The 121,169-nt window shown below is 37.5% G+C and overlaps 10 protein-coding genes, 1 long non-coding RNA gene, 1 other non-coding gene and 1 pseudogene across 30 annotated transcripts; 6 read left to right on the forward strand and 7 right to left on the reverse strand.

Moving 5' to 3' along the window:
* The first annotated feature begins 21,593 nt into the window (after positions 1 to 21,593).
* On the forward strand, positions 21,594 to 23,533 carry LOC103439380 (dof zinc finger protein DOF2.5-like). Of its 2 annotated transcripts, none has more exons than XM_008377940.4 (2): positions 21,594 to 21,708; positions 22,192 to 23,533. In XM_008377940.4, exon 2 carries the CDS (start codon positions 22,216 to 22,218, stop codon positions 23,035 to 23,037), a length of 822 nt encoding a protein of 273 aa, XP_008376162.1. In that variant the 5' UTR covers positions 21,594 to 21,708; positions 22,192 to 22,215; the 3' UTR covers positions 23,038 to 23,533. The 2 variants fall into 2 exon arrangements, with proteins under 2 accessions (XP_008376162.1, XP_028961586.1); XM_029105753.2 differs by having other exon boundaries at positions 21,693 to 21,819.
* Positions 23,534 to 26,173: 2,640 nt separating this feature from the next.
* Positions 26,174 to 29,846, reverse strand: LOC103439379 (uncharacterized). Its single transcript, XM_008377938.4, has 3 exons — positions 28,984 to 29,846; positions 27,676 to 27,824; positions 26,174 to 26,566 (listed from the first exon to the last, which is right to left on the reverse strand). Exons 1-3 carry the CDS (start codon positions 29,167 to 29,169, stop codon positions 26,428 to 26,430), a joined length of 474 nt encoding a protein of 157 aa, XP_008376160.1. The 5' UTR covers positions 29,170 to 29,846; the 3' UTR covers positions 26,174 to 26,427.
* Positions 29,847 to 36,529: 6,683 nt separating this feature from the next.
* On the forward strand, positions 36,530 to 39,813 carry LOC103439405 (aluminum-activated malate transporter 10). Its single transcript, XM_070825728.1, has 7 exons — positions 36,530 to 36,573; positions 37,029 to 37,339; positions 37,564 to 37,704; positions 37,788 to 38,015; positions 38,289 to 38,404; positions 38,490 to 38,633; positions 38,708 to 39,813. The coding sequence occupies exons 1-7, from the start codon at positions 36,530 to 36,532 to the stop codon at positions 39,215 to 39,217; spliced, it is 1,494 nt and encodes a 497-aa protein (XP_070681829.1). The 3' UTR covers positions 39,218 to 39,813.
* Positions 39,478 to 42,227, reverse strand: LOC103439377 (protein LEAD-SENSITIVE 1). 2 transcript variants are annotated; one of them, XM_008377937.4, is made up of 3 exons: positions 41,984 to 42,227; positions 41,655 to 41,783; positions 39,478 to 40,328 (listed from the first exon to the last, which is right to left on the reverse strand). In XM_008377937.4, exons 2-3 carry the CDS (start codon positions 41,746 to 41,748, stop codon positions 39,643 to 39,645), a joined length of 780 nt encoding a protein of 259 aa, XP_008376159.1. In that variant the 5' UTR covers positions 41,749 to 41,783; positions 41,984 to 42,227; the 3' UTR covers positions 39,478 to 39,642. The 2 variants fall into 2 exon arrangements, with proteins under 2 accessions (XP_008376159.1, XP_008376158.1); XM_008377936.4 differs by having other exon boundaries at positions 41,655 to 41,834; positions 41,984 to 42,193.
* A 621-nt stretch (positions 42,228 to 42,848) lies between these two features.
* LOC103439376 (bifunctional fucokinase/fucose pyrophosphorylase) lies at positions 42,849 to 48,106 on the reverse strand. 2 transcript variants are annotated; one of them, XM_008377935.4, is made up of 7 exons: positions 47,585 to 48,106; positions 47,004 to 47,295; positions 46,255 to 46,619; positions 45,753 to 45,879; positions 44,628 to 45,641; positions 43,704 to 44,437; positions 42,849 to 43,409 (listed from the first exon to the last, which is right to left on the reverse strand). In XM_008377935.4, the coding sequence occupies exons 1-7, from the start codon at positions 47,909 to 47,911 to the stop codon at positions 43,011 to 43,013; spliced, it is 3,258 nt and encodes a 1,085-aa protein (XP_008376157.1). In that variant the 5' UTR covers positions 47,912 to 48,106; the 3' UTR covers positions 42,849 to 43,010. The 2 variants fall into 2 exon arrangements, with proteins under 2 accessions (XP_008376157.1, XP_028961588.1); XM_029105755.2 differs by having other exon boundaries at positions 47,004 to 47,298; positions 47,585 to 48,067.
* Positions 48,107 to 48,171: 65 nt separating this feature from the next.
* TRNAV-AAC (transfer RNA valine (anticodon AAC)) lies at positions 48,172 to 48,245 on the reverse strand. The gene has a single exon. It is a non-coding gene; the product is annotated as a tRNA-Val (tRNA).
* Positions 48,246 to 49,528: 1,283 nt separating this feature from the next.
* LOC114825871 (probable serine/threonine-protein kinase WNK4) lies at positions 49,529 to 52,912 on the forward strand (annotated as a pseudogene).
* A 2,871-nt stretch (positions 52,913 to 55,783) lies between these two features.
* On the forward strand, positions 55,784 to 57,585 carry LOC103439386 (protein yippee-like At4g27745). Of its 2 annotated transcripts, XM_017333315.3 has the most exons (3): positions 55,784 to 55,870; positions 56,227 to 56,383; positions 57,119 to 57,585. In XM_017333315.3, the coding sequence occupies exons 2-3, from the start codon at positions 56,276 to 56,278 to the stop codon at positions 57,344 to 57,346; spliced, it is 336 nt and encodes a 111-aa protein (XP_017188804.1). In that variant the 5' UTR covers positions 55,784 to 55,870; positions 56,227 to 56,275; the 3' UTR covers positions 57,347 to 57,585. The 2 variants fall into 2 exon arrangements, with proteins under 2 accessions (XP_017188804.1, XP_008376176.1); XM_008377954.4 differs by lacking the exon at positions 55,784 to 55,870 and having other exon boundaries at positions 56,044 to 56,368; positions 57,119 to 57,526.
* Positions 57,586 to 69,459: 11,874 nt separating this feature from the next.
* LOC103439385 (calcium-binding protein KIC) lies at positions 69,460 to 70,157 on the forward strand. Its single transcript, XM_008377953.4, has one exon. The coding sequence runs from the start codon at positions 69,610 to 69,612 to the stop codon at positions 69,994 to 69,996; it is 387 nt and encodes a 128-aa protein (XP_008376175.1). The 5' UTR covers positions 69,460 to 69,609; the 3' UTR covers positions 69,997 to 70,157.
* A 727-nt stretch (positions 70,158 to 70,884) lies between these two features.
* On the reverse strand, positions 70,885 to 73,412 carry LOC103439383 (serine/arginine-rich splicing factor RS31A). 4 transcript variants are annotated; one of them, XR_011582805.1, is made up of 6 exons: positions 73,154 to 73,401; positions 72,232 to 72,711; positions 72,014 to 72,105; positions 71,638 to 71,867; positions 71,265 to 71,555; positions 70,885 to 71,156 (listed from the first exon to the last, which is right to left on the reverse strand). XR_011582805.1 is itself a non-coding variant. In XM_070824794.1 (6 exons), exons 3-6 carry the CDS (start codon positions 72,047 to 72,049, stop codon positions 71,135 to 71,137), a joined length of 384 nt encoding a protein of 127 aa, XP_070680895.1. In that variant the 5' UTR covers positions 72,050 to 72,105; positions 72,232 to 72,711; positions 73,187 to 73,412; the 3' UTR covers positions 70,885 to 71,134. The 4 variants fall into 4 exon arrangements, 2 of the variants coding, with proteins under 2 accessions (XP_070680895.1, XP_070680894.1); XR_011582806.1 differs by having other exon boundaries at positions 73,187 to 73,348; XM_070824794.1 differs by having other exon boundaries at positions 71,265 to 71,360; positions 73,187 to 73,412.
* A 9,251-nt stretch (positions 73,413 to 82,663) lies between these two features.
* On the forward strand, positions 82,664 to 87,636 carry LOC103439382 (calcium-transporting ATPase, endoplasmic reticulum-type). 3 transcript variants are annotated; one of them, XM_008377948.4, is made up of 8 exons: positions 82,664 to 82,964; positions 83,678 to 85,226; positions 85,318 to 85,439; positions 85,525 to 85,803; positions 85,889 to 86,272; positions 86,373 to 86,482; positions 86,569 to 86,797; positions 86,901 to 87,636. In XM_008377948.4, exons 2-8 carry the CDS (start codon positions 83,759 to 83,761, stop codon positions 87,459 to 87,461), a joined length of 3,153 nt encoding a protein of 1,050 aa, XP_008376170.3. In that variant the 5' UTR covers positions 82,664 to 82,964; positions 83,678 to 83,758; the 3' UTR covers positions 87,462 to 87,636. The 3 variants fall into 3 exon arrangements, with proteins under 3 accessions (XP_008376170.3, XP_008376172.3, XP_008376171.3); XM_008377950.4 differs by having other exon boundaries at positions 82,947 to 83,077; XM_008377949.4 differs by lacking the exon at positions 82,664 to 82,964 and adding an exon at positions 82,988 to 83,539.
* LOC103439381 (U-box domain-containing protein 24-like) lies at positions 87,616 to 94,439 on the reverse strand. 10 transcript variants are annotated; one of them, XM_017333376.3, is made up of 7 exons: positions 94,347 to 94,431; positions 93,980 to 94,079; positions 93,552 to 93,685; positions 91,555 to 92,926; positions 91,056 to 91,359; positions 89,894 to 90,384; positions 87,616 to 89,208 (listed from the first exon to the last, which is right to left on the reverse strand). In XM_017333376.3, the coding sequence occupies exons 4-7, from the start codon at positions 92,788 to 92,790 to the stop codon at positions 88,210 to 88,212; spliced, it is 3,030 nt and encodes a 1,009-aa protein (XP_017188865.1). In that variant the 5' UTR covers positions 92,791 to 92,926; positions 93,552 to 93,685; positions 93,980 to 94,079; positions 94,347 to 94,431; the 3' UTR covers positions 87,616 to 88,209. The 10 variants fall into 10 exon arrangements, with proteins under 10 accessions (XP_017188865.1, XP_070680898.1, XP_070680900.1 ...); XM_070824797.1 differs by having other exon boundaries at positions 93,552 to 93,671; positions 94,347 to 94,419; XM_070824799.1 differs by lacking the exon at positions 94,347 to 94,431 and adding an exon at positions 94,188 to 94,328 and having other exon boundaries at positions 93,572 to 93,671.
* Positions 94,440 to 117,876: 23,437 nt separating this feature from the next.
* On the reverse strand, positions 117,877 to 118,960 carry LOC139197417 (uncharacterized). Its single transcript, XR_011582807.1, has 2 exons — positions 118,492 to 118,960; positions 117,877 to 118,383 (listed from the first exon to the last, which is right to left on the reverse strand). It is a non-coding gene; the product is annotated as an uncharacterized lncRNA (long non-coding RNA).
* Between the last annotated feature and the right edge of the window lie 2,209 nt (positions 118,961 to 121,169).

Consider the following 121,169-nt stretch of genomic DNA (forward strand, 5'->3'; position numbering starts at 1 on the left):
AATCAATGGATGTGAAAATTATGTGGTGGTTGATGATGCATATGCAGGTGATCAAACTGCTCGCTTTGACGGCGAGCCATTGTTGCCGTTATTTATGTAGGGCTTGGAGATGGAACCGGCAAGTTTCAGATCAACACTGATGGACGATATTGAAGTAGCTGGAATAATGTAATAAAATAGATAACAGCAATTATGAAAAGAAAATAATGTGATAAAATAATAGTTTAATTTGATATACTAGGGAGAGAGTAATACTTTAAAAGATGTTAAAGTGTCACATAGGCTGTCAAATTCAAATTTGATCTCTTTTGGAGATGATCTTAGAGAATCTTCAAAGAAGATGTCAAAAGACATACAACAGTAAAAATGGCAGCAAACTCTCTTCAATCGAGCTTTCAGTTTCTTACATGACGCTGAGTTATTTGAAGGCAAAGCCTTATACTATCAAATTTATTTAATGATTTTTAATAGATGTGGTGCAATATATAATGTGTGTTCTAAGTATCTGATTGGTTGCCTCAATAATTGGACCTCACAAAGAAATCAAAAAAATTATGGAATGACGTTATTATTGAACATATTGAGCGGAGTAAAAAATTGTACAAAATGTATCATGATTGTAGAAATACAATTGGATCATAATTCAAGGACCCTTTCTCCAATTTACTTAACAATGTATCATGGTTGTTGAACTTACATATTAGGTGTTTAACTTGAAAGAATTGTGTTAGTGTTGATTACTAGTGGTCGTTGGACTAAACTCATCAACAGAAAATAAAATAACAACATTAAATTTATGGAACTATTATTAGCATCTTAAAAATCTAATTGTGCAATCTTCATAAGAGTTTTTATTTTTCTAAATATAAAATAATTAAACTACACAATTAAATTTTTGACGTGCCAATAAAAATTCCTAAGTTTATGGTATATAAACTAAAGGACTTTGTAAAAAAATATATTTAATTTCAAAGTCACCTTTGTATCAAAAAAATAAGATAGAAAATTCAATGGCACCTTTGTATTGGCAAATGAAAACAACATTGGGATTGGGATATCACCATTCCAAGAAAAATAAAATTAGCTAGTACTCCGGCACTCATAATTTTTTACATTATCTTAAAAGGCTAATGTGGATCAACGTGGCTCTTTCATGCATAACTTGGAGAACAGTAAAAAAATCCAAGTGATTAACAATGAGATGCTTCCATTTACCCAATATTAATTTGCCTAATGGTTTTTAATTGAGAGGAATCTTGAGAAAATTGATTTGTAAATCAGATCATATCAAAATGCCAGTAGATTTCGTGAGATCCAATGCTCCGATTAAAGCAAAAACAAGTACTTTTTTTGCTCGGTTTCTATTGGATCCAAGGGACAAGGATTCGAATTTAAGAAACCAATTGGTACTATTACGTCGTTTCTTGCAGCTCAATTGTGCATGCATGGTTCTATTCATGTCTCTCAACCACTAATCTTCTAGCTCTTCATCAAGCATTGCATGCAGAAAATTTTAATTGTAACGGGAACACAAGTGGTATACCATGTGTTTTTATGTAAGTGGTGGGAAATTTTATTATTTAAGTTATTAACTTTTTAATACACATATCCCACTATTTATATAATGACACGAGGTGTACCATCTCGTGTGCCGATCACACTGAAAAATATCTCCATTGCATGGTCCTATTCATGTCTCTCAACCACTAGTCTTCTAGCTCTTCATCAAGCATTGTCGCCAAACGTACCATTGGACCCAAAATGTACATCTTAGTGGGACATATTCAGCAGATTCCCTTGTCGAAATTGCTGGGACCAAACAAAGGTAACCATACATTAAATGGCAATTACCATTAGCAGTAACTTTTGATAAAATTCGATACAAAATCATCACTACATGATAAGTGGGCTCGCTAGCTAAGTAGTTAAAGACTTATTGACAGAAAAAAAAAATATTTAAAGATGAAATAAATTTTGATAATTGCATGCCTCTTTTGTGTTGAGGGAATGTGGTTTGTACTAAAGTACCTTCGGAGGAGCTTGATTAGTCTATTCTTAATGTTAGAAGAGCTTCTAGTTTTGAAACGTTAACTTGATCTACAATTTATAAATTTATGGTTGTTTTGGGTTTCAAAATGCAAAGAATCTCTGAAAGTTCTAGGATGGTATTAGTTTAACCTAGAGGGGGGTGAATAGGTTCCAATTTAAAAATCTAATTCAAATTTTAATTTAATTTTCTGTTCTCAAATTAAATCCACATTCACATCGCATATCAAACTATCATACTCATATGCAATTAAAACGATAAATAAAACGTGCACACATGATGTAGGATTTAACAAGGCAAAACCCACCACTGGGAAAATCCTCAGGTTCCTAAGCCAGGACAAACACTAAGAGAAATGAGTACAGAAAGACTTACAAAACTCATCAACTAGACACGCATACTAGTAGGCAGTTTTGTCTCTGCGCTTTGCTACTCGATCTCTCTTCAGCCTTCTAGTTGAAGTGGCACAACACTAACGCGACCGTCAATCACTGTTGCCTCGAACTTTGCAGGATACTAACACGATCGTGCATAATGTATGTAATGAAATGATTTTTGGAAATCAACCAATTATGAAAATCACAAGGCACATTTTCATAATTGATTTCTAATTAAAGAGCATGAAAAATCAGTGAACAAAAACTAATATTTTCTTTGAAAAACACTTGGCAATAAAACTGATTTTTCTTAAACAAAGATAACTCTCGGTGCACTTAGGGCTGCTAACAAACGTTTGCTTTCAAATGATATATCATGTGGTAAAAGCAAAACTAAAAACCTACTCTGATTCATCAAGATGAAAATATAAACTGACTTAACCCTAGACATGCGGCACATGAATTTTTCTCTCTGTTTAATGCATTGCTGCTCATGTTTATACCATCGGGAAAACCTAAATGCCTATGCAGCCAATTTTAAAGGGCTAAAACCAATCCTATATATAATATCCAATCAATGCAATTAAACCAAACGTGAATCAGATAATGCATTCAAAATAGATATGCATGTGATAGTATTAAAACAAAACAAAAACTCTTGTAATTATCAACTTGATAAACATGCAAAATAGATATGAATGTGATTGGATTAAAACAAAACAAAACCAAAAAACTCTCGTAATTATCAACTTGATAAACATGCAAAATTATCAAGTTAATTAGATGTTAACTAACATCCTATGCAAACACGGCAACAAAAGTGAACTGATTCATTAAGTACAGACCTAAAGTTTAGTCCATAACATATAACCAAATCAGTCGATTCATTAAGTTCAAGAACATGCAGCCAAAAAAAAATGTATTTGTATTTGAACCAAGATAAACCTAACTAAATGAAATCCTTATGCATGACAAACTTACTTGAGTGGATGTCTCTGAAACGCTTGCCATTTTGTGATTGAGAGCACATGAGACAAACTTAGACTAAAATAATTACAACTGAAAACAAGCACTAGTCTAAGATTACAGACTCAGGCGTTTTGTTTAGGAATAGCCAATTTTACCGTAACAATCTCGTTTTTCCTTAACACCGAACCATAAGGTTACACAAGTAAATTTATTTTGATACAACGATATATTTCCACCAAATAGTAAGCTTTAAAAAATTTTGCATCTCAAAGGAAAGCAAGGACGTCGAATGGGAAATCTTGATAACTACTTGTAGTAATGCACATGGGATGAGTATGCAACATCAGCTATGCCACACAAGCAGTGACTTAAGTCCTATGCTAGCTCAATTAAATTCAGTTGTATAAATACTTTTCCCTCCTAGTGTATTAGATAAATTTGGCTTGTAATAACCGTTTGGTGTAAGAAATACAATTGAGCTCTCTCTTTCTTTTCTCTGAAGCTGTCTCTTTCTAAATTCTTCATTTCTTGAATTCTGCCATGGATGTTAAGAATGGATTCTCATGACACTTGCTATTCAGTGATGGTGAGCTGATCAAGCAAGGAGAATCCAAATGTTCTAGCTAATCGGCATAGTACCAACCGTATCTTCCTACCCTGAAGGCTAAGAAGGCTCCTCCTATAGTCTTTAGCCAAAATTGTGGCACAAGCTTTTCTCCCCTGCACATGCTGCACATTATTTGGATTCAAGATATGGAGCAAACCGCGATATGTTAACTGAATATTAATATTATGAACAATATTATATTGACATATTAATACCAATATGTTGATGCCTAATTAACAATATCTATTAAATAGCTATCTCATATCAAACAATCTCGATGAAATATTGTGGAGCAAAAAATAATTCCAAAAATTATGGAACTGGCACATGGATTATTTCCCAAGAAAGACAAGACTGCCCCTATTAAATGAGCAGGGAGCAATCTCATTCACCACGAGCAGCTGAGGTAGAGCACAGATCAACGACTGGTCAAGGCACCCTGTTCGTAGGAAAATTCATAGGTATTTATGATAGAATAATTCATTATTCCTATCATAAATACATTCCCAATAAGAGAAGTTTTCAAGTACGTAATTCTAATTCCATTTATTTAGGATATTTACCTAAATACTCGAATATTATTTATACAAATATCTTGGAATATTCCCACTTAAACACAACCCTAGGGCCGGCCACCCACAAACCCTAGAGGGCCGTCCCACTTTCTCTTTCTCTCCTATAAATACCTACTTTATGTCCAAAATTCAAGAAGTCATTTTGCTACCCACAAACTCCTAAATACATTCTTTTTAGAATTCTAACTTTGACATCGAAGATTCTTCTGCCAAAGCCCTATTCATCATGGTCGCGTGAGGGTTTTGACCTTAATCTTAGGTGTTATTATTTTGCAGGTACATTTTCACCAAAAGCAGACACGACGGAAATTTACATCCACAATATCTAATGAAAATGAACATTGTTAACATGATATTCAACTGTGATATCGTTATTCATGTCGTTTCTAGATCATACGCAGTTCAAACGCACGACACGTTTGTGACGATAAATTTCGATTGTAGCATTGGTACGTTGTTGATGGCCCAATAACCCAAACGTTCTATCAGTTCCTTCCGGGTGTTTCCAAACTTTCCATGGTTTTTTGTTGTCTGCAGTGCTGTCTTCCTTTGAGTACACAATCTATCTTATATTAACAAGAAAAACAATTACTCGTCGTTGTGGACCTAATTTTTAGATATTACGTTAGGTTTGTATACGCGACATGTGATAGATAACATGGCAATATATCTTAGTTGTTATAAAAATTAAACTTCAGAGTAGCTAGACTAAATATAAACAAACGAATCATTATCAGTCAGTATTCTTCTTAATTTTCTAATGGGAAAAAAGCTTTTTTTTTTTGTTTTTCTTGGGTCGAATTTTCAACTGGCTTAACTCATAAGGCTAAGCCTGAGAAAATACTATCATATTATGTGGCCCATGTTGAGCCCAACCAAAACTACATGACCCAAACATAAAAAAGGAAGTATATGCAGATCCTCCCCAAAAAATTGAAAAAAAAAAAAATATATATATATCTATATTGTGTTGTTGCCTATATTTAACTAATAGAGGAGAGGGGGCCAGTGGCATAGAGAAAATATAGAGAGAGAGATGCGTTTGTAGGGTTGTTTAGATGATATGTTATTCCCCCTACGCAATGCCTTTAATTATAGTAATAAGGGAGAGAAGAAATTCTTCTCCTCCTAGGAATACAAGTCCTAATAAGGAAGAATAACTAAAATCAAATCTAATCTAGGATTTACACAATCACACTTAAATACAAAGTTTATAACACTCCCCCTTGAGTGTGTAAGTACTCAAGTAGATTCGGCATCCTGTAGAGTTGAGGAAGTCGAATCGTCGGCGTTGATTCTGGGAACACGCTAATCTCAAATAAGGTAGGAACTTGTATAAGGAACTAAGTCTCACAAAAAACTCAATGACTATGGTAAAACCCGAGTAGGGACAAAACTCATAAGCTAAGGAAAAATGCGTGAGAAATGCAAAGTCAAATGAAATATCTACGGGACGTCATCAAGGATATGATCAACCAAAGGTGGGTGCCTCGTCAAACATTGTTAGGTAGCAAAAATACAAAGGGGAAAATGCTCCAAATCGTAGGGAAAAAGAGTACATTAAGATCAAGCAAGTATACTTCAAGATACTTCCCCTGAGTTCGACATAATTACAAAGAGAACTAACAATATTACAACTTAGAAAGTTTAAGCATACCTATTCCTTGAACAAGCTTCTGAAACGTCACCTTCGATAGTAATTTAGTGAAAAGGTCGGCCATATTGTCTTGTGAATGGATTTGCATGACTTCAATCTTCTGATGCTCTTGTTGTTAATATGAAAAGAATATTTTCGGTGTAATGTGCTTGGTGTTGTCTCTTTTGATGTAACCATTCTTGAGTTGTTTAATGAATGCTGCATTGTCTTCATAGATCGTTGTCGGGACGTCAACGATAGGGTAAAGATCGTAGAAGCTTCGAATATGGTCTATAACTGCTCTTAACCAAAAGCATTCTCGAGTTGCTTAGTTTAAGGCGAGAATTTCAGCATAGTTAGACAAAGTGGCAACTAAGGTCTGTTTAGTTGACCTCTAAGAGATTGTGGTGGCTCCAAAGGTAAAGACATAACCCGTTTGAGAGCACGCCTTGTGTGGATCAGATAAGTATCCTACATCGGCATAACTAATAAGGCGGGAATCAATTCAAGATAAAGGGGTGCGACATCACTTGAGGATCTGAAGGGATAGAGCAAGCCCAGATCCGTAGTACCCTTAAGTTAACAGAAGATGTCTTTAACACCAATTCAATGTTTGTGTGTTGGTGCATTACTGTACTTGCCAAAAGATTAACAGTGAAGGAGATGTTGGGTTTAGTGCATTGAGCTAAGTCCAATAAAGCGTCTATCGCACTTACATAAGGGACTTCAGGCTCCAAAATCTCTTCACCATCCTCATTTGGACGGAAGGGATCTCGTTTTGCATTTAACGATCGAACGACCATATGAGTACTCGAAGGCTTCGCTTTATCCTCGTTAAAATGGTGCAATACCTTATGGGTGTAGTTTAATTAATGTACTAAGATTCCATCCGAACAATGCTTTATCTCGAGACTGAGAAAAAATTGAGTCTTTCTTAGATCTTTCATCTCAAATTCCGACTTCAGGTGTACGGCAGTTCTCTCGATCTCTTCAGGAGTTCCGATAAGGTTCATGTCGTCAACATAAACTGCAATAATCGAAAAACTGGAATGTGATCTCTTAATGAGAACATAAGGGCATAGCTTGTTGTTCACATATCCCTGACAAGTCAATTACTCACTCAAACAATTATACCACTTTCTTCCAAATTGCTTCAAACCGTATAATGAACGCCTCAACTGAATTGATAGCGTGTTGCGGGGTTTGGAAATATTTGATCCAGTCAATGTGTCCATCAGCTACATACTCAGTTTTTTAGAAACTACCAAACTAATAAGGTAGTGAAAAGTAATCACAGGGCGTTATGAGAAGCCTTACGCAACAAGATTAGCTTTGTAACACATAATTTTGTTCTTCTTATTAAGCTTCTAAATGAAAACCTACTTGAAGCCAACAGGCTTCACATGTGGAGGAGTATGAGCTACATGTCCAAATATCTTACATTTCGCAAGAAAATCAAGTTCAAATTGGATTGCTTGTTTCTAGCTTGACCAATTAGTTCTACGTTGAAATCCATCAACGAAATGGGGTTCAATGTCATCGCTCAACATGATCTCAGTAGCTATTGCATATGCTAATGCATCGTCGATGATCATCTCATTTCTACACCAAACATCATCCACGGTAACATAATGGATCGAAATCTCACAATTCTCAGGAGGTGGATTTTTTTTTTCAAGGACACTTCCGTAATCTAAAATTTCCTTATGAGTTAGAATGAGCAGGTGACAGTCAGATTCACGGTAGGCTCTTCAAGGGCCTTTGTCGTGGGTCCTCTTTCAGGGGTGTGAATCCCATGAACCAAGTGGTATGCCACGCTTCTGTGTAAGGGTAGATGATTGGCTAGCCACTAATGTACGTGGATCGGCCAAGTTGGCGTCCTAGGTTTCCAGGAGGGAAGTCCGTTGTACATTTGATACATACATCTTTACAGGCACATTCGTAGCTAGAATATGTCATATTGTCACTTGTGCTAGATCTGTGAAACCATCTAGCTTGCTTTGAGCTACGCTTTGAATATCTAATATGTGATGCACTTCAATTTCAGACTGAGCGGTGCAGGGATAGAAATGAGACAAAGTGGGAGTCGTCCATGATAATTTGCGTCGTTCTTCAGGAACGTTAACGTTCTTATCTCCATCTAACGGCAAGAAGACTGCCTCATAAAAGTGACATTCCGCAAAACGAGCGATAAATAGATCATCTGTCAAAGGTTCTAAGTAATGAATGATGAAGGAGAATCATATCTAACATAGATTCCCATCATTTGCTGAGGCCTCATTTTTGTACGTAAGGGCAGCGAAATCGGCACATAGACCACACAACCAAAAACGCGCAGATGCGATACGTTGAGTTTGTATCCAGTAACCAACTGAAGGGCTTTGTATAGTTAGGTCGTAAAAGGCCTTAGACGAACCAACATGTCTGCGTGCAATATTGCATGGCCCCAAGTAACGATCAGAAACTTGGTACGTATAACCAATGATCGAGCAATCATTTGTAAGTCCTTAATGAATGTCTCTGCCAGGCCATTTTGGGTGTGAACATGGGGTATTGGATGTTCAACTTCAACCCTAACCAACATGCAATAGTCATCAAAAGTTTTAGATGTTAATTCTCTAGCATTATCCAATCGAATAGATTTGATCGGATAATCAAGGTGGTGAGCCCTCAACTTGATAACTTGAACCAACAGTTTGGAGAATGCAGCGTTCCTTGTAGATAACAAGCACACGTATGACCAACGTGTAGAGGCGTTAACCAAGACCATAAGATATCTAAATGGTCCGTATGGAGGGTGAATCAGTCCACAAATATCCCCCTGAATCCTTTGTAGAAAAATAAGAGGATTCAAATGAATCTTGTCATAACAAGGCTTAATAATAAGCATTCCCATTGTGCAGGTGTAACATGTGATTCCTTGAATCGAACTAAAACTTTGGGTTAGTGGATGCCTGTGTGATGATTTGAGAATACAGCGCATCGCTGTTCGTTCAAAGTGTCCCAAACAATTATGCAAAAGTGTAATTTCATGCACCCTCATAGTGGCTTTCTATAGGGCTTATGGTTATAGTATACAAACCCTCGAGATACTCTCCACCTTCTCTAGAATACGCTTCTGGTCATATTCGTAGGAAGTAATGCACAAAAATTCAACTTCGTTTTCTACATAGGTTTCAGCATGGTAATTATTATTTCTAATGTCCTTGAAACTCAACAACTTTCTTTCGAAACATGGAGAATAAAGTGCCTCATCAATGGTCAAGATTTTACCATTGGACAAATAACTAACTTTCCCACTATCATACCTAGAAATAAAAATTAATTTGAATTTGTCACATGCATAAAAATTCTAAAACAAATATCCATTCAAAATAATTTAAGTATTCAATGGTGGTAATTAATTAAAAACTTAATATCCAAAAAACAAATCACCAACAAATAATCCAAACATTAAGGAAAATTGTGCAAAACTAAACCAAAAACAGATGGGGGTTTGGCCACTAAGTGGAATTCGGCCCCAAGTGTTCTAAATTCAACTAAAAATAGTTTATGTCTAAGATTCTAATCTTCCATAAGGGTGATAGCCTCCTGAAAGTCAGAAACTTCCATCTTGGTACTCTCCGTTTCATCCACTTGCATAAAGTTTGATTCAAACTTCTTACGACAAGAATGATATTCAGCTACAACCTTTTGGGGAGCACGGCAAATGTGGGACCAATGGTCCTTGGAACCACAACGGTAGCACATGTCTGCATCCATGATTTTAGGTGTTTTGCCCTTTTTCTTGAAGTTTAGGGCTTTGGGAGCGAGGTTAAGGAGCTTTTGGGCTAGATTTCCTCCCTTAAATGGGCCCTGGCTCTGTTGACCTATAGTGTGCTTCAAGCACAGCAGTCGCCCTAGTAGGTCGAGCTTGATGGTTCTTCATCAATAATTGATTCTGTTTTTCAGTGAGAAGTAGAACAGAGATCAAATCCGATAACTTAGTGAACTTCTGAACCCTATATTGTTGCTGCAGGACAATATTAGTAGCAGAGAATGTCAAATAGGTATTCTCCAGGAGATCCTCTTCAGTCAAGTTCTCGTTACAAAACTTGAGAAGTGATCGGATTCGACAAAATTCAAAATTATATTCATTCACAGACTTAAAGACTTTGGAAGCATAGATGATACCAATCATGTCTTGCTTCAGGTAAGAAGATGTGCTTTTGGTGATCAAAGCAATCATCCAAAGTGACCTAGTGCGTCATGAATGTGTTTTCAGATGAAGATCATGATAATGGCTTTCTCAGCTTCGCCAACTGGGTTGTCTATCTCATCTTCAATGGCGGGACGTAAATTTTTTATAGTGAGGTGAAGCTTCACATCTTAGACCCACTTGAGGTAGTTTCTTCCAGAAACCTCTAAAGCGGTGAAGTTAAGTTTGTTCAAATTTGACATGTCCCTATCACAAAATAAATGGACAAGAATGTGGTTAGTATAATGGAGAAAAAAAAATCAATCCATTCATATAGGAAAAGAGTAGAACATTTAGGTTCTAATGGACATTTATGGGTTTAAATTTACATGAAAAAGCTTTGGGTTTTAATGGGTCATGTTTTTTTAAAGAAAACTTCACGTTTTCAAATAAGGTATGTTTCTAGAAACTTCAGGTTTCGAAATAATTATGAACTTCTGGTTCATATGTTCCTGTAGACAAACACAAATATATATACAGACATATGCAACAAGAAAATATGCAACTAGACTCATAAGGCCTAAAAAAAAAGCATTTAAACTAGGGGGCCCAAAATAATAGGCCAAAGGCCACAGGTGGGCTGAATAAATTAAAATGTGTTGCCCAGGCCAAAAAATTAGGCTCGGCAGATAGGCATGGATCTGCTGCTTCATAACGTATATGTTTCCGGGGAGGGGCGATCGAGTGTGTCGCAGGCCTGGTGCATCGAATCATCAGCTATAGGCTCGGAGAGCCATATTGGGGTTGGGTTCTGCTACGATGGGGACACGAGGACACCAAAGCTCAATTCGGCAGGTGTCACATAGGCTTAGGGTGATCAGCATGGGGCCTGGGTTAGCAGGCCCATAATTTTTATTTTATTTTATTTTTTTCCATATTATAATTTAATGCATATTGACAAATAATTTAATGCATGAGGATATATATGATGCAATTCATGGCAATATCAATTCAAATAATTCAACAATTATGGATATAATGCATACAAAATTTATGTAGAATCTAAAATTCGAAAAACGTAAAGTTGGGTCATGCATTATGGTGAATGTTCATGCTATCAAGGCTGCAAAAATATCAAGATAAAAACCATTTTTGAAAGAACCTAATTGCGTGATGATATTGATGAACTGGTTTGATGCAAAAAAGCTTCCACATCAGATTCCTGAGCGCAGCGGTAAGAGCATGCTGATAACGTGTTGGAAACACAAAGAAGATATTGAGAGATAAGTGTTTGTAGGGTTGTGTAGAGGATGTGTTATTCCCCCTACGCAATGCCTTTATTTATAGTAATAAGGGAGAGAAGAAATCATTTTCCTCCAAGGAATACAAGTCCTAATAGGAATTAATAACTAGAATAAAATATAATCTAGGATTTACACAATCACACTTAAATACAAAGATTATGACATATTTATTTAATTTAGGAGTGTTATTGTGGAAATCTTGATAGATTGTATTTAAGATTATGTTTTAGTTCTTTCCTGTTGGACTTTGTATTCATTGTAGGGCAAGAAAGCCTGTTATGTTTACTATAATTAAAGGCATAAAGTGATGAGAAACTACACCACATAATTCCCCAACTTTCTTTTCTTTCTTTCTCCCTATGTCACACCTTCTCCCTATTATCTTACTAAAATAGACCTACAACACGTTATCAACAAGCTCCTGATATTGCATTACATATTTGGAGAAGGGTCTTCTATAACCAAGTTTAAAGGCAATCCCAATTTCATCAATCAAGTACCTTTGTAAACACGGTTTTAATTTTGATATTTTAACCAGCCTTGATAGCATGAAACATTCATTGCATTTTTCATAATATTTGTTATTCCTATATGTTCAGCTATATTATATAGTGTTGCTATGATGAATTGGTTATGTGAGGGAAAAAAGAAAATAGAAGCAAAAACAAAAAGTCTTTTAAACACCCTAATTTGTGTAAGCCGCACTGCAAGAGTCTCGACCTGCAACCATTTGAGTCACTCTGCTGAGCCACTAAGCCAAGCCACAAAATCTAAATTCCATGAATCAAAACGACATTGTTGCACTAAAGTCGTCCTTATCATTCAATCCTTGTAACCCTATCTATTTCTGGTGACCTCTGCAACATCCTTTGAAGACACGCAGTCGTCATTCTTCTTCAAGGTGATGTTTTCATGGTGGAAACACAAGATTCCCAATTGTTCGAACCAAATTCAAGCACATCCGTGGAAGGAGGTTAAATCCAATTTGAAATGCCCATGATATCCGGGAAGGGAGAATTGGATTGATTGTGGGCTTGCAGTTGAATCCTAAAAAGATTAGCTACATATCTTCGAGGAGAAGAATCAAAGCACTAGTGTAGTTCTAAGGAAGAATGGTGTAATGAGAAATACATCTTGAACCATCCTTGACGAAAAGCCTATTGTTATGAGTTATAGAAAAGTCGTCTAAGAGTCTTGGATCATAAAATTCTTGCAGACAAGTATTTATAGAGATCATGAGAGTCCTTGTAGGGAAAGTGATCTCAATTATATCGAGAGACTATCTAAGATAAAATCTAGGATAAGATACCTAACTTCTTAGGATCATGATTATGTTGCCTAATCCTCAAGATATTTTAATTTGACTTGAATCAGGGTTTCCTTATTTAGAAGACAACTAATATCTTTAATAGGATTCTATTTGGCCACAACTGTTTGACTTCACTTGGTATTATACTTCGTCTAACTTCACTTGGTATTATGACTTCGTCTAACTTGTTTAATCTGACTAAGGCTAGTCTGGTAGTTTGACTTGACTATGGAAGTCGGTAGTTCGACCTGACTATGGTAGTCTAGAAGTTTGATCTGACTAAGGCTGGCTAGTCAGATCTAGCTAAAATGCCTATACGAGTAACCTATTTTGATCCACATCAAGCCTCTTAGCTTGTTCACCTGATTGTCAAGTATAATGGGCATTTCGGTCTTTCTTGCCACCTGAGGTGGCATGTGTCGTGGTCCATAAAATCATGGTCTCACACCAATGAATCTCATAGGAATTTGAGTTTCAAACCGAGCCTCTAGCTGCATTTGAACCACCACACTCGTTGCCATGGACGTCTCACAGTCATCTGCAAATTTATAGATCTTCAACGACCTATACGTCGTTGATTTCGAAGCCATAATCATCTAATTTGACAGATTTCGTGATTTTTCCCTTACTAAACATGGCGACAAAGCTTTCTGTTGCTATAACCGTGGTACTTTAGGTTTAGAGTCAGCCGGTTACTAATGTGATGGTCATTGAGAGGAAAACAGAGGAAGTTGAGGCCCTTCAACAAGAAATTGCGAGGCATGTGAAGTCTCTTCCTTCATTTTCCAGATTTTCAGGTACAGTTTATGTTATTTGCAACCGTGTTTAATAAAGAACGGCTAAGATTGTTGAGGAAGTGGAGACAGATCACTTTCTCTTTTTCCTTCTAAAGTTTGGGAAATTTGGGTTTAAAGAAATGAATCCCCTTATGAACATCCTTTGTTTCGATTCATTCAAGATTTGGAATAAGGAGTTTTGAGCAGTGGGTGATGGCGGACTCTTTCCGTGCTCAGAAAAATCTAAATGATGAGGTCAACCATTTCTAATTACAGTGCTCAGTTGATAATTGCATTGCTTAGTTGATTAACTCTGGCCATCACACCCCTATATTTTCCAGCTCATTACTAAAATGTGGATTGGGAGAAGGAGTAATCCTGACTCTAACTCTTGAGGAGTACAACTTACTCTAACTTTTGAGACATCCCCCTCCTAATCACCATTGACCACAAGGATGTCTTTGAACCAATCCTTGTCATTTTAAAGAACATCTAAGATGTATGGTTCCCAAATAAGGCTAGGCCTTGGCGTGAAGTAATACTAGCCATTGAAGTTTTCCCGTGCGTTGTATAGCACTTTAAATTCTTGAAGACCAAGGTCAGCCCTGTACCATTGAATGAGAAGCTTGAAGCACGTGATGAGTCTGAAGAGGGCTGAGGCAAGGTCACAAAAAGCCATGTAGTAGCTGATCAAAATGCCCTTCAAGAGGTCTAGCAGGGGAAACCTTAAACCTAGATCCAAGAAACCATGGATGAATTTTGGTGCACGGACGCTGGGAATCGGACAATGCAGGAAAAACGACTTAAAGACGCCATTAAGAACGATTAAGGCAGTTGGAGAATTTTTGAATAAATAAGTAAAGAAAGTTGGAGCCTTTTTTTATTTAAGGATTTTTGAAAGATGATGGGAAGAGTTTGAGGTTATATAAATGGCACGAAGATGAGTCATCTAGCCATTGAATATGGACCGACTTCCTTAGGGATCAACGAATCTGACAGTTAAAATCGGTGAAGAATATCATAGGTGATTTATTATTTTTCACACACACGCATCAAAATGCAGACTTCATCATTGCAACCTTTATGGCACGACTCTCGAGATAACATGTCTGAATTCAAGACATCTTTATTACTTCACGGAACCGGGTCACCAAATGAAGATAGAAGACTAAACAGTATGTATTCCAGCTTACTCCAAAGAGCATAGGCCTTGGATAACTATCCATCATCAAGGGGAACAAGTTCTTTTTCAGATATATAGTTAGGAGTAAGTGTGGGACCATGATTTTCCAATGCCAAAGTAAGATCAGAATACATTTACCTAAGATGTCTGAAGATGGACTCAACAGCTCCAAGCGAAGTTGGATCAAACAAAGCAATGATACCACCATCACTTTGTTCCGGGGCAGTAAGTGAAGTCCAAGCGACTCCACTAAGATTGACTATGCTTGTTTCGCAAGATAAGAGGATCTGATCCAGCACAGAGTTAGGCAGATCCTCTACATTATCTTGGAGTTCCTACAAGCTAGGGATTGACGTGTGCCGCAACTAATTACATTCCTAAGAGGAAGAAATATCTACTTCTAGATATCCTCTAGGACTCTGGCTTCATACAAGGATTCTGTCCTAAAAAGGTCTCTCCCCCGACTAGTATAAATACATTCATTTAGGGTTCATCATGGGTAACGCAATTATCGCACTCTAATTCTCTGTACCCACCGCCAGGGTCTTATATTTGCTTACTAATTTGACCGTTGGATAGCCTTTGGCTAGAGACCTCACCCCCCCTTCTCCAAGGCTTACTCATAACTGTTTTCGATTTTACAAGTTAATCAGATTTGTGCCTCCACCACTCACAGGGGTGCGCGAATTTGGTGGATAACATATATGTAATTTCATTGAAGTTGTGCATGTTGGGCTCTCTTAGGGGTATGGAGTGATAATTTTCAAAGACTGGTTTCATGTTTTTGGGCTGGGTTTCAGTGGGTTTTGAGTTTTTGTCTCAAAATTATAGAATTTAAAAGTAGCGGAATTCTTATAATATTGGTTGTATTTTTGTCTCTCTAAGTAATGCTCCAGAAAGAAACGATAAGTTGCTAGGTCTACATGAGGTTATGTTTGCCATATTCTTTTGATATATACGAAAACAGTAATTAATTACGAAGGAAAAACTAGAACTTTGGTGGGAATCAAGAGGCCAAGAGTTGGGCTTTAACTTGAGTTGGGGAACAAATAAACAAAAGGGTAATGTTAGAGAGATTATTTTTTTAGGGGATGTGATATTCACACACCCCATTTTACTTCTCACACACCTTTTTAATTTTCGGCCGTCGAATCGGATAAATTGAAGAAGATCAACGGACAGAAATTATCAAGGGTGTGTGAGAAGTAAAATGGGTATGTGGATAGCATACCCCTATTTTTAGATCATATAATTTGACAGTTGATGGTTGAATTTTTTTTTAAACCATTAAAAAAAAATCAAACTATCAACCGTCACATCATGTGATTTAAAAATAAATTCAACCATCAACCACTACATCTTGTGATTTACAAAATATGATCTTTCTATCATTTCTCATAAATAAAGAAAAAGAAAACCAAAAGCATAGCTAGGGAATAAAAGAAGGTGGTTGGCGATAAAATATAAATTTCTTAAAAATGTTCTTGGTCAGTTTGTTCTTTTTCACTCGATGGATACACGGAAGGTGAAATGAAACTACATGTAAATATTGCAGGTCCCCATCCACCATTTCCATTCCCTGCTTTTCACGTTGCAATGAAATTAATCCACTAACTTAATTTATCCATCAACTTTGTCTTTTTGATGTTTATTGTCACCTTCAGCTACCAACCAAATCATGCAAAATTCCTCCTCCTCTTTGGAATGCGGTTCAAGATTATCCATGCATGAAACTGACTCTTAATCACTGCTTTTGAACACATTTCTTGTTTTCTATTGTTTCCCCCCTTTCTTTATTTTCTTTATCCAATAAGGAAAGGATGATTTGTCCTTCTTCTTCTTTTGCATGATGGTTAATAGAAAAGATAAGAAATCAAGCAACCTATATATCGCTAACTATAGGAGCATCTTCAACCTAAACAACAAAGGCTAAATCAAGCAAATCGTGTGCTGAGGCAATTAGCATAAACATAGTATATACACACACACATTCAGTTGGACAAGCTCTAGTTCATAAAATCAAAAGATACAATGATCAACAATCCAATAGCCCATATGCTTATGTTCATAGGAGAATATCACATATTTTTAATGCTCTGCAATTAAGAGATTCCAGACAAATAAAGGAACAAAAAGACGAGAAATGCATGAATAGTCTTGTCAACTTCTACAAAATCGATTGTAACATTCAATTTTGCTAACGTAAATCATTTACGCGAATACGGGTGTGTTGTGACTATTAATAAAATACATCTAAATCATATAATAATTTATATTTAAAACTTACTCATATGCACAAAATGTACTGATCATAATTATCTTAAGATCAACTGCTTTCCTTACATTTATATTTTTTTGAAATGTGTTTGTACCATACTTGACCAATCCCGAAACTACTGAGCACCGGTCAACGTTATACTATCAATGACCCAGAAGAGTTTCCCTCCAACCAGGAGGCCAATCACAGTGCCACACGTGTCGACATCAGAAGCCAATCATAGCGCAACACGTGTCAACATCAGAAGCCAATCACAACACGACACGTGTCAATGTCAGAACAAAGCTAGAAACTCTCTTCTATAAAAGGAGATCATTCTCCCACAATATTTCCTAATGTCATTTGTACTAAATCATTCACTAGTACTCATTAAAGGAGAGCTTGAACCTCTGTACTTGTGTAAACCCTTCACAATTAATGAGAACTCCTCTACTTTGTGGACGTAGCCAATCTGGGTAAACCACGTACATTTTGTGTTTGCTTCCATGTCCCTATCCATTTACATACTTATCCACACTAGTGTCCGGATCAATCTAGCGAAGGTCACAAACTTAACACTTTTTGTTGTACCAAAATCCTCACTGATTTTGTGCATCAACAAATGAATTACGTACCTAACAGATATTTTCAAATTAACGTGAAAAAAAAAAAAACCAAATGTTGATATATATAATCTTCTTTTTTTTCTTTTTTTTTTATGAAATTTATTATATAATAGTTAGTGACCGGATCCCCATCAACCAGTGTCATCCCATTTTCTACAAGAAAAGATAAACTTTAAACTTTAAAAAGGTATAACAATGTGTTCATGTTGGATATGCTAGCTATAACACTGTTCTAACTCATAATTTCCAATACAATAATTATGTTTGACGCATTGCCGCTGCACTTCAGAGCTACAAGTTTAAAGAGGAACAACAAAAATAAGCTAATTTCGTCTTCTGTAAACAAAAATAAACTAATTTTGCGTAAAGATGTAAAACTTTCTCCCCCACCGCAGTGCAGTTATATAATATTTTTTCAAAAGACAAAAGGCTTTGAATTGTTAATCATATCGTATTTAATTATTATATATATTTTAAGATTTTCTGGATTGATATTGTAGTTAATTATGATCAAAACTAAATTATTTCAAATTATCTTTCTAACAAAAATCTGAACAATGAACGTATCTTAAAATTTTAGATTCTCGATATTGTTTTGTTGGAATCAACAAGGAAAATACGACCATACGATCTTACTACTTTATTTATGTCCTGCATATGAACCTTATGTTATGACTACCGTCTGAAAGCAATTGCTAATTGATCAACTAGTGCCGATGATATATAGATTAGAATAACATCGTCCGGCAAAAAGTATTATACATTCTTTTATGAATGTACAATTACAATACACCACTATGAGATAAAAGCTCGCTACTATGAGATAAAAACTAAAAAGAGGCATATAATACGAAAGATTGTAGACCTTTCTTACAGCCGATGACACTATTTAACAGACATAATCATGGACTATCTGAACACATAACAATTATTTGTATCGTACCATCAGTAGTGCTACTTGGACAAGTATATTAGTTTCAATAGAATTAATCTAATAGAACACACATTATACAAACCCTAGTTGAGGCAGTGGGGTATTAACTTTGGTTGGGTTGAATTGGACTTGGTAGGAAGGAAAAGACTGAAGAGAACGCCCAATCTGTGGCAATCTGGCCATCTGCAAGCCTCCAACTCTGAAAAAGAAAGAGGCAGTGGGAATTTGAGTCCTTTGGGTTTGGCTGTTTCGAACAGATCATTCAATATCATCAAGCATGCCACTGGATGTCACCATCACATAAAAGACATCCCAACACCCACACTAAGACTTATTACTCTCTATTATCATCTCCTCCGCTTTCTCTCTTTCCATCTCTTTTCTTTTCTACCGCCCATTATTTGGGTCCCGCCCATTCTTCCTTTTGTCGCTTATTGTCGGCTCTCCTACTAATCTCTCACTTCCTCCTTACTCTTTCAAATTTTCATTTTCCATTTAATTAGTCTCCAAAATTGATAATTATCTGTTTAGCTAAGGGAGTTCATAATTAATTTACTTTACTCAACTACGACTAATTGTTTCTTATTTCTAATGAGAATATGAACGTTTATTAGCACCACTTCTCATATCTCACTCTAATGCTACTTCAGCTAGTGTTTCAAACAACTTCATGCATGCTAGGGTTTTTTAGCACCACTAAATCGACTTAATTAATAGAGGTTTAAATGATTTTATTCTTTCAATTTATACGACAGATATTAACTTTTGTCTATGTAGCCATTCAATACGGTGATATTCCTCTTCACATGTAAGTGAGAGGTCTTAGGTTCGAATCTTGTGGATGGCGAATTCGATACAAAACTAGGTTGCCCATTATATGGCTTAACCGAACTCCACCCTCTCTTAGTGTAAAATACATCGTTGTACTAGAAAATAAAAAATAAAAAACAAAAACTTTTGTCTATGAGAATATGGATTGGTCCGAGCCTCCACCAGATATATATATATATATATATATATATATATATATAATAGGTTCCCTTGAACTAATTACTAATATCATTAATCAATTAGGGTTCTAATAATATGATTGTGCCTTTAAACTCGTCCCATACTTCTATCAAATTAGTCTATATATCTTTATGACATACCAAAAAGAAACGAGAAAAACAATAGTACTGCTCAAAAATATGAATAGGTTAATTAAAGTACCTCAACATGAGCCAATCTTTGAAGATGCTTTGTTAAAAAAGAAGAAGAAAATTTGTTACTTTGTTGTTTTTGAGAAGGATAATTAAAGTAGCTCAATCTCGGTAAATTATATAGATATATACACACACTTTAGAAAAAGGTTGGAAGACTCGACTCAATCATCTAAATTACTAGTACTGCATTCATGGTAGGTAATTATTCCTCCGGACTGTATGACTAAAATCTTGACACACACACATATATATATATATAATGCTAGGTGATTAAATTTTTAAACTAAATTTACAAATTAAATGATGTATCACTGATAAGAAATAATTCATTAACATTATTTTGTCACATTCCGGCCCGGGACGGACCACTTCCCGGGCCCGCTCTACCACCGTAACACGATATTGTCCGTTTTGGGCCCCGACCATGCCCTCACGGTTTTGTTTCTGGAAACTCACGAGCAACTTCCTAGTGGGTCACCCATCATGGGAGTGCTCTAGCCCCCTTCTTGCTTAACTTCGGAGTTCCGACGAAACCCGAAGCTAGTGAACTCCCAAAAGGCCTCATGCTAGGTAGGGATGGGAATATACATTTAAGGATCGCTCCCCTTGGCGATGTGGGATGTTACAATCCACCCCCCTTAGGGGCCCGACGTCCTCGTCGGCACACTTCTGGCCAGGGATTGGCTCTGATACCAATTGTCACATCCCGGCCCGGGGCGGACCACTTCCCGGACCCGCTCCACCACCGTAGCACGATATTGTCCGCTTTGGGCCCCGACCATGCCCTCACGGTTTTGTTTCTGGGAACTCACGAGCAACTTCCCAGTGGATCACCCATCATGGGAGTGCTCTACCCCCTTCTCGCTTAACTTTGGAGTTCCGACGGAACTCGAAGCCAGTGAGCTCCCAAAAGGCCTCGTGCTAGGTAGGGATGAGAATATACATTTAAGGATCGCTCCCCTGGGCGATGTGGGATGTTACAATTTGGTTTACAAAATTTGGTTTAGAAATTTGATCTCCTAACACTATACTTAACAAAAATGCTATTCTTATCTCGTTTATTTACCATGTTTGTACGAACTATCTCTCTAATAAAGATGAAACTCACATGTATTGATACACCAATTTGTTAGACCAAATTTGTAAATCATATGATGTGTCACCAATAGAAAATAAGCACATGAATTAGCACTTAAATAATAATTTAATCATCAACAACCATGTCATACAATTTATAAAATTTAGTTTAAAATTTTGATTTCTCTAACCTTTCCTATTTAATTGAGCATACCGAGGATACTTTAAGAAATTTAATTACAATACTTCGATGAACGAAAAGAACCATTAATCCATGTTCATGTATGGTCCTTAGAAAACATCTAAAAGAGAGGGTGACAATGAAGAACAAGAATCAAGACTTTCGCATTATGAGGTCAATAAAGAGAAACCCACCCACCACCATCACTACATACACTAATGATTCCACAAAAGATGAATAAAAATGAATTTTCTAAGCAAAAACAGACAAAAATCTCACATAAAATAATACAATTAACAGCACTAATGCAGTGACATTTTTGGGGTTATAGTCAAAATAAAGACATTTCTTAACCTTTCATCATCAATCATAAAGTAAGCCAATGCATAAAGCGATAAGCGCACACAAAATCTAAAAGAAAATCTAAAACATTCTTTGTTCCGCTTAGAGCAGCTGCAGACAAAGAAGGTGAACACTTTCTCCCTCTCTCTCTCTCTCTCTCTCTCTCTCTGTGAAGTCATCAGCTTCCTTTCTTTCCTTTTCTCTTCTGAATTCATGGATACTGCTCAATGGCTGCAGGTGGGGGGATTTATAATTTTTCTTCTTATGTATTCTTTTTCCTTTCTTTAATGTGCATTAGTTCCATGAGCCAAATTTAATTAATCTTGGTTAGAAAGACAGATCAAGCTCCAAAGTGTTTGAAACATATGTATAATTACTGTGTGGGGTATTTGGATATCTTTAATCCAAAGATAAAAGGTTATTTCATACTTCTAGCTAGGCAGCTACTTGTTATGATGATCTATCTCCATGTTTATTTAGATTTCTAGATCCGTGTGCATCTGTAGGATATATTGTTCGTTTTGTTTAATTTTCATTAAAATGAATTAGGGCTCTTAATTTTGATTTCACTCTCTTAATATTGGGAGGTTGTCAATTAATTATAATTAGGGAAGTGGAGAACTTGAGAAGCCCATGGAAGATCATGAGATGGGATCCAATGGATGCACAAGGTCAGTGTTGGAGAAAAGGGCTAGACCTCAAGAGCAATTGAATTGTCCAAGGTGCAGTTCAACCAACACCAAGTTTTGTTACTACAACAACTACAGCCTCACTCAACCAAGGTACTTTTGCAAGACATGCAGAAGGTATTGGACTGAAGGTGGAACTCTCAGAAATGTCCCAGTTGGAGGAGGTTCAAGGAAGAACAAGAAATCCACATCCTCATCGGCTTCAGTATCGTCAAAGATTACTATTCCTGATCTTAACCCACCAACAACCCTTTCACACTTTTCATCATCTCACCAAAACCCTAGGGTTACCCATGAAGGCCAAGATCTTAACCTGACCTTTGATTCTATAGATGCACATTACCATGGTACTACAATGGAAAACAACAACAGTACCAATTCCTCATCAGCTCCTAATCTTTCAGCTATGGAGCTTCTTAGGACTGGCATTGCTTCTAGAGGTGTGAATTCATTCATGCCAACCCAGAATATGCCTGATCATCATTCAAATACAGTACTCTATCCACCATCATCAGTAGGGTTCTCGCTGCAAGAATTCAAACCAACAAGCCTTGGTTTTTGTGTTGATGGGCTTGGAAATAGGTATGGAGGGGATGATCATGAGAATGTTAATGGTGGAAGGATATTGTTTCCATTTGGGGATCATCACTTGAAACAGATTTCAAGCACTGCAGGTCATCATGAAGTACTTGATCATCATCAGAACAAGGGGCAAGGGAACCCAACAGGGTATTGGAATGGTTTATTAGGTGGAGGCTCGTGGTGATGATTAAATAAGTGAAGGATCGGATGAGGGAGAAAAAAAGACAAGAAAGAAAGTGTATGTTCACTTTTAGTTTCTTCCTTTTTTATTTTTTTTGCCCTTAAAAGTTGGGTTACTTATTTGAAGTTGTTCAGAACTAACAGATAGGATAAAATGTGGTTTCTAATTTGTTAATATATATATATATATATATATAGATATATATATGTATGTATGTATGTATGTATTCCTCTCCTTTCTTATTTTGGATTGGCTTTCTACAAGAGGGTTTTGTAAATCCAGTACTTGATATCGAGTAGGGGATATAGAAGAACAAATGAATGTAAGGCTCTTGGAAACGTGACATGCATTCATGCATTCTTCTATCAAGTCCAGGACATGCATTTGATAATGCACTTGTTGTATTATTTTATAGACTTGTTGATCTAGTTAATGTACTAGTGTATCAGTTGCGCACTTGCGCTTTCCCTTTTTGTCTATGAACTAGATTGAATTATAACTTCTCCCTCTTAATATTTGTTTGAAGTTGATTTTGTTACGTGATAATGCTGCATAATTTACTCAACTCTCTCTCTCTCTCTCTCTCTCTCTCTCTCTCTCTCTCTTATAAATACTTATTCGAAATTATTTTTGTTACATGATAATGCTGAATAGTTTACTAAGCTCTCTCTTTATAAATATTTGTTTAAAGTTATTTTTGTCACATAATAATACTCATTAGTATTATGCACTAAAATCTTTCTATAAAAATTTATTTAAGGTCGTTTTTGTTACCTAACAATGCCGACATGAATGTATCCATAATCAATATTATTTCTTAAACACATACTATGCTTTAAATGGATTGGTCTATCTCGTGAGAGCAACTCCACACAGATTTTTCTCGAAGCACACAAGAATAAGGCGGGTATGAGGTGTTAGGGTTGACGTCTTATCTATACACAACTGAGATTCTTCCAGCTATGAAAGCATTTCGTTAGAAAACAAATTGGGCACCTAAAATGATGAAGGCCTACCTTTAATTTTACCCTTAAATAAAATTAAGGGTTTATTTCACAATTGGTCTTTAAAATTAACTTATGCCATCAAGATTGTCCCTAAAATTTAAAATCGATCAATGTAGTCCCTGAAAGTAGACGTCACAAATCAATGTGCTCATATGACACACAAATAGGTCTCACAAGTTTTATTTTTGATTTTTTTTATTTTATCACAAATGATTCTTGAAATTGACTCACACCATCAAGATGGTCCCTGAAATTGATCAATATAGTCCTAAAATAGATGTCTCAAATCAATGTGGTCCTTTTATCGTAATTTGTCAAAAATTTTATTATGTACTGATGGACCTAGAAGTCCAACTAAATAAAAAATAAATTAGAAATAGGTCTAATAATTTAACAATTAATTAAAAAAGTTGTCAACCAAGAAACTCAGCCCCGCAATCACCTCCGATCCCAACCCATACTCCTCTACCTCTATCTATGGTAGCCTTCACCATCTCTTCTCTGGAAAAAAATAAATAAATCTCAAGACACCCATCTTTACACCCTTCGATCACCCTTCATCAAATTGACCAAGATTGAGACCACCTTTGGTGACGGCTTGGATTGGTGACTACTTTTGTGACTCCACCGTCAACATTTGGGCAATCGACAACCTAACAACTTTAATCTTGGAGAGCTTGTTGGGTGCTCCCTAGGTGATCTTGGTGACACGGAGAACGGTAAGCTCTACCTTGAGATAATCTCACTCTGCAAAAAGGTATTTTGACAACTTTTCTAATTAATTATTAAACCCACATCAGCAAGTAACAGAATTTTTGACACAATTGTGATGGAATGACCACATTGATTTGCGACACCTATTTTCAGGGGTTACGTTAATCGATGTTCAATTTCAGGTACCATCTTGATAGTTTGGGTCAATTTCAGGGACCATTTGTGATAAAAACTCTTACATCTCGTGTGCCCCATTTATGTGCCACATCAGCACATAACATAATTTTTGACAGAATTATGACAGAAAGATCACAATAATTTGTGACACCTATTTTTAGGGACTACATTGATCGATTTTCAATTTCAAGAACTATTTTGATGGTGTGGATCAATTTCAGAGACATTTGTGATATAAACCCTAAATTTAGTGGGTATATGAATACTTATTCTATTAACAATCAGACTCACTAATAAGATCCAATTCAATTATTAAAGTACTAGAACCGATCTAGGCACTAGTACTAGTGGTGGTAGACCCAATACACATTCTTTTACCCAGTATTTTATGTTCTTACTTTAGGGTTTCTTAGACACAAGTCACACACCACCACCAAACTAATAAGCAATAAACTACAAAGATTCACAATTTTAATTAAGTACCTGCCTCAACCGAAAGCAAACCTAATCAATTTGTTGAAACACTCGGCCGGCCGCTGATCGGTTTTAGAAGACTCCTTCCATGAAAGATCATCATAACTTGCATGCCTTTCTATAAAAAAAACATTGATAAAATCAGAAGGAAATCCCCACAAAGACCACCCCTCCTCTCTTCTAAATTTTGATTTTAGGGTACTTAAAATGGGACCTCTCAAACATTCCCTTTGGTTTAGTGGGTTCCAGGGAAAGCGTGTCGATAAACCATTTTCTCCACCAACTCTCAGTCCATACATTTTCATATCTTAATTTGGAGTTTTCGTATGATCATATCACCCATTCCTTTCTGGATCACTAAACCCATTTAGGAAAGTAACCCACACGGGGTATTCACGTGAGCCTTTGAGAACTTTACCTTACAGTGTCGCACAGACCAAAGAAAATCCGACCTGCCAATTTCCACTGATTTACCAAAGAAAATTTTTTGTTCAATAAAAACAAAAAGGATTTTTTAATTTTACCTATTGATGTTTCTTGAGTGCCTAATTACACTTAGTATTGACACATATTTGACCATCCAACGACTAATTGCATTTACTAATCCATCTCCATGTCAATGAATCACTACCATACATCAGTAACCAACCCAGAGGCTGTCAAAGTTTCCATGAATCTATATCCACACATTTTTATCTGTTTCAGGCATAAAACTGTTTTCAGGATGGAAAATTATCAAATAGATGTAAGTTACGAAGAAAAAAACAGACAAAATATGTGATACGCTCATATAGCACAGTGACTCTCCCACATACATAAAAATTTCTCTACTGTACAAAGATAATACAATTATTCCTTCATCATCTGGGAGGCACCTTGAAACGCCGTAAGCACAAAGAAAAAACATTATATTTTCTAATATCCCTCCAGTTCCAACTTCTATACAACGATATAGCTCTCCATCTGAATAAGATAACAATGTTCTGACTTTTGAACATGTCAACCCATATGTAAGCGCAACTCACTTATCTCCATTGATTCCAAAGATCCGGACTTTGTGCATGTTGGGGAATTTCGCTATGACCAGCACGATGACTGCAAGACTGTTGAAAAACAGCATCGGATGCTGGTAGTCAGTTGTGTGCGAAGCTATCAAGTACCTGGCAGGATATAAGGAAGACAAAAATGAGAACTGACATGGTTTTTGTTCTAACAAAGCTTCCAAAACATAATCCTAGTAAAAACTGTCATCTTTAGGACTGGTATTTGTCAGCAGGTTCATACAAATCCTATCATAATCAGAGCTTCAGAAATTTCTATTTATTTCCAATGCCTTGGTAATAATGTATTAAAAAAAAACACGGGCAATGATTCTGACCAAGAGAAACTGACTCCCAAAATTACCAAGATCTAGGAAGCTAACTTCTCCAACCGCAGCAGGTTAAATCTAATTCCGGGTATATGGGTTTGGGGATCTATAAACGCCATACTTCTAAGTTGGGAAGCCAATCAAGCACATACTAGTGGTAGACGAATCCTAGCCATACCAAATATTGACGTGATCAATAAGTTTACGTGAATTATTTGATGGTAAAAAAGGTTGAAAATAGCAAGAGGATACGACTGAATTCATACCTAGGATTATGTTATGAGTTCACAAACTGCTCCATGGATATGCAGACATCTCAAATGGAGGTGTCATATTCTTATCCAAAAATTATGGTAGATTTTACTAAAATCTGGCTTCCTTGCAGGCATTAATATGGAACACTGATATGTGGTCCATAAGGCAACCACAAACAAACAAATTGTAATATGTGCAGTGCATAAAATCTGGCCTGAACTGCAGGTGGAGTGTTCAGTGTAATCCCAAAGAGCCAATAGACCAGAACCAGAAATTCTTAATATTCTTAATATTCTAAATGTACTATCACAAGTTTTCATTTTTTTTTTAACTTCTAAGTTCTAAATAAGAAATGACCAGTGTCCTCTTTATTGTAGCTGGCCACCTGAATGAGTCTGGTACAGAGTCCCAACCCACGTACAGGCTTAGCTTTAAACTGGACCTAATATTTGGTGTAGTATGTTTGGGACAGTTCAACAAAAGTGTATATGCAACAAACACATGGTTGGAAAGGTTTGACAACAGCCTTCTGGAGCTGGGCAGGTTAATTTAAATAAAATCTTTAACAGCCAAGAGGTTCAATAATATTTAATCTTAGTGTAAAGAGTTGAAAATGCTAATTTTACAGCATAAAAATCAACTTACAGCACCACAGGAACAACGGTTAAGAACTTCCTGTTGCGAGTGAGCTGCTTTCCACTATCCATCTGCTCCCACCATGTCAGTCCATTGTAGATCCCCTGGTCATCAGCAAAGGGAGTTCCTTTCTTCCAGTGGAAGAAGTGATATGTGACCTGAAGAAGAACCAGACTCTTCAAATACGGTAGATGGAAATTGAATGAGACTAACCTAGAGTTAAGAGGTCAAACTAACAAAGCAGAAGACTGAACACACTGCTTAAGGATTATAAATCAAAATGTTATTTGGCCCAAAGCCTTTGATCAATAGATAATTCAGGAAAGACCGTTGAATGATTAAACACAGAAACATCATACCAAAACTAGGGAACAAAAGGCAACCTCAAGGTCGTCTCCAACAAAGTATACAACTCTAAAAATACAACTACCAGTTATGTGCATTAATTGGATATGAAGAACCGTTATGAGTTATAACCATAGCACCATATAATTGGAGAATTATCTATTTGCATACAATCAATGGGGACATATCTAATACTTATTCCTGAACTCCCAAGTCCCAGAAAATAGGACATTAGAGTACAGTTGAAAATAGAACAAAGAATAGCTTTCGATAAGAGTTACAATGACAATCCCCCCAAGTCGTGAACAAAGTGTATGGAATCCTTTCATGCCATTGTCTTCAAAAACTTAACAACTAACTGACCTCAAAAACACTGCTCAGCTCAGTTAAGGTAACATTAGCATCTCTAAACAAAAAATGAAATTGTAATATTCAAATGTCATCTATCTACTCTCCTTCAAATTTTAGTAACAACCAAACTAAATAGTGAAATTAGTATATCCGCACCATAAGGCTTCACATGATTAACCTCGTTTTCTAAGCTAAACCACAGACGACTCCAACAACCAACTCATACCCTCTATTACAAGATAACAAAATGGATTAAATCCTACCTTAAATCAAGAAATTCACAAACTAGGTCTTCACCCTCCACACAATACCTCATATGAAACCAATAACTACATGAAACGCCCTAATTAAGCATCGAAATAACCCATGTAGAATTACGAAAGCTACACCTAATCATATGCGTGGAAACACAACGCATCATCATTGAGCTGAATAATTACAACATGGGTTTCATACAAAATTCAACTAAATGCAATTACTTGAATGATTAAGCATCAAATTCAACAGCCTCTAATCAACAAACATAAAAAATTCCACAAACCCAATTGAAAACAACACCAATAAATCAAACCCAGTAGACAACATCTGCACACCACCAACCACATAGAGAGAGAAAGATACCGCAAAATGAGAGAGATTGACTATGGTCCAAGCCATGCCGGGAGAGCAGCCAAAGATTGAGAGCACGAGAAGCCAAGAGAAGAAGAGGATGAGGATATAGGTGGTCCAAACACCAGGGTACATGAACCACTCTGTGTTCCTATTCAGATCCGCAGGTGGCACAGCTTTTACATACAGACTAGCCATCCAAAATTTCGGATCCTGGGTTTTGATTCGGCGACCCGTTTGGTCGAAAACTTGAAGAATTTGGTGGGTTTTGATTTGAGGATAAGCTGGGATTGAATCTGCGTGTCGGATTCAAGATTTGGTCCTTTTTTGGGTGTTTGATGGTTTCGAAAATCCAAAACCCAAAAAGCAGAGCACTCTGTTTTGCTTTGCTTTTTATATATGAAGTCTATTATTTCTCTCCGTTGGGTTAACGGCGGAGGGGAGTATCGATATTTCACGGGGTTATACGACGCCGTATAGAACCACATAGGATCTTCTTGTGGATTTGTTTACTTGTTAAATAATTTATTTTGAATTTACAAATTTCTTGACTGAATTTATTTAGTAGGTTAAGGATGACAAGATCACTGAATTTTTTGTAGATTTGACTCTTTAGTTGCTAATAGCTGCCATGGTAACTCTTTTGGTTTGGTGTTCAATTTTATTTGGATGAAAATTAGCCCTTTAGGAAATTTCCAAACTTTTTTTCATAACCCTATAAAATAAACTTTATTATTAACGTAATTCACGTGAATTTCAAAACATACAAGTGTACAATAGTGCTCAATAGCTAATCAATTAATATACTAATAAGACGCTAACAACTACTCAATGTTTTTTCATGGTCTAATATGTTTCTTTTGAAGTCCTCACATACAATCATCATTAAAAATCACTCAAGTTAAGGTATCTAACAAGTGGATTGCCCTCATGTAAGCGTCATTCTCTTCAACTTCATGCATCTCAAGTTCAAACTCTTTTTTTCTTTTCTTCCTCTTGATAGCAAGTGGTGTGTTGTTATCAAGTAATAATATCGCTTGTAATAAAAACAATAAACAATCATTTTAATAAAACAATGAATATTCAAGATGACACTTATTATGACAAAGTATCTTGGAGTAATAAATCAGCCACATTCATCATGCACAATCCAAGATCCCCATAACTCTCCGAACATACCAATTACCAAATCAACACACTGAAACGATCTCCGATAACTTTCATAATCCGCAGAGTTGTTGGAAGTTAAGTTAATGAAAGAAATGGGAAGAAAGCCCTTCTTTTCTGGAACTCTAAGAAAACAAGAAATTGGTTGCAAGATTAAATACTTGGGTGTGAAGTCTGTGTCACAATCAAATCATGAAAGCTGGTGTCCAAATAAATAGTAGACGGCCCCAATATCAATAGTTTGATAAAGACAAGGGCCAAGGCTCGAGCCAATTAACTCAAAGTGGATATTAGGCATGGGTAGGTTGTGGTTGGCTCAACTTTTTGTCAATAAAGTTTATAATTTGCCTTTTATTTACTTTCTTTTGCTTGGCAATGATAATGTGTGTTAAAAATGACTTTTTAGATAAAATGTTAATAAGATTCGTATAACTCTTTATTTTAGTTTTTGAGATTTGGAATCGGTAAAAGTGGTCCCTGAGTTTGTGCATCATCAATCATTCTAGTCATTCTATGAAAATTCTACCAAGTAAGGACCAAAATGACAAAAATAAAACAATTTAATAAACAATGAGCCAAAATGATTTGACAAAAATTGAGGGTATTTTTGTCATTCTATCTTATTTAATGGATATTTTTCAAGGAATAACCAAAATAATTGATGGTGGGCAAATTTAGGAACCACTTTTATTGATTTCAAATCTCAATTACCAAAGTGTAGAGTTATGTCAATCTAAAATATCATTTTGGCTAAAAAAGAAAGAAGTGCATAGTATTACCAAGCAAAATGCAGCCCAAGCTAAAGGCCCATTTCAACCAAAGGGGCAATTTCTCCTATCCTGGCTAGCAAATTCAGTACTTCGTAATTTCTTGTGGAGCCTTCACTTCTCCACATGGACATCTTCGGTGCCTCACGACTAATTTGACTTCGTAACCTGCAGCTGATCCCAAACCCTTTTCTTTACTTACATAAGGTACTTGCTTGTTTAAGGAATGAATAGGATGAAAAAGGGGGATCTCATCAAGTACGTGCTTGCCACTAGATATCATCTGAATGGACGTTTTCTGGTAATAGAAACCCCATTTAGGTCTTTGTGAGGCCAGCCATTTGGGTGGAGGTGGAATGTTGGAATGCTCCCATCTCTACCGGTATCCTCATATACATAGTACTACAAACCAAAATGCATCAAGTTTAAGGCTATTCAACCAAGGTAGCTACAAAGCTCTCTGACATGAGGAGAAAAACTTGAGCATGAATTAGTTTATGCCTCCCATTACCCGTGTGATGTAAGTACAACCCTCGATGCATGACACCGCATAGTTCCAGCCACTATCAGTTGGTAAGTTCAGGCATGAGTCATAACCAGTTGATTGATCAAGATGTCGTAAAGAAATTTTTCTCGTAACATAAGAAACAAGACCTACCAAATCTCCAAGTTTGGTTAGCATGTCATTGGACAAACTATTTGAAGTAGTAGCAACCTCCTCAATGACTTTGATAAGTTCAAGCATATTTCAGCGTGGTTTGTTATACTTTAATGTTGGTTTAAGTTCATCATGTCTCCTATATAACACTACTACAAAATTATCTATAATTGGCGGTCCAAAAACCGACAAGAAATGTATATTATTGTCGGATTTCAAGCAAAATCCGACAGAAAATGGATGCAGTGGCGGATATAATAAGCAACAAAATTGCCAGCGTCAGGAAATGAATGTTTTGACAGAAAATACTCTAAAACCGACAGAAATTATGTCGGATATAACCGACAGGATATATACTTATAATAAATAAATAAGAGAATTTATGTCGGATAAAACCGACAGAAAATACTAAAACCGCCATAACTCCTGTCGGATATAACCGACATACAATTTATTAATAAGAATAAATAAAAGAATTCTTATCGGATTAATAATAAAAATATATATAAATCACTTTCTGCATTTTCCATATCCCCTGAACTTTCTGCATTTTCCATAGCATTCACCATCTAAAACCTCGCTTGAGCTCGATCTCGAAAACCTCAGGGCCCTTAAAATCTTAGGCAAGGGAGCAATGGGCACCGTTTTCTTAGTCCACGACTTGTCGTCCGACCCCTCCGCCCGTCGCCCATTCGCTCTCAAAGTCGTCAACAAGTCCACCCTCTGCTCCAAGCTAGACGCCGAGCGCCATGCCCGTTAGGAAATCCAGGTCTTGACCAGACTATCCAGCCCGAACCCTCACCTATTTCTACCCTCCATCATGGGGTCGTTCGAGTCCGACGAGTTCATGGGATGGGTTGTCCCTTACTGCTCCGTATTTGAGGTGTCTCGAGCAGTATCAGCACCATAATGTTGTGCTAACCGTTCTGAGCGACTACATCCGCTCGTAGCACCACCACCAACAACATCCAACCCACTGAAACAAACAACACAAAATTATTCAAGTTTTTCAATCACCTCTCGGCCGGGTAACTACTAACTACTAACAAATTTTAACAAAAAAAACACACATCAACAATCCCAAATCCCAAATTCTGATGCAATCAAATTTATCTCCTACCTACCTACTCATTTCTCAAAATTAAAACCCTAATAAAAAATTAATCTCCAAATCCCCATTTTGTAAATCATAATTTGAAACCTAATTCAAACGCATGTGATCCCTAATTCGTTTTGTTAAATATGAAATTGCTTACCTTAAATGGCTGGAACTCTGGAGATAAAACAGAGAGGATTGTGGTTGACGACACGATACACGGTGCGCAGGTGTAACAGCTCGTTGGAATTGGAAGACCCAAACCCAGACCCTAACTATTTTACGGAACAAATATACTCAGATGTAAAGACAGAGAACCACCATTGAAGAGCAATCCTCCTGGAGCATCAGTGCCACATATTCAAATCTAAAACGTTTTTGTTCAGAAAATCACTGAACATATATACTGCAAACAACAAGCTTAGTGAATGCCTTGGATTTGTGCTGAGCATGCAGACCAGTCTGCAGTTGAGAATCCAGAAAGAAAAATCTCAATGGAGATTACAGAAACGAGGGTACAGTTGAAATCTGGGAGTAAATGAGAAGAGAAGAGAAGGAGAAGATGAGAAAATGGGGAAGGGAGAAGTATCGGTGCAAGGAAAAGATAGAGGGGTTTTACTTTGGAATATTTTCATTACTGTTGATTAAACAGACAGAAACATTTTATTAAAATAAAAACCGACCTAAACCCATCATTACCGTCGGTTATAACCGACAAAAAACATAGCGGCAAAAATCCCCCCAAAATTCCCTCTGAAAATTTTAAATTTTCCCCCAAAATTTTGTTACGATTTTAAAAAATAAAATAATAATTGTTTGGTTTAATAAATAAATAAATAATATGTATTAAAATAGAATATTTTTTAAAAATTAAATAAATAATTGTTTGGTTTAATAGATAATTTTTACACTTTTGGTTTAATAGATAATAATCCATGTAAAATATGCGATAAAGAAACAAAAAGACAATTGTACAATGAAAATGTCATCACACAAACTAAATATTGTCTAATCAATACTTGAAAAACATAAATAAAAATTTAGCACAAATTAATTTTCTCACTTCAAAATTTAGGCAAATTTAACGGAGATATGCATTCTATGAAACTTTTTTCAATGATCCAACCGTCAAACTTATTTGTACACACTCCGAGATTGCATACGTAAAAACATCGTAAAAAAAAATATTCAGAGATTACGTAATGGAATAAAAGTTTTCGACGGTTATAAATGAAAATTCACAATTTAACAGTTATTTTAGCTTCGATTTTAATGATTTTTTACAGCTACACTCCTCGACCCTATAAGAATGTAATGAATAAATTTGATCTTCAATTTAAAATATTTACACTAGTAGATACCACAAAATCTTATTTTATACTTAATGGAAGTATAACATTAACTCTAAGTATTTATTTAATCTACTATTTTGATGCGATACGCATTCTACGAAGCGTTTTTCAACGATCCAACCGTCAAACTTATTTGTACATACTCTATACGTAAAACATGACAAAAAACAAACATTAAAGAGATTAGGTAACAAAATAAAAAAATTTGACAGTTATAAACGAAAAATCACAATTTAACGGTTACTTTAGCTCCGATTTTCATGATTTTTTTACAGCTACACTCCTGGACTCTATAAGAATGCATTGAACAAATTTGATCTTTAATTTAAAATATTTATACTAGTTGATACCACAAAATCTTATTTTATACTTGATGGGGAAGTATAACATTAACTCTCTAAGTGTTTGTTTAATCTACCGTTTTGACTCGATATGCATTCTACGAAACTTTTTTCAACAATCCAATCATCAAACTTATTTGTGCACACTTCAAGATTGCATATGTAAAAAAATTGTAAAAACAAGCATTCATAGATTATATAACGGAACAAAAGTTTTCGACGGTTATAAACGAAAATTCACAATTTAATGGTTATTTTAGCTTCGATTTTAATGATTTTTTACAGCTACACTCCTTGACCCTATAGGAATGTAATGAATAAATTTGATCTTCAATTTAAAATATTTACACTAGTGGATACCACAAAATCTTATTTTATACTTAATGGAAGTATAACATTAACTCTAAGTGTTTATTTAATCTACTATTTTGATGCGATACGCATTCTATGAAGCGTTTTTCAACGATCCAACGTCAAACTTGTTTGTACACACTCCGAGATCGCATACGTAAAAAATCACAAAAAATAAATATTCAGAGATTATGTAACAAAACAAAAGTTTTCGAAGGTTATAAATGAAAAATCACAATTTAATGGTTATTTTAGCTCCGATTTTGATGATTTTTTATAGCTACACTCCTCAACCATATAAGAATGCATTGAACAAATTCGTTCTTCAAATTAAAATATTTACACTAGTGGATACAACAAAATCTTATTTTATACTTGATGGGGAAATATAACATTAACTCGAAGTGTTGGTTTAATCTACCATTTTGATATGATACGCATTCTACGAAACATTTTTCAACGATCCAACCGTCAAACTTGTTTGTACACACTCCAAGATTGCATACGTAAAAAATTACAAAAAACAAACATTCAGAGATTAGGTAACGGAATAAAAGTTTTCGATGGTTATAATAAAATTTTCATTTCTGTCGGTTATAACCGCTAGAATACTAAAATAATAACCGCCAGAAAGTAAAATAATAAAATAGTCAATATTTGTCGGTTATACTCGCCACCATTAACATAAAAACCGACAGAATCTGTCAAAAATATTAAAAAAAAAATCAAAAAATACTATTGGTTATATCCGACAGTTTTTTTTTTTGATATCTGCCACTAAATATCCGTCAGGAAGTTATGTCGGATATAACCGACATCATGTTTCTAATATCTGTCACTAATTAAATGATGTGTCGGATATAATTTATCCGACATGATTTTTTTAATATCCGTCACCATCATCCGTCATCTAAAGCTAATATTGTAGTAGTGTAAGTAGGTAGGAACATTTTTGGGAGGAAATATATTTTTGTGAGTTGACTTTTAGAAATGATTGTATTCCATTGATTAGTTTCTTAACCAACAAGTAATGGTTTAACTTTCATTCCCTAACTTTTTCCATTGCATGAATGAAATAGTTTCTTACCAGATGAAACTGAAGAGAGCAAAGTACTAAGCATGTTGAATGATACAGCTTGTGGAGAGATTGTGGCCACAAAAGTTAAATGCCACGACATTTTGGCACGTTGATGTAGCACTAGTAGTCTAGCACATAGAAATTCCTATATTTACAATTCTTTATCAGGTGGTGGAATTGAACGTGAAACCTTTCTCTTTCAGTATTAAGAGCCAAAGTACTATTAAGCTAAGAGCTAGTTGATCAAAGATGATTCAGACATAAAAAAAAATGCTATATAGGCACTTCGACATAATATTTCCAATGATCAAAGATGACATGGATTGCCCTCGGCCTCTATTTCTTAAACAATCTAAAAGCTGAAGATATAAAACTTCTAATATGTACCTAATGCGTTTTATGGTGTAGTGGATCAACTAAAATATTAGCCCTGCACTAATTAGGTCATGCTTTTTAGGGATTTTAGGTTTATGATCCAAACCCTAATGGTTAAGTTCATGTCCTCAATTTAAAACCTTTTGAACAACAAGCGGTTTCTGTACTTAAAACATATTATCCACTTAATTGTCTAACAAGATAACAGCACCAAGACAGTGTTAATTCAAAGCCATTAAGTTAAGCTTAATGGAGATGACGATACTAGTAACTACTTACCAAATTTAGGCCATGTATTTTCAGTGCTATCTGTAAGACCATTAATCTATGTGCTCAAGGAATTGAAAGTTCTGGTGAATAATATATAAGGCACATGAAGCTTAATGATCGTACATTAAGAGGTGGTTTGGGAGTGAGGTGCTTAAAAAAAAAGCACCTATGAAAAAAAGCTGTGAGGGTTTTAGGTGTTTGGTAAACTAAAAAAAAAAGGTTTATTTTGGAAGCTGTTGTGAGAATAAGTTGAAATCAAAGGAAAAAGCTGAAGCTGCTATTTGCAGCTTTGGAAAACTGGCTTTTTTTCAAAGCACACGGAGCTACAATGCTCCTTTAATGAAAAGACCCACTATCAGACTACTTTTTTTTTCCAAAAGCATTTTTACAAAAAAGTTTACCAAACACTCTGCTGCTTTATTTCACAGCCGCTTATTCTCACAGCACAGCCACTTATTCTCACAGCAGCTTTTTTTCAAAGCACAACAATACTAAACCAGCCCTAAGGCAAACCACTAAGCGCTTCAATTTAGTCTGAACCGCCCTAATTCCGTTGTTCTTGTGAGCCCTTGCCAACATGGTGAGTGAAAATGATGTGTTAGTGTCGAATGGGGGATCAATGTAGCTGATGGGACAAACAATGCATCTGTTCCAGAATCCGGGCTAGTCGACAAGGCGTTGCTAGGGTTGAAGGGTATGGTTGGAGGATTGGTGCTGAAAGTTTGGAGGTTTTTAGTGAAGGCATGGAAGTTAGGAGTTGATGAGCCCAGAAAGGCGATCCATGCTCTCAAAGTAGGGTTGGCTATTTCAGTTGTGTTGCTTTTTTACTACATGAGGTCTTTGTATGAAGGTGTAGGTGGGAACGCAGTGTGGGCGGATATGACTGTTGTGGTAGTTTTTGAATCAACTGTTGGTGAGTAAAACTGTAAAAAACCAATTTTTTTATTACCAAATAGGGAGTAATTTCCGGTCAACTCTCTTTACTTATGTCCCTTGATTCACCCTTAACTTGATAAAATAAAAAAAAATAAAAAAAAAATAAAAAAAAAACGTTAGGAAGTCTCTTCCCGTACAAAATTTGTCACAGCATCAAGTTAAAGTGAAAAAAAAAGTAACCAATTGGCCATTTCATTGCAGGTGCTACACTATACAAAAGCATAAATAGAGCAGCAGGAACTTTTCTTGCAGGATCACTTGGCTTGGGTGTCCATTGGATTTCTTGCAAGGCAGGACAAAATTTTGAGCCCATAATTATTGGAACCTCAGTTTTCCTCCTAGGTATGTGCATCTGCTGTTCTAAATTCATTTCGCTGGTGTTTCGCTCGAGTTAAACAATACTTATGTGGTGCTCACTTTTGCAGCTTCGGCAGCCACCTTCTCTCGCTTCATCCTCACCTTCAGCTTAGTTTCGATTTCCGGATATCGCGTGGAAGAGTTGTTCGAGTTAGCTTACCATAGACTGCTCACTGTTGGCATTGGGACCTTCTTTTGCATTCTAATTAGCATTCTCTTTTATCCCAATTGGGCTGGTCAGCAGCTCCACTGTTTGATCTATAATAACCTGGAGAAACTGGCTGATTCCTTGGATGGTGCCTGTTTCGGACTGCTTCTGAAAAGGCTAAAAACATCTTCTACCAACTAAAAGTTCTTTTGACAGCATTTGGTAGAAAAACTTAAAACCGCTTCTTGGTCATAGAAGCATTTTGTGGACAAGCACCTGCTAGATGCTTCTTAAAGAAGCACTCCCAAGTGCTTTTACAAGTAATATTTGGATTTACAGAAGCAGTCCTAAACGAGCTCTAATTATCCTTTTCTTTACCCCCGGCAGAATCTAAAGTATTAGTAATGACAATATTTTGCAGGATATGTGCTGGAGTACTTCAAAGACAATGAAGCTGTGACTGAAGACAATTGTTCTACTAAGCAAATCAAGGGGTATAAATGTGTGCTCGATTCGAAGGCAACAGAAGACAATTTGGTATGCCATCGTGTTACATGGGATCGATAGGCGACGAGATTGATTTGCTGATTTTTCTTTCCCATGGGGTCATTCGATTTTGCAGGATAAATTTGCAAGATGGGAGCCTGCACATGGAAGTTTCAACTTCAAACATCCATGGAAACAGTACCTCAAGATTGGCGCATCGATGCGCAGTTGTGCTTACTGCGTCAAGGCTCTCAGCGCTTGTATGGAGTCGGAAATTAAGGTTGGCGTTTTACATCAAACATATTATCTCTGTTAAGATTATGTAGTTTTAAGTTGCATATTGTTTATGGGCAGACGCCGGCTAGAATCGGAAACCTAAAGAAGCATTTCAGCAATGCCTGTAAGACAACAAACATACATTCTTCAGACATCTTGACAGAAATGGTGAAAACAATTAAAACCATGAAAAAATCATCTGAGATTGACTCATTGGTTTGGGAGATGAACAAAGCAGTGCAGGAGCTTCAAAAATCTTTGAAATCTGTGCCTATCTGGCTTGTTTTACCGACATCAGAAGCAACCGATGATGATGGCAAAGGAGAACCCATCGTAGCACCACTGGTGGAGGTTCTTCCGGTGACCACATTGGTGTCTTTGCTGATTGAAAATGCAGCAAGAATCAGTGGAATTGTTGATGCAGTCAATGAGCTTGCAGGCCAGGCAGATATGAAGCCTGCACCCCAAGGAAATAAAACGCAACACCAGACCGGTGACAAGCCCTCTGCAGGAGAGAAACTTCCATTCAACGGGAATGTCACTGTGACAGTTCCCCATGCCAATTGCGCATTGCCGTATGGTACCTAAGATTATGAAGCCAATAGAGGCCCTTCGAAAAATCTGTGTTACAGAGTGCTGCTTCTATTAACTGTGTATATGTACAGAAAACAAGTCCGTTTGAACAGTTGATTTTGCGATTGCGATTTACCAATAATGCGCAACTAATTTGAAACGTTCTCGATTTGGTTGAAAATTATTTTCCAATTTTCTTTCTCGATTTTAAAAAACAACGGATGGAAGAGTGAAAGATGACTATTTTGGAGTGAAAAATCGAACAGTAGCATCGATTACGGACACCAGATAAGTACTGCTTTCATTCATTCCATGCATGAATTATAAGACACTATTATGTGAGTTTCAAATGAGTTGTAAAACCCACATCAGTATTTCAGTCATTAACGTCGACAAATGCTTATTCAACGGCACTTGACTTGCACAAGAACCATGTTCAATCACCTGGTAATCTGTGTAAGAGAGGAATCGGAATCATCGTCCTCACTCACTTCCTCCTCATGGTCACTGCCCCAACCCAAGTTCACGGCCAAATCCTCCACGGCGACCTTGATCACATCAGTTCGAACGCCAATATCAGTTGCATACCTGCTCATACAGTACATCCCAGCTGTTACAGTAGCCACACCAACCGGGCTTGGCATCAACAACTTCAGAGGAGAAGAAAGAATGGCTGCCAATGGGGCACCAATAATAGAAGAAGCTTGACCACTACTTCCCACACCTTGCTTGTCTATTACCAAGAGACCGGTTTTGCAATACATAGCAAAATCCTCGCAGTTGTTTTGAAAAATATCGTAGTTGCCAAATCCGTTTTGAAGAAGATACATGGCACGTTGGACAACCGTTTCTGATGGGTCGGATGCTGCAGTGGTGCATGTGCCACCCCGTACTTTTGCAAGGAAAACTGAAGGGCTAACCCCATATTCAAAGCAGTAAAGAGATCCATTTTTCAGGAAGCAGTCCAGGCACGAGAGGACAACACCACTGTTGGGTTGCCGGAATCCACAGTCAGGAGTGGTGGGACAGGACATTGAATCATAAACATCAGATGATGATTCAGTGCTGGAGTTCAAATTTCTTTTGGGTCTAAAATGGACCACCTTGCTTCCCCCAAGATAAATACCTGCATCATGTCATTTTCAACACAGCTCGTGGTTAAACTCGATCCAAACATGAGAGTAACGCGAGAGAGAAATAAGTTCAAATGAACTAAGCACTGTATGATTTGAGCAATTCAAAATTGGACTTTATCTGACAGAATGAACAAAACTGAAAATTGCAATGGGAAGAACAAAATCAGGGGAAATAAATCGTTTAGCAGGTGCTAAAGATAATGACGAGAGAAAACTTTATGTTGAAGTTTTCTACGACATTCCGTTACGCAGGTTAAATCAAACCACCTAAATGTGAAGTTCACGGCACAGATGCAGACATATTCTTCATATAATACGTCCAAGTACATTTTAGTACATTTTGCAAATCCATAGCATGTTGTAACTTGTGATGAGACATCTTAGTTAAATCGGAAGAATAAATGTGTTTATTCTAGCAATCGGGGAACTTATATGACAACATTGATTTAGGAATTCAGTTTTCGAGTCCAAGTTACGGTTGAATACTGCAAGTCAGCAATGTTAATAGGTTACGAACAACAGAAAAAAGGAAGGGGAAACACATTCTACTTCCTCAAGTTCAACAAGAGAAGGCACAAATACTTCGGTCGATTTCTGTTTTCCTGTGTTGAGCCATACAAACCATCCAATAAACAATATCCGAAACAGAAGTTAGTGCTTAAAACGACTTCATAAGCGAATTTGATGACTCAACAAGGTTAAGAAAAGGTAGAAAATTAAAAGAAGTGAACTTTGAACCTCCTGGTGGCTATGGAGTCATGTCTTGTACGGGTAAGAGAAACTAGTCATCTGTAATCATCATGCCGAAATAATCAGCAGAGATCAAGGGTAGAAAAATTCAGTTACATCACATCACAGAACGATTATCCGTGTAATCGAACGATTTGAAGAACTACTCAACAAATTCAAACAAAAAGTCAACACGTATTTGATTTAGAAATCAAGGGTGATCTAAGCAATCAATTAGAAGAAAATTACTTCTATCTGAACTGTAACAATTTCTTTTATTTTGACTGCAAGAAGTCAACAAGTATTTGTTTTTTGGACTGCAAGAAATCAAGGAATCCACAACCATAAACTTGCAGGCAAAGAAACTTGAAATTCAAGGAAACAAGATGCAATAATTCAGCTGAGAATTGAACCCAGAAATTAGAATTAAACGAACAAATGGAAGAAATGCAAGAAACCCAGAAATCCCATCACTCCATGAACCCACATTGTGTAATTCTTCAAGAAGAATATATATAATCAAGAATTAAATACCCAGAAAACTAAATGAAATAAAAACAAGGAAAAGAGAGAGAGGGAGAGAGAACCATGGTGAGAGTAGGCGAATACAGCTCTGTATGTGTAGATGTGGTCTCCTGGCTTGATCTCATTTCTCTCAACTCTGTTCGTCAGCAAACCCATCTCTCTCTAGAGTGCTTCTGGCTTTCTGCGGCTCTCTGCAATTACACCATAAGCAAAGCAAACCGCTTGCAACGTAAAAATTGACTCTACAAAAAAATGCAGATAGATTGACTGACTGGACTGACCCACAAACGCCAAAGGATGAAAATTGGAGAGTCTATATAAAAGATTACATTAAATTACATTAAAAATTAATACAAAAATTAATGGGTGCGGCAGAAAAGGATTGGCTCACCAAAGAAGCAGTTTAGCGACCTTTACCAATTTTTATATAATTTATACAACATTAATATGAAGTATTTTCCGATTTTAATTTTCTGGGTCAGAATAATCATGACCAACTTTGATGATGAAATTGAAATGGAGGATGATGACCCCCCTTTGTTTCCTTCTCTTGTTTTTGTTCTTAGCTTTCTTTAGAGAGACAAGTGGAAATTGCAAGAGAATAAAGGGAGGCTCCACTTCATAATTTTGTTCCTGTCATTATCTTTTTCTTTTGTCACCTTTCACTAATCAATTTCCTGTAATTTTGTGGGGTTTTTTTCTTCGAGTTTTTTATGCAATAGTCACACAATCACGTGGTGTTGTAGCTTTATTTTATTTTAGTTTTGGTCAAATGATAGATTTGTTAGAATAGGGAGTTGACGGAGTTCGAACTCACGATGTGGTTCAATAGCAACACTTCTCTCAATCACTGTAATAGAGAGCCACTTGCTGTTGTGGCTTTACTTACAAGTGAAAATTATTTTTCTATATATATTTATATTTATTTACGTTAAAATTCTCATTACTTTATCACAATATTACCGTTACACTCAACGGTTTCTTGTTTTAAATTTGTTCCTTTAGCAACGCAATTTATGGGGAAAAAAAAGGAAAAAGAAAGGAATGCCGAATGCTTTGGATTCTTTGCCATGATTTCACGTCATACGTGTTTCATGTTCATGATTTGTTTTTGCCACTTGGCTTTCTTTTATTTTCTCCTTTTTTTTGCCCTTTTCTGTTTTGCCGCTTGATAATAAGCTTAAATTAAAAAAAAAAATACAAAGTATTTACAATGATTAAATGCATTGTAATATAACGATTTTTAAATGAATCAATTCATGAATTTATTCTATATTTATTTCCATACAAATACAAATTTGAATTATTTTCAAACTAATACAACACCCGAAACTTATATCCAGTAATTATGGCACGTAATTCTAAATTAATATTAATATACATTAAAGAATGTTACAAGAAGCTAAGAATCAATCTAATTAATTATCTAAGAAGACGTTCCAGTTGTATACTTTGACGTCAAAATTTGAATCTTGTTCCAGCAAGAGCCTTAGTTCCTTTGCCTGCTTGGCATCCTTGGCAAGCAACAAGGCAAAGCCTCCGCCTCCGGCACCCACGAGCTTGTAGCCGGAGCAGTACTGGTGTGCGAATCTGAAGAGTTGATCCACAAACTCGTTACTGCAGTAAGGGTCGAGTTCTTGATGCAGCCTCCAAGCCTCTAGCATTATCTCCCCAAGGTCGTCTATGTCACAGTTCATCAACGCTTCTCTCCCAATCTTGGCCAGTTCAGCGAGGCGCTTGATGCTCGATATAAGAAGGTTGTCCCTTCGGAGGTAGCGGGTTACCACCTTTTGCAAGACTTGGTGTGCAAGTCGAACCTGCACGAATATCACATTTACATTATTTCATATTATGCAAATACAGACGTGTTTTCTTTGAGAACATGAGATGCATGAGCTTGGACATGAAGAATAAAGCAACATCAGGGTCCAGTAACTAAAGTGCGTCTCTGTAGAACAAGACTCTGCAATCGTTAACTTGACCAGCAAGCTTCTACGCTTTTCATGATTGAACACACGATTATGTAGTGCCATGTTTTATTGTTATTTACTTATTGCAGGCAAGAAGAATTATGCATTATCTAAAGTTGAAATTGAAAGGATGCCACATACTTGACCGGTAAAAACCACAAGCAAGCGTTGCTGCAACTCTGAAATTAACGGTGGGGAAGCCAAGAGTGGGACGACTTGTAGTCGCAATGGGATACCAGGAAAACTTGAAGTACATTTAATACCCGGGTAGAGACCCCCAATCTGATCCTGCCAACCACCACCTGTCCCCATGAGCTGTTCTAATACAAGAACAAGTCTCGCAACATTTTCATTACTTTCATCTCCATCGGTAATCTGAAGAAGTCCTTTCACAACTGCAGCTGCTAAGATGCTAGAAGTCCCCAAGCCACTTCCACGAGGTACGCAAGCCCATGTCCTGATCTGCAGACCCCTGGATGCAAGAGCATTTTCGTGAATAATGCCAGTCACAAGCAGTGCGGATTTGACAAGCCGAAATGGATCGTTGTCATCAAATGGTGTGGCAATTGAGGTTAGGTCCTTAATGTGTAACTCATTTCCACCATCATCACTAATACAGACACCAGTTTTTTTCGTTGTCTCGATGATGGTGCCAATTGGAAGAGAACCTTCCAAACTTATTGCCATATTCAGAACACAACCAGAGCGCTCCAAGCTCCATGGAGGAGTGTCACTCCAACCCCCAACAAAATCCACACGAACTGGTAATTCAACCTTCACCTTTCTGGGGTGGAATGAATGATCCACACAGCCGTCGAAATCATTGTTCTTATGGGACAGAATAGAGATATCGCTGGGAGTCTCATAGAGATGTTCTACAGACCATAGATAAAAAATAAAAAATAAATAAAAAAAAAAGCATTTTGTAAATTTCTGGTCCTTTAAAGACCACAGAACGATCAGACAAGAAACATGAGATCCAAAATGAGTACTATCTTGATTTTAAAATGTGGATGAGATTACTAAGAATTATGCCATTATTGAGATACGAATAATTGACTCTACCTTTAAAACCATATTTTACAGCTGAAGCTGTTTCATCAGCAACTGCATTCCAAACTTTGTGCTCCAACTTACGTGCTGTTGTTTCATTGCTGCATGCTCGAAGAAGATCAACTTGAACCTGGAATGCTCGGCTTTTGGGAATGATCTTAGAGTTCTGCTCCAGGAGTCCGGGACAAAGACTTAGAAATTCCTCACATACTTTGACTCCTAAATCTTCCTTTTGCAGAACTTCTTCACACAACTGATATAAATTGCGGCCCAACATCCCATAATTAATGCATGCTTTAGCGATTCCAGCTGCAAGGTCTGCTTGATGATCAATTGAACCATGACACATCTTTGAAAAATCAATTGATCTATGCAACTCCTCTAAACTAACACGAGGTGAACTTCTCCACAGAGAAAGCAAATGCTCAGAATTTTCATCACTCAAGCCCATCAACCACGATGCCAAAGTTAGCATCTCAAAGTAAGAAAGAATGGGGAATATTTTTGAATTCCACAAACACTTTTCATGAGTACCCATTGAGCTCCATAGATCATTTTCTTGGATTCCTAAATCTTGCACAACCTTCCTCCAGGGTTTCCCACAAAAAGTGCCATCCTTAGAGAGTGAAACCTTGGGGTTATCATGAAGGCCACAATATACTATGACTCTTCCAGTGTGTCCGACTAGAGGAACCTCCCAAAGACAATGGCGATCCGGAAGTATGAATCTAAATGAATTTTCTGCAGCACTACTATTTACTTCTGGAACATTGATACCAACAACTATGGACAGAGAACCAACTTGCATTCCACTCGGAATGGTTGAATCATATATAAGAGAATCTTCCCCAATCGAGACAGCAGGTGCAATTTTACTAGAAAGAAGAACAGCGGATGCTGCAATGTCAGATAGAGTGCTTGCTGGGATAGAACACTGGTGTCTTCGACCGACCAGTCCCGAGGCAGCTCCACTCAGATGATCCAAAATCTCACTTGAAGTTCCAAAATGTAAGAACGACAAATCATCTGCAGTTAAAATCAAGAAGCAGAAATAATATAGGAAATAATAATCATATAAAAGAAAAAAAAAATTGAAAATGTTAAATATATGGATAATGGCATCAAGGTAACACATACAAGCGCAGTAGCTAAACATCTTCTGTTTTCCTAATCTGCTGACCAGTTCTTTGCCTGAAGGGCGCAGTCGCAACCAGTCATGCTTTGCAGGTACCCAAGCTGCTACAAGATCTTCATATAAGCTCATCTGTGAAAAATACAAGAACATTATTAAAAAGGGTAATGCTAGAGAGACAATCTATTTAAACCATATTTTGTAGACCATATGATGTGGTTGTTGATGATTGGATTATTACTTAACTATTGATTAACGTGCTTATTTCCTATTAGTGCCACATCACATAGTTTGTAAATTTGGTCTTAAAAATTGGTTTACCTAGCATTACTCTATTAAAAATTTAAAACCTTCCTAAAATCACTGAGAATTTCACACTTGGAGAAACCCGGTCCTATATATAGGATTTACTGCAAAGCCTACAATAAGAATCCAGTTGAATTTATATCATAAACTATACACTTGCAGGACGACATGCAATGAAAGCCCATCTAAATAGTAACTTACCTCCTTTCTGGTCTTCAGAAGCTCCGAAATCATTGGTTGGCAGGAACATGCAAGTATAACAAGCTCCTCCCACCCTTTACCTCTAACCGCTATTATTCCAGTGTCAAGAAGTGTTCTACCATCATCAAGAATTGCATTGTTCTTAACAAGTTCGTCTACGCTAGGTTTCTGTAAGAGATTATCAACAAAGCTGACAGGATAACTTTTTTCTACATTTCTTCTCTTAGATGCCACAACAACACCATGGTTAGACGCGATATCAAGGGTGATGGGAACAGTTATGATACAGGATGTGTCCTCTGGAAGCACCATGTTGGAGGCATCAAAACATGGAAGTACGTCTCCAGTCATAGTAAATATTCCACCTGCAAAGAATGAAACATCATTTATACATGATGCTTGGAGAGATGAACTCAGTGACATTAACCACAAGATACGGTGAATGTCATTCTAATATGACAGAACAAAATGAAAACCAAAATAAACAAATTAATTACAAATTCAACTTTCGAACTAGAATATATCTCAGAGAGCAATATTATCCATATTTCTTTCATGGAATCAAATGACCTTAGACACATTTCTCAACCCTGCCTGCTTAAGCACTCCTAAAAGAATTGGCCCCATATGATATAGTTAACTAGGGTTAAAAGACAGAATGTGAAAAGTTCATTGGACACCGACTACAAATTCTCATAACAAAGAGATGGCCAAGTCTCACTTATATTGCAATAGACGGAACAACTAACCTTCATTTTTAAAAGCTTGTCTTGCACAAGAAGCAATTGCAAGTATATGATCAAAAAGCAGCGGGACTGGCCCATCAGGGTCGTCAGCTGCCATATATGGAAGTGGCAGGAAAACTTTCCCCGTGGGATTTGCCCAGGGGACCCTTTTCGAATCACCACCAGCATGAAGCAATAATATATGCCTCTTGGCAATGAAGCTAACCATTTCCGAGAGATCATCATCCATTTCATTGCCAGTTGCATTTCGATTTGACTCCGAGAACCCAAAACCACCATTGCTTGTAGCTGCCACCTGCTTTTGAAATGAAACAGCTTACAGATACAAGCAAAAAAACTAGCCCACATCACAATTAGTGAAAATTTAGCCACTTGCTGATGACATTTAAGAGTAAAGTGGCCACCTTTCTTCTTCAATTTGCTGTAAATTTAACAGATTACATACCCTTTAGTGAAAATTAAGCTACCCAAATCATGTTTAGTGAAAATTTAAGCTAACCCACATCGCAATTTCACAAAGTTTCGTAAATTTAATCACAAATATCTACAATACAACCCAATTACCAAACTCAGAACAGTGTTACCTCTGAGTGTAGGCCCAACGCACGGTAATGCTTGGCGAGGGCGTGAATGGCGTGGAGAGTGGCGGCGCCGGAGCCGATGCGCTGGCCATGGGGGTCAGGCACAGCGAGTGTGATCGTGGAGGCGGCTATGCGGCCCGCCCGCTTGGCGCGAGTGAGCTGCCACTCGTAGAGCTCGGCCTGCTCGGGGCTAGCCGCCGTCAATACGACGGCGTCCCAAGTGGGAACCCGGGTCGGGTGCCTTACCGACAGCCTGAGGTGGTACCATGATTTCCGGAGCACAGCTGCCGCGTCAGCCTTCTGTTTGGATCGCGAGAATTTGGTTTCCATTTTCCGGGAATCTGAGAGAAAGCTTGAGAGGTGAGACTTTCAGATGTTGAATCTCTCAGTACGCTGATACTGATGGACCAATCATTTAACAGAAAAGCCGAACAGGTGTTATGATAATGTCGGGTCATCCGGCGGTGGGTCGTCGTCGATTTTGTCGGTAAAACAGCTGATAGAACGTCGTTTTTGTTTGTCAGTGTACGACACGTCGTATAACGAATATTGAAAAGGGCAAAAATGTTGGATGAGTTGTAAAAAGGAAATGGCTTCGCCCGGGTTCGAACCGGAGACCTTCAGTGTGTTAGACTGACGTGATAACCAACTACACCACGAAACCATTTTTTGTATTTTGGTCAATTTATTACCTATAAACTGGCATAAAAATATAAGTAACATTTAGATCTTCATTTAATTATATTTCCATGTCTTAATTTTCTAGTCATAACCTTAAATGTTTAATATTTAATTATAATAGGGGTGTGCCACACACCCATTGTTAATTTCTATCCATTGATCTAAAACAATTCATCCGATCCGACGGTCGAAAACAAAAAAAGTGTGGGAAAAGTAAAAAGGGATGTGTGGATATCACACTCCTTAGAATAATGTGCTCCTCTCTCTATACTCAAGTTTGAATTCTTTATTTGTAACTTAAACAAATTTATTAATGTGAAATATCAATTTGTCCCAAAAAAAAAAATTTGACCAATTAATTTTTATGTAAGTTTGAATAAAACATAGTATCAACATCGGTAAAAAAAAAATTTAGTCACAGAGTTAATTATTATTTTTTTTTACCAAACGATATTAATTACATTAAGAGATGGGAAGTAGGTCAAGCCTAATAAGTCCGTCATAATAATGTGGTTTAAATTCGCCTTTGGTTTCAGTTAATTTTAAATAAAAATAATAATCAATTTTTGATAAAAATTAGCCATATTCTTTTAACTGCAATAATTTCTCATAATCTTCTATATCGTGGGTTGTTTAGAAGATAAATTGTAGATGGTTTTCATTATGAGATGTACCCTCTAGATGATGTCATTTGTCACCGTTATCAAATTTTTTGTGTGGTACTATTTATATACTATTTTTACTTTTTACATATTTCTCTTAATTTTTAAGTATCGGATCGAATAAATTAAAAAATATTAATAGACAAAAGCCAGTATGAATAGCACAAACTATTTTTCTACACAAATCTATTTACTTAATTTTTCTTTAAAAAAGAAAAGATATAAAACAGCAAAAAATGAACCATCCACACACGCGTGTGTTCTGAGCTTGAATTTCGCGCGTCCCCAAAAATGAAAATCCCCCGTACCCGCTCTCCCCTCTCTCTCTCTCTCTCTCTCTCTCTCTCTCTCTCTCTCTCAAATTCCAACCCCATTTTCTTCTCGCTTTTTTCTCCCATTTTTCCTCTGTTCAGATTTTGCGGTCCCTCCATCTCTCAACCCCCCGCCCAACGGTCGAATTTTGCTCTGCTACCGCCTTCGTCTTCTCCTTCTGGTGAATCCTAATGTCCGATCTCCACCGCCGCTTCTGACCCCCTCTCGGCCACTTGGGTTCACTTCAGGGATGGCTTTCGCCAAGTGGGTCGCGACGATATTGGCGTAGAGAATGACAAAACCGCGTTGCATGGAACTTGGGGTTTTGAACTCAGCCGGTTCATTGGTTCCATCCGCCGCCGTCGAATGCCGATTCTGCTTCCAATCGGCATTCGATTTCTTCTGCATCGCTTCTGAAGCATTCTATGAGCTGTTGCTGGGTCGTCGTTTTTTTTTTTTTTTGACCCAATCAACGGCGATTGCTCTCTTTAGCTGAATGAGAGAAGAATACATTTTCCAAATTAGAAAATTTGACCCGCTAAATTATTTGCTAGAAGAAAAAAACATATAAAAAAGAAAAAGAAAAAGTCCTTGTCTTTCTGGTGTGGTAGCAGTTTGGTTCTTGGCAGGAAATGAATTCAGGGGTCGGATTGGTATCGCCAGCAAGTAATGGGATGTTTCCAGTGGCGAAGCTCCTCGATGAATAGGTCGATTTTGTAGAGAAGGACCCAAGCAATCGATATGTTCGGGTAATATCACAACTTGCACTTGCATTTTGGATTGGACGTGTTATGGAATGTGGAATAAGGATTGTGTTCAAGCTGCAATTTTAGTTCTTGTTTGTTTTCCATATTTTTATATGGTTTCGATATGTTGAATTTCGTGTAGTAATGGGTCACATTTTGATGGAAAGGTTCAATTTTGTTGAATAGATTGTACATTTTGTAACTTTGTTGCTTTTGTTTTAGTGACTGATTAATTTTGTTGTTTCAAATGAATTGGTATCAGATTGTATATGTGAGTGCAAGATTGTTCATCAGATTAAGCAGCTAGCTTTCGAGCCGATTTAGATAGGAAACAAATGAATTGTTATTTTTTGTTACAACTGAGAAGATTGTGTTTCCCCTTCCATTCAGTCTTTTATTTCTCCTTTAATTCATTTTTTTTTCTTATTTTCTGGTAACAGTACAATGAAATATTGGGCAAAGGTGCCTTCAAGACTGTGTATGGTTCTGAGACCTTTCTCTTTGTAGTTTTTTTTTTTCTTCACTTTTGTTTTCCGGATTTCGTTATTTTTAGGAACAACAGTTTTGTTAAATTTAAGAATTATCATTAATTTTTTAAATTTTGGGCATCTCATTCATTATTTGCAGCTACAAGGCATTCGATGAAGTTGATGGAATAGAAGTGGCTTGGAGCCGGGTGAAGGTTGATGCTGTCTTGCGATCACCAGAAGATTTGGAAAAATTGTATTCTGAAGTTCATCTTCTGAAATCACTGAAACATGAAAATATTATTAAGTTCCATAATTCATGGGTGGATGATCAGAAAAATACGATTAACATGATTACGGAGCTCTTCACATCTGGAGCTCTTCACATCTGAAGTTCTATTGATTCCTTCTCATTCTGTCTTTGTATCGTTTATCTGCATTATATGAAATCAAACTAATTGCGCACGTTTTGGTTATTAGATATCGTAAGAAGCATAAAAATGTGGATACAAAGGCCATAAGGAACTGGGCAAGGCAGATTCTCCGAGGTTTAGCCTTTCTCCACAGTCATAGCCCCCCTATCATTCATAGAGACTTAAAATGTGACAATATTTTCATTAATGGAAATCATGGAGAAGTTAAAATCGGAGACCTTGGATTGGCAACTGTTATGCAGCAGCCTACTGCTCGCAGTGTGATTGGTAAGAAATCTAGGACATCAGATGTTATCTCTTGATTAAACCGTCTAAACAAGTACTGAAACTTTTTCTTTTCTCTACGTAAGGGACTCCCGAGTTTATGGCTCCAGAGCTCTATGAGGAGGAATATAATGAGCTCGTTGACATATACTCCTTCGGAATGTGCATGTTAGAGATGATTACTTTTGAGTATCCATATAGTGAATGCAAAAGTCCTGCTCAAATATTTACGAAGGTTACCTCTGTAAGTGAGGAATCATCGGAATATCATCATTCCTTCTGCTGGCTGTTTAAAGTAGAATCACTCAGTTCCACAGGAATCTTATTTCTGGTATGTTCTTTTGCAGGGCATTAAACCTGCAGCCCTTGGGAAGGTGAATGACCCCCAAATCAAAGAGTTCGTTGAAAAATGTCTGGTTCCAGCATCCGAGAGATGCATTCCTTCAAGTTGACAATCCAAAGGAACCAATCCGTGATCCCTTACAGTTGCCTAACCAGAGTCTGAAAGCAACAAATTTACCAAAGTCTGGGCCTCTATCCATGGACATAGATACTGACTACAAGCAGCTATCTATAAGCACATGTACAGGAAGCAACAATGGGAGTCCACAGGTTCTGGAATTTCAAAGGACACATAAGAACAACGAGTTCAGGTTGAGCGGGATAAAAAATGATGACGATTCAGTATCATTGACTTTGCGTATAGCTGATGCATGTGGTAAGTATGCAAACTGGGAAATTGGATATACAATTATGTCTATTATTGTTATTCCTGTCAGGAATGTAATAGCATGACTTTTCTGTATCTTACAGGTAAGGTGAGGAATATACATTTTCTCTTTTACATTGCTAGTGATACTGCAGCGTCTGTGGCGAGGGAGATGGTTGAACAACTGGAATTAGCTGATCATGATGTGGCTTTCATTGCTGAGTTTATCGATTACTTGATAAGGAAACTTCTACCTGGTTGGAAGCCCTCATCTGATTATTCCTCAAGTGGTCCAGCGAGTCTTTGTGGCGGATCCTTAGTCCGTAAAAATGGAAAACCATCATTGTCAAGCCTGTGGGGTTCGGTGCTATTTGGTGCTCCTGATGGTTTGATGGTAGAGCAAGATGGTAGCTCCTGTGATAACCCTGATACCATCAATTTTAATGGTGGAATTACCTCTTACCAAAGCTTTGCTGATGAATCTGTTAATTGCAATACTTCTGAGCTAGAGCCAAGGTATTCATATTTCGATGACCGCAAGTTACAGAGCAATTATGCTAGCAATGAAGGAGGAGGCTTCCCAGTGAATGGGATCATAAAGAAGTTGCAGTTTCCGTTGCATGGGCACGATTTATCAAAAGATATGAGCTTGACAAGCAGCTGTTATTCTCCATCTTTGGTAGATTCAAAAGATATGAATCTGGATGCCGATTCAAAGTTGGAACTCGAAATGATTGAGTCACAGTACCAGCGGTGGTTCCAGGAACTTTCAAGGATGAGGGAGAAAGCATTGGAAATGACCAGAAAGAGATGGATAGAAAAGAAGAAAGTGGCTGTTGGCTAATTTAGAGCCCTACTGAACCCAATTTTTTTTCTGACTCTTTTCCCTTGTATATTGTTGACTGGTAACTCTATTTAAGCGTCGACATGATGTTTAACCCTTGGATCGGATGCGGCTCACTTTTTTCAGCAGCCGCGATCATTCTCGGGACTAAATTTTATGCTGATATATCCTGTTACTTTTGTTTGCTAATGCATCCTCAGCTTCTTTTTGCAGATCGATGATCACAACTGATAACATAATGCTTCGGGTTTGTCAGCTATTCTAACAAGTATAGCTGAAAAATACCAAACCGCATTCGATCAATAGCATATTTCACAAGGTTGACATAGCTTGAGATCACGCATGTTGAATTCAAGAGAAGCACCAAGAAACGTAAACAAGCCTCTAACCACAAATCTCCCCCGCTCTCTGCAATTATTTTCGATTTCGAGATGTCATTACATTGTGCGTGCTTATAAACAACCACCAACAAATCACACTGGTTATTCAATGTGGATTTCAGAGGTTTTTAAATAACCTTTTTAAGTGACAGATTTCAAAGGATTGTATAATCCTTACAACTTTTTAAGGATTTTTATGGATTTTGATTGAAGATTTGAAAAGATTTGAAAGGATTCTTATGGACTTTGATTAGATATTTGAATGGATTTTGAGACTGTTCTCATTTAAAAATTATTCTTTAAATAAAAAATAAGTTTTTTTTTTTTGTTAGTACATCAATATTTTTACATTAAGAATTTTTATGGATTTTGATTGAAGATTTGAAAAGATTTGAAAGGATTCTTATGGACTTTGATTAAATATTTGAATGGATTTTGAGACTGTTCTCATTTAAAAATTATTCTTTAAATAAAAAATAAGTTTTCTTTTTGTTAGTACATCAATATTTTTACATTAAGAGGAGGGGAAGTTTGGTTAAGCCACACAATGGGTAGCCTAATTTGGTATCGAATTCGCTATTCACGAGATTCAAACCTAAAACCTCTTACTTCCAAGTGAAGAGGAATGTCATCAGACTATAGTACTGAGTGGCAAAATAAGATTAAACTTGAAAAAGTAATGAAGAACTGTGCCCAGTTCTCCCGAGTAACCCCAATCCTCCATGATCCTCCACCAACAGAAAAGTTCAAATACAAATTAAGCTCCCCATAGTCTACCTTCCACCATAATCATTCATGAAAGCAAGATTCAAAACGATTCTAGGGGTAGATAAAATGGTTGGGTTGAGGGCTTCTCGTGTATATTCAAGTCAAAATAATGAACTGACATATTTGGAATTAAGACCATGATATATCATATAATAATACCAAGTAAAAAGAAGAGAAGAGGGCAATTGAGTAGTTAAGAAATTGTATAATGGTCAAATTGAATCGAATTCTATAAACCAAAAGAATAATTTGTTTAAAAAAGAATAGAAAGCCGGCCAGGTGAGAGATCTCATTCAGGTCACCTTGGTGGGGTGGGGTGGGGTGGGTAGCTGAGATGCCAGAAGAAGGAAGGATGGAAGGATGGGTTTCTCAGAGAAAATGGAGAGTGAGAAAGAAAGGGACTTGGATTGTCTGCCCTCCTATTTCGGTGCCCTCCCCGTGCCCTCCTGTTTTGTGTGGTCACGGTTAAGTCACGTCAATATTTTATATTATTTTTTTATAAAAATATTAAAACAAAAAAAAATAGTAATATAAAATGTTGACGTGGCTTAACCGTGATCACAAAAACAGGAGGGCACGGAAAGGGCACCACAATTAGAGGGCAGACAATCCAAGTCCTAAAGAAAGCTCAAGCTGCAGAGTAGAGAGAGAAAGAAATCCTACGGGTAGATATAGAATTTTGTTATGCATTCCACCTATTCTCAAATCCTACAAAATCTCTCGATTAATGAAATCCTTTAAAATCTATGAATATTTGAATACCTAGAAATGTGCATGGACTTTATAAAAAAAATAATGTTAGAAATCTTACCGTTGGCCATGTGTCCATTTTTGAGTTATTGGATTTCAATTTTTTTGAAATCCAATGGTCCAAATTAATTAACTTAATAAAAAATTATAAAAATTGTTTTAAAATACAGAAAAAATAAAACGAATTATATATATATATATAAATACCTAACCATCCTTCACAAAAATTGTATTTTCGGATAATGACACGTGACATGACAAAATTAGTTAAAAATCCTATCCGAAATTAAAAATTAAATTATTTTTTTATTATTTTATAAAATAAAAAAATTAATAATATTTAAATACGTATTGACTAGGTTATTCAGTTTAGAAGTGGAGATGCACTTGGGCAGTTACTATTCACTGCAGTCAATTAGAATTCATTTGGGTGAATTGAATTGACTCTTGACTAGGGGTTTTGTAGAGGTGGAGTTGCTCTTATACAATATCACTTTTCTTATACAATACTAGTATATGTCCACACACAAAGTGGGTATGAAATTTTTTATTTTTTTATTTTTAAAATTGAAAGAGAGAAGAAGAGAGTGAGAGAGAACTGTAGGTAAAGACTTGAACAACAAATAGCAAAATTTTGTTTTAGGAAATTACATTGATGCCCTTAACTTTTTGTTTTGATAGAAGATTAAATAGTCTTTTCCCTCTCTTTTGGTTGATAAAGAGAGTTTTATTAATATATAGTTTAGATACTAAATAATTAAATAATAAACTGCCTATTTGGTATCTAAATTATATTTGAATACAAATTAAGTTCGTAAAAAAATTGTCAATCCCTTCGTACTATAAGAACCAAAGCTCTAATGTCTAATTTTTCATCAATTGAAGACACTTTAACAACTAATACCATTATTTTGTTGCCCATAAACCTAAAATTGCATATACAGGGTTAACACCTCATATATACAATGTTACCTTGGGCATAAAGGAACAAAGGCCTGCAGTACAAGTAAAAGAATTACACATATTTCAGCCTTGCCACCCTTTTTTAATTTGTGGCCCCATCAGGTTTCTTTAGCTACCAAAATGTGGCGTGTCTCATGAGAATCGTGACTGCATCACTAAAAAATTAAAAACCCCGAAACCCTACCTCACCTTTGAGCAAGGTGCAAATCAAACCTCTCTCTCATATATATATATATATATGTTGTCCGTAGGAGAAAATTGAAATAGTCTTGCTTTTTGCTGTTTTTCTTTTGGTGGATGGGCATTCAGGTAAGAAACAACAATGCTTGACCGGTATGATTATTTCTTCCAGATTCTTCATTTTAATGAAGGATGGATTGGGACTCAACAGATATTAAAAGCCTACTTAATTAACAACCCTGTCTTAATCATCGCATTTGTTTATCCAATATATATCTTGCTTGGATTCCCTCCTCATTTGATAATTCTATATTATATAATTCATCTCAATAATTGATGCCTGCTTCAATGGTTTTGTAATTGTTCAATTGGGTGATTGTTTGGAGAAGATGATCAGCTTTGGCTTGGTGGTTAATATCAAGCTTAATTAGCAGTTAATTGCTATGTGACTTTAATTTCTTCCTGTTTTTGTAATTTTCTTGCAGCAATTAAATTAAAGTGATATATATTGCTGTTAAGCAAATCCTCCAATCAATGGCTGATTTAGCTGGGCCAAGGTTGTATGGCTGCTACAAGTGCCAGAATCACGTTTGCTGTCATGATGATATTGTCTCTAAAGCTTTTCAGGTGATCCAAGCACATGTGATTTCTCCTCCATATCTCTATTTACTATTATGCAGTTTACAGCAATTGTTCTGGTAATAAGGTCATTGCATCAGATTTAAGTGTGTCATTGCATTGAAAATCTGGTCTGGAGTGTTATATTTGATTATACAGAACATGAAGTTTCAGTTATGGAAATGTTTTTATTTGCCATAAATAGTATATACTATGTTATGTTGTCCGACTATTAATTGATTAGACGGATTCAATAGTTTGATAATTGATATGTCATGTCTTCAGGCTACCAATGAGCAGATGCATTATTAGTTAAATGCCTTTTGTTGATTCGTGAATTCTCGTTTAAATATATAGTTCAAAGAGAGAAACTTACCTACAACACTGATGTCATTGTGACGGTATCTCAAATTAATCACGTATGTACTAGAGTGTGGTAAAGTTAAAACGCATGACAGTACCAAAATGATGTATACACCACAATGATTTCCATATTGTAGGCAAGTCCTAATAGCCGGATAAGGCAACACAAATGATGAGAGTGGGTGGAGAAATGACTCACGATTAGGTTAGGTCTAGAGTTCAATTTTTCATGTTGTAAAAAAAAAAAAAAAAAAAAAGAGAGAGATAAAAACAGTAGTGGGACAAGACAAACATCATCTCATATAATTTATACACTATATATGGAGTACTTTGCAAATATTTGAAGATCTTTGTGCCATAACGTATACATATATATGATATGCTTTGCTTTGTTAGGCAAGCCGTGGCAGGGCCTTTCTGTTCTCCCATGCAACGAACGTGGTCGTAGGGCCTAAAGAGGATCGGCATCTGATCACAGGTCTCCACACAGTTGCTGATGTACACTGCTGTGATTGTGGGGAGGTATTAGGCTGGAAATATGTCAAGGCTTATGAGGAATTGCAGAAGTACAAAGAAGGAAAATTCGTTCTTGAAAAATTTAAGATTGTTAAGGTCAATTGGTAGCATATGTACTCATCAATTTGGGTTGTGAATGTACAAAGAAACTCTTAATTTCCAATTAGGATATGGTGGTATCCTTTTGTGAATAATGATAATGTTGACCTTTTATTCATGAACGAAAATTTTATTTGTTAGACGATTTGATGTATAAGTCAATTTGTAATCACGTTGACTTTTTATTCAGATTTGGTGGCGCCAACCCTAGCTTCGGTCGGGGCTGGTTAGCCATTCTCCTTTTCCTCTCTATCTCCTCTTCCTTCTTTCGGTTATGTTTTCCCATGCTCTCCATATCGATTTATCATTTTCTTCTTATTCCACTGGCGTCCCTCTTCTTTGTTACTCCGATCTGCAATCATGCTTTACTGAGATAAACCGTAGAACTTCGGTGCTTGCATAGACTTGGTGTTCTGAACACCACCACCTTCTCTCTGATTGCCTTTGCTAGCAATGTTGCTTGTGGGTTTCCACAAGCTTTTTTTCTTCTAGTAGCTGGATTTCTTTATTTGGTTGTTGGATTTCTTCAATTGTGGTTGCGTACCAAGTGGTGCTCGGGGTTGGATGCTACAGTCGGCGAGTCGATGTGAGATTGGAGGCGTAGAATTAGGCGGATCGAGATGTATTGTTGTAGCGGCGGCTGCAGTCGACTTATCGGCTTTCTTTAGTTTTTTCTGTTTTGGGCCCAAGCTATTGGTTAGGCTTTGCTTTGGTTTGATTGGCTGGTCCATTTTGCTTGTTTATGTAATTTTGTCTTTGGAATCTTTGGTTGTACAGTTTGTAAGTTTGCTTGTTTCTAGTGGTAATATTATTATCTTTTTACCTAAAGAAAAAAAAGCTAGGTGCATCGGTTCTTGATGGGGACGAGAAGATGGTGACCATAGCCTTTTTCTTATTGACTTTCCCCCTCCCTTTTTATTTTGGTCCAACTTTCCCCCTCCCCTTACGCATATGAAATTAAAGCATGCTCCAAGAACAAAGGACTTGTCTGTATCGGTTGTAAGAGATGTGAATTCATCTATCCGACATATTTCTTAAGTGTTAAAGTTTATTTATGATATGAAATAGCTCCAAGTATGGGTCTAGCTTATTAATACATTCCAGAAAATCCTACTTGAATACATTTGATTCTTTTACCTTTATCGACAAAAACCCGTGCTCAAAATCTATTTATTTTGAGCATGTAACATGGATTTCTTAGTCGAGTCCGATGGTTTAATAGGGCAAAGGGATAATCATAAGACTTTAAGCGTATCTGGGGCCCTTAAAGAAATTAAAAATGGTACTAAATTAACCGATAAAGAGGCAGAACTAACAACTGCCGTAATGAATTTAAACTAGAGATGGAAATAGTCACTCACTGAATACATATTTATTAAAGAAGACTGAGCAAGTTCTAAAGTTGAAAGATGAAGGCAGCAAGGCGAAAGGAACAAGGATTGTTTGTCTATTGAGAGTTTTCTAATCAAGTAATCAATTCTTTCTTTGTTAGGAATACCTTTATTAATGAGCTTGTTTGATACAATTTTATTTTTTGTTTCTAGTTTTCTTCTTTTGTATTTTAGATATGAGAAATGTGTATGGGGTGAAATGAGGGATGAAGAATGTGGTGGGAGAGGAAAAAAGAAATAAAGAGATTAATGAAATAAATTTTGGAAGTGAAAACAATTTCAAATAATTTTGGTTTGTAGTAGGGGAAGTAGTAAGGGTGCTGAGTCAAACCGACTATCGAGATGATCAAGCTCGGGTCAGATAATATTAATAGTGCTCAAGCTCATAACCACAAGCTCAAGCTCAGATCAAATAATTGTTTCAAGTTCTAGTTGGGCTCGACTCTAACTTTCAAGTTCAAGCTTGGCTTGGCTTGGCTTGTAAACTAAATATGAACTTTTATATGGCTTTGCTCAACTCAGTTCTCTGGACAAGCTTGAACAGTTCGACTTAATTCTTATTAACACCTAAAATAATAAACTCATTTTCAGAATTTAGCCCAATGATTTTTTTTTCTTTCAGTTTTGAAAATTTCCATAAATTTGAACACTCAATCTTACTGATACAAAGAGGAAAAAAAATACAATCGGATGCTTAGCTACTAGTAGTATCCGAGCCAGATCTTAATCAAGTAGATCTTGCAACTTTCTCGTATTCCCTATTTTGGCATTAGAATGTTTTGACCCTTGAATGGATTTCTTGATTCAACATTGAGCCGACCCTGCTTTCCTCTCATGCGACAAAAACTTGTTTCCCAACTTCGAACTCCCATTTTATCGTTGATGACGGCTCTATTCAATGCTAGCAACCGCATTTAATTCTTTCCGCCATTTTTTTTCAATTTTCTTACATTCTAGCTCCTCTCCCGCGACAAAAACTTGTTTCCCAAGTTCAAACTCCCATTTTATCGTTGATGATTGCTCTATTCAATGCTAGCAACCGCATTTAATTCTTTCCGCCATTTTTTTTCAATTTTCTTACATTCTAGCTAAAGGATAGACTTTACCTTTACTTAGGGAAGGACAACAATACTACTACACACTTCCGTGCTTGTAGGTTGACTTCCCTTATGCATCTAGTCACTTCACTAATGTGAATAGGTTAGGTTATAGAGAGGGGTGGGATGGTTATATCTCTTATTCGCATTCTTCTTCAAACCTTTTGGCAAAATAGTTGGAATTCTCACTGATATAGCATGTGTGCCACTAGTGCTTTGTCTTTGAAAAGGCAGAATGTTGTTATATAATTCGCTGTTTCAAAATATGTTGTATGTCCTAACCAGATGTCGTGGGGCAATAATGGGTACTTTATCTAAACTAGACAGGATAATTTCACTAACTTTCCTGCTCTAATAGCAATGTTTCTATTCAACAAGAGTGGTTATTGGAAATAACTTATTGTGTCCATCGTTTGGGCTCATAATAAATTAAAAGTTGCTTCTGTTACTCAACCCAGAGCCCTTAGTATTGTCCTAGGATATGTCGTAGGATAATGACTAGGAGGATTTAAAAGGCATTATGGCATTAAGATTGCCAAGGTTTAGCTAAGACTTAGCTCAAGTCCTCACTACCACCCCCATCCGAAGGAAAATGTCCTTTGGCGCCAAAACTTATTTGTTTCTAAATGGATTTGTTTCAACAACATATCTTTGTTCGTGTGAGGAAGGAGGAGAGTTGTAGCCATATCAAACTCCCTTAACCTCTTAAGTGCTTGGACATAGGATTTATGGCCTTTAGTTGCACGTTGACATCTTTTAGTGGGTCGCCCCCACTCTACCTCTGTCTGTAGTAAGCGCTCTCAGCTTCTGTTCATGGCGGGGGGTGGATGGCCTTCATCATTTCTAGGGAGGCTAGGTCGGTCATGTAAGCTTTATGCGGTTATATAATTAAAACACAAACAAGGAGTTGGCTAACCTGATCGTGAAGCAATAGCCATTGAATATCAAGTGGAATGATGTAGGATGTGGCAACACCAAAGTCTTCTACAAAACACCTAGCCAGATACAACTACTTTATGGGAAGCGTTTGTTGTGTATCTAGGGTTTGCAAGGACCTTAGTATTTATAAGGGCTAAGGTATTAATGTTCCCTCCATAAAGGAATCCCAAATCCCACTTTTTTAGCCTATCAGTTAGGTATTATAATCACATAAAATCAATGACTTCATCAATCTTACTTGTATTACAAGACACCTAATATAAGATTGATATCTTTAGGAAATCAAATCACAACATCTACATTAATCTCCAATATTACATTCCTATTATATGATGTAGACCATTTAAGGTTGATTTACATCGAAATACATCGAAATAAATCCAACATTCTCCCACTGGTCTACACATATAATATTTATGTGTATACTTGAAATTGGAAATCAATGTCACTTTAATGGCCATGTAGTTGTGATAACATCATATCCTTGATACATTTTTTTGTCAAATAAGTTTTTAACATGGAACTAACAAGGTTGTAAGGTTGATACAACCCAAAACCTTCATAATCACACATGCTAAAATCCTCATTCACATGAAACACCGTCAAATTATGATCACAGAGATGAACTTTAATTACCTGAATGTGTCTTAACTTTTATCATCTCAGGTCCTCTTTAATGCAAACTTTTACTGCAGTTGCAAACAAAACTTCATAAAACATAATTAATTCAACACCTACAAGCAAGATGAATTAACATGTTTTTGACACTGGTTCATCTACGATATCAGTTACTTTCACAAGAAAATTTTCAACACTTATGAGCAAGATGAAAAAACCCTCACAACTAATACAACATATAAATCATGTCATGCCATTTTAAGTCAAACCAAAAGCATTAATCCACACTTATGAGCAAGAAGATTAACCATTCCTTTATGATTTAAACTGCAATTTGCTTAACTGGATATCAAATATATTGTCATATGATAATTGACCAACACATAAACATGTGACTCAATGAATCCAACCAGAGATTAAACTGAATACATGGATTCAAAAAATTATACATACCTTATAGGTCATCTGCAAATGTAAGGCATTACTAACATGAAACTTTGCAACATCGTCACTTAATTTGCAAATCCATACTTAAATCAAATCTTTTGAAATATGCTTGTGGGAACACCCTTACTTAGTCAATGAATGCATATCACTACAAAATTGTCTTTCTTTAACCTTTCCTTAACACCTTAAATAGCATAATCTCAATGAAAGGTAAAAAACTATGCAAAGGAATGAACAATAATGACTAAAATCTTATGTCCAAAACCCAGTCAGTGTTAGCATGATGGCTAGTGTAACTGTATCAGAATACCTTAGTTTTCTACCTTTAATGAAAACAGTATTTGAAAACATTCTTCATATCATCTTGTAAATGCTTGTGACTTTAAAGCATTAACTTTACTTTTTACTTGATAACTGCATTCAAACAGCCACACAGATATATAATCCAAAACTGACGGACCAGCCAAAAACTAATAGTCTTAGTGACTTAACTACATAATGAATGCAAAGGGAACTAACTAAATTATAAAACATGAATCTCCCACTAATTCAATGCATCAAAATCGAAAATTAAACCCATGGTTTTTCACATACACATGGAACGCTGCATTAGGAAGAACTTTATTAAGTGGATTAGCAAACATTGACTTAGTATCAATGTAATATATTAAGTCCCCATGAGCATCAAAATTCTTTCCAAAGATTCACAAACAATCAATTAAGGCATCCAAATGATTGCAAGTAAAAATATACACATGCACCAAGTACTCATTCAACAACTTAAACATATTATTGTCATTCGAGTCATGCATAATTCTAATTTCATCAACCAAAAAACATATTCATGGAAGATAGAATAACACTTTAATAGATTTATACAAGTCCACTTAATGCTCAAAACTTTAGAACAACTCCCACTAAACTTTTAGAGTTTATACACTTGTTGCAAATAAGTTAATGAGTGTGAAGCCCAATTTTCTTTCCCTAATTCTCCCACTTGGGCAAACACTAATTCATATATTCTTTCAAGGATGTACAAAATTGCTTCATATCTTAGACATAATTAAATAGACATCACAACCAACATAAAGTTATCAAACAAAATTTCAGCAATGAGTTACACTTTAGAATTTATCATAATTAATTTATAAGTTTAATTGCTACCAAAATTTTACAGATCAAAATATACATAGTAATCTTCATAAAATAAAAATATAGAGCCGTTTTAGGTCAAAATAATTGTCTAAAGTGACGTCTCAAAAGACAAAAACAATCTGCCAGTAAAATTGTCTGTACGAGCATGGGTTACTAGTAAATTCACCATAATTACAATACATGGCAAATATTTACGAAAATTTTCAGACACGTAAACATATATATGTTGAACATATCAAAAATTCAGGTCATTTGGTGACCATTAGACGTGTCATTCACCCAATTTAAATCAAGACACGCAATCTACCAGAAACAATTATGTGCATCTATCATGAATTTATACATCCATAACAAATTCAATTTCATATCACTTAAATTTCGATGTCCAAAAGAAAACTCTAGTAGTCAAATTTCATCCTCTAAACCGACATCATAGTTCAAATTGAAAAGATTTACAAGCATAAGACTTAAACAATGCATACCTCAGCAATCCTTGATTAATCTTCATGGGTCCAATACTTTGCATCAACAAGTCTTATGAAGAGACACAAAATACGTCATGATGCAACCAATTTCCATGCCTTAAAACCACAACCTATTATGGGGCTTATAGTGGGATTTTGTAATTGATGATATGGAACTTTGTTCCCAATAAACTTCATGAAACTAGATTAATTTACACCTACAGGCAAGCAAATTAATTAGTTTCTAGTAATGGATTATATGTCACAAGAGTTACCTTCATAAAAAACTTCAACACCTATGGGCAAGATGAAGCTTTCACAAACTCATGTGAAATAAAACTCATACTATGACATCTTAATTAAAACAAAGGAAACGATCCACACCTACGGGCCAGAAGATTATCCCTTTTATTCTAATTAAAATGCAATGTTGATCGAAGTAACTTAAAACCATAGGCCCAGCATCAACTAAGCCGCTACGACTTGCTTAGTTGACAAGACATTGATCATCTCCGGTTTGAAACAATACAAAAAGTCATATGGATTAATTAGCTGTAAGTGAAAAAATTATGATAACCTGATTCAAGCTTCGAGTCTTGCCAACAAATGGCCTTAATTTAATAATCTCCTTCATGACTTCCTTCGATATTCAATTAATCTCAAGAAACCTAACAACATACTTGAAAGAGATTAATCACATATAGAACAAGTTGTATGAGAACTGAAATATCAATCTTCCACCACAAGGATGTCAATAAGTGTAAGAGAACATGATGGAGCTAATAGATTCAAAATAGAAACACTTTAAACAATACAGTCACTTTAATTCAAAAGCCAAATTGTGATATCACCTAAATGCTCTCTTAAGTCAAATGGGTTCCTTATTTTGTACCTTTCTTTCCGTAGTACAAGACTCATTAACCTTGAGTAATTTCTTTTCTTCTCCTCTTGTGGCACATACAACATTGACTGATCAAAGTATTGTTTAGAATTCCTTAGGCATAGGAAAAACTAACAAATCATATAAAAGTTTGGAAACTCATGCTTATCAAGTAAGTCACATGCTTTGAATGAATTACATACCTCAAGCATTCATATGCTCACCACATTGTGTTAAACATATATATAATCACATGATTAACCAAAAAACTATAATTCATCACATTCCAAGATCAAGGCAATGTTTAAAATTGCATCATCTCATACATGCTTGAACCAACATGCCATTTGCTTAATAATGTTGCCAAAATTTATATGAAATTACTTTCATGTATAAGAGATACATTAAATTCATTGACAAGTGTGTATTAAGTTGATATGTGGAGAACTTAGCATATGCATCCCTGAAACGCAACTTTAATATATGTTATCGTAATAATATATAGAGGCACAATCTATATACCAACAATAGTATTGAGACAATCTAAAAGTGAACCAATTCCGTCGCCTTCATTTAGAAAGATGTCAATAATCATTTGAAATCTCATGCCCATCTCTTAATTGTAATAATTAGGTAATAGGATTTGAACTTAATTTAATTTACCTTTCAAACACGAAGCTATAGGCAACATATACACTCTTGCACTAGAGTCAGAATATCCAAACTATTTTGACAAAACAATCTCAAACAAGTACGATAATCTATGCATATATAAATGCTTCTCGGTATGCCTTCTTTATGCATACAATTTGGATAATGGTGTTATGATGAAATTTACACATGCAATACAAGCGCTATATGCATAATTGGCTTTGGAAAATTACATGTACTTGCTTGATCAAAAATATTAGCAACCTCCAGACTTCGATGGTGTGACCAAAACATATTATATGCAATAAAATGCATGCATAAACCATATTATATGCAATTATTATAGGTTTGAAAACTGTTGTGATTGGAGGCTTATTCCATATTTGGATCATCACAATTTAAATTTTTATGCTTCAATATGTTCAATCATATACCATGGTTATAATATTCATGGACGATGAAGAAATTTGCTTGCTTAGATCATCAATCAATGGTTCTTGAATCCAACACAACCATTCTTATATAACTGAACATGAAGACCAAAAGAAAATATCATACCAGGATCTCATATGCCGATGAACTTCCCCATTGGGCTTGCTGATGTACAGGGATCTCAAAATTTTCTCCAAACAAGGTTAGAACAAATGTAAGTATGTACACAACTTGAAATTATAATTGAATATATTAGCCATACTTTTGCAGAAGCAACCAACTAGTCCAGTCTTTGATTTTATCCATACTTTTTATATTTAACTGGGTAAATATACACAATAACATGGGCTTGTGACCCAAATGTACGACATTAAAAATGGTGTTGAAGATAAGTGCATTAAGTCGATCTCATTCTCTCCTCCAGAAGGTGTCTTCCTATGTATACGTAAACAGCGAAGCTAACCATACAGGCCTTTTCACTGGGACGGCAGTGCCGCCACACCGACAACCTCTTAACTGTGAGGCCTCCATCTTTGATTTTTATATTTAACTCACACTTTCAATTTATAGGATCAAAAGAAAGTAATAGCAAAAAACACTTTACATAATAGCACGATATACATATATTTATATGCTTCTCCAAATTCCTATATAATTATAGGACTGATCCACGACTTGTTGCTATTCTTGATGAAGTTTGCCTAGATTCATGCCATAATGGTTATACAACCTATTAATAATCCTCGAATTCCACTAATTAATCCAACACGGTGGTGTTGCCGTGTACAAGCAATTATACGCAGGTATGCAGTTTTCATGGAGGTTCGTGGTGGTGTTGCCAAGGGCAATCACAATTTGAATGTAAAATCAAAACTGCAGTTCATGAAAATATTATATAATCAACCTTCAACTTAACAAGTCTTAATCATATAACCGATGGCTCTAATACCACATGTAAACTTTATGCGGTTATATAATTAAAGCACAAACAAGGAGTTGGCTAACTTGATTGTGAAGCAATAGCCATTGAATACTAAGCGGAATGATGTAGGATGCGGCAACACCAAAGTCTTCGACAAAGCACCTATTCAGATACAACTACTTTATGGGAAGCGTTTGTTGTGTATCTAGGGTTTACAGGGACCTTAGTATTTATAAGGGCTAAGGTATTAAGGTTTCGTCCATAAAGGAATCCCAAATCCCACTTTTTTAGCCTATCAGTTAGGTATCATAATCACATAGAATCAAGGACTCTATCAATCTTACTTATATTACAAGACACCTAATATAAGATTGATATTTTTAGGAAATCAAATCACAACATCTACATTAATCTCCAATATTGCATTCTTATTATATGTTGTAGACCATTTAAGGTTGATTTACATCGGAATAAATCCAACAGGTCATGACCCCATTGAATGACCTTTTAATTAGGTTATAGCCAGCCCTTTCGAGTAGGGTGGGTTGCTATCTAGAAGCTTTCCCTGCAAACAATTCTCTTTGGAAGAATTGAGATGAGGCATAGTCCGTTTCAAAAAAAGTGCATGTATATTCGCAAGGCTTGGCTTACTATAGAGTTTTATAAACTACTTTAAAATCTTGATTGAATAGTGAATAACCTTGGACTTCTATGGATTCATATAAGATCTTGATTGAATGCATATGAATTCGTAAACTCTTTTAAAATTATTTAAATTCCTAATTGAATACACCCTCCTAAGTTATTTCATCTTATTTTTCAATTATTATTTATTTTTTGTCAACCAGTGTGGCACTATATTATTGACTTTGTGGCCCATATGCATGACAAGTCAGCTAACTAATGAAATTCTTAACAGAATTGGATGGTAGGGACAACATTAATGAGTAAGTCAATAGATAAAAGATCAATTTGATGAGTTTAAAACTTAAATGACCAAATTGATGATTTTGCTATATATAAGACTTTATTTGTGATAAAAACCCTTAAAAAGAAGGGAGCTTTAAAGAAAAGGGTTTGAATTAACTTTTTTTTTTTAAGCCAAAAACCACAAGACAAAACTATTCATATACTAGCCCTAAAACATTAAAAAGACGGGCCTAACTAAGCCCAACCCGCAATAAAATACTTTTTGCCATAATTACCCCTAATGGTATATGTGAGCAACTGGAAGGAAATAAAACACGTTCTTTCATATTTGTTCGTCAGCTTATCAAAAAGTCGTATCAGCCATTTCTAAGAGAGAATGTAGGAGTTTGACGTATGTATTCGTATTACAGAAATATTGAAACTTTTTTTTTGTTTTTTTCAATGGTTTTTATTAAACAAAAGTGGGTGGATACATGGCATTATTTAACTAGAGAGGAACTCCATCTCAGTCAATGTACCTGTCACCTAGAAAAATTTCTCGATGAGTGGATGGACCACTTTTGAGATAAGTGGGCCCGATTTTACAAGAGGAAGATGGAGTCTGACCCCTGACGCATTTTAGCCACCGGCCAACATATTTTAAGCCCTTCATAGGTTTTTTTTTTTTTGTTTTTTTTTGTCTTGGATAAATTACTTTGCTTGGGCTTGTTTTATTGGGCTGGTTGGATAATGAGTTTTGTCTGAACTATTAAATAAAGTTATTACATGATTTTTGGTTAAATTCAAAGTTTTGAAGCATTTTTCATTAATTCTCCTTAGAAAAAGAATGATAAACATGCACACATAAAATAGAGAATGAAACCCTTAGAATGGTAAACATGCAAAAAATATGTCAACTATAAGCATATTTTATGTGGCTCCAAATGTTCTTGTGGATCATTTCATACTCTGTTGTTCGTCTATTAGCATTAGAAGTCCACAACGTTAGCAGGTACAATGTTTTATCTTACGTCCACAATTAGAGATCAACTTTTGCCATTTCGTTTTCTAAAACAACATGCTCATCTCTTTCACAATTAGAGTTCGACATTCGCACTCTTCTTCGATAAAAAAAACCTGCTCACGTCCTACCTTCCCACGTTTATCACTCTTACCGGCCTACAGCTGTGGGTTGTGCTTAATGCTTATTCTCTCAATTGGCTTACTAGTGGGTAAGAAAATAAATAAATAAATAAAATTGGACGGCAGATATTTGTTATTGACAGATCAAACAAAGTAGAAGAATCCAAACAAATCAAATTGATAAGAGAGACAAGGAAGCTTCATAGAAGCCAAGCTCACGGACAATTTAAGCTATTCTCTCATTTTTCAAGATTACGTTTTAGCCACACAGGTCCCCTCTTCCCCCACCACAAAGAACCTTCCTAGAAAGTTCGAATAAAAAAAAAATTTAAACCTCATAAAATTAAAATTTACAAATAGAAATCAAGATCAGTGATCACGTTGTATATCAAATTGTTGCACCACGTCTGACTTTGGAATTTCAAACACTGTTAGGCCGTTCACATGTCTTGTTCCTTGATAAATCAACCGTCCATTTGATCTACTTTCAACATCATAAGGTTGCAAACGTTTTTGCGTCTGACTGTTATATTGTCATGTGGTGTTGTTGTTTATTCATATTTTTAAATATTTTTTCTTAACCTTGTGATGTTTTTCATTCTATTTTGCAAATTTACACCTTCAGGTTCGGTTTTATAAGAATTAGGTTTCATGTCCCTCCTCTTTTCTTTGTATCTTTGTTATTTTTGTTTCAGGACGGGTAAGGTTTATGCCCTCCTTCTTTTTCATGTATTTTTTAATTCGTTTTTATTGTATTATGAGATATTAGGTTTATGTTCCCCTAACTAGATGTACATTTTTTTCGATATCAATAAAATTCTCTCGTACCGTCAAGATTTTCTAAAAAAAAAACTCATATTTTTATTCATATTATAACACATAAATTAATAACATCATGTGACAGTGTTACAATTAGACGAAGAGATTTTTTTCCAATTTGTGTGGATAGGGCATCATAAACATAAAGGCAATAACTAACCAAATGGGTGGCTAAGATTGGGAGAGAGTCGTAGCCTCGGCATCTTGCAAATTAATATCAATAAACTCCACACACCAATGATGCATTTTGTATTGATGTAAACTCTACAAAAAAAAAAAACAAAAGATATATACCTTAAGCCAAAACATTATATATATTCTTCCAATCCCCATAGCTCTGCAAAAATCCTCTTGTTATTTGTTGTTGCATCGCATTTTCCACTACACATTAAAATACAAAAAACCATGGAAAACAAGGGCAACACCTCAAGGAAGTCCACAGCACCAACTGAATACCAAGACTTGCTGCCAGTCATGGCGGAGAAGCTGGACGTGGAGACGTTTGTGTCAGAGTTATGTGGAGGTTTCCGGCTTCTGGCAGACCCGGAACGGGGGCTGATCACGTCGGAGAGCCTGAAGAAGAATTCAGCGCTTCTCGGGATGGAGGGGATGAGCAAGGAGGATGCCGAAGGAATGGTTAGGGAAGGAGATCTTGATGGAGATGGTGCACTCAGTGAGACTGAGTTTTGTATACTGATGGTGAGGCTTAGTCCTGGGATTATGGAAGATGCTGAGACATGGCTTGAGAAAGCACTTGATCAAGAACTCAACAAGTCTTCTGATCAACTTTGATGTTGTAGAGTTCCAGTGGTTTTTATATCTCAATTGCAGAATGATATGTTTTTCCAATATATGTCGTGGATATTTGATCACTTATGTCGATTGGTATATTGTTGAAATTTAATTTCGATCAGTTAAACGATTGGAATTTAATTTCTGATCATTTTAGCTAATTTCTGTTTTTTTTTTTTTTTTTTTTTTTTTAAGAAACTTGGCAAGGCTGCAGGGCACTGTTAATAATGTTTTATTAAAATTGTTAGATTGGATTACATAGTGTAATTAAGAGGACAAGATCATGATTAAGGGATTGTTATCCCATTTGCCAACTCATAATTTATAATCTAATGAGACCAAATGGACCAGTCATTGCAACTTGGGATGCTTGGCCGGATCACAAGGAGCAAACAGTGACAAAATATTTTCTTATACTTGTCATGATGCTTATGGAATCCATGTATTTGTTCTTTTGTAAAATTAATAGATCTGAGCTGTTACGAGTACTTGTTCATGCACATTAAGTTGTGTGTTCGATTTTCACACTTTGATATTCATTTGTCTATTATTATTTATATACAGTTTATTGTCGATTTAGTTTGTCAGCATACGAATCTCCTGAGTGCAAAAGGCGAAGGGTTGGCATATGGGTCCAAAGGGAAAAGCCACTCCTGAACCACCAAAGTTATGACTTGTGTGGCATTTCCGCGCGATTCTTTTGTGTAACCAGAGACATCACGTGGCAAATATCTATTGAACCGTTGGTACAACACATGACAAGCATTTGCTGGAACTAGAGACGCCATCGGGGCTACGTATTAGCTGCAAAAGAGAATCTCTCCATTTGCACATGGTGGAAGAAGTGCTCAGAATGCAACGAAGCTTCCTATCAGTTACTGAGTCACGTCCATCAAATATCTGATTTCTCCATACGAGGGGATAAATTACAGATGCGAGATGAGTCGAGAGACTCAAGACAATGTGTTCCAGCAGGAATCTAACCAAATTCTTATTATTTCAACCCTAGAGAGCAACTTGAACTTAATAATAACATCAACTTGAACTAAGTACTATCGTTTCATCCTCTACAGATGTACCTAAAAGCTATATAGCGAAACTAACGATGAGCTCACTACTGGATCAGATGACTTCACGTTCATCTTTGGATAGGCGAGCGACTGCAAACAGTAAATGATAAATCACAAACTGAAATGGTGTAACATCAACCTCACAAGCAATTGAAATCTCTGCATATAGAGAATGAACAGCGTGGTATGAAAACATACCTGCGGTATCTGCCGTATTCAGGACTCACATTCCTTCCACGTTCAGGACTCCTGCGCCTGTCATACACTGGACCGTTGTACCTGTCATAAACAGGGCTGCGAGGACAACCGTAATCAGGATTTGGGCGCCTGCGACAACCAGGACTTGGTGATCTCCAATAAGGACTATCACCATGCCTACCGTAACTGCCCCTTCTAGGAGGGCTATCACAATAGCGATCACCTCTCTCGACATCACCTCTCTCACTATTCTCTCAGAGCGTACACCACAGAGACAACCCTGTCTAGTATCTTGCCGCAACAATGATATAATTTTGCCTCAGTTTCTCAGCGTTCTAGTCAAATGAGTTGAGAAAACAAACATATTACTAACCTCAAATGTGTAGCCTGAAGAGCTTCAGTAGCTTCTTCCTGCGTGTCAAACTGCACAAATGCAAAGTTCCGACGAATTCTGACATGAAGCACCTTCCCATAAGGCTCAAAGTGCCTTTCAATATCACGAACTTTGGTGTGGACGGGATAAAAGATGATAACAAACAAACTTTTAGTCGGCCTCTGGTTTGCCAGTGATTTAGACCCATCATGATGGCGACCACGTTCACCCTGATAAATTAAATTGTTAATACGTTAAAGGTTAAGATCTTAAGACCCGTTATATATACTACCAAAAAATACACTGTATGACTTGTGAGTCGATATAGAAAAAAAATACAATGAGAGACATTATAAAAAATAAAAGATAATCGTACCTTTAGCCCATTCCCCAGATAGCCTGCGCCTGTCATTCCACAGATAGCGTCTTCAGCATCCTGTTCATCCTCAAAATAGACAAAAGCAAAACCTGAAACAGAGGAAAAAATCAGACGCAGAAAAGAACAAAGGAAGCATCAGCATATAACTCACTCATAAGCTACTACATCAACCTCATATATCTTTACCCTGGCACAAACTAAAGTAAATACAACACCTGCATTTACACGAGGGACTTGATAGATATAAGGCGGTAGAGGCGTTGCTTGAAGAACTAAATCATGATGGTAGCATACTAAAGGTTTTAATCCAAAGTTTCAGGTCTGAATCATTGCTAAGAACGCTTCGCCATTCAGAGAGCACAAATTCCGTAATGGAAGGCATAGCACGACAAAATCAAAGATCCCCATTATCAGTGACTGAAGGCATGGCCAGATTTCATTAATCCGCTAAGAACAGTGGTGGATTTGTGGTGGGCATGGCAAAAGAAATGACCCCACCAGGACAATTCTTGTGAAATGGCAACGGTATGCGATGAAGTGGGTGAGTGACGGATGATCGAGTGAAGAAAATGCAGAATGTTGCTACCTGTGAACGGAGTGTAGAGAAGCAGGCAACCAGGACGGTTTCCTCAATTCGAAATCTGGAAGTGATGTTGGCAAGAAGCTCAGTGCATTTTCCTTTAGTAGACAAGTTCCTGCGCCAAAAGCAACACTTAAAAACCTGGTCCAAAAAATTGCAAACTCGCGGCTGCCAAAAGAAGCAGTGGATATCCAAACTACAAAAGTAGCCATACATCCATAACCAACAAGCGCAAGTTTTACACCAAACTCTACATCTCTGTTTATCAGAACAAATGATTAGATACAACCATGCCAGGCAGACGGAGCGGCCGGCCCGAATCAAACAGACACAGTCTCGACATTGAATCGATGAATCATAGGAAGAAACAAAAGGGTAAATGCAGATAAAATCAAAATCAAACACACCCGTAAAACCACGACAGGAGCAATTCATTACATGAAATCTTGAATGATCCACAGCCAGCAGACACACAATCCCATAGGACAAAATCACTAACTCGACAAATCAAACCCAACAAAAAGATTGAATCTTTAACATAAATCATTAAATTCTACCTTATAAACAAGTCAAAACAAGTCACGGCGTACCAGACTTCATATCGACACGCTCGACCCTCCCGTATTTAGAGAACAACCGGTCCAGCTCCGATTGCCTAGTTTGCCAACGAAAACCGGCCTCATTGTTGCTATTTTCGTGCAAATTGCACCGAAACAAACAGTCCGAAAAATCCCCAAATGATACAGGAATGGTCAGAAGATGGAGAGGGTAAGGTTGGGCTTTCATTTTCAAGCGAATCCCATCTAACCGAGGACCGTTTAATCGCATATACTGTTATGAACTGTAAACAATGTGATTTTCTTAATCACATTTTAATAAGTGAGTTAGCATTAAGCATGGAATTAGTTACAATTTAGTTATGCTTTTATTGTTGTGTACCGAAGGAGCTGGCGTAGTTTGTATGACTTTATATAGCTGATGGGTTGTAGGGTCTGGCAAGCATTATTTTTTAATAGAAAATATTATTCCAAAAAATAAGAGCTCAACTCCCTTCTTCTCCATCACTCCCATCCTCCGTTGTTATACCTTGCTGCAACAGGTCAAGGTAGAATCAAGTCATAACATTGGTATCACCCAATGTCGATTCTAGTTTCCCTTCCGTGCATGCCCAGACACATTACCACATCTCGTTTTATAGTCATGGAAGAGCATATGGCTGCTCTTGAAGCTTCTTTTGTTCCCTTGCAATCTTCTTTCTCTGATACTCTAGACGCCAAGCTCGCGATCTGTTTTGAGCAGTTTCGTCGTGAACAATCTTATAGGGGAAGGAATTGCGGTTCAACCTCTGATCCCGATCGTTGTCCAGCTCCGCTCATGGAAAATCTTCCAGATCCTAACGAATGGGAGCTCATCCGCACTCCGCGACGTGAGATCTATGACGGTAGACACCACCATCGGCAAAACTTCCAACATTGCATCGAATTTCCCAGATTCACCAATGGAGATGATCTGATTGTTTGGATTTACAAGGCCGAGCAATTTTTCGCCTACTATGGCACTGCGGAGCATAAAAAAGTGGTGACAGTCTCTTTTCATTTGGAGGGCGAGGCGTTACAATGGTTTAGGTGGATGGATTGTTTGGTTACTACACCACGCTGGGATGATTTCACCACTGCATTTTGCCGTGAATTCGAACCTTCAGAGTTCAAAGATTGCACTGAATCTCTCTTCAAACTTCGTCAAACAGGTACTCTTAAGGATTATATTGCTGAGTTTTGTAGGCTTGCAAATCGAACTTCTGATGTTGGTCTGATTCTACTTAAGAGTTGTTTCCTAGGTGGTTTGAAGAAGGAATTGAGATGTGAAATTGAAACGCCTTGCCACTGTCTATGAGGCTATTTCTATAGCTATTCAATTGGATACTAAGTATGCTGAACTTAAATCTGGTTCTCAAAAATCATTCCCTCAGTATAAACTCCCTTTACAACCTCCTACTCCCAATAATGCTACACATCCTAGGCTTCCTAACTTACCACTTAAGAAACTCTCACCTAATGAAATTCAAAAAAAAAAAAGGGAGAGAGGTGACTGTTGGTTCTGTGATGAAAAATGGGTTCGTGGTCACAAGTGTGGCCATAATCAATTATTGATGATCGATTTCTTAGGTACTGATGAGGAAATATTTAAACCACCTAATGATGTGTTGGTTGAGATACAACACCTGGAACTTAGTGAATGTGCTTATTTTGGGACTCTATCCAAACACACACCTCAAACCATGAAAGTGGGGAGATTCATTGGCAGCCAACCAGTGATAATCTTATTAGATTCGAGTAGTTCTTATAGTTTTGTGGATTCCAGGTTGGTGAAGCAAGTTGGTTGGAAATTGTGGGGCACCAAACCTTTTGAAGTACTGGTGGCTAATGGTGGGAATGTGATGAGTCAGGGGTGTTATAAGGAGGCTCCCATATCTTTGGGTGGTTATTCCTGTGCTCATACACTTTTTACTTTTCCTTTTGGTGGTTGTGATGTTGTTTTAGGTGTGCATTGGTTATCTACCATCAGCCCTATACTTTGGGACTTCCAGCTTTTAACTATGGGCTTCATAGTGAATGACCACCATTATACACTCTCCCATAGTAACACTCAACCACTACCTACTTTACATGCCATCTCTCTGCCCAATGTAGACAAAGAGTTTTCGAATTCTACTTTGGGGTTGGTGCTCTACTCCTTGGAGGGCTCTACAATGGAGGCTTCTGAGTTGACCCCCTCTCAACTCCACGACTTGTAACAATTATTGCATGATTATGAGCCTCTATTTGAAGTTCCTACTTCTCTACCACCAATATGAGTGCATGACCATCAGATTCCCCTCCTGCCAGGTTCCAAACCACCCAACATCCAACCTTACCATTATAGGCCTCTCCAAAAGTCTGAAATAGAAAAAGCAGTGGCTGAGTTGTTACAAACATGTTTTATCCGTCCAAGTCACAACTTTTTTTCTTGCTAGTGTTGCTTGTCTTGAAGAAGGAAGGAGTTTGAAGGCTTTGTATGGACTACATAAAGTTAAACTTTGTTACCATAAAAAATAAATATCATATTCCCTTGATAGATGACTTGTTTCATGAGTTGTATAGGGCTCAGTTCTTTACTAAGCTTGATTTACGATCTGGTTACCACCAGATTAGGACGTGTGAAGAAGATATCAAGAAAGCTGTTTTCCGTACCCATAAGGGACACTACGAGTTCCTAGTGATGCCTTTTGGGCTCACAAATGCTCTTGCCATATTTCATAATCTAATGAATGATGTCTTCTGGCCTTACTTAAGGAAATTTATACTTATGTTTTTTGATGATATTCTCATATACAACAAGTCTTGGGAGGATCACATCTTACATTTAAAAATAACATTCCACGTACTCACACATCATAAACTTTTTGTGAAGAAGCAAAAATGCTCTTTTGGCCAGTCCAAAGTTGAATATTTAGGACATGTGGTCTCTCGAGAGGGTGTAGCCGTTAATCCCTCCAAGCTTCAAGCAATTGTTGACTGGCCTATACCTGCGAATGTAAAAGGGTTGAGGGGTTTCTTAGTCCTCACGGGTTACTATCGGAAGTTCATTCTCAGTTATGGCAAAATTTGTCAACCACTTTATGAGTTGACCAAAAAGGATGTATTTCATTGGAATTCTAATGCTCATAATGCTTTTCTTACACTCAAACAAGTTATGGTTTCTCCTTAAATCTTTGCATTGCCTAATTTTTCAGTACCCTTTGTCATTGTATGTGACCATCCGGGAATGGCATAGGGGCAGTGCTGCAACAAAGGGGAAAACCTATTACTTTTTCGAGTCAAGCACTTGGTCCCAAGAACCAAGCACTCTCCACATATGAAAGGGAATTAATCGCAATAGTGCAAGCTGTAAAAAAGTGGCAACATTATTTGCAAGGGAGGTATTTCATCATTAAAACAGACTACCATAGTCTGCGATATTTCCTCAGTAATAGAGCATATACATCTTTTCAACAGAAATGGGTATCTAAGTTGCTTGGATTTGATTATGAGATCCCATATAGGAGTGGCTCTGAAAATGTTGTTGCAGATGCCCTCTCAAGGGTAGTTGATTCCTCTCAGACTCAAAGAGACACCAATAACCAGTCTGAAATGATTGTTACTTGTCATGCTATCTCATACCCCTACATGGGATGGATTGATGAATTAAAGAGGTTTAATGAGATGGATAAATGGATCCTGCAGAAGGTGCAAGATTTAACTAAATATGTAACAACCACCTCCCACTACCATGTTGATAATGGGCTGCTCAAGTATAAATCGAGAATAATGCTCAGTCCCACTTTGATTTGGCGAGATAAGGTTCTCAATGAGCACCATTCTACTCCTACTTCGGCACATGAAGGGGTTTTTATGATATATCACCGGGTTAAGCGTGGTTTTTATTGGCCAGACATGAAAAGTGATGTGAAGAGAATTGTTTCTAAGTGCACAATTTGCTAACAACATAAGTATGAAACCATTGCTCCTCCAGGTTTGTTGCAACCACTGCCTATTCCTCAAGGTATTTAGAAGGACATTAGCATGGATTTCATTGGAGGTCTTCCCTTATGCTCTGGAAAATTTGTAATAATGGTGATTGTCGACAGATTATCCAAGTATGCCCACTTTGTGGCATTAGCACACCCCTACACTGCTTCTATTGTGGCTCAAGCATTTGTGAACCATGTCTTTAAATTACATGGCATGCCTTTATCAATAATAAGTGACATGGACCCTAACTTTTTGAGTTCCTTCTGGAATGAGTTCTTTAAACTTCAAGGTTCAACCCTTTGCCCGAGCTCTGGTTATCACCCTTAAATCGATGGCCAAACTGAGGTTCTCAATAGGTGTTTGGAGACATATTTGCGATGTTTCACTAGTGCACAACCTAAGAAATGGTTGCACTGGTTACCATGGGCAGAGTGGAGCTACAACACTTCGTATCATACCTCTGCACAGTTTACTCCATTTGAGTTGGTTTATGGATACCTCTTACCTCACATTGCAGCTTATGAGAGTGGCACATCACGAGTGGAAATGGTGGAGCAAAGTTTGATAGCCAGGGATAAACTTTTGTCTCAGCTAAAATCAAACTTGGAGAAGGCAAGGAACATAATGAAGGTGCAAGTTGACAAGCACCGAACCGAGAGAGAGTTTGTTGAGGGGCAACTGGTCTATCTAAAGCTTATACCTTATCAATTGCAGTCCTTAGCTTCTCACTTTTATCACAAACTTCAGCCTTGTTTCTATGGTCCTTTTGAAGTATTGGAGAAGATAGGCTCGGTAGCTTACAAGTTAAAGCTCCCTAAAGGCTGCAAGTTACATCCCGTTTTCCATGTTAGCTGTCTTAAGCAACATTTGGGCCCTGACATTGTTCCTACTACTACTTTGCCCTCTGTTCATGATGATGGTCTGAAACAACAAATGCCTATGGCAGTACTACAATGAAGAATGTACAAAAAAGGGAATGCAGTTGGAGTTCAACTTCTTGTGTAATGGGAAGAGGGTGCCAGAAAAGATGCAACCTGGGAAGATTTTGATGCTTTCACTGCAAGCTATCCGGAGTTCAAGTTTTGATTGCTAACCAACCTTGTAGACAAGGTCTTTTGAAAGGGAGGGAAAGGTTATGAACTGTAAACAATGTGATTTCTTAATCACATTTTAATAAGTGAGTTAGTATTAAGCATGGAATTAGTTACAATTTAGTTATGCTTTTATGGTTGTGTACTGAAGGAGCCAGCTGGCTTAGTTTGTATGACTTTATATAGCTTATGGGTTGTAGGGTCTGGCAAGCATTATTTTTTAATAGAAAATATTATTCCAAAAAATAGGAGAGCATCTCCCTTCTTCTCCATCACTCCTATCCTCCATTGTTATACCTTGTTGCAAAAGGTCAAGGTTGAATCAGGTCATAACATATACCGTCAGATTGTCCGACTTTCCGTGCTAAGAGAATTGGGTTGCTGACTAATCATTGGGCTACTCGACTTCTATTTGGTGGCCTGTTGAGGTTTCATTTGGGCTACTAGCCTACTACTAATGTTACAAGGAGTCTTGTTCTCTCGGTCACTTTGTGATGAAGAATTTATGATACCCACTTTTAGTGGTTGGAATTATAACATCAAAACACATTAATTTATATAGTTGTTGGAATTATAACATCAAAACACATTAATTTATATAGTGGTTGGAATTATAACATCAAAACACAATAATTTATTGTCCACTTTTGATATGAAATTTAAGAGGGGTAGGAGCACCTCCGAATGAAATGTTAAAAGGTCCTCATCAACAGTAACAGTAAAAAAAAGAAACAATATTAGTGTTTTCTAACCAAAATACCAATTTTTATGTATTAATGACGTGGATGGCAGCAAAGGTGGTTGAGATTATAACATTAAAAATACATTAATTTATCATCCCCATTGATATCAAATATAAGGGTGGATAATATTACATTTCTTGGTCACCCTGTGGTCAATAGAACATTTAAGATGTTATTAAGCTTTTAATAGTGGCTTAGGTGAATTTGATTTTATATACACAAAAAGTTCGTATACAAGATATAGGCTATTTGATTTTGATTTGTAATACCATAGTTATTCTCGTGTGAGTTTAATAAATATGTTTTTTTTGTGTGTTCAAATTGTTATTATTCAATTGATGGATAAAAGTAAGATTAGATTGAACTTAAAAAAAAAGTTTCACAATAAAAATGTACGGTTGAACTTTGTCTTTGTCGCTTCGATATATATTGCCGAAATTCAGCCACCAAATCAACAAATCATGCAACTCTAGTCCTATTCGCTTTTTGGGATGTCGTTCAAGATATCTATGCATGAATACATATATTTCTACTAATTAATGAAACACTCATTGTCAATCAAAATTATATGAAATTCCAGTTTAACTCTCTAATTAAAACAACATGAATAAAAAATATGGAGTAAGAATGTAATTTTACACAACCAAAATTTGCTTTTTTTTTTCTTTTCAAAACTTCACTTACATGTGATCCTAACATATCTCTAATTAAAAAACAATTAAAAAACAATTAAAAAAAAAAAACATTCCCACTCCCACGTTCTCTATCACTCACTTCCTCTATCCTTCTATTTCAAAAACAAAAATAAAAAAATTTCTCACACACTTAGTGTGTGCCCATATGCTAGTATCTCTACTAATTAATAAAACACTCATTGTCAACTAAAATCCTATGAAATTACCAGTTTAACCCTCTAATTAAACAGAACATGAATAAGAAATATGGGGCAGAAATGTAATTTCACACAACTAAATTTTGCTGTTTTTTTTTTCAAAACCTTACCTACACGTAATCCTAACATATTTCTAATTAAAAAAAAAAAACTTCCCACTCCCACATTCTCTATCACTCTCTTCCTCTCTCCTTCTATTTCAAAAACAAAAATAAAAAATTTTCTCACATACTTTGTGTATGCCCATATGCTAGTTTATATATATGGAAACTAATTAACTCGTAAGACTAACTTCAACACATGGCCTAAAACCTATCATTTCCCTTCTATTCCCTCCAATCCATTCCAACCCTAGTTCTAATTTGAAGTTAGAACCTAAAACTTGAAAAAATGCCAGATTTTGGCTAGTATTTAGCCTAGAAAATGGTGTGGGCCCCACTAGCGAGAGTGAAACTTGGCGCTTGAACGCTAGACAAGGGGTTGCGACATGTGCATGCAAACGACGCTCCAAATGGACAGACCGGCATGGCCCCATCCATATGGGCATGTCAGCCACTTGCATCAGATTCCAACGGGTAGTTTTTCAACCAACTACTAAGATCAATTGGTGCTAAGATCAATTGGCTGTTGGTTGATCCAACATCCTACATTCAAATTTTTTCGTTTGTTTTATATTTATATATTTATTGAATACAATGGCTGAAATCGAATATAATCAAATCTAACAGTAAAAAAAAATGATCTAACGACCCAAATTCAAATCCAATGGCTAAAATAATTAAAAAATAATTATTTAACTCAAAATTCACCCAAAAACCTATAAATACCTATGTATTTGTTCAAACATCCACACGAAACTCTATCATGTGTTTTGTATGTGCTTCATATGTATTATGTGTGTCTTGTATGTATCATGTATTTTGTGTTTATACATCTCTATCATGATTTTCATTTTCTTCCATAGTGTTTCATGAGTTTTATGTATCGATTTAGTGATTTGTCAATATTTATCAGAATTTAAATATTTTTAGATTAAAATGTTCATAAAATTAATTTAGGGTTGTCCACATAATTTTTTTAAATGTTAATTAAAAAAAAAGAAAAAAAAACCTAAATTCATTCTTTAATAATCTGGGGCTAAAATGTTATGCCAAAAGGGTAGAAGCAAAAAAGCTGTTTCTAGGTTAAAACCTAAATTTTCCAGGCTAAAAATTTTTGGTTTTAAGCCAAGAGTTGGCGATGGTCTAAGTTGTATTTGTGACATATTTACTTCGAGACTCTTGGTTCTAGTTGCATCTTGTGGTGGCCATATTGGAGTTTAAAATCTTTTGCGTTCGGTGCGCATCATCTCCAAATCAAGAAACTAATGATCACCAAAGAATATATACCCATCTGACATCTCTTGTACTGAGCTGTTCTTTTTAACAAAAAAATGATTGAGCACAATTTCCATAATTATTTTAAACCTTCAAATCAACTCAGCTCTACAAAATAATTGAAATGGTTACCAGAAGGACTGATAATTAACAAAACCTCACCATAAAAGACAGATGTGCTAACAGCCTAACCCTAAGCACCCCAAAAGAGAAACAAAACAATACTGTGATTGTGGAAGCAGCCACACCAATGCATGCATGCACCTGCCAACAAATGACTTAAAAAACAAGTTCATTTATGTTAGCTTGCTTGGGCAACACACTTCCTTATGTTTACTTCTCAAGGAAAAATGTCTTATTCTTGCTTAAAACCAAATTAAAATAAAATAAAAACAATTATGATGATAAATTGACTAACAGAGGCTGTGGATGAAGCAGGTGAAAGGAAGAAGTTTCCAGGAAGAACTTTTGTTTGAATTAATAGGTTTCCTTTCCTTTTGCTTTCCACAACACAAACATTAAACAATTGGAAACGATATGATTAAATATAAAAGGCAGTTGCAGAACAAGCAAAGCAAATGCGATCATTGATTTGTACATCGCATGGTCTTCTTTAACTCTTTACCAGCCTAGCACCCCTGTCCCCATAACACACCAGACACCTTCGAAATTCTCTTTTCTTTTTTTACTACTTGTCCTTTTTTTTTTCTTTTTAATTTGTGGGCACCAATGAAACTTGAACAACATTTAAATGTAGTTGAATATCATGTTTCTACCACCTCTAACTATAAAACCGTACATGTTCTGTACGTATTAGAAGTTAGGTTTTTTGGTCAAAATGGTCACTGAGACTAGCATAATTTTTCACATTGATTCTTGACATTGAAAATCGATAGACGGATCCAGTTGGAGAAACGGTACTGCACATGACTAGTCTAACAGAGATGATGACAGATTCAATTGGAGATAGTTTTCTTAACATTCTACCTTCAACTTAACTTTATGAACCATCTCGACAATAAAGCGTTTCAGTTGTCAAGAGTTTCAGTTGTCTCGTAAACGATTGGATCACAAAAATTGCAAACAGGAAATAAAACATAATCCCATAAAAGGGGACACCATTCATCAAGATTAGTTAAGAGATTAACTAAAAACAAAACTATCCTGCTTTGAATTAACAGTTGAATTTTGTTTGTTTCTTTCTTTTTTTTTTTTTCCTTTAGAAAACACAAAAGCAAAAAGAAATGGAAGGACATATTCTTCTACGGCTGTACGCGTACGGCAAACAAAGTTAGCCACAAGTCACAACTCACGAATAAAATATGAGGGCAAAAAAGTCAAACTAAGTGGGTCCCAGGCGTACCACAAGGGTATAATCGTAAACAACGGTTCATATTCGGGAGCACGACCTCTCCTGTTCCGAAAAATAAGAAAACTTGAACTGACCAAAAAGACCAACTTGAGCGAAAGCAAAAGATTCCAAAATTCTTTCCAAAAAGCCAGAGAGAGACCAGACTAGTCCACTTATCCCAAAATTCAAAAGACCATTTATTCTCATTTGGTTTGGTTGACAAGTTTAATTTAGTGTTCCGTTGTGCACTTGGGGCCTTGCATTGCTTTGTGCCCAAGCCAGAAGCCAGAAGCCAGAAGCCAGAAGCCAGAAGCAGCCGACAGCTTTTGGTGTTTTCATGTCTTCTACATGTTCTTCTTTAAAGGGTCAGTTCTTTTTCACTTCAATTATGCTCCATTCAGTTCAAATTTTACTTCTTTTTGTTGCCTTTTTTTCATTCTATACAAGCAAAATTGAATTCGGGGTCTCGGATGCAAGGGTGAATGCTCTTAACTAACGTAGCTATAGCTTTTAAGTCTGTTGCAGTTTTTCTGTGTGGATTTTGCGGATGTTATTTTTTGGTTTTCCGTGGTTCAATTTCTTGGTGTTTTCATGTCCTACACATGTTCTTGTTAAAAGTGTCGGTTCTTTTAAATTCGAGTACGCTCCAGAGTTCAAATAATTCATCTTTTTGTTGTTTTGTGTTGTGGGTTTTGGAGATAATTGGCAGATGTTTTGTGGTTTATAAGTTTGTAACTGCTTTTTTCTTCTGTTTTTTGGTTATCTTTTTGTTTTTATCTCTCTCTCTCTCTCTCTCTCTCTCTCTCTCTCTAAACTGCTACTTTGAGTCATTTCTACCTTTCACTTGAAGAATTAGTAAAATAGAAAGACATATTTGGGCTTGTAGCAGAGAAAAAGAGTGTACAAGTTCTCAATTTTTTCTCCAAGTTCAATTTTCTTGGTAACTTTTTCTTCTCATTTTTCAAAATCTGATTCATGACATCATATATGTTTGAATTTTGAATTGATGGTCTGTTGAAATTTACCCTTTTTCTTTTTCTGGTAAAAATTTCTTACATGTTTTTGAATTGCTCTGCAGGTGTCTGACATGGTTTTAAGAGACTTTTAACCAAGATTTTTCGTCTGGAGGTGAAATTCGAGCTCCGAAATTGAAGCATCAATGGAAGAAAAGCCGTTCCCGGCATGGTCATGGTCAATTGAGCAGTGCTTGAAGGAGTTACATGTGAAGCTAGATAAGGGTCTGAGCACTTATGAGGTTGAGAAGCGACGCGAAAGGCATGGCTGGAATGAGCTTGCCAAAGAGAAGGGGAAGCCGTTATGGCGGCTTGTACTCGAGCAGTTCGACGACACATTAGTGAAAATACTTCTGGTTGCAGCCTTCATATCTTTTGTTTTGGCTTTCATGGGTGGAGGTGAGTCAGGGGACTCCGGTTTTGAAGCCTATGTGGAACCGTTTGTGATAGTTTTGATTCTAGTCCTCAATGCCATTGTTGGAGTTTGGCAAGAGAGTAATGCTGAAAAAGCGCTCGAAGCACTTAAGCAGATGCAGAGTGAGTCCGGTAAGGTTTTGAGAGACGGGTATTTGGTGCCGGATTTACCTGCAAGGGAACTTGTTCCGGGTGACATTGTTGAGTTGCGCGTTGGAGACAAAGTTCCTGCTGACATGAGAGTGGTGGTTTTAAAGACTTCGACTTTGCGAGTTGAGCAGAGTTCATTGACTGGAGAGGCCATGCCGGTGTTGAAAAACACTGATCCTATGTTCATGGATGACTGTGACTTGCAGGCTAAAGAGAATATGGTTTTTTCGGGCACAACAGTTGTCAACGGCAGCTGTCTTTGTGTTGTGATTAGCACTGGCATGAACACTGAGATTGGGAAAATCCAGAAGCAAATACATGAGGCTTCTTTGGAAGAAGATGACACCCCTTTGAAGAAGAAGCTGGACGAATTTGGAAGCCGGTTCACGACTGCAATTGGTTTTGTTTGCCTCATTGTTTGGGTTATGAACTACAAAAACTTTCTCTCATGGGATCTCGTTGATGGATGGCCAACGAATGTTAGGTTTTCGTTTGAGAGATGCACGTACTATTTCAAGATAGCTGTTGCACTCGCTGTGGCTGCAATCCCAGAAGGTCTTCCTGCTGTTATCACAACTTGCTTAGCTCTTGGGACAAGGAAAATGGCACAAAAGAATGCGATTGTGAGGAAGCTTCCGAGCGTAGAAACCTTAGGATGCACAACTGTAATTTGTTCGGATAAAACGGGGACTTTGACAACAAACCAGATGTCTGTGACAGAGTTCTTCACTTTGGGTGGAAAAACCACTGCTTCTCGAACGATTCGTGTTGAAGGCACAACTTATGATCCCAAGGATGGCGGAATTGTTGATTGGAGTTGCTTTAACATGGATGTTAACATGCAGGCCATGGCAGAAATATGTGCTGTTTGCAATGATGCTGGCATTTATTTTGATGGCCAGCTCTTCAGGTCTACGGGTTTGCCTACTGAGGCAGCTCTCAAGGTTTTGGTCGAAAAGATGGGAGTTCCAGACGCCAAAGCGAGGAACAAAATTCGTGACATGCAGCTCGCTGCAAGCTACTTAATCGACAGCACGGCAGCGAAATTAGGTTCGCAGAAAACCATATATTCTTATGTTCTTCCTATGATCCTATAGCTGCTGTCAATGGATTAGGTTTTTAACTGTCAATTTTTCTACAGGGTGTTGCGAGTGGTGGACAAAAAGATCGAAAAGGGTTGCCACGCTAGAATTTGATCGTGTCCGAAAGTCTATGAGTGTTATTGTCCGGGAGCCAACTGGGCGTAATCGACTTCTTGTCAAGGTACATGTCATTGCTGTCTGCAATTTGGTTTGAGTTTGCTGTTGCAGCATATTTTCATGCTTGATGTATCTGGTGCGATTGGCAGGGTGCCGTTGAGAGCTTACTGGAGCGCGCTTTCCATGTGCAACTTGCTGATGGATCCCTCGTTCCAATCGACGAAACTTGTAAACAGCTATTGCTCTCGAGACTCCAAGAGATGAGCTCAAAGGGATTGCGGTGCTTGGGATTTGCATACAAGGAGGAGTTGGGAGAGTTCTCAGATTATTCTTCCGCAAGTCATCCTGCTCACAAGAAGTTGCTTGATCCGGCCTGCTACTCCTCCATCGAAAGTGACTTAATTTTCGTAGGCATTGTTGGGTTAAGAGTATGTATACCGCACAAACCTTTCGCTGATTGATTTCTAAAGTTGAATTTTTCAAAGATTTCCATTTGTAACTGTGTTTGTACAGGACCCTCCTCGCGATGAAGTTGGCAAAGCGATCGAAGATTGTAGAGAAGCTGGAATTAAAGTTATGGTGATAACTGGAGATAATAAGTCCACGGCTGAGGCAATCTGTCAAGAAATCAGATTGTTATCTAAAGACGAGGATATGAAAGGGAGAAGCTTTACAGGAAAAGAGTTCATGGTTCTTCCCCAGTCGCAACAAAAGGAAGTTTTATCGAAACCAGGAGGGAAGGTTTTCTCTCGTGCCGAGCCTAGGCATAAGCAAGAAATAGTAAGGATGCTGAAAGAGATGGGGGAGATTGTTGCAATGACCGGAGATGGAGTGAACGATGCACCAGCACTCAAACTTGCTGACATTGGAATCGCCATGGGAATTACTGGGACTGAGGTAACAGAGACACTCTCTCTTAACCAACTGCCACTTATACCTCTTGCTAACTTAAGGGCCTTGCAGTGTGACTTCTAAGCCTTCATGTTTTATAACTCAGGTGGCGAAAGAAGCTTCGGATATGGTTTTGGCGGATGATAATTTCAGTACTATAGTTTCCGCTGTTGCAGAAGGCCGGGCCATTTACACTAATATGAAAGCTTTCATCAGGTACATCCCTTTGTTCAAAATCCTTCCTCCCACGTTTACCGTCTTCTTCCTTTGAGTAAGCACTTTATCAATATGTCAATTTGCAGGTACATGATATCTTCAAACGTCGGAGAAGTCATATCCATATTCTTGACCGCTGCGTTGGGAATACCAGAATGTATGATACCTGTGCAGCTTCTGTGGGTAAATCTGGTTACCGATGGACCGCCAGCAACAGCTCTCGGTTTTAACCCAGCTGACATTCATATTATGAAGAAACCACCTCGGAAAAGCAATGATCCTCTTATGAGTTCTTGGGTTCTCTTCCGCTACTTGGTAAGTGCGAACGGAATGGTTATCTGTCTTACTTCAAATTCGAACTTCAGCATGCCACGAAAGAATCATATGCTTTAAGTACTAACCTGTTCAAAAAATGCAGGTAATTGGTTCCTACGTAGGCATCGCAACCGTTGGCATCTTCGTCTTGTGGTATACTCAGGCTTCCTTCATGGGCATCACTCTTGTGAGTGACGGACACACACTCGTTGAAGTGTCTCAACTTCGCAACTGGGGCGACTGCCCCTCATGGTCAAACTTCACAGCGGCTCCATTCACGGTTAGTGGGGGTCGGACAATCACTTTTTCCGACCCCTGTGACTATTTCTCTGTTGGGAAAGTGAAGGCAATGACTCTGTCCCTCTCAGTACTGGTGGCCATTGAGATGTTCAATTCCCTCAATGCTCTCTCTGAAGACATCAGCTTGGTGAAAATGCCACCTTGGAGGAACCCTTGGCTTCTGGTTGCCATGTCGGTCTCATTTGGGCTTCACTGCCTCATTCTCTACATCCCGTTTCTGGCAGACGTCTTCGGTGTTGTTCCGTTGAGCCTGAATGAGTGGCTCCTCGTAATTTTGATCTCCGCGCCGGTGATCCTTATCGACGAGGTTCTTAAATTAGTAGGAAGGAGGAGATGGAGAGCAAAGAAGGAGAAGACAGCATGACAGAACGAGTCAATTCATTGTGGATTAGAATTCTCTGATGATTATATTTGTGCACCTAAAGTTTGTTTTATGTCAAACTAAAGGCATTAATCACCATTTATTCATTAATCAAATTAGAAATTAGAGATCAAATTTGAAAAAACGAAAACAGAAATGAAACAAGAACTTAGATGGATTCAAAGGGCACAATTTACTCGAAAATTTTACAGCGAATTTTTTGAACATTTCCTATGTATACACAAGAAAGAATCCACATCCTATGGTAGAAAAAAGAATTCAATTTTTCGTCGAAAAAAATGACCTCAGCTTCCCTTACCAGGCTACCGGTGGGTCCTCGCAATGATCTCTCTTCTCCTTACGCCAACATACAAATCAATCTTCAAACACACAAGTGGAAACCAACTTCCGGCAGCACCTTATGTGTGACAGAAACATACTTGCTACTGCTCCAACAGCTTTAGTTTCTATGCAAGAGCAGCTGAATTTTAATTGTCATTTCGCATCTTGAGACTGCAACTCCACGTCAAGACAAATTAAATTGCATCCCTCCGATCACACGTCACTGAAAACCAGATAATGGCATACTGACCAGAGAGCCATGCTCTGCACTCTAATATGAAGGGCACCCATGTCTAGCTATGCATGGCCAGCCCTGTGTTTTTAGTAGTCATCGTGAAGTTGAAGCATAAAGGTGAGTTTATGCTTGATCTTCAAATCAATGACACGTAGCTGAAACCACGAAGCTTCTTCAGAAATAAGAAGACTGATCGTGAAGCACGTTCAGGTGAGCAAGTATTCTGGCTGCCATAGATTTCACACTACCGCTTCCACGCTGAGTTAAGTCGACTAAAGGCATCTGAGCTGAGCCTCCAAACTTCTGTTTAAACTCCAGCAACCGGAACATTCTTTCTAGAGCATTTAAGGCCTTCTCTTGCAAACTAGCTTTTGGGTGAACAAGAAATTTTATTATAGGTGGGATGGCATTTGCATCTGTAAGCACCTTACTACCCATCTGCAGTCTCTCACCTTCGATTAAAGTTAATAGTGCATCTAAAGAAGCCTCACAAGCTCCGGGATCAGGTTCCCCAAGAATCCTAACCAGTGGCCCCACTGCACCAGCCTCCACAAGGCAAAATGATGAAACAATGCCACAGATTCCTCCATGAACAGGGCATCCAGTTTCTGGTGGGGCCGAGAAGCAGCAGAATCCTTTGCGGTTAGGTAAAGACTGGCTCAAACTTGGTGAACTCTTTGAAAACCGAGAAAGAGATATGGCTGCACGTTCCTTTGTCAATGAAGTTCCAGACTCCAGCAAATGTACGAACAACGGTATAATGCCAGCTCCAGCTGCATTCTTTTGCCATTCCAAGTTCGTTGGAGCAGTGAACCGACAAATGGCTCCAACAGCATTCTCTGTCAACTGATTTCTATGGGGACCATTCCGCTTGCTATTCTGGAGAAAGCTGAGTATGACATGTAGTGCCCCAGCATCCATAAGCCACTGTGTGATCTCGGTGTTTTCGGGAAGGTTAGAGATAATGTCCATTGCATAAGCGACCTCCTCTTCGTCATCAGAAGTTTTGATGATCTTGATTATAGTCTCAATGCACTTCTGATTCACATGCTCCAGGATAGTGGTGACTTCACTGCTGCCTTCTACTAAGCAAGAGAACAGCTTTACAGCACTTGCTCGTAGGTTTAGGTCATCATGCTCGCACAACTGAACCAATACTTGTACAGCTGAGGACTGTAAAAGTAACCACATCAGTGAAATGCTCATTTAACACTTGTCAAGCAGAAGCTGAGTAAATCAAGTTAGCATCTGGTAAAGATTATTATGTCTGGTTATGAGAAATTGTGGAAACGAAACTTGGAATTAAAACTCTGAAATTCAAGAAAGGATACATCTGACTTAACATTTCCTAACTTCACATTTCAATAACCAGAAGAACATGGTATAGCCATAAAGGAGGCGATGACTAAAAATATATCAATAAATTCTAAAAACAAAACCTTCTCTTAATAAAGCTTCAATTAACTTCTGTTTCTTTATATATATATATATATATATTATTGTATGGGAATTTGGATGTGCATCATTAGTCCGAATTGAGCATACACTACCCCAGTCGTTAATGTTTTTCAGGAGGGTGATGGAGGAAAGTCAAATGATGATGACTACTAATTGCAAAACATGATAAATCCCATTGCAGTTTCTTAGAAGAAAAGAAAAGGGCCTGTCAGTTGAAGCTTCAACTTCATAATTTCAGTTCATATCCCTTTGAACCTTTGCCTACTTCCCAAGTTCTTATGAGACTAGCCACATTTCTATTCGAATTTCTAAATCCCGTTAATATTCTACTGGTAGATTTGTGTATGCAGGAAACCAATTTTTATTGAAATTAAAACCTCTTGTAAAATAAGATGCACACCTGTATCAACTTGGTCTTGATACTTGTAGTGGAGGGGGATTGACACAAGGCGTGGAAGGTCCGAATGATGCTTTGCTTTACATTGGGCCCCATCAAGCTAATCAAAGAGATGAGCTTGATAATATCTTCATCTGATTCCAAAAATGAAACGGGTGTCTGGTTGGATTCTTGAGACGCCATTGAAATGGAGAGTTGCATAATTGTGGCTGCTATGTATTCACGCAAACTTGACAATGACGAACTAAGACTGAAAAGAAGGTCAAGTAATGGGCGTTCAGCACCTTCTCGAATCATCTGTAGACCATTTTTAGGCAAGCTTGAGAGGTTTCTAAGAGCTCTAACAGCCACCATTTTAATTGGAATGTCACCATGTGCGACCATGTAAAGAAGTGGACCCATTACTCCTCCTTGAACCAAAGATTCTTTATTGTGGTCGGTCAATTCCATCTCTGCCAAATTTGATGCCATAATCATTTGTACATCTTCCGGTCCTGGATGAAGAAATGACAAACTTTATAGCAAAAATAACGTTATTTACTCATAAGATGAACCCTTAAGACACATAAATGTAGCAAACACATAAATTGAAAATCATTGCATACCTATACAATAGTTTAAGCTTTCATAAACTATATCTTATTGTAATCATATCCAAGTATGCACAAGTATAAACTAATGGAATTCAATTCGATACGGTGAAAATTTAAATCGCTGAAGAATAAATTGTACCGATAAAATTTAGGGAGTTTTAACAAAACACTCCGAGTACTGTTCACTTTTAACGAAAAACCACATTTTTACCCTTTTCCTGGTACAATTCATTACACCTTTATTTGTCCTTTTTCATTAAAACTAAAGTTTTTTTGGATTTTTCGTTAGTTTTCCTTAAAATTTAAGATTGATAAACTTTTGACTACAAACAATATAAAAAATCAGAAGGAACCGTTAGATATATTACTAAAGGTTGCAAAAAATAAAGAATTGAAAATTGAACCCCACACTTGTAGGTTTATTTTACAAAAGGTTGCAACTTTAGCTTAAAAATTATCTATTTTGGTATCTTACTGTTTTACAATCTGTATGAGCATACATCCAGAAAACAAAAGAAAAAATCCTGTATGAGCCATTTATGAGAAATCAAGACGAAAGAATTTAAGAGAACCTGTAGTGAGACGCTGCAGCAAATGTTTAAAATAGTTTGCCTTCGCCATCTGTACAACATTCTCATTAGAGAATGACAGATTCTCCAGTAGCTCTCGTGCGTCTCTGGCAGCCCGATTATCGTCACTGTTGGACATGGTAACTAATAGGAGTATGCAACCTTGAACCTTCCCAATGCATTCTCTTACCAAATTATATTTTGATAACTCCAAAAGTAATGCAACTGCTAACTTCCTTTCCTCAACACGGCGCCCAAGTGAACGAACAATAGATTCAATACCGTTATCAACTTTGGCGATTCTTTCCTGCAATATTAATTATAAGGTTTTAGCCATACAGGAAGGATTTAAGAAAATATAACACAAGAAAATCAAATGTATAAGAAAATGAAGTTTATTATTGTTCATCAAAAGAATACCACAGCAGAGAGAGAGAGAGAGAGAGAGAGAGAGAGAGAGAGAGAAGAGCACACTAAGTAGTTACGGTAAACAAAGTATTACCTTCGCATCATCACTATCCTTCACCAAAATGCAAAGGATGACAAGAGCATTGTTCCTTATCTCGGGATTTTTAACACCAAGAAGTTGAATGAGAATCGGTATGTAGTTCTCTAGTATGACCCATTCCTTATGCAATTCTCTTTGTTTACAGAGATCTAGTAAATCAGCCAGGCAATGAAGCACTTCTTCTTCTTCTTCAGATTGGAGTTTTGATTTCAAGGAACCAATCGTAATCATCGAATTTCTGTCCTTCCATTCTTCTATGGATTGCCGAAGAGTTTTATTGGGCCGCAAAATTGATGTGTCCAAAGAAGTCATGGTCAGGGGGCACAATTTGTTCCCATCGGCAAACCACTTTTCTATAGCACTTTTCTCAAATGTCTGTCCAGAAGAAGTTTCCACAGGGTCCACCATAACGTCCCTGGTGATTGGACAATAAAATGACTGAAGCGGTTCCAATAGTTGAAACCCCAAAGATTTCCGCTTTATCATATATTTCATTTCTTTCTCCTTAGAAGATGAAGCTGCATCAGCTCTTTCTAATAAAGCAATTATTTGGTCCATTTGTATAGCTTCAGCCTGGTCTTTCCTCAGCCGAGCGTTTTCTATCTCACTCCTGAAGTCTTCTAATTCCTTCTTTAACACTGACCTCTCAGTTGAGATTCCGATTGCCTCTGCTATAAGAACCAGCAAATTATTTGCATAAGAACGATCGACGTTTCTCTCCTGGATTCCAGACTCGATTTTGTTCAAAATCTCTTCTTCTGCTATTGCTGCCCTGAACTCAGCTCGCTGCATATTATCACAAAGCTTTTCAATTTCTTCAACTATGCCAGATGAAATATCTAGAGAAGTCAGGGGAAGAAGACCTAAAGCCCGACTGATCTCTTTCATAGTGTCTTCTAGGCGCTTAACTATTGTTCGGCAATGGATTAAGAGATACACTTTGTTTCTCTTCCTGCACTCAAGGGTCAGTTGCTTTGCGGCTCTGATTTCTCGGTTAAGAATCACCATAACATTGTTTAAGCTCTCAGAATGAAGAATAGATTTCTTGTTCAACTCCCTTAAGATGGGGACTATCCTTTCCAAATAAGTTGAAACCTCTTTAAATGTATCCTTCTTAACAAGGACGTCCCCGGCAGCAGCTGCAATTTCGAAAATGGCCTCTAATGTTTGAGAAATTATTTCTGAAGCCGGAGCAGATGCAACACTTGAAACCAAGTCTGGTGCCAACATTTTGATACTCACCAACACTAGGAAGTGAGATCCTCATTTACCATTTGACTGCTCAACTGATAAAAACAGCAGATGCCCTGTTGCAGGACAACAACCTCAAGCTTCTGATCTCTATATGCCTGCTTTCAGCTTCAACCTGAAATATCAAAGTATTTTCTGTCTTGGTCATGCTAGTAAATTGATTATATTTGGAATGTATTTACTCTATATACATGGACCAACTTCCCATTCAGAGCACCGGGCAGAAATGAAAATCACACAATTATAAACTGGTTATAAATTCTCCATTTGGTTGCTGAGAATTAAGTCTTTTATTCTTTAATTCGAATGCCTTGAATCTACTCACTAGTCTTCCATTACCCATTTTCCAGAAATCAAAACAACATGCAGTAAGTAAACGCTTCATTTTCCTCCGCAACGGAAAGGAAAGTGGTTTTGGTTTGTTTATCATAAATTAAATGACTGAAAGCTCATCCATAAATTTGTAATCCCATAACTGTGTCAAAAGTTCCCTTCTTTCATTAACAAAAAATTAAACTTTTGTAAGTTCACTAAAACTAATTATTCTTTCCTGCTTTCTCCTCTACGCAGAGAAAAAAATATACTTCCATTTTCTGGTCAGAGAGCTTTTTTTTTTTTTTTTTTTTTAACAAACGATATTATTTACAGTATGGGATGGGAAGTGGACTAAGCCTCATAATAGGCTAGCAATAATGCGGTTCAAATCGCCGTGAAAGTCAAACCTAAAACTTCTCACTTACAAGTGAAGTGAAGAGAATACCACTAACAATAATAGGGCCTTCCTCTTCAACCCGCTGCACTCCGGCTTCAAACCCTCCCCCTTCCCCTTCCCTTAGTGTATTTTAGAGCAATAATATCGCCTGTAATAAAAAACCTGCTTCATGAAAACCCAAAGCAACCAATATCATGCACTTGAAAGTTGAAACAAAGAAGATTCTAGTCCTAAACAAGGATCTAAAATCATCAATATTGCTTCATTTTCCAAAGATCTGAAATCATCAATAATGCTTCATTTTCCAGCTCCTTTCCACAAGTTTGGGCTCAAATTGCAATTCATTAGGACCCCATTAAACATCAAACAGGTAAATAACCCAGAATCCAAAAACCCAGTTCATGGCCAACACAAAAGTCTTCACTAAATGAATAAGAGAAAGTTCAGGAGGCATACCTGACAAAGAGCTCATGCCCAGCCCACCAAAACTCACAGCACCATCACTCTTCTCACCACAATTTCCCGGGAAAATTAGCAATCAGTCCACCACAGAACCCTTTCAGAAATAGAAAAAATAAATTTCAAAAGTAGGACTAAAAGGAATTTCCTTTCTACTTTTTCTCTTCTTTTTTTCTCCTGGGTAATCAATTTGGAAAGTTGTAACCTGAAAAAAGTTTGTCTTTGAGCTTGTAGGGAGGATGAAGACTCCTCTCCCAAGTCCAAGTCTTGACCCTTTCTTTGAAGGGCCTGAAAACAAAAAGACCTCTTCTTTGAAGGGTTAAATTTTTACAGGAGTGAAACAGAAAATGGGACGAGAAGAAACCTTCTTTCCTTTCTGGGTCTTTGCTTTAGAGATCCTTTCCGGATCTCTCGCACAACACATCGCATCAAGTATTTCGGACTTTTTAAATTTCATCGACCAATCAAAGTTATCATAGTTTTTAAACGGTAAAAACAAATTAGTCGTAAGATAAAATTTGAAAGGTCGGACCACTTAATCCGATGATTTTGATAAAAGAGATGCAGATCGCTTTCCTTTGCTTTAATCCTTGTGGAGTCTTCACAGGGATAAAGATTGTCTGCCCTTCATTTCTGATGCCTTCTTCATGCCCTTATCTTTTGTATGATCACGGTTAAACTATATCAACATTTTATATTATTTTTTTATAGATATAATAAAATAAAAATAAATAATAATATAAAATATTAACGTAATTTAACCGTAATTACATAAAATAGAAGAAAATAATGAAGAGCAGAGAATCCTTGTCCGTCTTCACAGTCAACAACTCAGCAAGACAGCTGCAGCATCCGTTGACTAAAATCCATTAAAACTCTGGACGCAAACAAAAAACAAATACTATATATTATCGAATTTAAAGTTAAACAAGGGTTAATAGGGGTGTGACTTTATTGTTATGTAGCACTCAATGCTGTAAATGTTTAATTTAATTTTTATCATTATTAGATTTTTTGTTTTTAATATTAACTGTATATTTTTCAAATAAATTGTTGAAATGATGAGTGTTGTACTTTTATATACAGAAAGGCATCAAATTAATTGAGAATTACACTTTTAGACTTCATGCAGACAGAAAATATAAATTTATGCAATTAAAATTTTAGAGTGTAACATGAAAAAATAAAAGGAAGTTAGCTACGATTTACATATTTTGACATTTGATTTTTCATAACGATGACATATTGATAATGTATCGCTGATACAACGACGATATTATAACAACACAATTGTATAATGACACCATAATAAGCATTTATTATTATTTTTCAAATAAATGTTGAAATATATTACTGTAACTAATTGTCAAAATTTTAAAATGTTAGTTCCTCATTAAATAAAAAAAAACGAAGGTAGAAAAATAGAAGCTCATTGAAGCTTTTAGGACAACTCACACTCAGTAGCATATGCATTGCCAAGTTGCCAAGTTGCATTGAACAGTATCAAGTTCTTAAACACGTATTGGTTGCGGGGGCCACTATGGCTCACTGGTCAACCGCATTTTTCTTTTCTTTTTCCACACCACAGAACAGAAATTTGATCTCCATGATTTCATATTATACACATTGAGATATTTTGCTAATTTGAGTGATTTCCTTCCAAACTTGTAAAGACCAGCTAGAACCTTAATTTTAGTTGATTACTCTTGATTTTTTTTTTAGGGAGCATTTTTGCTCACCACCATAAACTATAGTGTATGCTCACCATATACCTAATCAATTGACACATGTTCTTTCACTTAATCTGGGTTAATTTTTTTCAAAATTGAAAAACTAACATTTAATGTGAAAGTTAACTAGAGTTAGATGAAAGAACACGTGTCAATTGATTAGGTATATGGTGAGCATACACCATAGTTTATGGTGGTGAGCAAAAATGCTCCCTTTTTTTTATCAAACAACTGAATTTCATTAAAGATAAAACACACTAATACAAAGTGAAATTAGTCCGAAGACAGTCCACAACACAATAAAAGTGCAGCCTATTACAAAAATAAAGAAAACAAGCCCCAAAAGTAAGCTCAAGCTAAAGCCTGAACCGAAAACCCTCCATTTGGAAATGAGAAACAGCCACTTCCACCAAAGCCACCACCACTGGTAAGAAGAACCAACAAATTGAAATGATGAACGGAAAATGGGGGTGGGCAAGCCACCCGCGCAAAAAACGCTTCCATAATCCTACCAAATAGTGCGAAATGCACTTTAGCAGCCACTGAAACCCAAGGCCTCCAACCGAAGTCCATAGAGGAAGAGCACGAGGAGCCAAATAGCCGAATCAAGTGGGCAGGAGCTCGCGACTAGGAACAACAATTTGGGAAGGAAAGGGCATGAAACTCATATCTGCAACAAGATTGCCAAACATTGAGATCTCTTAGCTCAAGGAAAATGAGACAAGCTCAAAGCAAACCAACAAAAAAACAAGGGCCAAAGAAAAAGAAAAGGAAGAAGATGGGGCTTAGTGAAGAAGGAGAAAGAGAAAAAGGAAAGAGGAGATGAGGTTGCTACCAACCCCACCCAAGAGGAAGGGCCCGCAGTTGAAGGTAAGCTTGATTTGGAGGATATGGGTTTGGCAAGGGGAGCGGCACCTCTAAGGATTTTTAGATAAAAGGAAGGAGGTTGCTTTTGTGGCAAGGGGAGCGGCAAAGTCGTGTCTAAAAACTCATTTCTTATTCTTGAACTTTTATAAGTAGGTAATTTTCCCCCTAAATTTAATTTTAACTGATTACCTCTTGATCTTTTCTAATTAGCCAATTTCCCATTGAACTATGATTTTAGCCGATTACGCCCTTGAATGTTTATAATTGGTTGATTGAAATTGGGTCATTAACTGAAATAGGTGAATCGAGACGGTCATTTAAATTAAGTCACAAGAAAGGCTAATGAAACTGTATCACAACCCCATCATGTTGCTGAAAACGCAAAGATCATGAAGAAGATTCACAATTGTCCAAATTAGGAATAAAATCTAAACAAAAAGTGTAGACAGTGAAATAGAGGAAGAGAAAAAGAAAAAAAAAAACAATATGTTGTCCATATTAAGGACAAAATTTCCTATTTTCTCTTAGACAATTTCCATGTGATGTGTGAATGACCAAGATGGATGAAAAATTAGATGAAATTTTTCTAATCTAACACCAGGGAAAATTGGCCAATTATAAAAATTTAGGAGGTAATTGACTAAAATTAAAGTTCAAGGGGAAAATTGGCAGCTCCTTACAAGTTTCGAGGAGAAATCGACAGATATAGTTTTTCATATTTGTGGGGTTACTTAGCAATGTTTAAGTTTTGTTTAAACTAATAAGAATTTATTGAGCAATCGTCAAAAATGTACATAGAACTGTTTGGACCCAAATTTACACTATCAGCCTGCGCAATCAAGGTCGTTGAATGAGCAAGATTTTAGACCGTTGAAAGATAAAGTAGTTGAAATGATTTTTAATTATTATTAAGAAATGATATTGTGATTTTAATCATGATATTATCTCTTATTAATATATTAAATGATTTAAACCTGATATTTATCTAAATCCCAATTGATTTGAATGATGATGGGATACGAGGATATGCATAAGGCATGGCAGTAGATAAATATGTATGCAGGATAAGGTGATAATCATATAAGTACAAATGGTATATGCCTTTTGATGTTTTGGTTTTGGCCACGTGAATGTGCTTTATGGAATTATATTCCATCTTATTATGCGTGCGTGGTTACACTTGGATCAATGTGGTGGAGATAGAGTTCTAGTTGGGCTAGGAGACACAGTCTAAGGGCACAGTTTTTTGGAAGGAAAATATGGGATTTTTGACTAATGGTGAAGCAAAGTCAAATGATGGCATCTAAGAGATAGCATGTCGCTTATCTTGAGAAGTCTTTGACTGAAGTTCTAGTTGACAAGTTTGAATTGAAATCAAATTCTACACTGGGGTGAAGATGCGCCACACAACATTTGCTTCTATAAATACAATGTTGCAGGCATCATTCAAACCCCCTCCAATTCAACACACATTTGGCCCTACGCAAACCCTCACTCTACGTGAAACCTCTCAAACATCTTGAGATTTTTATTTTCTTCTTCGCCGACACATCTTCAGTTTAGATAAACGGCACTGTGAAGGCAACCAACGAACATCTTCAGTTTGGATAAACATCGATGTTGTTGTAGAATCAGCCGACTGAGAAGTACCTTCAGTTTGGATAAACAACACTGCGATGAGGCCGATTGGTTATCTATCCAAGTCTCGGTCGAGAAGGATTTTCGAGTCCTTATTGGCGGATGTCATCTCATTAGCCTTCTCGGTGAAGTGAGGTGTTACAGATTATCAGGCTCGGCACATTGAACGCCAAGTTATTTTATGATTGAATACTCACAAGTAGGATTTAGAGTTCGGCATTGTGACGGCCGAACTACATTTACGATTAAGACGTACATTTGCTTTGAGTATTTGTGTCCGTATAGTCTGGTGTCGATTTGGTGTGCTTATACTTTTACAAATATAATTACTGTGGCCGAACCCGGCGCCGACGATTTGTGAACTTCGTAGAACTAGTAGCCTTGTCTTCAGACTCTATAACCCGAAGGCCGAGATGTGTTCCTTCCTCGGTCGCAGTCGCAAGGTCAAGAAGTCAGCAGTGCATTCAATGCAATATCAATAAATTTTACTCACCGGCCAAGCTCGGCCGTCGAGTTGGCACGCCCTGCACACAACCGAATGATGTAGTTAGCTTATTAATTACTCGGCCTGCACGCCACGTAGGCTTGGTAGTTTTTAGGGTCAACATTTTGGCACGCCCAGTGGGACCTAGTGCTAAAACTACGAAGTTCACATGATAAATCAAGATCTCAATGAGGGTGAGATTTGGCACCTATTAAAGGAAAATGCCGAGAAGCAACAAAAACTCCATGAGAAATTATGTAGAACATTTTGTGATATGAGTAGAATTCTTGAAAAAGAAAAGCAAGAGGCCTGGGAGCAATTCTTCACTCCGGCCACAATCAAAATTTGGCCTAAGAAAATTGTTAAGACAGCAGAAGAAAAACCTAGGCCACCTGTTGTTTCAATCGAGACTAAAAGTGTGGTGGGCATAGAAGAAAATGTTCAAGTTAATAAGCTACAAATCGACTCAGAAAAAAATTTGTCAGAGGAGTATTCCAATGGCGAACAAGATTGATACACAGCTTCAGACCATAAAACCACATCAATTGATATAGTAATTGGAGACATAGTCTTAGACGCTGAAACTAAGGCAATCAATATGATTATTGGCGATAAAGCTAATATGGAGAAACCCCGTTTGACTAAGTTGTTTGAGCTAAAAGCCGAGATTAACGAAATAATTATGCCTGGGGGGCATAATAATTGTTCAACATATTCGGCGGCTGATTAAAAATCTTTCGTCAAGCCAAACATATTTGGAGATGTTATTTTATTCGGCCGTGGAAAAACTCAACATGAAAATTTTGATGTAAAAAGATCTCGACTCAGAATAAAACATCGTTGGCCTCCTCCACTTTATAGTTCGGCCACTTTTGTTTTCTTTTGCTAAAAAAATAATAATAATAATGAATAAATTATTTTCTTAACCACTCAGTTTTTCAGACCGATACATAAGAAAATAAGGGGGGGAACATGTGATATAATCGGCGGTTTAAATTTTTTTTAGTCTCGTCGTGATAAGTGTTTTTAGCATGATGTGCTACCATTCTTAATATTAATGCCAAGGCTAGTGGTTCTCCATGTTGCTCTGTTCAGCATAGAAGCCGTAATGGCTTCATGAGGAAAAAACCGCATCATACTGATAATTTTGCTATTGTCAGCCAAAAAAAACCACTATAAGTCACCTTTAGCAAACGTGAAGCTTCCTCCTCTCCTTTGCTGTGGCACAAACCAAAAGAAAAACAAAAATTAAACCTTTGCTCTAAACAATAGATGCCATAAAAGTTTTCATTGATAAAGTGAGAAAGAAACCACAACTATGAAAATTCCTCTGGCTACAATGAAAGAGCACCAACAACCAAAAAAAAAAAACACATAAGGAAAAAGGGAAGAAATCTAGAGAGATTATTGCCCTAAGATCAACAGTTGGGGTCGCAGCTGAGGGTTTTTTTTTTCTTTCTATTTTCTCTCTAGATGGGGGCCAACAATGTTTAATTGATAAGGAGCTAACAATGTCTTTAATGACAATTCGGTAAATTGGTAATCCTAAAAGCACTTTATGTTGGTGTTGGGAAATTAGGGAGTTATGGCTATGAAAAAAGGTGAAAGATAATATTTATTCTTATCTGAAAGCGTCCTTCCTTCTCAATGCCCCGACATCCCTGCAATGCATTCCTTTCAATCTTGTACCCACGTAGCGGTACACTGAACACAACAATATCTTCCCATTTCTCGAACACAGCTTACAACTTTCATCGTACTTTGCTCTCCAAAGAGAAACTCTTTTCAAAATCCAAATTCTCAGAAAAGGAGAACGCAAATATGCCTTCTGGATAAAATAAAGCCCGAATTTACTCTGTTGTTCAACAATGTTATGCACTAAAGTTGAACCAAACACAAGAAGAGATAGACAAGGTACTCGAGGTTTCTAGAAACTAAAGTTGCAGATTTTGGTTCCTAAAGTTATTTTGGCTTTTGGAAATAAATGGAGAATGCACAGAACAAATTCAAGTGATTATTTCCTATATAAGAAGTCCCCATATAAAGGATTAAGGCCCAGTTTGGTATTACTTTCTTTTCACCAAAAACTGCTTCAATTTAAAATTAAGTAGTAAAAAAGTGCTTGGTAAAAATAAAATATACAGCTTATTTTAAAAGCAGCCTATAGGTTGGTTTTAAAAGCTACTTTAATAAAAAGCGGAGTTGAGCCTGTAGAATATTTTTAGTTTATGTAATAAGCTTATTAATTTTAAGAAATGACCTTATTTATCCTTCTAGACATTGCATTTACACTGCTTTTCATACTTAGAACATTTTAAAAATACAGTTTATCAAACGCTCAACTGCCTTACTTTGCAGCTGATTATTCTTAAAGTACAACAAAAGTAATTTATTAAAAAAGCACAGCAATCCTAAACTGGCCCTAAGTGTCTTTTCTGAACTGGTATTGAAACCATTCAAAACCATGTCACTTGGTTTATGAGGGACCACTTCATATGAAACATGTCTCTTCAATTTGAGTTGAATTCAAACATCTAGAACATGTTTTTGAAGTTCCCTCGACTTAGATGTAGAGTATCAAAGTTTAAAATCGAAAGAACATAACTCTACCTCCGAAGAGGTGCGAGTTTTGAATTCTACAAGACAGGCCAACCGTTCTCGACGCAAGATGAACTAAAGGACCGGGGGAGATAACATGGGAATCACTCAACCAGGGGCAACGGAACTCGCTCGACATTGTTAATCATGGATTTGCTCACACGATCAAGCCAAGCATTTGATTTTAGAAGAAGAAACAACTCATTTCAATTGCACAAAGCAAATATATTTTTAACTAATCAAGTCTGCCATTCAAGGTTTTCTAGTACAATATTTATAAGGATTTATAAATTAATAAACCGCAAGTTTCTATAACACCCTTACAACTCCCAAAATAACTTAACAAATTCTCAAGTAATACAAAACCTTTGTTATTTCAAAGCATACTAATGGTTTCAAATTGTTTTCTCCAAGGCCTGCATCCCGCATCATTCTCCTATTCTCAGAAAAAACTCATCGTCGAGTTTAATTGAAATTTTTTTTCCTCGATCTTTTGGAAGACAAACCAACTTTTCCCCCCTTCATCCAATTTAACACCAATGAATTCAAAGTTCCAAGAAGCAAAACACTCTAAAGAATTTTTCGTTTTCAACAATATCATATGCCATGCACGGATTAACATTTTCTTGCTGGCGATAATCACCTTTGGATAATGCACATAGAGCTTCCAAATCACTTCTTGGTATTAGTTGCTTTGAAAAGAGTAGAAATAATTGGAATCATAAGATAAAGGTCTTTGATCCAATTGTTTTCTCCTAATGTTGTAAGAACATAATGTTTGCCAAACGTAATCACAAATAGTATGGATGTCAAGGATAGACTTTACATGTTTGTAAAACTTCCCACAATGTTGTTTAATCAATGAATTCACACTTGCGTCCCTATCGTATTCAACGACAATTGGGGTAAAATCCCAATTTGGAAAATAACTGACCCCAAGCTGCATACCACACTCTTGATTAGCCCCTTAATTGTGACAACATGTCCCTAATTTTACGTTTTTATAAATTTTAAAAGCATGAATTGATGAAAATGCCCTAGAGGCAAGGACTTTGATTTCCGTTAACCCTCATTTAGAGAAACGTATAACTTATTATTTTAGCGTATTTAAGTAATACTCGTCACTACGAATGCATAGGCGAAAGCCGTTTACGAGTCCAGATTATAGCGGTATAGTTATGGACGTTTGAAGTTGGTTATTTAAAGGTAATTAAATTATTTGAACTCCCACCTTGTAGGATTGAGAACCAATCAACATATGGGTTAAGGGGACCAATCTGATTTAGAGTGAGGGAGAGTGAGAGCCAATTAGGAAAAGAAAGAAAAAAAGAAAAGGGAAAGCTCCCAGCCTTCCTGTGGCCTTACACACGCACCCACACCCATTGCGACCACCCATCTTCCAAGGCCGATTCTGGCCAATTCCGGTGGAGTTTTTCGACGCCGCCACCACCATCTTGAAGCCCTCATTCCCCTCTACAAAACCTAAGCCAGAACCACCTTGATTAACCATGAGGCGGTTTGAGACCACGAAAGTCGACGGTTCTCGCGGTGCTCCAGCCACCATTTTCAATTCTCTTGCGAATCGGCAAAGCAATGGCCGATGCCACCACTTGGGCTTTGTAGCCCATCATCCCAGGAGAAAATCCCAACCAACCTTGACCCTATTGGACCACCGTAGATGACAAGTTGACCCAGGAAGCTTTAGGCACACGTCGACTTTGTGGGCAAAATTGACTATCTTCCGTCTACTTTTGGACTTCATGGCAGGTATGAAAGTTGTTCTTCTCTTTGAGATCTTCATTTCTGTGAATTTTAGTAATTTTTAGAAATAGTTGAATTGTCACGCCCCGATCCCAACCTACGCCCAGGATCGACACGTGATGTCACTGAATACTCGAACTTCTAACATACCCCGCCTCCAGGATATGAGATAAGGCCACTTAAGGTCCAAATTTCATAATAATTTTCGGATGCTTTATGGCTGCATCTAACCTACTCGTTAGACTGCCTACGTACCCTCAATAGGGATCAAGCCATTCGTAGTTTACCATTTCACTACTCTCGAACATTCATCACATAGACTACTAGGTCTCAACATAATACCACCATTCAATTATGTGGCACCTCAAGGAACATTTAAATAAGCACAATAATAATCTCTAGTCATAATGTCATTCATCCTCACATATGCATTCCAACACCATCCAATTATCACATCAATCAATAATGCCAATAACCATATCATCAATAACACATACAATTCATCAGAATGCCGAGCTAGAGCGACACAGTTCGGCTGAAGCCTACATCTCTGAAGTTATGTCAATCTAAACTCAATAAAACCCAAGGTGAATACGATTCCGGATCATCACTCAACGGAATCATATGGATATGGTACCCACTGAATGTACCAAGTATATCTAACCCTCATCCCCTCTATACTTACAACGTAGTCACCTACCATATCCACTTCTCATGACCACCAACCAATAAGTCTCACAAGCATATAAGTTCTACAAAATACTTCTAATAGGATTCTAAGATCACATTGCCATAAAATCTATCATACTTATCATTCGCATTACTAGAAATAATTAAACACACATATTCACCATTATCATCAGTACCCAAGCCACACCATGTTTAATAAACATAAGTCTATGGCTAAATATATGAAAATCACATTTCAATAGAAATCATATTTATAAGACGAATTCATATTCATAAATGATTTTAACATAAACAATTAAAGTAATAACCATATCACAAATATTCAAGTCACTCTCCAACCAATGGAGGTCCACTAGACTTCACTTAAGTCTCTCATAGTACTAAATTTAGTATTAAGAACGTTTGGAGACATGTTGACCAAAAGTCAACTCTCGGTCAAAGGTAGGATCCACAATTCCACACAATTCAATATGGAAGATCCGCATATTGGATTTCAGATCCGTAACCTTCTAAAGTCCACATTATGCTTCTAAAACAACCTACCAAAATTTCATCATGATCCGACGGTCGAATCCCCGCTAATTACAATTTCAAGTGGCGACCAACGTTTGATTTTACAAACTTAGAAATCCAAATCAGGAAGATCTGTACGTCGGATTCCCAATTTGTCAGTTCCAACCATCCTTAAATATTACATTCTATGACGCATTAAAGTTTGGTGACAATCCAACGGTCGGATCGTCGAATCACATTTTGACCTAACCACATATCATAATGAAATTAGGTTCAAACAATCAAACCATAACATAAGGATGTCATTTATGAAATCAGGGTATCTGATTGAACTTAAAAAGACATCGTCGGCCCGCTGGCCGGGCCGCTGCCACGGGTGGCGGTCGGCCGCCCCGATTTGCCGGAAAATTCAACTATTTTTAAAAATTACCAAAAATTACAAAAATGAAGATCTCAATGAGTAGAGTAAACTTTATACCTGTGACCAAGTCCCATTTGATCAAGAAGTGCTCCAATTTCTCTAAAATCCGTAAGAACCCTAGAATTGGGTGTGCTCCAATTCGACCTCCAAACTTGCTCCGACGTCTCCACCATTTCCTGGGCTTTGTTCAGGAGCTCAAGGGAAGTCTTTTGATGGTGGTAATTGGGTGTAAACATTTTGGATTTGGGAGATTTGACACACACACCCGCCGCACCCTTAGTGCGGTTTCTCCCTAATTCAAGTCCAAAACCTTTGATTTTTAAGGTGAAACATGTAGAGGGAAGGTCAAGGGAGTGTTTCCAAGTGGTTGTTTGAAGAAATTCGTCGGAAATTCGTCGGAAAATGGAGATGGGTGGCCAGCAATACCCACGGGTCGTACGAACCCGTTTCTCCCTTTTCTTCCCTTTTTTTTTTTCTCTCCTTTCCCTCCTTTCTTCCTTTCTGATTCCGCAGTGCCCATGCTCTCCACTCCTCTTTCAAGTCCTTTCCTTTGCATCTCCACCATCCATTTTCCTTTTCATTAAATCGGGGCCACCCAATGTGGCACACCATATTTGATAAGAGAATTCCAGATTTTCTATTTATTTTTAAAATGCCCCAAACTTCAAACGTTAATAACTAATTTAATTTAAATTTAAATTCAACAAATTAAAATAAATTCTTGAGAAATAATATAAAATCTCAATAATACAAATATGTAGGTGATAACAGTGAAATCCAGGAACGAGATTTCACATGAATTTTCCGCCAAGTTAGGGCGGCCAACCTGCCACCTGCAGCGATGCGTGGGCCGAGGGGTCCCCTGACCTTCCTTGGCTAAATTTGAATACCTTGGTTCCATTTATGAAGTCCGATTGACGAAATTCCGTCGTTTGAACTTAGTTCCATTAAGGTCCGCCACTTGATCAGCAACCGATGATCCGATCGTTAGATCGTCATTAAATTTTAATACATTATAGTACGTAATATTTGAGGATATTAGAAACTTACGGATTGGGAATCTGACGTACGGATCTTCCCAAATTGGATTTGTAAGTTCATAAAATAAAACGTTGACCACCACTTGAATTGGCAATTAGAGGAGATCCAACCATTGGATCGTAATGAAACTTTAGTATGATGTCTTAGACGCACAATGTGGATCTTTGGAAGATACGGATCAGAAATCTGAAATGCGGATCTTCTGGATCGAGTTACGTAGGGTTGTGGACCCTATTGTCGATATTTGACCGACGATTGACTTTTGGTCAATGGGTCCCAAATCATTTTAGAACGTCCTTGGGGATATGTTTTATGTAAGTTACGTATTTTATCGATAAGAACTCTAAGATGTGATTGGATAATTGTTATAGGCGACGATGGTTCATGATGTCTCGATTTTCGTGCTAAGGAGTCGTAGCACGGACCTCAGGTGAGTGGGTCTTTTCCTTTTATCGTATATAGATATGACGGATAATTCCACAAATGCTTTTAAATTGTTCTATGCATTTTATGCCATGTTATATATATATATATATATATGTGTGTGTGTGTGTGTGTGTGTGTGTGTGTGTTAAAATACTATGGTATGGTTGAGTTTTAGATTGCATTATGGTATATCTATATGCATATTATCGGCATATAATTATTGTGATTTCTTTGAAGTACTAAGTTGAACTACGAATGACTTGATCCCATTTGAGGGTACGTAAGCAGTCTAACAAGACAGTTAGATGCAGCCATAAAACAATCCAAATTTAACATGGTACTTGATTTCTTTAAGGAAATAAGTTATGCTGGTTAACAGCGTAGAGATTAACCATGATTTTATTCTGGTCCATCACTGGGTTTAGTTCTGATTAAGAATGTTGGAACGTTAACGTGGTTATGCCAAATGATGTTGCGGATGCCCAGGTAAGCTTCATGTGAGTACATGTTGATGATAGTGATTTCAGTGTGTATGGTTATGTTTTTATGCATTTAATGCTCATTATCCTGCACATCGGTGTTAGTGCTCCGCCCAAGGATAGGGCCTAGCCTTCATGTGATCGTAGCACTTGAGCGTATTTATTTACACCCAGCCTGTCGTACAGACCATATTAAGTGGTTTCGACTCGTGTGCAGGAATTGGTAGATGAGCTATATAGGCAACTCCGACATTGTCGTATAGGTTGCCTATGAGTCGTACAAGTCACTATAAGTGACTCCGACTTATGTGTTAGCATTGATTGATGAGATATGGATGAGTCGTACAGGTCACTATATGTGACTCCGACTTATATGTTAGCATTTATTTATTGAGCACATGATTATTTATATTGCTTATGAGATGTTGTGTTGTGGTATATTTATGGATTTACTGTTGATATACTTTTGATTTTACATTGATACGTGGTATGAAATATTATGGAAACTATAAAGTTGTCACAGCGAGGGGTTATAACGATTTAGAAGGTTTTTATTAAAATTTTATTTCCAGGGCCACTCACCCTTAATTTGTTCCCACCCTCCAAGTTTTTTTAGCTGAGCTTTCTTATCGATAAGGATTTGTGGAAAATCTTGGTATTGGAGATTACCTTCGATGGTATGATTCTCAATCCACTCTACTGTACTTTACTTATGCTCTGACATCACATGTAAAATGGGTTCATTCTCGCTCACATCGCACTCTTGTATTTAGGCACTTTTAGATTTAAATTTATTCACATTTTCCCACATCACTATACTTTATGGCTTCATCACCATCTTGGTGTCGGCCATCACAACTCAATTTGGAGTCCAAGTGGACTTTCCGGGTCGGGGTGTGTCATTAATCATAGACTTGTACTGATCATTTTTCTCGTAAAAATGGGTGGAGAACTCCAATCGACAAAGTTATCATTGACTTCATCGTCATCAACATACGTGTCATAAACCGGCGGGGAATTCCAATCAACCAAGCTAAACTCTTTAACCATTTAATATTCAAACGGATAATGATTCTCACCCATGATCTTCATACGCAGACACAGGACGAACCAAATGACCGGGGGAGATAACCTGGGAATCACTCAACCAGGGCAACATAACTCGTTCGACGTTGCTAATCATGGATTTGCTCATACGACCAAGCCCAACACTTGAGTTTAGTAGGAGAAACAACTCACTTTGATTGTACAAGGCAAATATATTTTTTAACTGATCAAGTCTGCTATTCAAGGTTTTCTAGTACAATATTATAAGGGTTTACAAATTAATAAACCTCAAGTTTCTGTAACACCCTTAAAACTCCCAAAATAAATTAACAAATTCTCAAGTAATTAATACAAAACCTTTGTTATTCCAAAGCATATTAATCATTTCAAATTGTTTTCTCCAAGGTTTGCTTCTTGTATCAGTTCTCCTGATATGGTCGACAGTTAAACAACAAGCTGCTCCCTACTAGTATTAACAAACTTAGGCATTTCCTATTTGCCCTTATTATGGTGTCAAATATTCGGGGTGATTCATAGGTGTGAACGTTTGTATTAAGCAACAACTTCAACTAGATGCAAAAGCATGGAGTTAAGTGAGACTAAATACAAGGGGGTGTGTCCTTTGTAAAGAAGGAACGTCAATGAGAGATGTGGTGTGAGTGTTCAGACAAAAACCTTCTCCAACTATTAAATCAAGAACAGGGAATTTCAATACATTCTTACCATTTAATTAAGACATTTCATTTGTAGGCCCTATTCATTTAGTTTTTTTTATTAATCTAGCCTTTCGCTTTTTCATTAAAAATCAAGTTGGGTTGGTGGCAAATCAAATGTTATCAACTGATGCAATTAATACTTTGTTTTTTTGTCCTGAGAATCTAAGAGCTATTTATTTATTTTTATTTTTTCATCAAGAAGAACTTCCAATATATTAAAAACTAGTACAAGGTTAAAAAAGAACCAGATAAATACAATAGATAAAGTAAAAGGTCCAAGAAAAATGTGAGCCGCAACCCAAAATACAACGGGATGCCTACATAAGCTTAAACCCGAAGACTAAAAAAATAAACAATAGAAAACCCTAATCTCAAGCAACATAAATTAGATCACCGCCACCACCACACCCTCAGAGGAATCTAAACTCCAAACCGAAAAAGTTAACACCAAATCCAAGTCCCTATCATGAATCCCTGCAAATATATACAAACAAAGTATCTTATGGGTAGAAAATGAGGCTAAGGAGGTATGTAAAATACCCTTATTGTGGTGAAGGTCAAATAACACTTGGCCTCAAAGGGGATCTAGCTTGACGCTTGGGGTGGGGATAGAATAACACGGTTAAGGAAGAAGGAGGAAGGAAAGTCAAAAGACAGAAAGTGGTAAAAACAGGCAAAAAATGCTAGAGAAAGGGCATGAAGCTCAAGATAGTTGAGACTCATTTCAAGGAAAACTGAGTTTAAACTCAGAGGAGAACCGAGAATTAAAAAGGAAGGGAGAAAACTGGAAAATGGGAAGGAAGAGGAGGAGGGATGCAGGGAGGGGGGAAGAAGTAGAGGAGATGACAGGGGAAGAAAGGAGGGAGATGACAGGGGAAGAAAAGAGGGAGAGGGCAAGGGAAAGAGAAACTGAGAGAAACTAGGGGGAAAATAGAGAAACGAGAGGAAAAGAAGAAAGGAAGAAGGAGATGAAGGAATGAGGGTGTATGCCTCCGGCACCCAAGCCAAAGGCTAGGGCCGATGACGAAAATTTCCTGAGTTTGTGTTTCACATAGAGAGAATTTTAGAGAGAAGAAGGGGGAGACTTTATGAAATCCTTCCTAAGAGCTATTATTGACACTAACTAGGATAAAAACTGATGTTCGCCCATCTCTTATTCTGTGCACATTTTTATTTCTTTTTTTCTTTTAGATAAACTATAAGGATGGATTTTCAATAGCATAAACTTGTTAAACAAGAGTCCACAACATTTCCCTTAAGTTTGTTTTAGTTTAAATTCAAAATATTTGTAATCATGCAGATGAGATATAGTTAAGAGACTTGTACTCCTGATAGAACTCTACATCCTTTTGGACTCTTGAAAATTGAAAGTAGTTACTAAGTTTTTTTTCAATTTTCAGTTTCAAATGATCCTTTGTGTACAGATTTCATTTTCCAAGAGAAATTGCATGTGGCGGAGTGGAAATGACTTTTTCTAGTGCTTTCTTTCACTAGAAAAAGATCAGTCACCATGTTCACCTTGCTCCATGCCTAATGAGATTTTTAGCACCGCACATTTAGTATATCCATCTTCAAGATGCAATGAAGAAGGCATTGACCAAAATAGACTTTGAACACCCTCCAAATGTAGCAACTAGCAAGGCACCCATAATTAGTGCACACGTTGTGATTGGCCAAATTTGTCAATCCCCCAGGACAGGATTATCTCCATTATCTTCTCCCCACCATTATATTATATTTTTAGACAATAAGTAAAATGTTATTTTCTTGCCCGATAATTCTTTCTAGTGATCATTTCCAAGTATCGAAGACATTATATAAAACATGAGCATTATTGAGCTTAGACTCTTGATCGGATCATATTTATATATATTTTTACTTCAAATTCACTCGTCTTTTATTAGTTAGTTTCTTATATTTTTGAGCTATTTATGTTATTTTTGTGTTTATAGGATTTGTTTATGCAAAGAAAATAAAAATGGCACAAATGAGTTTTAAATAATAAATTCGTCGAAAATTGCTTTAGTCGTTCTCATTCTGTCATGGGTTATTGGTAGAATTGTGTCACGGTTTATAGGTCATGGAAGTTAGGCTAAATTTATTAGGTATGCATTAGAAATTATATGATATATCTAAAATTGAAGTGTTTTGCAGTTGGTGAGTAAAGAAAAGAAACAAAAAGAAATAAGCCTTTGCAGCTAGTGGAAAACGAGTGGGATGCCAGAAAAGAATAATAGCATAGACAATGGAATAAAAAGAAAAGGGGGAGACTGCGAGGAGAAAAGAGAAAAGCAGCAAGGCTGCCAGAAAGAAAGGAATAAAAAAGAACCAAAAGCGGCCTTTGCAGCTGAAGAGGGCAGCGTGAAAGAATCCAAGGAGGGGAAGAAAGCTGCCCTTGGCAGCGGGAGAGAGGAGAGAGGTCAGCAGGTTAGAAGTGGGAGACTGAAAAAGGACAGGAGGTCAGAGAGGGGGCGAAGGCAGACAAGCTGCCTTTGGGCAGCGTGAGGAAGAACGGACCAGAAAGAAAAGAAAAAGAAAATAAAAAGGAGGACTGACAGAGGAGCACAGCGCCAGGCGCGGGACAGGAGGTCAGACGGGAGTGAGAGAAGTAGCAAAACTGCAAGCTGCACAGAAAAATATAAGAGACGGACAGCGCAGGGAGAGACTGGCGGGGAAGCACAACAATACAAAAGAAAAGCTCCAGAGAGCAAGGCAGCAAGAAAATTAGAGGCTTCACTCCATTTCTCTCGGTTTAATCTTTCCAAACTTATGTTTTACTTTTGGTTTAATTTGATAATAATGTGTAACTAAATTTATTTTGGCTAGAGGTTAATTCGAAACCATGAATATATTTGTAATATGAATTTATTACCTTCAGTTGTGATTTCTGAGTTGTGATTTAATTTGCTTAACTGCTTGATTGATAACTTATTTTTGTATGTCGATTAAGGATGCATACTTAATTTACATGCATGAATTTGATGCTAGAATATAAGTAAATTTCACCTAATCGTTATGAACTTATATTCACAAGTAGTGAAGGTTGTTATCCACAATCGTGTTAAGTGAATTCTTGGCAAGAGTATCATGCTTTTCATAGTTACGAATGCCTCGTCAATGCTTATAGTTTTCACAAAGTTTAATGATCTTTGATTGTATCTCTATTGTGCTTTTCACGTAGGGGACTTTTGAAGAATGTTTTGAATTGTTGTATGCGTTTTCCCGTCCAATTCAATAACTTAAGGAAAACTTGAAGATTAAAAAAGTGCTGTTCACGGTTAATCTGAAGTGTTGAGATTCACAACTTATTGAAAGAACAACTGAAAATCAATTTAGGTTGCATATGTGTCATGTGTAGAGAAGAACCCTCTAGCTAATCCATCACCTATCCTTTCACCTTAATTTCATGTTTTTGTCAATTCTGTAATTTATTTAAGTTTAATTTACTTCTCGTCAAAACCAAACCCCCCATTATTAAATATTATTTTTTTAGTTAGTTTTCATTGTTGTTAGTCTTTTAATTCAATTTCCGTCCATTTCAGTTCCTAGTGTCTAATTTGATTGTTTTCATTATTTTGAGTCATTCTAAGTGTGTTTCGAGTTATTAGAGTTTTTAGCCTAGTTTTGTGTCCTTGAGTCTTGTTTAATATTTTTAAATTAATTTAGAATAGATTAGCAATCCCTCCTAATCCCCGGCCTAGAACGATACCCTACTTACATCTATACTACAATTGTCAAAAAGAGGGTTTAATTTGTGTGCTTAGTTATTTTACGCATCAACTCTCTCCAACAATGGACTAAAAGCCAAATTACCCCATTTATTCCCCCCCCAAACACCACCCAACCCAAGCTAAAACATTGGGCTAACAGCCAAATGCTAAAGTTGGGCCAAATTCCCCCCCCCCAAAACACGTGGACTCGCTGGAACTTGGGCCAGTCTCGGTCCGCCCACACGCCAACGCGCCACACTCGGTAGGTTTGAAATTGTTTCCTGACAACATGGAGTCCACTGTCAGGGCCCTGTTGGCCACTTCCCCAAGCCCAACGGCTCTTTTGCGCATCGGACGGCCATCATTTAAGGACCGTTGGTTGATCGAACAGTCTAGATTCAATTTTTTTTTAAATATGTTATTTTAAAATACATTGAATCCAACAGCTGAGATCAAATTGTAGACATCGAAATTTCGGTAAATAAATGTTGACCGATAAATCAAAGTGTCAACGCTCATGTATTACATAAATTTTACACGTAGCGTGTGACTCAACGAAAATTGAAATGAGTTGGAAAAGTCATCAAATAGGACACGTGTCAACACCTAGCAGAAACGACTTATTTCATCTGGAATATTATATTCAAAATTAGGCCTTGGAAAATTCTATAAATACAAGCCCAATTTCATTCATTTAGAGGGGGGGAACCAAAATCATTAGGCAAAACTCTTGAAGCTCTGAAGCTCTGAAACTCCGAAGCTCTCAAGCATCCAGGTTCCCGAAGAATCAAGAAAGCGTTCTTCGTTCATCGTTCATCCTAAGATCAAGCCCCAACGGCCCTTTGGATCAACAATCATCCACCAATTCAAGATCAAGCCCCGACGGCCCTTGAAGAAAGTGTTCTTCGTTCTTCGTTCTTCGTTCATTGTTCTTCCAAGATCAAGCCCCGACGGCCCTTGGATCAACCATCCACCAATTCAAGATCAAGCCCCCGACGGCCCTTGAAGAAAACACCATTGTTCATCATCCGTTCATCCAAGATCAAGCCCCAACGGCCCTTTGGATCAACAACGTCGACAAATCCACACATCCAACCGTTCTTCAAGATTAAGCCCAAAAGCCCTTGAAGATCCGTTCATCACTGTTCTTCAAGATCAAGCCCAAAAGCCCTTGGAGATCCGTTCATCACTGTTCTTCAAAGATCAAGCCCAAAAGCCCCTTTGAAGATCCGCTCAAATCCACCTTCAAGATCAAGTCCACGGCCCTTGAAGAACGTTCATCCTTAGATCAAGCCCAACGGCCCTTTGGATCAATCACACATCCACAAATACACACCTTACGGAGATCGAATCAGAGGATCAAAATAGAGAGAGATTGTAACCCAAAATCATCAAACACAAATATCTGTTTGTGCACGTTGTTCTTGTCTCTTTCGTTTCAGGAATTTTCCGTGTTCACAAATTGGCACGCCCAGTGGGACGATCTCTACCTCTCATCTCTTTCTCCGTTCAAGGAATCCAAGCACACCTCAAAGTCAATGGCATCAAGCAAGGGACAAGCCGTTCTTGCAACCACTGAGGGAAGGATCCTAAGCACTTCTGCCGCAAATGGACAATCCATTGGCGCCACAACCGCTCCTCAACATGCCATTTCAAAATTGGTGCCGCTAAAAGAGCAAGGGAAGCATCCAAGGTGTGAGTCTATCATCAACCTGACCTCGCTGGGGGCACCGAAGCATGATGCTGAGGCACACAAGATGACATCCCAAAGCAGCCAACGACGTTCTTCATCAGCATCCTGGATATCTAAAGGAAAGTCACGTCTATTGGTCGCACAAGTCATGACTATTGGCGTTACCTCCGTTGAAGAACAACTAGCTCAAATGAATGAAGCGATTGCAAGGCTAACCCGAACTGTGGAAGAAAAAGACTTGCAAATTGCAGCACTCGTCAATCGACTAGAGGCGCAGGACGGCGATAAACCCGACCCAGAGAATGATCCACTAAAGAGAAGAGAGGACGAAGAAGAGGAGCCTCAGGTGGAGAAAAATGATGCGAAGCCGGAGCCAGACCAAGCAACGGCACTTATGGGATCTCTTTCTATCCAGCAGCTGCAGGAGATGATCACCAACACCATCAAGGCACAGTACGAAGGGAGCTCACATACCTCCTTGTTCTACTCGAAGCCCTACTCCAAGAAGATTGATGCCCTGAAGATGCCAAGGGGTTATCAACCACCAAAGTTCATGCAGTTTGATGGAAAAGGAAACCCGAAACAGCACGTTGCCCATTTTGTTGAAACTTGCAACAACGCAGGGACCGAAGGGGACTACCTTGCTAAGCAGTTTGTGCGCTCGCTGAAAGGAAACGCCTTTGAGTGGTACACAGACCTAGAACCTGAGTCCATCAACAGCTGGGAACAATTAGAGCGGGAATTCCTCAACCGCTTCTATAGCACCCGCCGCACTGTGAGCATGCTAGAGCTAACGAGCACAAAGCAGTGGAAGGACGAGCCAGTCATTGACTACATCAACAGATGGCGCACTCTAAGCCTCGACTGTAAAGACAGGCTCTCGGAAACCTCTTCAATCGAGATGTGCATCCAAGGCATGCAATGGGGTTTGCAATACATCCTTCAAGGCATTAAACCACGGACCTTCGAGGAATTGGCCACTCGCGCCCATGACATGGAGTTGAGCATCGCCCATCATGGGAAGAAAGAACCGATCGCCGACTACAAGAACGACAAAGTTCTTGGGACAAAGGTGGAAAAGGCTGCATGGAAACCCACCAAGGAAGCGATGACGGTCAACACAGCTCCCGTCAAAATCTCCACACGAGGCAAGGCGATTCAAGCCGAAGGCTTTCGTGATCAAGAGATGCGTAGACGCACTTTGAAGGAGCTCGAGGAGAAAACTTATCCATTCCCCGACTCTGATGTGGTTGCCATGTTAGAAGACTTGCTGGAAAAGAAGGTGATCGGCTTGCCTGAGTGCAGACGGCCAGAAGAGATGAATCGCACCGACAGTCCAAGGTACTGTAAATTCCACCGCTTCATCAGTCATCCGACAGAAAAATGCTTCGTACTGAAAGATCTTATCATGAAGCTGGCTCAAAAAGGAATCATCGAGCTAGATCTTGACGATGTGGTGAAGTCAAACTATACCACCATCACTTCTGACTCTTCCGACTCGAAGTTTTCACCTCAACCGCTGGGGGCATCCTCCAAGACAAGCAAAATTGAAGGATGGACTCAAGTCACTCCTAAGAAATTGCACAAGAAGCATACGTCTCCTCCACAAGTCCGCCAATCGGAAAGGGGGCAAAGCAGCTATTGTCAACCTTCAAAGCAACGTGAACGTGTTGAAGATGATGAAATTTCGACATATAGATCGTCCATCCCCATCACGATGCGTGATTTCTTACCCGAAGACTTCTTCAATCACTCGGTCAAGGCTCCTTGCTATGAAGATTGTGAGGAACGCCTCTCCAAAATTGCTTGACAAATTCAACAAAGCTCCTTGTCTGTAAGAGCCTAAACTGCAAGACACAAAGCTCATTGTCCGCACGAGCCTAAACTGTAGGACACGAAGCTCCTCGCCTGCACGAGCCTAAACTGCATGGCACAACACTCCTGGTCTGCACGAGCATAAAAGGCAACACCAACGCTCCTGGTCTGCACGAGCATAAAAGGCGACAACCCAAAGCTCCTTGCCTGCACGAGCTGAAACTGCACTAAACGCTCCTTGCCTGCACGAGCTGAAACTGCAACACGGCACCAAATGCTCCTTGTTCGCACGAGCCTAAACTGCACGAACCAAAGCTCCTCGCCTGCACGAGCCTAAACTGCATGGCACAACGCTCCCGGTCTGCACGAGCTGAAACTGCAACACGGCACCAAATGCTCCTTGTTCGCACGAGCCTAAACTGCACGAACCAAAGCTCCTCGCCTGCACGAGCCTAAACTGCATGGCACAACGCTCCCGGTCTGCACGAGCTGAAACTGCAAACGACACCAACACTCCTTGTCTGCACGAGTTGAAACTGCAAACGACACCAAAAGAAAATACCAAAAAAAAAAATGTATTTGAACTACGTTTTGACTTGATCTCTTTCTTTGGAAGGGTACGTAGGCAACTCGAGCATTCGATTTCGAGTTCAGTCACATCAAAAAAAAAAAAAAAAGGGATTTGATTAAAGTCTCATTGGTGAAGGTCAATTTTATTACAAAATTACTTGCAGTTTTCTTTGTACAAAATTAAATTACAGTTTCTTTGAAAAAAAAAAAAAAAAAAAAACATATGTTATCTAAATATATATATATATATATATATATATATATATATATATATATATTAAATTACAGTTTCTTTGAAAAAAAAAAAAAAAAAAAAACATATGTTATCTAAATATATATATATATATATATATATATATTAAATTACAGTTTCTTTGAAAAAAAAAATATATATATATATACATGTCTGAGCCCAGCCACAAAATCAGGCCCGTCTCCTCAGACCCAAACCGTGAGCCCAACAAGCTCAGGCCCGGCTCTCAAAAATTCAATCAAATCCAATCCCACCACCACTCGTCTGAGGCGTCTTGGTAAACACCGCCCCTCCCTCCTTCTCCTTCTGCTTGTCCTGTCTCCTTTCAGTTGGAACCCTAACCCTCTCCCTCACCTACCGCCAGCTCTTCCACCCTGAGCAGCTCATTTCCGGCAAGGAAGACACCGCGAACAACTTCGCCCGCGGTCACTACACCATCAGCAAAGAGATCGTAGATCTCTGCCTCGACCGCATTAGGAAGCTCGCTGACAACTGCACCGGGCTCCAAGGGTTCTTGGTCTTCAATGCCGTGGGTGGCGGTACCGGATCGGGTCTTGGGTCGTTGCTTCTGGAGCGGCTTTCGGTTGATTTTGTCGAAACCCTAGCTTACTTGTATTCGGTTCAGTTCTCTCTCGGATCCGTCCGGGTCGCAAGCTGTCGGGCAGCCAAAGGAGGAACAACAGCGGCAATCAGAGTCAGATCCAGAACTGCAACGACCTGTCGTCGGAATCGCAGTACTCCCGCAACCCCATGTGCCGGTGGTGCCGCAGCGACGCCCTCAACGACATGTGCTCCTCCTTTGCCTCCTCTCCGCCATGTCCAAATCCGACTAGTAATCTGAAAACCCAATTTTGAAATTTAAAAAAAAAAAAAAAAAAAAAAAAAAAAAAAAAAAGGAGTCGGATTTGGTGCTTCTGAGCTTTCCTCTGCAAATTGTTTAGTTTTCCGGCAGCGAGGTAAGGGCGCTCATTGGGTGATGACGTGTCTGGATCCGGCGAAGCCCCTGTGATCTGACCGATTTGTTGATCGAAGCGCTACTACAGCCAGGGGGATTTATATTTGAAACCTTAGCTGCTATGATTTCCGCTCTGTATATATAAATACACAAGTTTGTATCGATTGAAATCAACGGCGGTGACAGGGTCGGAGTGAGCCGGCAAAACCTTCAAGCATTTCCCGGTCTTGACTTCCCAAATACGCACCGTTTCGTCGAAGGAACCGGAGACGATCATATTGGACTGAGGGTTGATGTTGACGCAGAAGGCGAGATCGGAGACGCCCTGGGAGTGGCCTTCGAAGGTCCGGGCGGCGGAGATGGTTCGGTTATCGTTTCGAGCAGCTACGATGGGTTGTGCAGGACATAGGATGCCTCCACTGGCCACTGCACCAAGACATTGATTGACGATGAGAAATCCTCCGGTTTCGTTTGTTAAGTTTGCGCCTAATGGAAAGTACATTCTTGTTGGCACTTTGGATGACACTCTCTAAGGTTCTGGAACTTTTCAACTGGGAAATGTCTAAAGACTTACACCGGTCACAAGAGCTCGAGATTCTGCATTTCTTCCGCATTTTCTGTGACAAATGGGATATACATTGTAAGTGGTTCTGAAGATAATTGTTTGTACTTGTGGGAATTACAAAGCAGGAAGGTAGTTCAGAAATTGGCAGGTCACCCAAACACTACTATTTCAAGTGGTTCTTCTTCGTCCCAGAAGCATTTGCAAAATCAGCAGCAAGACCAGGCCGAAAGAAAGTACTACATCAGCCCAGGACGACGTGTAGGGGTACCTTCTGTAGCTTCAGCTCTGGAACTTAACTTTTCGGGCCTACCAATTCGTCCGGGGAAGAAAGATTATCCTACTATATGCGAACTGGCACCTGCAAGTATGAAACAAACTGCAAGTTTAACCACCTTGATCCTACAGCTGCCGGAGAATCTCGCCCACAATCTGCATATGGCAATGGTAGGCCTGCATCATTACAAGATCTGCCAAAATCTCAAGACATTTATTCCGAAACTACAGAATGGAATGGTTATCAGGCTCCAGCATATCTACCACATAGAACCATGCCTGCAACTCCACCTCCGCCATATGTTATGAACAAGCTCAGGAAAATGACGCTGAGAGTGATCGCGGAGCGGCTGTCGGAGGAATGGCGTGCATGATGTCGGCATGGGCTCAGTAGGAATTGACGAGGCGAAGTCTATTGGCTGTACTTTGTGCCTGTGCTCAGTGGCAATGCAACGGGTGTGTAATGACTGTGCTCGGCAAGCAGTGCAATGGCTGTGCTAAGTGGTTGTGTTCAGTGACGGTAGCAGTGGAGCGTCTTCCTCTCCACCTCCGCCATGGCCGCCGCCTTTGAATGAGATTGACAAAACCAAAGTTTGACAATCCACACCCAAAGACCTCCTCCGTCTCTTGCCTCACAGCTGCCAACAACTTCAAAGACCGCTGTCAAACGACTAGCCGGCCAAGAAGCTCTTCCTCAAACTCCAGCTCTCCGTCCGTCTTCGTCCTTCCCTACAAATCCCCCAGCCCGTCACCCAAATTTATACAGAAAAAATTTACTAAAAAAAAAAAAAAGGGGATGGTGGAGCAAAGTGGTGCGGCCACCACGTGAAAAAAGAAAAGAAAAGGGGGTGCATCAGGCAGCATGTGCAAAGAAAAATAAAAGAATAAAAAAAAATATATATATATATATAATAATGGTAAAGGTTTTGGGTGAAGCTGTCACATGTGACAAAAGGAAAAGAAAAAAAAAAACAAAAAAAAAAAAAAAACAAAAGAAAAAAAAAAAAAAAAAGGGGGGGGATGGTTGTACAGCGCCAAAAGAAAAAGAAATAATATATATAGATATATATATATATACACGTGTGTGCACATAAAAAAAAAAAAAAAAAAGAAAAGAAAAAATTGCATTGAGAGAAATAAAGTCCATTTTATTTATTTTTTTTCTGGAAATTTTACATATGCATTATACATACCTTAAAAAAAAAAAATTAAAAAAAAAAAAAAAAAAAAAAAAAAACAAATCAAATCAAATTTACAAGAGGGGATCTTCAAGGACGATCAGGTGTCGCCTCACCACTCGGTAGAGCTCCAGAAATGAGAGGCGCCGGAGATTGACTGTTTGAAGCCACACCACTCGGCGGAACTCCAGGAAAAGGAGGCGCCAAAGGTTGATCATTTGGAGCTTCATTACGCGGTGCAGCCCCAGAAGACGAAGGCAAATGTTGTTGGAACAAACCCACAAACCTCCGATGATCAAGTAAAATCTGACCATCAGATTCCTGCATCTGGTCAATCTTCCTCTTCATGTTTGTCGCATAGCTATGTGCGAGCTTATGCAACTGTTTATTCTCCTGCTTGAGCCCTCTAATCTCCTGTTTGAGACTCATCACTTCAGCCGCCAATGATTCAACTTGACGGGTTCGAGCAAATAGGCGTTGGGCCATATTAGACACAGAACCTGCACACTGCACACTGAGAGCCAGAGAATCCTTAACAGCCAACTCATCAGACCGTTTGGAAAGTAGTCTGTTATCTCTGGGGGTGACAAGGTTTCGGGCCACCACCGCAGCGGTCATATCATTCTTCACCACCGAGTCCCCAACGGTAAGAGGACCAGTAGGGGATATGAAGGATGGGCGCCATATGTTGTCTGGAGAAGGCGGGACTGCCTCTTCACCAAGATTCAAATCAAAACGACGGTCGGAGGGTCCAGACATTTTCAAAGGTGTTGAAGGAAGAAGAGGTCGGATAAATCAAGATCTTAGAAGTACAAGAAGGGAGTTTCTACAAGCGAAAATTCAAGTGTGCTTTGAAACGAACTGCGTGCCTCTATAAAAATCAGCACTCGACGGGATTTCAGAGATCGAAGAGGCGAGCTCAGAATTCGAAGAGGCCATTCAAAAATCGAAGAGGCAAGCTCAGAAATCGGAGAAGCATCTTGCTTTTCCAGATGCGTCGGCACCTGTCACACGCAAACTCAGCTTTGCGGAAATCACGGGTAATTTGTCGAAGCACCGATCCCAGATATCGAAGAGGCGCCAGTCTTTTTCAGCCGCATCATCACCTGTCATATGCACACTCAACTTTGCGCAAATCACAGGCAATTTGTCGAAGATTTTCGATGAAGGAGAAAGCACATGAAAGTTTACTGTTCAATCACGCGTTAGTTGCCGACACAAGTGAAAGAATAGTACCTCTACAGGTATTAAGGGACCTCCTATAACTGTCCACCTTCACCTTCCATAGCGAGGCAGACATACAGAACCTTTCTTCATCTCCGAGAATGCCTTCCCAACGAAGCCTCTCGAGTCACTTAGTGTTCCTTATTCCTTGGGGTACCTCTGTAAGCCAATAACTTCAAAGCAAAAGTATCTCATATCACCAGGGTAGAAAGCAAGAGTATCTCATATCATGCGTTCTCCCTGTCGTTTCCTTTGTCCTTGCTCCTACCTACAAAGACAAGGATAAAGAAAACAATATGCCGGAACTTCCACTCAAACTCGGGTAAGGAACCGACTGCTTGGAACCCTTCCCTGATTGCCTGCCTAGCACTGCTCTCGAGTACTCGTCTCCCACTGCTGCTGTACTTCCATAGAAGCTGTCACATCTGCCTGGAGAACAGATAAGGCAAGTGAAAATGATACCTTGCAGCATGTGGAGACAACGTGCTGAAGAAACAAGCAGAGAAGAATGCGGCCTGCACAGTCAACTCAGCAGAAGGA

Source organism: Malus domestica, chromosome 07, assembly GCF_042453785.1.
Source record: "Malus domestica chromosome 07, GDT2T_hap1".
Classification (NCBI taxonomy): Eukaryota; Viridiplantae; Streptophyta; class Magnoliopsida; order Rosales; family Rosaceae; genus Malus; species Malus domestica.

Bases quoted from the DNA above. Each gene is read 5' to 3' on its own strand.
- LOC103439380 (XM_029105753.2), top strand. From the start codon at position 21,796: ATGGATACTGCTCAATGGCTGCAG. The intron at 21,820-22,191 runs GTGGGGGGATTT...AATTATAATTAG, and splicing joins ATACTGCTCAATGGCTGCAG to GGAAGTGGAGAACTTGAGAA.
- LOC103439379 (XM_008377938.4), bottom strand. From the start codon at position 29,169: ATGGCTAGTCTGTATGTAAAAGCTGTGCCACCTGCGGATCTGAATAGG. The intron at 27,825-28,983 runs GTATCTTTCTCT...GTTCTTCTTCAG, and splicing joins TCAATCTCTCTCATTTTGCG to GTCACATATCACTTCTTCCA. The intron at 26,567-27,675 runs GTAAGTTGATTT...ATATCCTGCCAG, and splicing joins ACCGTTGTTCCTGTGGTGCT to GTACTTGATAGCTTCGCACA.
- LOC103439405 (XM_070825728.1), top strand. From the start codon at position 36,530: ATGAAGCTTAATGATCGTACATTAAGAGGTGGTTTGGGAGTGAG. The intron at 38,016-38,288 runs GTGCCTGTTTCG...AATATTTTGCAG, and splicing joins ACTGGCTGATTCCTTGGATG to GATATGTGCTGGAGTACTTC. The intron at 38,634-38,707 runs GTTGGCGTTTTA...GTTTATGGGCAG, and splicing joins GTATGGAGTCGGAAATTAAG to ACGCCGGCTAGAATCGGAAA.
- LOC103439377 (XM_008377937.4), bottom strand. From the start codon at position 41,748: ATGGGTTTGCTGACGAACAGAGTTGAGAGAAATGAGATCAAGCCAGGA. The intron at 40,329-41,654 runs GTTCTCTCTCCC...GACATGATGCAG, and splicing joins ATTCGCCTACTCTCACCATG to GTATTTATCTTGGGGGAAGC.
- LOC103439376 (XM_029105755.2), bottom strand. From the start codon at position 47,911: ATGGAAACCAAATTCTCGCGATCCAAACAGAAGGCTGACGCGGCAGCT. The intron at 47,299-47,584 runs GTAACACTGTTC...TCATTTCAAAAG, and splicing joins CGTTGGGCCTACACTCAGAG to CAGGTGGCAGCTACAAGCAA. The intron at 45,642-45,752 runs GTATGTGTTACC...TTTTAACTGCAG, and splicing joins GATGTTTAGCTACTGCGCTT to ATGATTTGTCGTTCTTACAT.
- LOC103439386 (XM_017333315.3), top strand. From the start codon at position 56,276: ATGGCTGATTTAGCTGGGCCAAGGTTGTATGGCTGCTACAAGTGCCAG. The intron at 56,384-57,118 runs GTGATTTCTCCT...TTGCTTTGTTAG, and splicing joins TTCAGGTGATCCAAGCACAT to GCAAGCCGTGGCAGGGCCTT.
- LOC103439385 (XM_008377953.4), top strand. From the start codon at position 69,610: ATGGAAAACAAGGGCAACACCTCAAGGAAGTCCACAGCACCAACTGAA.
- LOC103439383 (XM_070824794.1), bottom strand. From the start codon at position 72,049: ATGACAGGCGCAGGCTATCTGGGGAATGGGCTAAAG. The intron at 71,868-72,013 runs GTACGATTATCT...TTAATTTATCAG, and splicing joins ATCTGGGGAATGGGCTAAAG to GGTGAACGTGGTCGCCATCA. The intron at 71,361-71,637 runs GTTAGTAATATG...TTGTCCTCGCAG, and splicing joins CTTCAGGCTACACATTTGAG to CCCTGTTTATGACAGGTACA.
- LOC103439382 (XM_008377948.4), top strand. From the start codon at position 83,759: ATGGAAGAAAAGCCGTTCCCGGCATGGTCATGGTCAATTGAGCAGTGC. The intron at 85,440-85,524 runs GTACATGTCATT...TGCGATTGGCAG, and splicing joins GTAATCGACTTCTTGTCAAG to GGTGCCGTTGAGAGCTTACT. The intron at 86,798-86,900 runs GTAAGTGCGAAC...CAAAAAATGCAG, and splicing joins GGGTTCTCTTCCGCTACTTG to GTAATTGGTTCCTACGTAGG.
- LOC103439381 (XM_029105760.2), bottom strand. From the start codon at position 92,790: ATGTTGGCACCAGACTTGGTTTCAAGTGTTGCATCTGCTCCGGCTTCA. The intron at 91,360-91,554 runs GTAATACTTTGT...TTAATATTGCAG, and splicing joins AGGATAGTGATGATGCGAAG to GAAAGAATCGCCAAAGTTGA. The intron at 89,209-89,893 runs GTGTGCATCTTA...TTACTTTTACAG, and splicing joins TCAAGACCAAGTTGATACAG to TCCTCAGCTGTACAAGTATT.